A 144,179-nucleotide genomic window follows, 5' to 3' on the forward strand; every position below is an offset into this window, starting at 1 on the left:
TATAGCTTACGCCTTCCGAGTGGTCCCGGGAGCCGTGGACCCCGATCGCCTAAAATTTTCTGGGCCATCAAATACGACCTAAGAAACCATAGTCACCGCCCTGCCATGATCGTTCCTCATTTATTGCGTTTTTCGGCCAAAAAACTAGAATTTCGCTCGATTACCATATTATTTTGTGCTATTGCCCACGCCTTCCGAGTGGGCCGGGCCGCCGGACTCGGATCGCCTAAAAAATTTTCGGGCCATCAATTAAGACCTAAGGAACCATAGTCACCGCCTCGCCATGATCGTTCCTCATTTTTTGCATTTTTTGGCCAAAAAACTAGAATTCCGCCCGATTCCCATATTTTTGTGAGCTATCGCCCACGCATTCCGAGTGGGTCGGGCCCCCCGGAGCCGGATCGCCTAAAAATTTTCCGGAGTATCAAATACGACCTAAAGAACCATAGTCACCGCCCCGCCATGATCGTTCCTAGTCTTTTGCGTTTTTCAGCCAAAAAACTAGAATTTCGCGCGATTTCCATATTTTCGTGTGCTTTAGCCCACGCCTTCCAAGGGGTCCCGGGAACCCCGAACCCCGATCGCCTAAAAAATTTTCGGGCCATCAAATACGACCTAAGGAACCATAGTAACCACCCCGCCATGATCGTTCCTTATTTTTTGCGTTTTTCGGCCAAACAATTAGAATTCCGCGCGATTCCCATATTTTTGTATGTTATAGCCCACGCCTTCCAAGTGGTACGGGGAGCCGCGGACCCCGATCGCCTAAAATTTTTTCGGACTATCAAATACGACCTAAGGTACCATAGTCACCGCCCCTCCATGATCGTTCCTCATTTTTTACGTTTTCCGGCCAAAAAACTAGAATTCCGTGCGATTCCCATATTTTCGTATCCTATAGCCCACGCCTTCCAAGTGAACCTCGGGAACTCCGGACCCCTATCGCCTAAAAATTTTCCGGTCTATCAAATACGACCTAAGGAACCATAGTCACCGCCCCACCATGATCGTTCCAAATGCTTTGCATTTTTCGGCCAAAAACATAGAACTCCGCGCGATTTGCATATTTTAGTGTGCTATAGCTTACGCCTTCCGAGTGGTCCCGGGAGCCGTGGACCCCGATCGCCTAAAATTTTTCGGGCCATCAAATATGACCTAAGGAACCATAGTAAATGCCCCGCCATGATGGTTCCTCATTTATTGCGTTTTTCGGCCAAAAAACTAGAATTCCGCTCGATTACCATATTTTTGTGTGCTATTGCCCATGCCTTCCGAGTGGGCCGGGCCGCCGGTCTCGGATCGCCTAAAAATTTTTTGGGCCATCAATTAAGACCTAAGGAACCATAGTTACCGCCTTGCCATGATCGTTCCTCATTTTTTGTATTTTTTGGCCAAAAACCTAGAATTCCGTCCGATTCCCATATTTTTGTGTGCTATCGCCCACGTCTTCCGAGTGGGTCGGGCCCCCTGGAGCAGGATCGCCTAAAAATTTTCCGGACTATCAAATACGACCTAAGGAACCATAGTCACCGCCCCGCCATGATCGTTCCTAGTCTTTTGCGTTTTTCAGCCAAAAAACTAGAATTTCGCGCGATTTCCATATTTTCGTGTGCTTTAACCCACGCCTTCCAAGGGGTCCCGGGAACCCCGAACCCCGATCGCCTAAAAATTTTACGGGCCATCAAATATGACCTAAGGAACCATAGTAACCACCCCACCATGATCGTTCCTCATTTTTTGCGTTTTTCGGCCAAACAACTAGAATTCCGCGCGATTCCCATATTTTTGTGTGTTATAGCCCACGCTTTCCGAGTGTTCCCGGGACCGCCTGACCCCTATCGCCTAAAATTTTTCCGGACTATCAAATAAGACCTAAGGAACCATAGTATCCGCCCCGCCATGATCGTTCCTCATTTTTTGCATTTTTCGGCCAAAAAACTAGAATTACGCCCGATTCCCATATTTTCATGTGCTATACCCACGCCTTCCAAGTGGTACGGGGAGCCGCGGACCCCGATCGCCTAAAATTTTTTCCGGACTATCAAATACGACCTAAGGTACCATAGTCACCGCCCCACCATGATCGTTCCAAATGCTTTGCATTTTTCGGCCAAAAAACTAAAACTCCGCGCGATTTGCATATTTTAGTGCGCTATAGCTTACGCCTTCCGAGTGGTCCCGGGAGCCGTGGACCCCGATCGCCTAAGGCCCCCCGGAGCCGGATCGCCTAAAAATTTTCCGGACTATAAAATACGACCTAAGGAACCATAGTCACCGCCCCGCCATGATCGTTCCTAGTCTTTTGCGTTTTTCAGCCAAAAAACTAGAATTCCGCGCGATTTCCCATATTTTCGTGTCCTATAGCCCACGCCTTCCAAGTGAACCCGGGAACTCCTGACCCCTATCGCCTAAAAATTTTTCGGACTATCAAATATGACCTTAGGAACCATAGTCACCGCCCCACCATGATCGTTCCAAATGCTTTGCATTTTTTGGCCAAAAACCTAGAACTCCGTGCGATTTGCATATTTTTGTGTGCTATCGCCCACGCCTTCCGAGTGGGTCGGGCCCCCCGGAGCCGGATCGCCTAAAAATTTTCAGGACTATCAAATACGACCTAAGGAACCATAGTCACCGCCCCGCCATGATCGTTCCTAGTCTTTTGCGTTTTTCAGCAAAAAAACTAGAATTTCGCGCGATTTCCATATTTTCGTGTGCTTTAGCCCACGCCTTCCAAGGGGTCCCGGGAACTCCGAACCCCGATCGTCTAAAAATTTTCCGGGCCATCAAATACGACCTAAGGAACCATAGTAACCACCCCACCATGATCGTTCCTCATTTTTTGCGTTTTTCGGCCAAACAACTAGAATTCCGCGCGATTCCCATATTTTTGTGTGTTATAGCCCACACCTTCCGAGTGGGTCGGGCCCCCCGGAGCAGGATCGCCTAAAAATTTTCCGGACTATCAAATACGACCTAAGGAACCATAGTCACCGCCCCGCCATGATCGTTCCTAGTCTTTTGTGTTTTTCAGCAAAAAAACTAGAATTTCGCGCGATTTCCATATTTTCGTGTGCATTAGCCCACGCCTTCCAAGGGGTCCCGGGAACTCCGAACCCCGATCGCCTAAAAATTTTCCGGGCCTTCAAATACGACCTAAGGAACCATAGTAACCACCCCACCATGATCGTTCCTCATTTTTTGCATTTTTCGGCCAAACAACTAGAATTCTGCGCGATTCCCATATTTTTGTGTGTTATAGCCCACGCCTTCCGAGTGGTCCCAGGACCTCCTGACCACTATCGCCTAAATATTTTCCGGGCCGTTAAATACGACCAAAGGAACCATAGTAACCGCCCCGCCATCATCGTTTCTCAAGTTTTGCATTTTTCGGCCAAAAAACTAGAATTACGCCCGATTCAATATTTTCGTGTGCTATACCCATGCCTTCCAAGTGGTCCGGGGAGCCGCGGACCCCGATCGCCTAAAAATTTTTCGGACTATCAAATACGACCTAAGGTACCATAGTCACCCCCCCACCATGATCGTTCCAAATGCTTTGCATTTTTCGGCCAAAAAACTAGAACTCCGCGCGATTTGCATATTTTAGTGTGCTATAGCTTACGCCTTCCGAGTGGTCCCGGGAGCCGTGGACCCCGATCGCCTAAAATTTTCAGGGCCATCAAATATGACCTAAGGAACCATAGTCACCGCCCCGCCATGATCGTTCCTCATTTATTGCGTTTTTCAGCCAAAAAACTAGAATTCCGCTCGATTACCATATTTTTGTGTGGTATTGCCCACGCCTTCCGAGTGGGCCGGGCCGCCGGTCTCGGATCGCCTAAAAAAATTTCGGGCCGTCAATTAAGACCTAAGGAACCATAGTCACCGCCGCGCCATGATCGTTCCTCATTTTTTGCATTTTTGGCCAAAAAACTAGAATTCCGTCCGATTCCCATATTTTTGTGTGCTATCGCCCACACCTTCCGAGTGGGTCGGGCCCCCCGGAGCCGGATCGCCTAAAAATTTTCCGGACTATCAAATACGACCTAAGGAACCATAGTCACCGCCCTCCATGATCGTTCCTAGTCTTTTGCGTTTTTCAGCCAAAAAACTAGAATTTCGCGCGATTTCCATATTTTCGTGTGCTTTAGCCCACGCCTTCCAAGGGGTCCCGGGAACCCCGAACCCCGATCGCCTAAAAATTTTCCGGGCCATCAAATACGACCTAAGGAACCATAGTATCTGCACCGCCATGATCCTTCCTTATTTTTTGCGTTTTTCGGCCAAACAACTAGAATTCCGCGCGTTTCCCATATTTTTGTGTGTTATAGCCCACGCCTTCCGAGTGGTCCCGGGACCTCCGGACCCCTATCGCCTAAAATTTTTCCGGACTATCAAATACGACCTAAGGAACCATAGTATCCGCCCCGCCATGATCGTTCCTCATTTTTTGCATTTTTCGGCCAAACAACTAGAATTCCGCGCGATTCCCATATTTTTGTGTGTTATAGCCTACGCCTTCCGAGTGGTCCCGGGACCTCCTGACCCTTATCGCCTAATATTTTTCCGGACTATCAAAAAATACCTAAGGAACCATAGTCACCACCCCACCATGATCGTTCCTCATTTATTGCGTTTTTCGGCCAAAAAACTAGAATTCTGCTCGATTACCATATTTTTGTGTGTTATTGCCCATGCCTTCTGAGTGGACCGGGCCGCCGGTCTCGGATCGCCTAAAAAATTTTCGGGCCATCAATTAAGACCTAAGGAACCATAGTCACCGCCTCGCCATGACCGTAACTCATTTTTTGCATTTTTTGGCCAAAAAAATAGAATTCCGCCTGATTCCCATATTTTTGTGTGTTATCGCCTACGCCTTCCGAGTGGGTCGGGCCTCCCGGAGCCGGATCTCCTAAAAATTTTCCGGACTATCAAATACGACCTAAGGAACCATAGTCACCGCCCCGCCATGATCGTTCCTAGTCTTTTGCATTTTTCAGCCAAAAAACTAGAATTTCGCGCGATTTCCATATTTTCGTGTACTTTAGCCCACGCCTTCCAAGGGGTCCCGGGAACCCCGATCGCCTAAAAATTTTCCAGGCCATCAAATACAACCTAAGGAACCATAGTAACCACCCCGCCATGATCGTTCCTCATTTTTTGCGTTTTTCGGCCAAACAACTAGAATTCCGCGCGATTCCCATATTTTTGTGTGTTATAGCCCACGCCTTCCGAGTGGTCCCAGGACCTCCTGACCACTATCGCCTAAATATTTTTCGGGCCATTAAATACGACCAAAGGAACCATAGTAACCGCCCCGCCATCATCGTTTCTCAAGTTTTGCATTTTTCGGCCAAAAAACTAGAAGTACGCCCGATTCGCATATTTTCGTGTGCTATACCCATGCCTTCCAAGTGGTCCGGGGAGCCGCGGACCCCGATCGCCTAAAAATTTTTCGGACTATCAAATACGACCTAAGGTACCATAGTCACCCCCCCACCATGATCGTTCCAAATGCTTTGCATTTTTCGGCCAAAAAACTAGAACTCCGCGCGATTTGCATATTTTAGTGTGCTATAGCTTACGCCTTCCGAGTGGTCCCGGGAGCCGTGGACCCCGATCGCCTAAAATTTTCAGGGCCATCAAATATGACCTAAGGAACCATAGTCACCGCCCCGCCATGATCGTTCCTCATTTATTGCGTTTTTCAGCCAAAAAACTAGAATTCCGCTCGATTACCATATTTTTGTGTGGTATTGCCCACGCCTTCCGAGTGGGCCGGGCCGCCGGTCTCGGATCGCCTAAAAAAATTTCGGGCCATCAATTAAGACCTAAGGAACCATAGTCACCGCCGCGCCATGATCGTTCCTCATTTTTTGCATTTTTTGGCCAAAAAACTAGAATTCCGTCCGATTCCCATATTTTTGTGTGCTATCGCCCACACCTTCCGAGTGGGTCGGGCCCCCCGGAGCCGGATCGCCTAAAAATTTTTCGGACTATCAAATACGACCTAAGGAACCATAGTCACCGCCCCTCCATGATCGTTCCTAGTCTTTTGCGTTTTTCAGCCAAAAAACTAGAATTTCGCGCGATTTCCATATTTTCGTGTGCTTTAGCCCACGCCTTCCAAGGGGTCCCGGGAACCCCGAACCCCGATCGACTAAAAAATTTTCGGGCCATCAAATACGACCTAAGGAACCATAGTATCCGCCCCGCCATGATCGTTCCTTATTTTTTGCGTTTTTCGGCCAAACAACTAGAATTCCGCGCGTTTCCCATATTTTTGTGTGTTATAGCCCACGCCTTCCGAGTGGTCCCGGGACCTCCTGACCCCTATCGCCTAAAATTTTTCCGGACTATCAAATACAACCTAAGGAACCATAGTATCCGCCCGCCATGATCGTTCCTCAGTTTTTGCGTTTTTCGGCCAAACAACTAGAATTCCGCGCGATTCCCATATTTTTGTGTGTTATAGCCTACGCCTTCCGAGTGGTCCCGGGACCTCCTGACCCTTATCGCCTAATATTTTTCCGGACTATCAAAAAATACCTAAGGAACCATAGTCACCACCCCACCATGATCGTTCCTCATTTATTGCGTTTTTCGGCCAAAAAACTAGAATTCCGCTCGATTACCATATTTTTGTGTGTTATTGCCCATGCCTTCTGAGTGGACCGGGCCGCCGGTCTCGGATCGCCTAAAAACTTTTCGGGCCATCAATTAAGACCTAAGGAACCATAGTCACCGCCTCGCCATGACCATTCCTCATTTTTTGCATTTTTTGGCCAAAAAAATAGAATTCCGCCTGATTCCCATATTTTTGTGTGCTATCGCCTACGCCTTCCGAGTGGGTCGGGCCTCCCGGAGCCGGATCGCCTAAAAATTTTCCGGACTATCAAATACAACCTAAGGAACCATAGTCACCGCCCCTCCATGATCGTTCCTAGTCTTTTGCATTTTTCAGCCAAAAAACTAGAATTTCGCGTGATTTCCATATTTTCGTGTACTTTAGCCCACGCCTTCCAAGGGGTCCCGGGAACCCCGATCGCCTAAAAATTTTCCAGGCCATCAAATACAACCTAAGGAACCATAGTAACCACCCCGCCATGATCGTTCCTCATTTTTTGCGTTTTCGTCCAAACAACTAGAATTCCGCGCGATTCCCATATTTTTGTATGTTATAGCCCACGCCTTCTGAGTGGTCCCGGGACCTCCTGACCCCTATCGCCTAAAACTTTTCCGGACTATCAAATACGACCTAAGGAACCATAGTATCCGCCCCGCCATGATCGTTCCTCATTTTTTGCGTTTTTCGGCCAAACAACTAGAATTCCGCGCGTTTCCCATATTTTTGTGTTTATAGCCCACGCCTTCCTAGTGGTCCCGGGACCTCCTGACCCCTATCGCCTAAAATTTTTCCGGACTATCAAATACGACCTAAGGAACCATAGTATCCGCCCCACCATGATCATTACTCATTTTTTGCGTTTTTCGGCCAAATAACTAGAATTCCGCGCGATTCCCATATTTTTATGTGTTATAGCCCACGCCTTCCGAGTGGTCCCGGGACCTCCGGACCCCTATCGCCTAAATTTTTTCTGGACTATCAAATAAGACCAAAGGAACCATAGTCAACGCCCAGCCAAGATCTTTCAACATTTTTTGCATGTTACTGAAAAAGACCTAGAATTTCGCCCGATTCCCATATTTTTGTGTGCTATACCCACGCATTCCGAGTGGTCCCAAGAGCCGCGGACCCCGATCGCCTAAAATTTTTCCGGGCAATCAAATACGACCTAAGGAACCATATTATCTGCCCCGCCATGATCGTTCCTTATTTTTTGCGTTTTTCGGCCAAACAACTAGAATTCCGCGCGATTCCTATATTTTCGTGTGCTATAGCCCACGCCTTCCGAGTGGGCCGTGCCCCCCGCACTCGGATCACCTAAAAAGTTTTTGGGCCATCAAATAAGACCTAAGGAACCATATTCACCTTCCCGCCATGATCGTTTCTCATGTTTTGCATTTGTTGGCAAAACAACTAGAATTCCGCCCGATTCCCATATTTTCGTGTGCATTACCCACGCCTTACAAGTGGTCCCGCGTCTCCGGACCCCTATCGCCTAAAATTTTTCCGGACTATCAAATAAGACCTAAGGAACCATAGTCACCGCCCAGCCATGATCGTTCCTTATATTTTGCATTTTTCGGCCAAACAACTAGAATTCCGCGCGATTCCCATATTTTCGTGTCCTATAACCCACGCCTTCCAAGTGAACCCGAGAACTCCGGACCCCTATCGCCTAAAATTTTTCCGGACTATCAAATACAACCTAAGGAACCATAGTTACCACCCAGCCATGATCATTCCTCATTTGTTGTATTTTTCGGCCAAAAAACTATAATTTCGCCCGATTACAACATTTTTGTGTGCTATTGCCCACCCTTCCCAGTGGTTCCGAGATTCCCAGACCCCGATCGCCTAAAAATTTTTGGGCCATCAAATACGACCTAAGGAACCATAGTAACCGCCCCTCCATCATCGATTATCATTTTTTGCATTTTCGGCAAAAAACTAGAATTACGCCCGTTTCCCATATTTTCGTGTGCTATACCCATGCCTTCCAAGTGGTCCGGGGAGCCGCGGACCCCGATCGCGTAAAATTTTTCCGGACTATCAAATACGACCTAAGGTACCATAGTCACCGCCCCACCATGATCGTTCCAAATGCTTTGCATTTTTCGGCCAAAAAACTAGAACTCCGCACGATTTGCATATTTTAGTGTGCTATAGCTTACGCCTTCCGAGTTTCCCCGGGAGCCGTAGACCCCGATCGCCTAAAATTTTCCGGGCCATCAAATAGGACCTAAGGTACCATAGTCACCGCCCCGCCATGATCGTTCCTCATTTATTGCGTTTTTCGGCCAAAAAACTAGAATTCCGCTCGATTACCATATTTTTGTGTGCTATTGCCCACGCCTTCCGAGTGGGCCGGGCCGCCGGACTCGGATCGCCTTAAAACTTTTCAGGCCATCAATTAGGACCTAAGGAACCATAGTCACCGCCTTGCCATGATCGTTCCTCATTTTTTGCATTTTTTAGTCAAAAAAATAGAATTCCGCCTAATTCCCATATTTTTGTGTGCTATCGCCCACGCCTTCCGAGTGGGTCGGGCCCCCCGGAGCCGGATCGCCTAAAATTTTTCCGGAATATCAAATACGACCTAAGGAACCATAGTCACCGCCCCGCCATGATCGTTCCTAGTCTTTTGCATTTTTCAGCCAAAAAATTAGAATTCTGCGCGATTTCCATATTTTCGTGTGCTTTAGCCCATGCCTTCCAAGGGGTCCCGGGAACCCCGAACCCCAATCGCCTAAAAATTTTCCGGGCCATCAAATACGACCTAAGGAACCATATTAACCACCCCACCATGATCGTTCCTCATTTTTTGCATTTTTCGGCCAAACAACTAGAATTCCGCGCGATTCCCATATTTTTGTGTGTTATACCCCACGCCTTCCGAGTGGTCCCGGGACCTCCTGATCACTATCGCCTAAAATTTTTCCGGACAATCAAATACGACCTAAGGAACCATAGTATCCGCCCCGCCATGATCGTTCCTCATTTTTTGTGTTTTTCGGCCAAAACAACTAGAATTCCGCGCGATTCCCATATTTTAGTGTGTTATAGCCCACGCCTTCCGAGTGGTCCCGGGACCTCCGGACCCCTATCGCCTAATATTTTTCCGGACTATCAAATAATACCAAAGGAACCATAGTCACCGCCCTACCAAGATCTTTCCACATTTTTTGCATTTTTCGGCCAAAAAACTAGAATTCCGCCCGATTACAATATTTTTGTGTGCTATTGCCCACCCTTCCCAGTGGTTCCGAGACTCCCGGACCCCGTTCGCCTAACATTTTTCCAGGCCGTCAAATACGACCTAAGGAACCATAGTAACCACCCCGCCATCATCGTTTCTCATTTTTTTGCATTTTTCGGCCAAAAAACTAGAAATACGCCCGATTCCCATATTTTCGTGTGCTATACCCACGCCTTCCAAGTGGTCCGGGGAGCCGCGGACCCCGATCGCCTAAAATTTTTCCGGACTATCAAATACGACCTAAGGTACCATAGTCACCGCCCCACTATGATCATTCCAAATGCTTTGCATTTTTCGGCCAAAAAACTAGAACTTCACGCGATTTGCATATTTTAGTGTGCTAAAGCTTACGCCTTCCGAGTGGTCCCTAGAGCCGTGGACCCCGATCGCCTAAAATTTTCCGGGCCATCAAATACGACCTAAGGAACCATATTCACCGCCCCGCCATGATCGTTCCTCATTTATTGCGTTTTTCGGCCAAAAAACTAGAATTTCGCTCGATTACCATATTTTTGTGTGCTATTGCCCACGCCTTCCGAGTAGGCCGGGCCGCCGGACTCGGATCGCCTAAAAAGTTTTCGAGCCATCAATTAGGACATAAGGAACCATAGTCACCACCTCGCCATGATCGTTCCTCATTTTTTGCATTTTTTGGCCAAAAAACGAGAATTCCGCCCGATTTCCATATTTTTGTGTGCTATCGCCCACACCTTCCGAGTTGGTCGGGCCCCTCGTAGCCGGATCGCCTAAAAATTTTCCGGACTGTCAAATACGACCAAAGGAACCATAGTCACCGCCCCGCCATGATCGTTCCTAGTCTTTTGCGTTTTTCAGCCAAAAAACTTGAATTCCGCGCGATTTCAATATTTTCGTGTGCTTTAGCACATGCCTTCAAAGGGGTCCCGGGAACCCCGAACCCCGATCACCTACAAATTTTCCGGGCCATCAAATACGACCTAAGGAACCATAGTAACCATCCCGCCATGATCGTTCCTCATTTTTGAGTTTTTCTGCCAAACAACTAAAATTTCGCCCGATTTGCATATTTTCGTGTGCTATACCCACGCATTCCGAGTGGTCCCAAGAGCCGCGGACCCCGATTGCCTAAAATTTTTCCGGAATATCAAATAAGACCTAAGGAACCATAGTCACCGCCCAGCCATGATCGTTCCTAGTTTTTTCCGTTTTTCGGCCAAAAAACTAGAATTCCGCGCGATTCCCATATTTTCGTGTCCTATAGCCCACGCCTTCCAAGTGAACCCGGGAACTCCGGACCCCTATCGCCTAAAATTTTTCCGGACTATCAAATACGACCTAAGGAACCATAGTCACCGCCCAGCCATGATCATTCCTCATTTGTTGCGTTTTTCGGCCAAAAACTAGAATTCCGCCCGATTACAATATTTTTGTGTGCTATTGCCCACCCTTCCAAGTGGTTCCGGGACCCCCGGACCCCGATCGCCTAAAATTTTTCCGGGCCATCAAATATGACCTAAGGAACCATAGTAACCGCCCCGCCATCATCGTTTCTCATTTTTTGCATTTTTCGGCCAAAAAACTAGAATTATGCCCGATTCCCATATTTTCGTGTGCTATACCCACGCCTTCCAAGTGGTCCGGGGTGCCGCGGACCCCGATCGCTTAAAATTTTTCCGGACTATCAAATACGACCTAAGGTACCATAGTCCCCGCCCCACCATGATCGTTCCAAATGCTTTGCATTTTTCGGCCAAAAAACTAGAACTCCGCGCGATTTGCATATTTTCGTGTGCTATAGCTTACGCCTTCCGAGTGGTCCCGGGAGCCGTGGACCCCGATCGCCTAAAATTTTCCGGGCCATCAAATACGACCTAAGGAACCATAGTCACCGCCCCGCCATGATCGTTCCTCATTTATTGCGTTTTTCGGCCAAAAAACTTGAATTCCTCTCGATTACCATATTTTTGTGTGCTATTGCCCACGCCTTCCGAGTGGGCCGGGCCGCCGGACTCGGATCGCCTAAAAACTTTTTGGGCCATCAATTAGGACCTAAGGAACCATAGTCACCGCCTCGCCATGATCATACCTCATTTTTTGCATTTTTTGGCCAAAAAACGAGAATAATGCCCGATTCCCATATTTTTCCGTGCTATCGCCCACGCCTTCCGAGTGGGTCGGGCCCCCGGAGCCGGATCGCCTAAAAATTTTCCGAACTATCAAATACGACCTAAGGAACCATAGTCACCGCCCCGCCATGATCGTTCCTAGTCTTTTGCGTTTTTCAGCCAAAAAACTAGAATTCCGCGCGATTTCCATATTTTCGTGTGCTTTAGCCCATGCCTTCCAAGGGGTCCCGGGAACCCCGATCGCCTAAAACTTTTCCGGGCCGTCAAATACGACCTAAGGAACCATAGTAACCACCTCGCCATTATCGTTCCTCATTTTTAGCATTTTTCGTCCAAACAACTAGAATTCCGCGCGATTCCCATGTTTTTGTGTGTTAGCCCACGCCTTCCGAGTGGTCCCGGGACCTCCTGACCCCTATCGCCTAAAATTTTTATGGACTATCAAATACGACCTAAGGAACCATAGTATCCTCCCCGCCATGATCGTTCCTCGTTTTTTGCATTTCTCGGCCAAACAACTAGAATTTCGCGCGATTCCCATATTTTTGTGTGTTATAGCCCATGCCTTCCGAGTGGTCCCGGGACCTCCGGACCCCTATCGCCTAATATTTTTCCGGACTATCAAATAAGACCAAAGGAACCATAGTCACCGCCCTGCCATGATCTTTCCACATTTTTTGCATGTTACTGAAAAAGACCTAGAATTTCGCCCGATTACCATATTTTCGTGTGCTATACCCACGCATTCCGAGTAGTCCCAAGAGCCGCGGACCCCGCTCGCCTAAAAATTTTCCGGGCAATCAAATACGACCAAAGGAACCATAGTATCCTCCCCGCCATGATCATTCCTTATTTTTTGCGTTTTTCGGCCAAACAACTAGGATTCCCAGCGATTCTCATATTTTCGTGTGCTATAGCCCACGCCTTCCGAGTGGGCCGTGCCCCCCGCTCTCGGATCACCTAAAAAATATTCCGGACTATCAAATAATACCTAAGGAACCATAGTCACCTTCCCGCCATGATCGTTTCTCATTTTTTGCATTTTTCGTCAAACAACTAGAATTCCTCCCGATTCACATATTTTTGTGTGCTATACCTTCGCCTTACAAGTGGTCCCGGGTCTCCGGACCTTTATCGCCTAAAATTTTTCCGGACTATCAAATAAAAGCTCAGGAACCATAGTCACCGCCCAGCCATGATCGTTCCTTATTTTTTGCGTTTTTCGGCCAAACAACTAGAATTCCGCGCGATTCCCATATTTTTGAGTGTTATAGCCCACGCCTTCCAAGTGAACCCGGGAACTCCGGACCCCTATCGCCTAAAATTTTTCCGGACTATCAAATACGACCTAAGGAACCATAGTCACCGCCCAACCATGATCATTCCTCATTTGTTGCGTTTTTCGGCCAAAAAACTAGAATTCCGCCCGATTACAATATTTTTGTGTGCTATTGCCCACCCTTCCAAGTGGTTCCGGGACCCCCGGACCCCGATCGCCTACCCCGTTCGCCTAACATTTTTCCAGGCCGTCAAATACGACCTAAGGAACCATAGTAACCACCCCGCCATCATCGTTTCTCATTTTTTGCATTTTTCGGCAAAAAAACTAGAATTACGCCCGTTTCCCATATTTTCGTGTGCTATACCCATGCCTTCCAAGTGGTCCGGGGAGCCGCGGACCCCGATCGCGTAAAATTTTTCCGGACTATCAAATACGACCTAAGGTACCATAGTCACCGCCCCACCATGATCGTTCCAAATGCTTTGCATTTTTCGGCCAAAAAACTAGAACTCCGCGCGATTTGCATATTTTAGTGTGCTATAGCTTACGCCTTCCGAGTGGTCCCGGGAGCCATGGACCCCGAACGCCTAAAATTTTCCGGGCCATCAAATACGACCTAAGGAACCATAGTCACCGCCCCGCCATGATCGTTCCTCATTTATTGCATTTTTCGGCCAAAAAACTAGAATTCCGCTCGATTACCATATTTTTGTGTGCTATTGCCCACACCTTCCGAGTGGGGCGGGCCGCCGGACTCCGATCGCCTAAAAAATTTTCGGGCCATCAATTAGGACCTAAGGAACCATAGTCACCATCTCGCCATGATCGTTCCTCATTTTTTGCATTTTTTGGCCAAAAAACTAGAATTCCGCCCGATTCCCATATCTTTGTGTACTATCGCCCACGCCTTCCGAGTGGGTCGGGCCCCCCGGAGCCAGATCGCCTAAAATTTTCTAGACTATCAAATACGACCTAAGGAACCATAGTCACCACCCCGCCATGATCGTTCCTAGTCTTTTGTGTTTTTCAGCCAAAAAACTAGAATTCCGCGCGATTTCCATATTTTCTTGTGCTTTAGCCCACGCCTTCCAAGGGGTCCCGGGAACCCCGAACCCCGATCGCCTAAAACTTTTCCGGGCCATCAAATACGACCTAAGGAACCACAGTAACTACCCCGCCATTATCGTTCCTCATTTTTTGCATTTTTCGTCCAAACAACTAGAATTCCGCGCGATTCCTATATTTTTGTGTGTTATAGCCCACGCCTTCCGAGTGGTCCCGGGACCTCCTGACCCCTATCGCCTAAAATTTTTCTGGACTATCAAATACGACCTAATGAACCATAGTATCCGCCCTGCCATGATAGTTCCTCATTTTTTGCATTTCTCGGCCAAACAACTAGAATTCCGCGCGATTCCCATATTTTTGTGTGTTATAGCCCACGCCTTCCGAGTGGTCCCGGGACCTCCGGACCCCTATCGCCTAATATTTTTTTGGACAATCAAATAGGACCAAAGGAACCATAGTCACCGCCCTGCCAAGATCTTTCCACATTTTTTGCATGTTACTAAAAAAGACCTAGAATTTCGCCCGATTACCATATTTTCGTGTGCTATACCCACACATTCCGAGTGGTCCCAAGAGCCGCAGACCCCGATCGCCTAAAATTTTTTCGGGCAATCAAATACAACCTAAGAAACCATAGTATCCGCCCCGCCATGATCGGTCCTCATTTTTTGCATTTTTCGGCCAAACAACTAGAATTCCGAGCGATTCCCATATTTTCGAGTGCTATACCCACGCCTTACAAATGGTCCCGGGTCTCCGGACCCCTATCGCCTAAAATTTTTCCGGACTATCAAATAAAACCTAAGGAACCATAGTCACCGCCCAGCCATGATCGTTCCTTATTTTTTGCATTTTTCGGCCAAACAACTAGAATTCCGCGCGATTCCCATATTTTCGTGTGTTATAGCCCACACCTTCCGAGTGGTCCCGGGACCTCAGGACCCCTATCGCCTAAAATTTTTCCGGACTATCAAATACGACCTAAGGAACCATAGTCACCGCCCAGCCATGATCATTCTTCATTTGTTGCGTTTTTCGGCCAAAAAACTAGAATTTCACCCGATTACAATATTTTTGTGTGCTATTGCCCACCCTTCCCAGTGGTTCCGGGACCCCCGGACCCCGATCGCCTAAAATATTTCCGGGCCGTCAAATAAGACCTAAGGAACCATAGTAACCGCCCCGCCATCATCATTCCTCATTTGTTGCGTTTTTCGGCCAAAAAACTAGAATTCCGCCCGATTACAATATTTTTGTGTGCTATTGCCCACCCTTCCCAGTGGTTCCGGGACCCCCGGACCCCGATCGCCTAAAATTTTTTCGGGCATCAAATACGACCTAAGGAACCATAGTAACCACCCCGCCATCATCATTTCTCATTTTTTGCATTTTTTGGCCAAAAAACTAGAATTACGCCTGATTCCCATATTTTCGTGTACTATACCCATGCCTTCCAAGTGGTCCGGGGAGCCACAGACTCCGATCGCCTAACATTTTTCCGTACTATCAAATACGACCTAAGGTACCATAGTCACCGCCCCACCATGATCGTTCCAAATACTTTGCTTTTTTCGGCCAAAAAACTAGAACTCCGCGCGATTTGCATATTTTAGTGTGCTATAGCTTACGCCTTCCGAGTGGTCCCGGGAGCCGTAGACCCCGATCGCCTTAAATTTTCCGGGCCATCAAATACGACCTAAGGAACCATAGTCACCGCCCCGCCATGATCGTTGCTCATTTATTGCGTTTTTCGGCCAAAAAATTAGAATTCCGCTCGATTACCATATTTTTGTGTGCTATTGCCCACGCCTTCCGAGTGGGCCGGGCCGCCGGACTTGGATCGCCTAAAACAATTTCGGGCCATCAATTAGGACCTAAGGAACCATAGCCACCGCCTCACCATGATCGTTCCTCATTTTTTACATTTTTTGGCCAAAAAACTAGAATTCCGCCCGATTCCCATATTTTTGTGTGCTATCGCCCACGCCTTCCGAGTGGGTCAGGCCCCCCGGAGCCGGATTGCCTAAAAATTTTCCGGACTATCAAATACGACCAAAGGAACCATAGTCACCACCCCACCATGATCGTTCCTAGTCTTTTGCGTTTTTCAGCCAAAAAACTAGAATTCCGCGCGATTTCCATATTTTCGTGTGCTTTAGCCCACGCCTTCAAAGGGGTCCCGGGAACCCTGAACCCCGATCGTCTAAAGATTTTCCGGGCCATCAAATACGACCTAAGGAACCATAGTAACCACCCCGCCATGATTGTTCCTCATTTTTTGCGTTTTTCGGCCAAACAACTAGAATTTCGCCCGATTCCCATATTTTCGTGTGCTATACCCACGCATTCCGAGTGGTCCCAAGAGCCGCGGACCCCGATCGCCTAAAATTTTTCTGGACTATCAAATAAGACCTAAGGAACCATAGTCACCGCCCAGCCATGATCATTCTTCATTTGTTGCGTTTTTCGGCCAAAAAACTAGAATTTCACCCGATTACAATATTTTTGTGTGCTATTGCCCACCCTTCCCAGTGGTTCCGGGACCCCCGGACCCCGATCGCCTAAAATATTTCCGGGCCGTCAAATACGACCTAAGGAACCATAGTAACCACCCCGCCATCATCATTCCTCATTTGTTGCGTTATTCGGCCAAAAAACTAGAATTCCGCCCGATTACAATATTTTTGTGTGCTATTGCCCACCCTTCCCAGTGGTTCCGGGACCCCCGGACCCCGATCGCCTAAAATTTTTTCGGGCATCAAATACGACCTAAGGAACCATAGTAACCACCCCGCCATCATTATTTCTCATTTTTTGCATTTTTTGGCCAAAAAACTAGAATTACGCCCGATTCCCATATTTTCGTGTACTATACCCATGCCTTCCAAGTGGTCTGGGGAGCCACAGACTCCGATCGCCTAACATTTTTCCGTACTATCAAATACGACCTAAGGTACCATAGTCACCGCCCCACCATGATCGTTCCAAATACTTTGCATTTTTCGGCCAAAAAACTAGAACTCCGCGCGATTTGCATATTTTAGTGTGCTATAGCTTACGCCTTCCGAGTGGTCCCGGGAGCCGTAGACCCCGATCGCCTTAAATTTTCCGGGCCATCAAATACGACCTAAGGAACCATAGTCACCGCCCCGCCATGATCGTTGCTCATTTATTGCGTTTTTCGGCCAAAAAATAAGAATTCCGCTCGATTACCATATTTTTGTGTGCTATTGCCCACGCCTTCCGAGTGGGCCGGGCCGCCGGACTTGGATCGCCTAAAACAATTTCGGGCCATCAATTAGGACCTAAGGAACCATAGCCACCGCCTCACCATGATCGTTCCTCATTTTTTACATTTTTTGGCCAATAAACTAGAATTCCGCCCGATTCCCATATTTTTGTGTGCGATAGCCCACGCCTTCCGAGTGGGTCAGGCCCCCCGGAGCCGGATTGCCTAAAAATTTTCCGGACTATCAAATACGACCTAAGGAACCATAGTCACCACCCCGCCATGATCGTTCCTAGTCTTTTGCGTTTTTCAGCCAAAAAACTAGAATTCCGCGCGATTTCCATATTTTCGTGTGCTTTAGCCCACGCCTTCAAAGGGGTCCCGGGAACCCTGAACCCCGATCGTCTAAAGATTTTCCGGGCCATCAAATACGACCTAAGGAACCATAGTAACCACCCCGCCATGATTGTTCCTCATTTTTTGCGTTTTTCGGCCAAACAACTAGAATTTCGCCCGATTCCCATATTTTCGTGTGCTATACCCACGCATTCCGAGTGGTCCCAAGAGCCGCGGACCCCGATCGCCTAAAATTTTTCTGGACTATCAAATAAGACCTAAGGAACCATGGTCACCGCCCATCCATGATCGTTCCTAGTTTTTTCCGCTTTTCGGCCAAAAAACTAGAATTCCGCGCGATTCCCATATTTTCGTGTCCTATAGCCCACGCCTTCCAAGTGAACCCGGGAACTCCGGACCCCTATCGCCAAAAATTTTTCCGGACTATCAAATACGACCTAAGGAACCATAGTCACCGCCCAGCCATGATCATTCCTCCTTTGGTTGCGTTTTTCGGCCAAAAAACTAGAATTCCGCCCGATTACAATATTTTTGAGTTCTATTGCCCACCCTTCCAAGTGGTTCCGGGACCCCCGGACCCCGATCGCCTAAATATTTTCCGGGTCATCAAAGACAACCTAGGGAACCATAGTAACCGCCTAGCGATCATCGTTTCTCATTTTTTGCATTTTTCGGCCAAAAAACTAGAATTACGCCCGATTCCCATATTTTCGTGTGCTATACCCACGCCTTCCAAGTGGTCCGGGGAGCCGCGGACCCCTATTGCCTAAAATATTTCCGGACTATCAAATATGACCTAAGGTACCATAGTCACTGCCCCACAATGATCGTTCCAAATGCTTTGCATTTTTCATCCAAAAAACTAGAACTCCGCGCGATTTGCATATTTTCGTGTGCTATAGCTTACGCCTTCCGAGTGGTCCCGGGAGCCGTGGACCCCGACCGCCTAAAATTTTCCGGGCTATCAAATACGACCTAAGGAACCATAGTCACCGCCCCACCATGATCGTTCCTCATTTATTGCATTTTTCGTCCAAAAAACTAGAATTCTGCTCGATTACCATATTTTTGTGTGCTATTGCCCACGCCTTCCGAGTGGGCCGGGCCGCCGGACTCGGATCGCCTAAAAAATTTTTGGGCCATCAATTAGGACCTAAGGAACCATAGTCACCGCCTCGCCATGATCGTTCCTCATTTTTTACATTTTTTGGCCAAAAAACTAGAATTCCGCCCGATTCCCATATTTTTGTGTGCTATCGCCCACGCCTTCCGAGTGGGTCAGGCCCCCCGGAGCCGGATCGCCTAAAAATTTTCCGGACTATCAAATACGACCTAAGGAACCATAGTCACCACCCCGCCATGATCGTTCCTAGTCTTTTGCGTTTTTCAGCCAAAAAACTAGAATTCCGCGCGATTTCCATATTTTCGTGTGCTTTAGCCCACGCCTTCAAAGGGGTCCCGGGAACCCCGAACCCAGATCGTCTAAAAATTTTCCGGGCCATCAAATACGACCTAAGGAACCATAGTAACCACCCCGCCATGATCGTTCCTCATTTTTTGCGTTTTTCGGCCAAACAACTAGAATTTCGCCCGATTCCCATATTTTCGTGTGTTATACCCACGCATTCCGAGTGGTCCCAAGAGCCGCGGACCCCGATCGCCTAAAATTTTTCCGGACTATCAAATAAAACCGAAGGAACCATAGTCACCGCCCAGCCATGATCGTTCCTTATTTTTTGCGTTTTTCGGACAAACAACTAGAATTCCGCGCGATTCCCATATTTTCGTGTGTTATAGCCCACACCTTTCGAGTGGTCCCGGGACCTCAGGACCCCTATCGCCTAAAATTTTTCCGGACTATCAAATACAACCTAAGGAACCATAGTCACCGCCCAGCCATGATCATTCTTCATTTGTTGCGTTTTTCGGCCAAAAAACTAGAATTTCGCCCGATTACAATATTTTTGTGTGCTATTGCCCACCCTTCCCAGTGGTTCCGGGACCCCCGGACCCCGATCGCCTAAAATATTTCCGGGCCGTCAAATACGACCTAAGGAACCATTGTAACCGCTCGGCCATCATCGTTCCTCATTTGTTGCGTTTTTCGGCCAAAAAACTAGAATTCCGCCCGATTACAATATTTTTGTGTGCTATTGCCCACCCTTCCCAGTGGTTCCGGGACCCCCGGACCCCGATCGCCTAAAATTATTCCGGGCCATCAAATACGACTTAAGGAACCATAGTAACTGCCCCGCCATCATCATTTCTCATTTTTTGCATTTTTCGGCCAAAAATCTAGAATTACGCCTGATTCCCATATTTTCGTGTGCTATACCCACGTCTTCCAAGTGGTCCGGGGAGCCACAGACTCCGATCGCCTAACATTTTTCCGTACTATCAAATACGACCTAAGGTACCATAGTCACCGCCCCACCATGATCGTTCCAAATGCTTTGCATTTTTCGGCCAAAAAACTAGAACTCCGCGCGATTTGCATATTTTAGTGTGCTATAGCTTACGCCTTCCGAGTGTTCCCGGGAGCCGTAGACCCCGATCGCCTAAAATTTTCCAGGCCATCAAATACGACCTAAGGAACCATAGTCACCGCCCCGCCATGATCGTTCCTCATTTATTGCGTTTTTCGGCCAAAACATTAGAATTCTGCTCGATTACCATATTTTTGTGTGCTATTGCCCACACCTTCCGAGTGGGCCGGGCCGCCGGACTTGGCTCGCCTAAAACAATTTTGGGCCTTCAATTAGGACCTAAGGAACCATAGTCACCGCCTTGCCATGATCGTTCCTCATTTTTTACATTTTTTGGCCAAAAAACTAGAATTCCGCCCGGTTCCCATATTTTTGTGTGCTATCGCCCACGCCTTCCGAGTGGGTCAGGCCCCCCAGAGCCGGATCGCCTAAAAATTTTCCGGACTATCAAATACGACCTAAGGAACCATAGTCACCACCCCGCCATGATCGTTCCTAGTCTTTTGCGTTTTTCAGCCAAAAAACTAGAATTTCGCGCGATTTCCATATTTTCGTGTGCTTTAGCCCACGCCTTCAAAGGGGTCCCGGGAACTCCGAACCCCGATCGTCTAAAAATTTTCCGGGCCATCAAATACGACCTAAGGAACCATAGTAACCACCCCGCCATGATTGTTCCTCATTTTTTTGCGTTTTTCGGCAAAACAACTAGAATTTCGCCCGATTCCCATATTTTCGTGTGCTATACCCACGCATTCCGAGTGGTCCCAAGAGCTGCGGACCCCGATCGCCTAAAATTTTTCCGGACTATCAAATAAGACCTAAGGAACCATAGTCACCGCCCAGCCATGATCGTTCCTAGTTTTTTCCGCTTTTCGGCCAAAAAACTAGAATTTCGTGCGATTCCCATATTTTCGTGTCCTATAGCCCACGCCTTCCAAGTGAACCCGGGAACTCCGGACCCCTATCGCCAAAAATTTTTCCGGACTATCAAATACGACCTAAGGAACCATAGTCACCGCCCAGCCATGATCGTTCCTAGTCTTTTGCGTTTTTCAGCCAAAAAACTAGAATTCCGCGCGATTTCCATATTTTCGTGTGCTTTAGCCCACGCCTTCCAAGGGGTCCCTGGAACCCCGAACCCCGATCGCCTAAAAATTTTTCGGGCCATCAAATACGACATAAGGAACCATAGTAACCACCCCGCCATGATCTTTCCTCATTCTTTGCGTTTTTTGGCCAAACAACTAGAATTCCGCGCGATTCCCTTATTTTTGTGTGTTATAGCCCACGCCTTCCGAGTGGTCCCGGGACCTCCTGACCCCTATCGCCTAAAATTTTTTCGGACTATCAAATACGACCTAAGGAACCATAGTATCCGCCCCGCCATGATCGTTCCTCATTTGTTGCATTTTTCGGCCAAAAAACTAGAATTCCGCTCGATTACCATATTTTTGTGTGCTATTGCCCACGCCTTCCGAGTGGGCCGGGCCACTGGACTCAGATCGCCTAAAAAATTTTTGGGCCATCAATTAGGACCTAAGGAACCATATTCACCGCCTGGCCATGATCGTTCCTCATTTTTTGCATTTTTTGGCCAAAAAATTAGAATTCCGCCCGATTCCCATATTTTTGTGTGCTATCGCCCACGCCTTCCGAGTGGGTCGGGCCCCCCGGGGCCGGATCGCCTAAAAATTTTCCGGACTATCAAATACGACCTAAGGAACCATAGTCACCACCCTGCCATGATCGTTCCTAGTCTTTTGCATTTTGCAGCCAAAAAACTAGAATTACGCGCGATTTCCATATTTTCGTGTGCTTTAGCCTACGCCTTCCAAGGGGTCCCAGGAACCCCGAACCCCGATCGCCTAAAAATTTTCCGGGCCATCAAATACGACCTAAGGAACCATAGTAACCACCCCGCCATGATCGTTCCTCATTTTTTGCCTTTTTCGGCCAAACAACTAGAATTCCGCGCGATTTCCATATTTTTGTGTGTTATTGCCCTCGCCTTCCGAGTGGTCCCGGGCCCTCCTGACCCCTATCGCCTAAAATGTTTCCGGACTATCAAATACGACCTAAGGAACCATAGTATCCGCCCCACCATGATCGTTCCTCATGTTTTGCATTTTTCGGCCAAACAACTAGAATTCCGCGCGATACCCATATTTTTGTGTGTTATAGCCCACGCCTTCCGAGTGGTCCCGGGACCTCCGGACCCCTATCGCCTAATATTTTTCCGGACTATCAAATAAGACCAAAGAAACCATAGTCACCGCCCTGCCAACATCTTTCCACATTTTTTGCATGTTACTGAAAAAGAACTAGAATTCCGCCCAATTCCCATATTTTTGTGTGCTATCGCCCACGCCTTCCGATTGGGTCGGGCTCCCCGGAGCTGGATCGCCTAAAAATTTTCCGGACTATCAAATACGACCTAAGGAACCATAGCCACCTCCCCGCCATGATCATTCCTAGTCTTTTGCGTTTTTCAGCCAAAAAACTAGAATTCCGCGCGATTTCCATATTTTCGTGTGCTTTAGCCCACGCCTTCAAAGGGGTCCCGGGAACCCAGAACCCCAATCGTCTAAAAATTTTCTGGGCCATCAAATAAAACCTAAGGAACCATAGTAACCACTCCGCCATGATCGTTGCTCATTTTTTGTGTTTTTCGGCCAAACAACTAGAATTTCGCCCGATTCCCATATTTTCGTGTGCTATACCCACGCATTACGAGTGGTCCCATATTTTCGAGTCCTATAGCCCACGCCTTCCGAGTGAACCCGGGAACTCCGGACCCCTATCGCCTAAAATTTGTCCGGACTATCAAATACGACCTAAGGAATCATAGTCACCGCCCAGCCATGATCATTCCTCATTTGTTGCGTTTTTCGGCCAAAAAACTAGAATTCCGCCCGATTACAATATTTTTGTGTGCTATTGCCCACCCTTCCAAGTGGTTCCGGGACCCCCGGACCCCGATCGACTAAAATTTTTCCGGGCCTTCAAATACGACCTAAGGAATTATAGTAACTGCCCTGCCATCATCGTTTCTCATTTTTTGCATTTTTCGACCAAAAAACTAGGATTACGCCCGATTCCCATATTTTCGTGTGTTATACCCACGCCTTCCAAGTGGTCCGAGGAGCCGCGGACCCCGATCGCCTAAAATTTTTCCGGACTATCAAATATGACCTAAGGTACCATAGTCACCGCCCCACCATGATCGTTCCAAATGCTTTGCATTTTTCGGCCAAAAAACTAGAATTCCGCGCGATTTGCATATTTTCGTGTGCTTTAGCTTACGCCTTCCGAGTGGCCCCGGGAGCCGTGGACCCCGATCGCCTAAAATTTTCCGGGCCATCAAATACGACCTAAGGAACCATAGTCACCGCCTCGCCATGATCGTTCCTCAGTTTTTGCATTTTTTGGCCAAAAAACTAGAATTCTGCCAGATTTCCATATTTTTGTGTGCTATCGCCCACGCCTTCCGAGTGGGTCGGGATCCCCGGAGCCAGATCGCCTAAAAATTTTCCGGACTATCAAATATGACCTAAGGAACCATAGTCACCACCGCGCCATGATCATTCCTAGTCTTTTGCATTTTTCGGCCAAACAACTAGAATTCCGCGCGATTTCCATATTTTCGTGTGCTTTAGCCCACGCCTTCAAAGGGGTCCCGGGAACCCCGAACCCCGATCGTCTAAAAATTTTCTGGGCCATCAAATAAAACCTAAGGAACCATAGTAACCACTCCGCCATGATCGTTCCTCATTTTTTGCGTTTTTCGGCCAAACAACTAGAATTTCGCCCGATTCCCATATTTTCGTGTGCTATACCCACGCATTACGAGTGGTCCCATATTTTCGAGTCCTATAGCCCACGCCTTCCAAGTGAACCCGGGAACTCCGGACCCCTATCGCCTAAAATTTGTCCGGACTATCAAATACGACCTAAGGAACCATAGTCACCGCCCAGCCATGATCATTCCTCATTTGTTGCATTTTTCGGCCAAAAAACTAGAATTCCGCCCGATTACAATATTTTTGTGTGCTATTGCCCACCCTTCCAAGTGGTTCCGGGACCCCCGGACCCCGATCGACTAAAATTTTTTCGGGCCTTCAAATACGACCTAAGGAACCATAGTAACTGCCCTGCCATCATCGTTTCTCATTTTTTGCATTTTTCGACCAAAAAACTAGAATTACGCCCGATTCCCATATTTTCGTTTTTCGGCCAAAAAACTAGAACTCCGCGCGATTTGCATATTTTCGTGTGCTATAGCTTACGCCTTCCGAGTGGTCCCGGGAGCCGTGGACCCCGATCGCCTAAAATTTTTCGGGCCATCAAATACGACCTAAGGAACCATAGTCACCGCCTCGCCATGTTCGTTCCTCAGTTTTTGCATTTTTTGGCCAAAAAACTAGAATTCTGCCCGATTTCCATATTTTTGTGTGCTATCGCCCACGCCTTCCGAGTGGGTCGGGATCCCCGGAGCCGGATCGCCTAAAAATTTTCCGGACTATCAAATATGACCTAAGGAACCATAGTCACCGCCCCGCCATGATCATTCCTAGTCTTTTGCATTTTTCGGCCAAACAACTAGAATTCCGCGCGATTCCATATTTTCGTGTGCTTTAGCCCACGCCTTCCGAGGGGTCCCGGTACCACCGGACCCCGATCGCTTAAAAATTTTCCGGACTATCAAATACGACCTAAGGAACCATAGTATCTGCCCAGCTATGATCATTCCTCATTTATTGCATTTTTCGGCCAAACAACTAGAATTTCGCCCGATTCCCATATTTTCGTGTGCTATACCCACGCATTCCGAGTGGTCCCAAGAGCCGCGGACCCCGATCCCCTAAAATTTTTTCGGACTATCAAATAAGACCTAAGGAACCATAGTCACTGCCCAGCCATATCGTTCCTAGTTTTTTCCGTTTTTCGGCAAAAAAACTAGAATTTCGCGAGATTCCCATATTTTCGTGTCCTATAGCCCACGCCTTCCAAGTGAACCCGGGAACTCCGGACCCCTGTCGCCTAAAATTTTTCCGGACTATCAAATACGACCTAAGGAACCATAGTCACCGCCCAGCCATGATCATTCCTCATTTATTGCGTTTTTCGGCCAAAAAACTAGAATTCCGCCCGATTACAATAATTTTGTGTGCTATTGCCCACCCTTCCAAGTGGTTCCAGGACCCCCGGACTCCGATCGCCTAAAATTTTTCCGGGCCGTCAAATATGACCTAAGGAACCATAGTAACCGCCCAGCGATCATCGTTTCTCATTTTTTGCATTTTTCGGCCAAAAAACTAGAATTACGCCCGATTCCCATATTTTCGTGTCTATACCCACGCCTTGCAAGTGGTTCGGGGAGCCGCGGACCCCGATCGCCTAAAATTTTTCCGGACTATCAAATACGACCTAAGGTACCATAGTCACCGCCCCACCATGATCATTCCAAATGCTTTGCATTTTTCGGCCAAAAAACTAGAACTCCACGCGATTTGCACATTTTCGTGGGCTATAGCTTACACCTTCCGAGTGGTCCCGGAAGCAGTGGACCCCGATCGCCTAAAATTTTCCGGACCATCAAATACAACCTAAGGAACCATAGTCACCGCCCTGCCATGATCGTTCCTCATTTATTGCATTTTTCGGCCAAAAAACTAGAATTCCGCTCGATTACCATATTTTTGTGTGCTATTGCCCACGCCTTCCGAGTGGGCCGGGCCGCCGGACTCAGATCGCCTAAAAATATTTTGGGCCATCAATTAGGACCTATGGAACCATAGTCACCGCCTCGCCATGATCGTTCCTCGTTTTTTTGCATTTTTTGGCCAAAAAACTAGAATTCCGCCTGATTCCCATATTTTTGTGTGCTATCGCTCACGCCTTCCGAGTGGGTCGGGCCCCCCAGAGCCGGATCGCCTAAAAATTTTCCAGACTATCAAATATGACCTAAGGAACCATAGTCACTGCCCTGCCATGATCGTTCCTAGTCTTTTGCGTTTTTCAGCCAAAAAACTAGAATTACGCGTGATTTCCATATTTTCGTGTGCTTTAGCCCACGCCTTCCAAGGGGTCCCGGGAACCCCGAACCCCGATCGCCTAAAAATTTTCCAGGCCATCAAATATGACCTAAGGAACCATAGTAACCACCCCGCCATAATCGTTCCTCATTTTTTGCCTTTTTCAGCCAAACAACTAGAATTTCGCGCGATTCCCATATTTTTGTGTGTTATAGCCCACGCCTTCCGAGTGGTCCCGGGCCCTCCTGACCCCTATCACCTAAAATTTTTCCGGACTATCAAATACGACCTAAGGAACCATAGTATCCGCCCCGCCATGATCGTTCCTCATTTTTTGGTTTTTCTGCCAAACAACTATAATTCCGCGCGATTCCCATATTTTTGTGTGTTATAGCCCACGCCTTCCGAGTGGTCCCGGGACCTCCGGACCCCTATCGCCTAATATTTCTCCGGACTATCAAATAAGACCAAAGGAACCATAGTCACCGCCCTGCCAAGATCTTTCCACATTTTTTGCATGTTACTGAAAAAGAACTAGAATTCCACCCGATTCCCATATTTTTGTGTGCTAACGCCCACGCCTTCCGATTGGGTCGGGCTCCCTGGAGCCGAATCGCCTAAAAATTTTTTGGACTATCAAATACAACCTAAGGAACCATAGCCACCGCCCCGCCATGATCATTCCTAGTCTTTTGCGTTTTTCAGCCAAAAAACTAGAATTCCGCGTGATTTCCATATTTTCGTGTGCTGTAGCCCACGCCTTCAAAGGGGTCCCGGGAACCCCGAACCCCGATCGTCTAAAAATTTTTTGGGCCATCAAATAAAACCTAAGTAACCACCCCGCCATGATCGTTCCTCATTTTTTGCATTTTTCGGCCAAACAACTAGAATTTCGCCCGATTCCCATATTTTCGTGTGCTATACCCATGCATTCTGAGTGGTCCCATATTTTCGAGTCCTATAGCCCACGCCTTCCAAGTGAACCAGGGAACTCCGGACCCCTATCGCCTAAAATTTTTCCGGACTATGAAATACGACCTAAGGAACCATAGTCACCGCCCAACCATGATCATTCCTCATTTGTTGCGTTTTTCGGCCAAAAAACTAGATTTCCGCCCGATTACAATATTTTTGTGTGCTATTGCCCACCCTTCCAACTGGTTCCGGGACCCCCGGACCCCGATCGACTAAAATTTTTTCGGGCAGTCAAATACGATCTAAGGAACCATAGTAACCGCCCTGCCATCATCGTTTCTCATTTTTTGCATTTTTCGACAAAAAAACTAGAATTACACCCGATTCCCAAATTTTCGTGTGCTATACCCACGCCTTCCAAGTGGTCCGGGGAGCCGCGGACCCCGATCGCCTAAAATTTTTCCGAACTATCAAATACGACCTAAGGAACCATAGTCACCGCCCCACCATGATCGTTCCAAATGCTTTGCAGTTTTCGGCCAAAAAACTAGAACTCCGCGCGATTTGCATATTTTCGTGTGCTATAGCTTACGCCCTCCGAGTGGTCCCGGGAGCTGTGGACCCCGATCGCCTAAAATTTTACGGGCCATCAAATACGACCTAAGGAACCATAGTCACCGCCTCGCCATGATCGTTCCTCATTTTTTGCATTTTTTGGCCAAAAAACTAGAATTCTGCCCGATTTTCATATTTTTGTGTGCTATCGCCCACGCCTTCCGAGTGGGTCGGGCTCCCCGGAGCCGGATCGCCTAAAAATTTTCCGGACTATCAAATACGACCTAAGGAACCATAGTTACTGCCCCGCCATGATCATTCCTAGTATTTTGCATTTTTCGGACAAACAACTATAATTCCGCGCGATTCCATATTTTGTGTGCTTTAGCCCACGCCTTCCGAGGGGTCCCGGGATCACCGGACCCCGATCGCCTAAAAATTTTCCGGACTATCAAATACGACCTAAGGAACCATAGTATCCGCCCCGCCATGATCGTTCCTCATATTTTGTGTTTTTCGGCCAAACAACTAGAAATTCGCCCGATTCCCATATTTTCGTGTGCTATACCCACGCATTCCGAGTGGTCCCAAGAGCCGCGGACCCCGATCGTCTAAAATTTTTCCGGACTATCAAATAAGACCTAAGGAACCATAGTCACCGCCCAGCCATATCGTTCCTAGTTATTTCCGTTTTTCGGCCAAAAAACTAGAATTCCGCGTGATTCCCATATTTTCGTGTCCTATAGCCCACGCCTTCCAAGTAAACCCGGGAACTCCGGACCCCTGTCGCCTAAAATTCTTCCGGACTATCAAATACGACCTAAGGAACCATAGTCACCGCCCAGCCGTGATCGCTCCTAGTCTTTTGCGTTTTTCAGCCAAAAAACTAGAATTCCGCGCGATTTCCATATTTTCGTGTGCTTTAGCCCATGCCTTCCAAGGGGTCCCGGGAACCCCGAACCCCGATCGCCTATAAATTTTCCAGCCTATCAAATACGACCTAACGAACCATAGTAACCACCCAGCCATGATCGTTCCTCATTTTTTGCGTTTTTCGGCCAAACAACTAGAATTTCGCGCGATTCCCATATTTTTGTGTGTTATAGCCCACGCCTTCCGAGTGGTCCCAGGACCTCCTGACCCCTATCGCCTAAAATTTTTCCGGACTATCAAATACGACTTAAGGAACCATAGTATCCGCCCCTCCATGATCGTTCCTCATTTTTTGCATTTTTCGGCCAAACAACTAGAATTCCGCGCGATTCCCATATTTTTGTGTGTTATAGCCCACACCTTCTGAGTGGTCCCGGGACCTCCGGACCCCCATCGCCTAATATTTTTCCGGCGTATCAAATAAGACCAAAGGAACCATAGTCACCGCCCTGCCAAGATCTTTCCATATTTGTTGCGTTTTTCGTCCAAAAAACTAGAATTCCGCCCGATTACAATATTTTTGTGTGCTATTGCCCACCCTTCCGAGTGGGTCGGGCTCCCCGGAGCCGGATCGCCTAAAAATTTTCCGGACTATCAAATACGACCTAAGGAACCATAGTTACTGCCCCGCCATGATCATTCCTAGTATTTTGCATTTTTCGGACAAACAACTAGAATTCCGCGCGATTCCATATTTTGTGTGCTTTAGCCTTCCGTGGGGTCCCAGGATCACCGGACCCCGATCGCCTAAAAATTTTCCGGACTATCAAATACGACCTAAGGAACCATAGTATCCGCCCCGCCATGATCGTTCCTCATATTTTGTGTTTTTCGGCCAAACAACTAGAAATTCGCCCGATTCCCATATTTTCGTGTGCTATACCCACGCATTCCGAGTGGTCCCAAGAGCCGCGGACCCCGATCGTCTAAAATTTTTCCGGACTATCAAATAAGACCTAAGGAACCATAGTCACCGCCCAGCCATATCGTTCCTAGTTATTTCCGTTTTTCGGCCAAAAAACTAGAATTCCGCGTGATTCCCATATTTTCGTGTCCTATAGCCCACGCCTTCCAAGTAAACCCAGGAACTCCGGACCCCTGTCGCCTAAAATTTTTTCGGACTATCAAATACGACCTAAGGAACCATAGTCACCGCCCCACCATGATCGCTCCTAGTCTTTTGCGTTTTTCAGCCAAAAAACTAGAATTCCGCGCGATTTCCATATTTTCGTGTGCTTTAGCCCATGCCTTCCAAGGGGTCCCGGGAACCCCGAACCCCGATCGCCTAAAAATTTTCCAGCCTATCAAATACGACCTAACGAACCATAGTAACCACCCAGCCATGATCGTTCCTCATTTTTTGCGTTTTTCGGCCAAACAACTAGAATTTCGCGCAATTCCCATATTTTTGTGTGTTATAGCCCACGCCTTCCGAGTGGTCCCAGGACCTCCTGACCCCTATCGCCTAAAATTTTTCCGGACTATCAAATACGACTTAAGGAACCATAGTATCCGCCCCTCCATGATCGTTCCTCATTTTTTGCATTTTTCGGCCAAACAACTAGAATTCCGCGCGATTCCCATATTTTTGTGTGTTATAGCCCACACCTTCTGAGTGGTCCCGGGACCTCCGGACCCCCATCGCCTAATATTTTTCCGGCGTATCAAATAAGACCAAAGGAACCATAGTCACCGCCCTGCCAAGATCTTTCCATATTTGTTGCGTTTTTCGACCAAAAAACTAGAATTCCACCCGATTACAATATTTTTGTGTGCTATTGCCCACCCTTCCAAGTGGTTCCGGGACCCCCGGACCCCGATCGCCTAAAATTTTTCCGGGCCGTCAAATACGACCTAAGGAACCATAGTAACCACCCCGCCATGATTGTTCCTTATCTTTAGCATTTTTCGGCCAAACAACTAGAATTCCGCGCGATGCCCATATTTTTGTGTGTTATAGCCCACACCTTCCGAGTGGTCCGGGGACCTCCGGACCCCTATCGCCTAAAATTTTGCCAGACTATCAAATACAACCTAAGGAACCATAGTATCTGCCCTGCCATGATCGTTCCTCATTTTTTCTTTACGTTTTTCGGCCAAACAACTAGAATTCCACGCGATTCCCATATTTTCGTGTCCTATAGCCCACGCCTTCCAAGTGAACCCGGGAACTCCGGTCCCCTATCGCCTAAAATTTTTCCGGACTATCAAATACGACCTAAGGAACCATAGTCACCGCCCAGCCATGATCATTCCTCATTTGTTGCGTTTTTTGGCCAAAAAACTAGAATTCCGCCCGATTACAATATTTTTGTGTGCTATTGCCCACCCTTCCAAGTGGTTCCGGGACCCCCGGACCCCGATCGCCTAAAATTTTTTCGGGCTGTCAAATACGACCTAAGGAACTATAGTAACCGCCCCGCCATCATCGTTTCTCATTTTTTGCATATTTCGGCCGAAAAACTAGAATTACGCCCGATTCCCATATTTTCGTGTGCTATACCCATGCCTTCCAAGTGGTCCGGGGACCCACGCATTCCGAGTGGTCCCAAGAGCCGTGGACCCCGATCGCCTAAAATTTTTCCGGGATATCAAATACGACCTAAGGAACCATAGTATCCGCTCCGCCATGATCGTTCCTTATTTTTTGCGTTTTTCGGCCAAACAACTAGAATTCCGCGCGATTCCCATATTTTTGTATGTTATAGCCCACACCTTCCGAGTGGTCCTGGGACCTCCGGACCCCTATCGCCTAAAATTTTTCCGAACTATCAAATACGACCTAAGGAACCATAGTATCTGCCCCGCCATGATCGTTCCTCATTTTTTTCGTTTTTCGGCCAAACAACTAGAATTTCGCGCGATCCCATATTTTTGTGTGTTATAGCCTACGCCTTCCGAGTGGTCCCGGGTCTCCGGACCCCTATCGCCTAAAATTTTTACGGACTATCAAATAAGACCTAAGGAACCATAGTCACCGCCCAACCATGATCGTTCCTTGTTTTTTCCGTTTTTCGGCCAAAAAACTAGAATTCCGCGCAATTCCCATATTTTTGTGTGTTATAGCCCACGCCTTCCGAGTGGTCCCAGGACCTCCTGACCCCTATCGCCTAAAATTTTTCCGGACTATCAAATACGACTTAAGGAACCATAGTATCCGCCCCTCCATGATCGTTCCTCATTTTTTGCATTTTTCGGCCAAACAACTAGAATTCCGCGCGATTCCCATATTTTTGTGTGTTATAGCCCACACCTTCTGAGTGGTCCCGGGACCTCCGGACCCCCATCGCCTAATATTTTTCCGGCGTATCAAATAAGACCAAAGGAACCATAGTCACCGCCCTGCCAAGATCTTTCCATATTTGTTGCGTTTTTCGTCCAAAAAACTAGAATTCCGCCCGATTACAATATTTTTGTGTGCTATTGCCCACCCTTCCAAGTGGTTCCGGGACCCCCGGACCCCGATCGCCTAAAAATTTTCTGGACTATCAAATACGACCTAAGGAACCATAGTTACTGCCCCGCCATGATCATTCCTAGTATTTTGCATTTTTCGGACAAACAACTAGAATTCCGCGCGATTCCATATTTTGTGTGCTTTAGCCTTCCGAGGGGTCCCAGGATCACCGGACCCCGATCGCCTAAAAATTTTCCGGACTATCAAATACGACCTAAGGAACCATAGTATCCGCCCCGCCATGATCGTTCCTCATATTTTGTGTTTTTCGGCCAAACAACTAGAAATTCGCCCGATTCCCATATTTTCGTGTGCTATACCCACGCATTCCGAGTGGTCCCAAGAGCCGCGGACCCCGATCGTCTAAAATTTTTCCGGACTATCAAATAAGACCTAAGGAACCATAGTCACCGCCCAGCCATATCGTTCCTAGTTATTTCCGTTTTTCGGCCAAAAAACTAGAATTCCGCGTGATTCCCATATTTTCGTGTCCTATAGCCCACGCCTTCCAAGTAAACCCAGGAACTCCGGACCCCTGTCGCCTAAAATTTTTTCGGACTATCAAATACGACCTAAGGAACCATAGTCACCGCCCCACCATGATCGCTCCTAGTATTTTGCGTTTTTCAGCCAAAAAACTAGAATTCCGCGCGATTTCCATATTTTCGTGTGCTTTAGCCCATGCCTTCCAAGGGGTCCCGGGAACCCCGAACCCCGATCGCCTAAAAATTTTCCAGCCTATCAAATACGACCTAACGAACCATAGTAACCACCCAGCCATGATCGTTCCTCATTTTTTGCGTTTTTCGGCCAAACAACTAGAATTTCGCGCAATTTCCCATATTTTTGTGTGTTATAGCCCACGCCTTCCGAGTGGTCCCAGGACCTCCTGACCCCTATCGCCTAAAATTTTTCCGGACTATCAAATACGACTTAAGGAACCATAGTATCCGCCCCTCCATGATCGTTCCTCATTTTTTGCATTTTTCGGCCAAACAACTAGAATTCCGCGCGATTCCCATATTTTTGTGTGTTATAGCCCACACCTTCTGAGTGGTCCCGGGACCTCCGGACCCCCATCGCCTAATATTTTTCCGCCGTATCAAATAAGACCAAAGGAACCATAGTCACCGCCCTGCCAAGATCGTTCCATATTTGTTGCGTTTTTCGTCCAAAAAACTAGAATTCCGCCCGATTACAATATTTTTGTGTGCTATTGCCCACCCTTCCAAGTGGTTCCGGGACCCCCGGACCCCGATCGCCTAAAATTTTTCCGGGCCGTCAAATACGACCTAAGGAACCATAGTAACCACCCCGCCATGATTGTTCCTTATCTTTAGCATTTTTCGGCCAAACAACTAGAATTCCGCGCGATGCCCATATTTTTGTGTGTTATAGCCCACACCTTCCGAGTGGTCCGGGGACCTCCGGACCCCTATCGCCTAAAATTTTTCCGAACTATCAAATACGACCTAAGGAACCATAGTATCTGCCCCGCCATGATCGTTCCTCATTTTTTTCGTTTTTCGGCCAAACAACTAGAATTTCGCGCGATCCCATATTTTTGTGTGTTATAGCCTACTCCTTCCGAGTGGTCCCGGGTCTCCGGACCCCTATCGCCTAAAATTTTTACGGACTATCAAATAAGACCTAAGGAACCATAGTCACCGCCCAACCATGATCGTTCCTTGTTTTTTCCGTTTTTCGGCCAAAAAACTAGAATTCCGCGCAATTCCCATATTTTTGTGTGTTATAGCCCACGCCTTCCGAGTGGTCCCAGGACCTCCTGACCCCTATCGCCTAAAATTTTTCCGGACTATCAAATACGACTTAAGGAACCATAGTATCCGCCCCTCCATGATCGTTCCTCATTTTTTGCATTTTTCGGCCAAACAACTAGAATTCCGCGCGATTCCCATATTTTTGTGTGTTATAGCCCACACCTTCTGAGTGGTCCCGGGACCTCCGGACCCCCATCGCCTAATATTTTTCCGGCGTATCAAATAAGACCAAAGGAACCATAGTCACCGCCCTGCCAAGATCTTTCCATATTTGTTGCGTTTTTCGTCCAAAAAACTAGAATTCCGCCCGATTACAATATTTTTGTGTGCTATTGCCCACCCTTCCAAGTGGTTCCGGGACCCCCGGACCCCGATCGCCTAAAAATTTTCTGGACTATCAAATACGACCTAAGGAACCATAGTTACTGCCCCGCCATGATCATTCCTAGTATTTTGCATTTTTCGGACAAACAACTAGAATTCCGCGCGATTCCATATTTTGTGTGCTTTAGCCTTCCGAGGGGTCCCAGGATCACCGGACCCCGATCGCCTAAAAATTTTCCGGACTATCAAATACGACCTAAGGAACCATAGTATCCGCCCCGCCATGATCGTTCCTCATATTTTGTGTTTTTCGGCCAAACAACTAGAAATTCGCCCGATTCCCATATTTTCGTGTGCTATACCCACGCATTCCGAGTGGTCCCAAGAGCCGCGGACCCCGATCGTCTAAAATTTTTCCGGACTATCAAATAAGACCTAAGGAACCATAGTCACCGCCCAGCCATATCGTTCCTAGTTATTTCCGTTTTTCGGCCAAAAAACTAGAATTCCGCGTGATTCCCATATTTTCGTGTCCTATAGCCCACGCCTTCCAAGTAAACCCAGGAACTCCGGACCCCTGTCGCCTAAAATTTTTTCGGACTATCAAATACGACCTAAGGAACCATAGTCACCGCCCCACCATGATCGCTCCTAGTATTTTGCGTTTTTCAGCCAAAAAACTAGAATTCCGCGCGATTTCCATATTTTCGTGTGCTTTAGCCCATGCCTTCCAAGGGGTCCCGGGAACCCCGAACCCCGATCGCCTAAAAATTTTCCAGCCTATCAAATACGACCTAACGAACCATAGTAACCACCCAGCCATGATCGTTCCTCATTTTTTGCGTTTTTCGGCCAAACAACTAGAATTTCGCGCAATTTCCCATATTTTTGTGTGTTATAGCCCACGCCTTCCGAGTGGTCCCAGGACCTCCTGACCCCTATCGCCTAAAATTTTTCCGGACTATCAAATACGACTTAAGGAACCATAGTATCCGCCCCTCCATGATCGTTCCTCATTTTTTGCATTTTTCGGCCAAACAACTAGAATTCCGCGCGATTCCCATATTTTTGTGTGTTATAGCCCACACCTTCTGAGTGGTCCCGGGACCTCCGGACCCCCATCGCCTAATATTTTTCCGCCGTATCAAATAAGACCAAAGGAACCATAGTCACCGCCCTGCCAAGATCTTTCCATATTTGTTGCGTTTTTCGTCCAAAAACTAGAATTCCGCCCGATTACAATATTTTTGTGTGCTATTGCCCACCCTTCCAAGTGGTTCCGGGACCCCCGGACCCCGATCGCCTAAAATTTTTCCGGGCCGTCAAATACGACCTAAGGAACCATAGTAACCACCCCGCCATGATTGTTCCTTATCTTTAGCATTTTTCGGCCAAACAACTAGAATTCCGCGCGATGCCCATATTTTTGTGTGTTATAGCCCACACCTTCCGAGTGGTCCGGGGACCTCCGGACCCCTATCGCCTAAAATTTTGCCAGACTATCAAATACAACCTAAGGAACCATAGTATCTGCCCTGCCATGATCGTTCCTCATTTTTTTTTACGTTTTTCGGCCAAACAACTAGAATTCCACGCGATTCCCATATTTTCGTGTCCTATAGCCCACGCCTTCCAGTTGAACCCGGGAACTCCGGTCCCCTATCGCCTAAAATTTTTCCGGACTATCAAATATGACCTAAGGAACCATAGTCACCGCCCAGCCATGATCATTCCTCATTTGTTGCGTTTTTTGGCCAAAAAACTAGAATTCCGCCCGATTACAATATTTTTGTGTGCTATTGCCCACCCTTCCAAGTGGTTCCGGGACCCCCGGACCCCGATCTCCTAAAATTTTTTCGGGCTGTCAAATACGACCTAAGGAACTATAGTAACCGCCCCGCCATCATCGTTTCTCATTTTTTGCATATTTCGGCCGAAAAACTAGAATTACGCCCGATTCCCATATTTTCGTGTGCTATACCCATGCCTTCCAAGTGGTCCGGGGACCCACGCATTCCGAGTGGTCCCAAGAGCCGTGGACCCCGATCGCCTAAAATTTTTCCGGGATATCAAATACGACCTAAGGAACCATAGTATCCGCTCCGCCATGATCGTTCCTTATTTTTTGCGTTTTTCGGCCAAACAACTAGAATTCCGCGCGATTCCCATATTTTTGTATGTTATAGCCCACACCTTCCGAGTGGTCCTGGGACCTCCGGACCCCTATCGCCTAAAATTTTTCCGAACTATCAAATACGACCTAAGGAACCATAGTATCTGCCCCGCCATGATCGTTCCTCATTTTTTTCGTTTTTCGGCCAAACAACTAGAATTTCGCGCGATCCCATATTTTTGTGTGTTATAGCCTACGCCTTCCGAGTGGTCCCGGGTCTCCGGACCCCTATCGCCTAAAATTTTTACGGACTATCAAATAAGACCTAAGGAACCATAGTCACCGCCCAACCATGATCGTTCCTTGTTTTTTCCGTTTTTCGGCCAAAAAACTAGAATTCCGCGCGATTTCCATATTTTCGTGTCCTATAGCCCACGCCTTCCAAGTGAACCCGGGAACTCCGGAGTCCTATCGCCTAAAATTTTTCCGGACTATCAAATACGACCTAAGGAACCATAGTCACCGCCCAGCCATGATCATTCCTCATTTGTTGCGTTTTTCCGCCAAAACACTAGAATTCCGCCCGATTACAATATTTTTGTGTGCTATTGCCCACCCTTCCAAGTTGTTCCGGGACCCTCGGACCCCGATCGCCTAAAATTTTTCCGGGCCATCAAATACGACCTAAGGAACCATAGTAACCTCCCCGCCATCATCGTTTCTCATTTTTTGCATATTTCGGCCAAAAAACTAGAATTACGCCCGATTTCCATATTTTCGTGTGCTATACCCACGCCTTCCAGGTGGTCCGGGGAGCCGCAGACCCCGATCGCCTAATATTTTTTTCCGGACTATCAAATACGTCCTAAGGTACCATAGTCACCGCCCCACCATGATCGTTCCAAATGTTTTGCATTTTTCGGCCAAAAAACTAGAATTACGCCCGATTCCCATATTTTCGTGTGCTATACCCACGCCTTCCAAGTGGTCCGGGGACCCGCGCATTGCGAGTGGACCCAAGAGCCGTGGATCCCGATCGCCTAAAAATTTTCCAGGCAATCAAATACGACCTAAGGAACCATAGTATCCACCCTGCCATGATCATTCCTTATTTTTTGCGTTTTTCGGCCAAACAACTAGAATTCCGCGCGATTCCCATATTTTTGTGTGTTATAGCCCACACATTATGAGTGGTCCCGGGACCTCCGGACCCCTATCGCCTAATATTTTTCCGGACTATCAAATAAGACCATGGAAACCATAGTCACCGCCCTGCCAAGATCTTTCCACATTTTTTTGCATGTTAGTGAAAAAGACCTAGAATTTCGCCCGATTCCCATATTTTCGTGTGCTATACCCACGCATTCCGAGTGGTCCCAAGAGCCGCGGAACTCGATCGCCTAAAAATTTTCCGGACAATCAAATATGACCTAAGGAACCATAGTATCCGCCCCGCCATGATTATTCCTTATTTTTTGCGTTTTTCGGCCAAAAAACTAGAATTCCGCTCGATTACCATATTTTTGTGTGCTATTGCCCACGCCTTCCGAGTGGGCCGGGCCGCCGGACTCGGATCGTCTAAAAATATTTTGGGCCAATCAATTAGGACCTAAGGAACCATAGTCACCGCCTCGCCATGATCGTTCCTCATTTTTTGCATTTTTTGGCCAAAAAACTAGAATTCCGCCCGATTCCCAAATTTTTGTATGCTATCGCCCACGCCTTCGAGTGGGTCGGGCCCCCCGGAGCCGGATCGCCTAAAAATTTTCCGGACTATCAAATACGACCTAAGGAACCATAGTCACCTCCCCGCCATGATCGTTCCTAGTCTTTTGCGTTTTTCAGCCAAAAAACTATAATTCCGCGCGATTTCCATCTTTTCGGGTGCAGCCCACGCCTTCCAAGGGGTCCCGGGAACCCCGAACCCCGATCGCCTAAAATTTTTCCGGGAGATCAAATACGACCTAAGGAACCATAGTAACCACCCCGCCATGATCGTTCCTCATTTTTTGCGTTTTTCGGCTAGACAACTAGAATTCCGCACGATTCCCATATTTTTGTGTGTTATAGCCCATGCCTTCCGAGTGGTCCCGGGACCTCCTAACCCCTATCGCCTAAAATTTTTCCGGACTATCAAATACGACCTAAGGAACCATAGTATCCACCCCGCCATGATCGTTCCTTATTTTTTGCGTTTTTCGGCCAAACAACTAGAATCCGCGCGATTCACATATTTTTGTGTGTTATAGCCCACACCGTCCGAGTGGTCCTGGGACCTCTAGACCCCTATCGCCTAAAATTTTTCCGGACTATCAAATACGACCTAAGGAACCATAGTATCTGCCCCGGCATGATCGTTCCTCATTTATTGCATTTTTCGGCCAAACAACTAGAATTCCGCGCGATTCCCATATTTTTGTGTGTTATAGCCCACAACTTCCGAGTGGTCCCGGGACCTCCGGACCACTATCTCCTAAAATTTTTCCGGACTATCAAATAATACCTAAGGAACCATAGTCACCGCCCAGCCATGATCTTTCCTAGTTTTTTTCGTTTTTCGGCCAAAAAACTAGAATTCCGCGCGATTCCCATATTTTCGTGTCCTATAGCCCACGCCTTCCAAGTGAACCCGGGAACTCCGGACCCCTATCGCCTAAAATTTTTCCGGACTATCAAATACAACCTAAGGAACCATAGTCACCGCCCAGCCATGATCATTCCTCATTTGTTGCGTTTTTCGGCCAAAAAACTAGAATTCCGCCCTATTACAATATTTTTGTGTGCTATTGCCCACCCGTCCAAGTTGTTCCGGGACCCCCGGACCCCGATCGCCTAAAATTTTTCCGGGCCGTCAAATACGACCTAAGGAACCATAGTAACTGCCCCGCCATCATCGTTTCTCATTTTTTGCATATTTCGGCCAAAAAACTAGAATTACGCCCGATTCCCATATTTTCGTGTGCTATACCCACGCCTTCCAAGTGGTCCGGGGAGCCGCGGACCCCGATCGCCTAAAATTTTTCCGGACTATCAAATACGTCCTAAGGTACCATAGTCACCGCCCCACCATGATCATTCCAAATGCTTTGCATTTTTCGGCCAAAAAATTAGAACTCCGCGCGATTTGCATATTTTAGTGTACTATATCTTACGCCTTCCGAGTGGTCCCGGGAGCCATGGACCCCGATCGCCTAAAATTTTCCGGGCCATAAAATACGACCTAAGGAACCATAGTCACTGCCCCGCCATGATCGTTCCTCATTTATTGCGGTTTTCGTCCAAAAAACTAGAATTCTGCTCGATTACCATATTTTTGTGTGCTATTGCACACGCCTTCCGAGTGGGCCGGGCCGCCGGACTCGGATCGCCTAAAAACATTTTGGGCCATCAATTAAGACCTAAGGAACCATAGTCACCGCCTCGCCATGATCGTTCCTCATTTGTTGCATTTTTTGACCAAAAAACTAGAATTCCGCCCGATTCCAATATTTTTGTATGCTATCGCCCACGCCTTCCGAGTGGGTCGGGGCCCCCGGAGCCGGATCGCCTAAAAATTTTCCGGACTATCAAATACGACCTAAGGAACCATAGTCACCTCCTCGCCATGGTCGTTCCTAGTCTTTTGCGTTTTTCAGCCAAAAAACTATAATTCCGCGCAATTTCCATATTTTCGTGTGCAGCCCATGCCTTCCTAGGGGTCCCGGGAACCCCTAACCCCGATCGCCTAAAATTTTTCCGTGCCATCGAATACGACCTAAGGAGCCATAGTAACCACCCCCCCATGATCGTTCCTCATTTTTTGCGTTTTTCGGCCAGACAACTAGAATTCCGCTCGATTCTCATATTTTTGTGTGTTATAGCCCATGCCTTCCGAGTGGTCCCGGGACCTCCTGACCCCTATCGCCTAAAATTTTTCCGGACTATCAAATACGACCTAAGGAACCATAGTATCCGCCCCGCCATGATCGTTCCTTATTTTTTGCGTTTTTTGGCCAAACAACTAGAATTCCGCGCGATTCCCATATTTTTGTGTGTTATAGCCCACACCTTCCGAGTGGTCCCGGGTCTCCGGACCCCTGTCGCCTAAAATTTTTCCGGACTATCAAATACGACCTAAGGAACCATAGTATCCGCCCCGCCATGATCGTTCCTCATTTTTTGCATTTTTCAGCCAAACAACTAGAATTCCGCGCGATTCCCATATTTTCGTGTCCTATAGCCCACGCCTTCCAAGTGAACCCGGGAACTCCGGACCCCTATCGCCTAAAATTTTTCCGAACTATCAAATACGACCTAAGGAACCATAGTCACCGGCCAGCCATGATCATTCCTCTTTTGTTGCGTTTTTCGGCCAAAAAACTAGAATTCCGCCCGATTATAATATTTTTGTGTGCTATTGCCCACCCTTCCAAGTGATTCCGGGACCCCCGGACCCCGATCGCCTAAAATTATTCCGGGCCATCAAATATGACCTAAGGAACCATAGTAACCGCCCCGCCATCATCATTTCTCATTTTTTGCATATTTCGGTCAAAAAACTAGAATTACGCCCGATTCCCATATTTTCATGTGCTATACCCACGCCTTCCAAGTGGTCCGGAGACCCACGCATTGCGAGTGGCCCAAAGAGCCGCGGACCCCGATCGCCTAAAATTTTTCTAGGCAATCAAATACGACCTAAGGAACCATAGTATCCACCCCGCCATGATCGTTCCTTATTTTTTGCGTTTTTCGGCCAAACAACTAGAATTCCGCGCGATTCCCATATTTTTGTGTGTTATAGCCCACACCTTCCGAGTGGTCCCGGGACCTCCGGACCCCTATCGCCTAATATTTTTCCGGACTATCAAATAAGACCAAAGGAACCATAGTCACCGCCCTGCCAAGATCTTTCCACATTTTTTTGCATGTTACTGAAAAAGACCTAGAATTTCGCCCGATTCCCATATTTTCGTGTGCTATACCCACGCATTCCGAGTGGTCCCAAGAGCCGCGGACCTCGATCGCCTAAAATTTTTCCGGACAATCAAATATGACCTAAGGAACCATAGTATCCGCCCCGCCATGATCGTTCCTTATTTTTGTGTTTTTCGGCCAAAAAACTAGAATTCCGCTCGATTACCATATTTTTGTGTGCTATTGCCCACGCCTTCCGAGTGGGCCGGGCCGCCGGACTCGGATCACCTAAAAAAATTATGGGCCAATCAATTAGGACCTAAGGAACCATAGTCACCTCCTCGCCATGATCGTTCCTCATTTTTTGCATTTTTTGGCCAAAAAACTAGAATTCCCGATTCCCAAATTTTTGTATGCTATCGCCCACGCCTTCCGAGTGGGTCGGGCAACCCGGAGCCGGATCGCCTAAAAATTTTCTGGACTATCAAATACGACCTAAGGAACCATAGTCACCTCCCCTCCATGATCGTTCCTAGTCTTTTGCGTTTTTCAGCCAAAAAACAATAATTCCGCGCGATTTCCATATTTTCGGGTGCAGCCCACGCCTTCCAAGGGGTCCCCGGAACACCACCCCGCCATGATCGTTCCTCATTTTTAGCGTTTTTCGGCTAGACAACTAGAATTCCGCGCGATTCCCATATTTTTGTGTGTTATAGCCCATGCCTTCCGAGTGGTCCCGGGACCTCCTGACCCCTATCGCCTAAAATTTTTCCGGACTATCAAATACGACCTAAGGAACCATAGTATCCACCCCGCCATGATCGTTCCTTATTTTTTGCGTTTTTCGGCCAAACAACTAGAATTCCGCGCGATTCCCATATTTTTGTGTGTTATAGCCCACACCTTCCGAGTGGTCCTGGGACCTCCGGACCCCTATTGCCTAAAATTTTTCCGGACTATCAAATACAACCTAAGGAACCATAGTATCTGCCCCGCCATGATCGTTCCTCATTTTTTGCATTTTTCGGCCAAACAACTAGAATTCCGCGCGATTCCCATATTTTTGTGTGTTATAGCCCACAACTTCCGAGTGGTCCCGGGACCTCCGGACCACTATCGCCTAAAATTTTTCCGGACTATCAAATAAGACCTAAGGAACCATAGTCACCGCCCAGCCATGATCATTCCTCATTTGTTGTGTTTTTCGTCCAAAACACTAGAATTCCGCCCGATTACAATATTTTTGTGTGCTATTGCCCACCCTTCCAAGTTGTTCCGGGACCCCCGGACCCCGATCGCCTAAAAATTTTTCGGGCCGTCAAATACGACCTATGGAACCATAGTAACCGCCCCGCCATCATCGTTTCTCATTTTTTGCATATTTCGGCCAAAAAACTAGAATTACGCCCGATTACCATATTTTTGTGTGCTATACGCACGCCTTCCAAGTGGTCCGGGGAGCCGCGGACCCCGATCGCCTATAATTTTTCCGGACTATCAAATACGTCCTAAGGTACCGTAGTCACCGCCCCACCATGATCGTTCCAAATGCTTTGCATTTTTCGGCCAAAAAATTAGAACTCTGCGCGATTTGCATATTTTAGTGTGCTATAGCTTACGCCTTCCGAGTGGTCCCGGGAGCCGTGGACCCCGATCGCCTAAAATTTTCCGGGCTATCAAATACGACCTAAGGAACCATAGTCACCGCCCCGCCATGATCGTTCCTCATTTATTGCGGTTTTCGTCCAAAAAACTAGAATTCCGCTCGATTACCATATTTTTGTGTGCTATTGCCCACGCCTTCCGAGTGGGCCGGGCCGCCGGACTTGGATCGCCTAAAAAAATTTTGGGCCATCAATTAAGACCTAAGGAACCATAGTCACCGCCTCGCCATGATCGTTCCTCATGTTTTGCATTTTTTGGCCAAAAAACTAGAATTCCGCCCGATTCCCATATTTTTGTATGCTATCGCCCACGCCTTCCGAGTGGGTCGGGGCCCCCGGAGTCGGATCGCCTAAAAATTTTCCGAACTATCAAATACGACCTAAGGAACCATGGTCACCTCCCCGCCATGATCGTTCCTAGTCTTTTGCGTTTTTCAGCCAAAAAACTATAATTCCGCGCGATTTCCATATTTTCGGGTGCAGCCCACGCCTTCCAAGGGGTCCCGGGAACCCCGAACCCCGATCGCCTAAAATTTTTCCGGGCCATCAAATAAGACCTAAGGAACCATAGTAACCACCCCGCCATGATCGTTCCTTATTTTTTGTGTTTTTCGGCTAGACAACTAGAATTCCGCGCGATTCCCATATTTTTGTGTGTTATAGCCCATGCCTTCCGAGTGGTCCCGGGACCTCCTGACCCCTATCGCCTAAAATTTTTTCGGACTATCAAATACGACCTAAGGAACCATAGTATCCACCCCGCCATGATCGTTCCTTATTTTTTGCATTTTTCGGCCAAACAACTAGAATTCCGCGCGATTCCCATATTTTTGTGTGTTATAGCCCACACCTTCCGAGTGGTCCTGGGACCTCCGGACCCCTATCGCCTAAAATTTTTCCGGACTATCAAATACAACCTAAGGAACCATAGTATCTGCCCCGCCATGATCGTTCCTCATTTTTTGCATTTTTCGGCCAAACAACTAGAATTCCGCGCGATTCCCATGTTTTTGTGTGTTATAGCCCACAACTTTCGAGTGGTCCCGGGACCTCCGGACCACTATCGACTAAAATTTTTCCGGACTATCAAATAAGACCTAAGGAACCATAGTCACCGCCCAGCCATGATCTTTCCTAGTTTTTTTTCATTTTTCGGCCAAAAAACTAGAATTCCGCGCGATTCCCATATTTTCGTGTGCTATACCCACGCCTTCCAAGTGGTCCGGGGAGCCGCGGACCCCGATCGCCTAAAATTTTTCCGGACTATCAAATACGTCCTAAGGTACCATAGTCACCGCCCCACCATGATCGTTCCAAATGCTTTGCATTTTTTGGCCAAAAAATTAGAACTCCGCGCGATTTACATATTTTAGTGTGCTATAGCTTACGCCTTCCGAGTGGTCCCGGGAGCCATGGACCCCGATCGCCTAAAATTTTCCGGGCCATCAAATACGACCTAAGGAACCATAGTCACCTCCCCGCCATGATCGTTCCTCATTTATTGCGGTTTTCGTCCAAAAAACTAGAATTCCGCTCGATTACCAAATTTTTGTGTGCTATTGCCCATGCCTTCCGAGTGGGCCGGGCCGCCGGACTCGGATCGCCTAAAAAGATTTTTGGCTATCAATTAAGACCTAAGGAACCATAGTCACCGCCTCGCCATGATCATTCCTCATGTTTTGCATTTTTTGGCCAAAAAACTAGAATTCCGCCCGATTCCCATATTTTTGTATGCTATCGCACACGCCTTCCGAGTGGGTCGGGGCCCCCGGAGCCGGATCGCCTAAAAATTTTTCGGACTATCAAATACGACCTAAGGAACCATAGTCACCTCCCCACCATGATCGTTCCTGGTATTTTGCGTTTTTCTGCCAAAAAACTATAATTTCGCGCGATTTCCATATTTTCGTGTGCAGCCCACGCCTTCCAAGGGGTCCCAGGAACCCCGAACCCTGATCGCCTAAAATTTTTCCGGGCCATCAAATACGACCTAAGGATCCATAGTAACCACCCCGCCATGATCGTTCCTCATTTTTGCGTTTTTCGGCCAGACAACTAGAATTCCGCTCGATTCTCATATTTTTGTGTGTTATAGCCCATGCCTTCCGAGTGGTCCCGGGACCTCCTGACCACTATCACCTAAAATTTTTCCGGACTATCAAATACGACCTAAGGAACCATAGTATCCGCCCCGCCATGATCGTTCCTTATTTTTTGCGTTTTTCGGCCAAACAACTAGAATTCCGCGCGATTCCCATATTTTTGTGTGTTATAGCCCACACCTTCCGAGTGGTCCTGGGACCTCCGGACCCCTATCGCCTAAAATTTTTCCGGACTATCAAATACAACCTAAGGAACCATAGTATCTGCCCCGCCATGATCGTTCCTCATTTTTTGCATTTTTCGGCCAAACAACTAGAATTTCGCGCGATTCCCATATTTTTGTGTGTTATAGCCCACAACTTCCGAGTGGTCCCGGGACCTCCGGACCACTATCGCCTAAAATTTTTCCGGACTATCAAATAAGACCTAAGCAACCATAGTCACCGCCCAGCCATGATCTTTCCTAGTTTTTTTTCATTTTTCGGCCAAAAAACTAGAATTCCGCGCGATTCCCATATTTTCGTGTCCTATAGCCCACGCCTTCCAAGTGAACCCGGGAACTCCGGACCCCTATCGCCTAAAATTTTTCTGGACTATCAAATATGACCTAAGGAACCATAGTCACCGCCCAGCCATGATCATTCCTCATTTGTTGCGTTTTTCGGCCAAAACACTAGAATTCCGCCCGATTACAATATTTTTGTGTGCTATTGCCCACCCTTCCAAGTTGTTCCGGGACCCCCGGACCCCGATCGCCTAAAATTTTTCCGGGCCATCAAATACGACCTAAGGAACCATAGTAACCGCTCCGCCATCATCGTTTCTCATTTTTTGCATATTTCGGCCAAAAAACTAGAATTACGCCCGATTCCCATATTTTCGTGTGCTATACCCACGCCTTCCAAGTGGTCCGGGGAGCCGCGGACCCCGATCGCCTAAAATTTTTCCGGACTATCAAATACGTCCTAAGGTACCATAGTCACCGCCCCACCATGATCGTTCCAAATGCTTTGCATTTTTTGGCCAAAAAATTAGAATTCCGCGCGGTTTCCATATTTTCGGGTGCAGCCCACGCCTTCCAAGGGGTCCCGGGAACCCCGAACTCCGATCGCCTAAAATTTTTCCGGGCCATCAAATACGACCTAAGGAACCATAGTAACCACCCCGCCATGATCGTTCCTTATTTTTTGCATTTTTCGGCTAGACAACTAGAATTCCGCGCGATTCCCATATTTTTGTGTGTTATAGCCCATGCCTTCAGAGTGGTCCCGGGACCTCCTGACCCCTATCGCCTAAAATTTTTCCGGACTATCAAATACGACCTAAGGAACCATAGTATCCACCCCGCCATGATCGTTCCTTTTTTTTTTGCATTTTTCGGCCAAACCAGTAGAATTCCGCGCGATTCCCATATTTTTGTGTGTTATAGCCCACACCTTCCGAGTGGTCCTGGGACCTCCGGACCCCTATCGCCTAAAATTTTTCCGGACTATCAAATACAACCTAAGGAACCATAGTATCTGCCCTGCCATGATCGTTCCTCATTTTTTGCATTTTTCGGCCAAACAACTAGAATTCCGCGCGATTCCCATATTTTTGTGTGTTATAGCCCACAACTTCCGAGTGGTCCCGGGACCTCCGGACCACTATCGCCTTAAAATTTTTCCGGACTATCAAATAAGACCTAAGGAACCATAGTCACCGCCCAGCCATGATCTTTCCTAGTTTTTTTTCATTTTTCGGCCAAAAAACTAGAATTCCGCGCGATTCCCATATTTTCGTGTCCTATAGCCCACGCCTTCCAAGTGAACCCGGGAACTCCGGACACCTATCGCCTAAAATTTTTCTGGACTATCAAATATGACCTAAGGAACCATAGTCACCGCCCAGCCATGATCATTCCTCATTTGTTGCGTTTTTCGGCCAAAACACTAGAATTCCGCCCGATTACAATATTTTTGTGTGCTATTGCCCACCCTTCCAAGTTGTTCCGGGACCCCCGGACCCCGATCGCCTAAAATTTTTCCGGGCCATCAAATACGACCTAAGGAACCATAGTAACCGCTCCGCCATCATCGTTTCTCATTTTTTGCATATTTCGGCCAAAAAACTAGAATTACGCCCGATTCCCATATTTTCGTGTGCTATACCCACGCCTTCCAAGTGGTCCGGGGAGCCGCGGACCCCGATCGCCTAAAATTTTTCCGGACTATCAAATACGTCCTAAGGTACCATAGTCACCGCCCCACCATGATCGTTCCAAATGCTTTGCATTTTTTGGCCAAAAAATTAGAACTCCGCGCGATTTACATATTTTAGTTTGCTATAGGTTACGCCTTCCGAGTGGTCCCGGGAGCCATGGACCCCGATCGCCTAAAATTTTCCGGGCCATCAAATACGACCTAAGGAACCATAGTCACCGCCCTGCCATGATCGTTCCTCATTTATTGCGGTTTTCGTCCAAAAAACTAGAATTCCGCTCGATTACCAAATTTTTGTGTGCTATTGCCCACGCCTTCCGAGTGGGCCGGGCCGCCGGACTCGGATCGCCTAAAAAGATTTTTGGCTATCAATTAAGACCTAAGGAACCATAGTCACCGCCTTGCCATGATCGTTCCTCATATTTTGCATTTTTTGGCCAAAAAACTAGAATTCCGCTCGATTCCCATATTTTTGTATGCTATCGCACACGCCTTCCGAGTGGGTCGGGGCCCCCGGAGCCGGATCGCCTAAAAATTTTTCGGACTATCAAATATGACCTAAGGAACCATAGTCACCTCCCCACCATGATCGTTCCTAGTATTTTGCGTTTTTCTGCCAAAAAACTATAATTTCGCGCGATTTCCATATTTTCGTGTGCAGCCCACGCCTTCCAAGGGGTCCCAGGAACCCCGAACCCTGATCGCCTAAAATTTTTCCGGGCCATCAAATACGACCTAAGGATCCATAGTAACCACCCCGCCATGATCGTTCCTCATTTTTTGCGTTTTTCGGCCAGACAACTAGAATTCCGCTCGATTCTCATATTTTTGTGTGTTATAGCCCATGCCTTCCGAGTGGTCCCGGGACCTCCTGACCACTATCACCTAAAATTTTTCCGGACTATCAAATACGACCTAAGGAACCATAGTATCCGCCCCGCCATGATCGTTCCTTATTTTTTGCGTTTTTCGGCCAAACAACTAGAATTCCGCGCGATTCCCATATTTTTGTGTGTTATAGCCCACACTTTCCGAGTGGTCCCGAGACCTCCGGACCCCTATCGCCTAATATTTTTCCGGACTATCAAATAAGACCAAAGGAATCATAGTCACCGCCCTGCCAAGATCTTTCCACATTTTTTTGCATGTTACTGAAAAAGACCTAGAATTTCGCCCTATTCCTATATTTTCGTGTGCTATACCCACGCATTCCGAGTGGTCCCAAGAGCCGCGGACCTCGATCGCCTAAAAATTTTTCGGACAATCAAATATGACCTAAGGAACCATAGTATCCGCCCCGCCATGATCGTTCCTTATTTTTTGCGTTTTTCAGCCAAAAAACTAGAATTCCGCTCGATTACCATATTTTTGTGTGCTATTGCCCACGCCTTCCGAGTGGGCCGGGCCGCCGGACTCGGATCACCTAAAAATATTCTGGGCCAATCAATTAGGACCTAAGGAACCATAGTCACCTCCTCTAGTCACCTCCTCGCCATGATCGTTCCTCATTTTTTGCATTTTTTGGCCAAAAAACTAGAATTCCACCCGATTCCCAAATTTTTGTATGCTATCGCCCACGCCTTCCGAGTGGGTCGGGCAACCCGGAGCCGGATCGCCTAAAAATTTTCCGGACTATCAAATACGACCTAAGGAACCATAGTCACCTCCCCTCCATGATCGTTCCTAGTCTTCTGCGTTTTTCAGCCAAAAAACTATAATTCCGCGCGATTTCCATATTTTCGGGTGCAGCCCACGCCTTCCAAGGGATGCCGGGAACCCCGAACCCCGATCGCCTAAAATTTTTCCGGGCCATCAAATACGACCTAAGGAACCATAGTAACCACCCCGCCATGATCGTTCCTCATTTTTAGCGTTTTTCGGCTAGACAACTAGAATTCCGCGTGATTCCCATATTTTTGTGTGTTATAGCCCATGCCTTCCGAGTGGTCCTGGGACCTCCTGACCCCTATCGCCTAAAATTTTTCCGGACTATCAAATACGACCTAAGGAACCATAGTATCAACCCCGCCATGATCGTTCCTTATTTTTTGCGTTTTTCGGCCAAATAACTAGAATTCCGCGCGATTCTCATATTTTTGTGTGTTATAGCCCACACCTTCCGAGTGGTCCTGGGACCTCCGGACCCCTATTGCCTAAAATTTTTCCGGACTATCAAATACAACCTAAGGAACCATAGTATCTGCCCCGCCATGATCGTTCCTCATTTTTTGCATTTTTCGGCCAAACAACTAGAATTCCGCGCGATTCCCATATTTTTGTGTGTTATAGCCCACAACTTCCGAGTGGTCCCGGGACCTCCGGACCACTATCGCCTAAAATTTTTCCGGACTATCAAATAAGACCTAAGGAACCATAGTCACCGCCCAGCCATGATCATTCCTCATTTGTTGCGTTTTTCGTCCAAAACACTAGAATTCCGCCCGATTACAATATTTTTGGGTGCTATTGCCCACCCTTCCAAGTTGTTCCGGGACCCCCGGACCCCGATCGCCTAAAAATTTTTCGGGCCATCAAATACGACCTAAGGAACCATAGTAACCGCACCGCCATCATCGTTTCTCATTTTTTGCATATTTCGGCCAAAAAACTAGAATTACGCCCGATTACCATATTTTCGTGTGCTATACCCACGCCTTCCAAGTGGTCCGGGGAGCCGCGGACCCCGATCGCCTATAATTTTTCCGGACTATCAAATACGTCCTAAGGTACCATAGTCACCGCCCCACCATGATCGTTCCAAATGCTTTGCATTTTTCGGCCAAAAAATTAGAACTCCGCGCGATTTGCCTATTTTAGTGTGCTATAGCTTACGCCTTCCGAGTGGTCCCGGGAGCCGTGGACCCCGATCGCCTAAAATTTTCCGGGCTATCAAATACGACCTAAGGAACCATAGTCACCGCCCCGCCATGATCGTTCCTCATTTATTGCGGTTTTCGTCCAAAAAACTAGAATTCCGCTCGATTACCATATTTTTGTGTGCTATTGCCCACGCCTTCCGAGTGGGCCGGCCGCCGGACTCGGATCGCCTAAAAAAATTTTGGGCCATCAATTAAGACCTAAGGAACCATAGTCACCGCCTCGCCATGATCGTTCCTCATGTTTTGCATTTTTTGGCCAAAAAACTAGAATTCCGCCCGATTCCCATATTTTTGTATGCTATCGCCCACGCCTTCCGAGTGGGTCGGGGCCCCCGGAGCCGGATCGCCTAAAAATTTCCCGGACTATCAAATACGACCTAAGGAACCATAGTCACCTCCCCGCCATGATCGTTCCTAGTCTTTTGCGTTTTTCAGCCAAAAAACTATAATTCCGCGCGATTTCCATATTTTCGGGTGCAGCCCACGCCTTCCAAGGGTCCCGGGAACCCCGAACCCCGATCGCCTAAAATTTTTCCGGGCCATCAAATACGACCTAAGGAACCATAGTAACCACCCCGCCATGATCGTTCCTCATTTTTTGCGTTTTTCGGCTAGACAACTAGAATTCCGCGCGATTCCCATATTTTTGTGTGTTATAGCCCATGCCTTCCGAGTGGTCCCGGGACCTCCTGACCCCTATCGCCTAAAATTTTTTCGGACAATCAAATACGACCTAAGGAACCATAGTATCCACCCCGCCATGATCGTTCCTTATTTTTTGCATTTTTCGGCCAAACAACTAGAATTCCGCGCGATTCCCATATTTTTGTGTGTTATAGCCCACACCTTCCGAGTGGTCCTGGGACCTCCGGACCCCTATTGCCTAAAATTTTTCCGGACTATCAAATACAACCTAAGGAACCATAGTATCTGCCCCGCCATGATCGTTCCTCATTTTTTGCATTTTTCGGCCAAACAACTAGAATTCCGCGCGATTCCCATATTTTTGTGTGTTATAGCCCACAACTTCCGAGTGGTCCCGGGACCTCCGGACCACTATCGCCTAAAATTTTTCCGGACTATCAAATAAGACCAAAGGAACCATAGTCACCGCCCAGACATGATCTTTCCTAATTTTTTTTGTTTTTCGGCCAAAAAACTAGAATTCCGCGCGATTCCCATATTTTCGTGTCCTATAGCCCATGCCTTCCACGTGAACCCGGGAACTCCGGACCCCTATCGCCTAAAATTTTTCCGGACTATCAAATACGACCTAAGGTACCATAGTCACCGCCCAGCCATGATCATTCCTCATTTGTTGCGTTTTTCGGCCAAAACACTAGAATTCCGCCCGATTACAATATTTTTGTGTGCTATTGCCCACCCTTCCAAGTTGTTCCGGGACCCCCGGACCCCGATCGCCTAAAATTTTTCCGGGCCACCAAATATGACCTAAGGAACCATAGTAACCGCCCCGCCATCATCGTTTCTCATTTTTTGCATATTTCGGCCAAAAAACTAGAATTACGCCCGATTCCCATATTTTCGTGTGCTATACCCACGCCTTCCAAGTGGTCCGGGGAGCCGCGGACCCCGATCGCCTAAAATTTTTCCGGACTATCAAATACGTCCTAAGGTACCATAGTCACCGCCCCACCATGATCGTTCCAAATGCTTTGCATTTTTTGGCCAAAAAATTAGAACTCCGCACGATTTGCATATTTTAGTGTGCTATAGCTTACGCCTTCCGAGTGGTCCCGGGAGCCATGGACCCCGATCGCCTAAAATTTTCCGGGCCATCAAATATGACCTAAGGAACCATAGTCACCGCCCCGCCATGATCGTTCCTCATTTATTGCGGTTTTTGTCCAAAAAACTAGAATTCCGCTCGATTACCATATTTTTGTGTGCTATTGCCCACGCCTTCCGAGTGGGCTGGGCCGCCGGACTCGGATCGCCTAAAAAAATTTTGGGCCATCAATTAAGACCTAAGGAACCATAGTCACCGCCTCGCCATGATCGTTCCTCATGTTTTGCATTTTTTGGCCAAAAAACTAGAATTCAGCCCGATTCCCATATTTTTGTATGCTATCGCACACGCCTTCCGAGTGGGTCGGGGCCCCCGGAGCCGGATCGCCTAAAAATTATTCGGACTAACAAATACGACCTAAGGAACCATAGTCACCTCCCCACCATGATCGTTCCTAGTATTTTGCATTTTTCTACCAAAAAACTATAATTCCGCGCGATTTCCATATTTTCGTGTGCAGCCCACGCCTTCCAAGGTGTCCCAGGAACCCCGAACCCCGATCGCCTAAAATTTTTCCGGGCCATCAAATACGACCTAAGGAGCCATAGTAACCACCCCACCATGATCGTTCCTCATTTTTTGCGTTTTTCGGCCAGACAACTAGAATTCCGCTCGATTCTCATATTTTTGTGTGTTATAGCCCATGCCTTCCGAGTGGTCCCGGGACCTCCTGACCCCTATCACCTAAAATATTTCCGGACTATCAAATACGACCTAAGGAACCATAGTATCCGCCCCACCATGATCGTTCCTTATTTTTTGCGTTTTTCGGCCAAACAACTAGAATTCCGCGCGATTCCCATATTTTTGTGTGTTATAGCCCACACTTTCCGAGTGGTCCTGGGTCCTCCGGACCCCTATCGCCTAAAATTTTTCCGGACTATCAAATACGACCTAAGGAACCATAGTATCCGCCCCGCCATGATCGTTCCTCATTTTTTGCGTTTTTCGGCCAAACAACTAGAATTCCGCGCGATCCCATATTTTTGTGTGTTATAGCCCACGCCTTCCGAGTGGTCCCGGGTCTCCGGACCCCTATCGCCTAAAATTTTTCCGGACTATCAAATACGACCTAAGGAACCATAGTATCCGCCCCGCCATGATCGTTCCTCATTTTTTGCATTTTTCGGCCAAACAACTAGAATTCCGCGCGATTCCCATATTTTCGTGTCCTATAGCCCACGCCTTCCAAGTGAACCCGGGAACTCCGGACCCCTATCGCCTAAAATTTTTCCGAACTATCAAATACGACCTAAGGAACCATAGTCACCGGCCAGCCATGATCATTCCTCTTTTGTTGCGTTTTTCGGCCAAAAAACTAGAATTCCGCCGATTACAATATTTTTGTGTGCTATTGCCCACCCTTCCAAGTGGTTCCGGGACCCCCGGACCCCGATCGCCTAAAATTTTTTCCGGGCCATCAAATACGACCTAAGGAACCATAGTAACCGCCCTGCCATCATCGTTTCTCATTTTTTGCATATTTCGGCCAAAAAACTAGAATTACGCCCGATTCCCATATTTTCGTGTGCTATACCCACGCCTTCCAAGTGGTCCGGGGACCCACGCATTGCGAGTGGCCCCAAGATCCGCGGACCCCGATCGCCTAAAATTTTTTCGGGCAATCAAATACGACCTAAGGAACCATAGTATCCACCCCGCCATGATCGTTCCTTATTTTTTGCGTTTTTCGGCCAAACAACTAGAATTCCGCGCGATTCCCATATTTTTGTGTGTTAGCCCACACCTTCCGAGTGGTCCCGGGACCTCCGGACCCCTATCGCCTAATATTTTTCCGGACTATTAAATAAGACCAAAGGAACCATAGTCACCGCCCTGCCAAGATCTTTCCACATTTTTTTGCATGTTACTGAAAAAGACCTAGAATTTCGCCCGATTCCCATATTTTCGTGTGCTATACCCACGCATTCCGAGTGGTCCCAAGAGCCGCGGACCTCGATCGCCTTAAATTTTTCCGGACAATCAAATATGACCTAAGGAACCATAGTATCCGCCCCACCATGATCGTTCCTAATTTTTTGCGTTTTTCGGCCAAAAAACTAGAATTCCGCTCGATTACCATATTTTTGTGTGTTATTGCCCACGCCTTCCGAGTGGGCCGGGCCGCCGGACTCGGATCGCCTAAAAAGATTTTGGGCCATCAATTAAGACCTAAGGAACCATAGTCACCACCTCGCCATGATCGTTCCTCATTTTTTGCATTTTTTGGCCAAAAAACTAGAATTCTGCCTGATTCCCAAATTTTTGTATGCTATTGCCCACGCCTTCCGAGTGGGTCGGGCCCCCCGGAGCCGGATCGCCTAAAAATTTTCCGGACTATTAAATACGACCTAAGGAACGATAGTCACCTCCCCGCCATGATCGTTCCTAGTCTTTTGCATTTTTCAGCCAAAAAACTATAATTCCGCGCGATTTCCATATATTTGTGTGCAGCCCACGCCTTCCATGGGGTCCCGGGAACACCGAACCCCGATCGCCTAAAAATTTTCCAGGCCATCAAATACGACCTAAGGAACCATAGTAACCACCCCGCCATGATCGTTCCTCATTTTTTGCGTTTTTCGGCCAGACAACTAGAATTCCGCGCGATTCCCATATTTTTGTGTGTTATAGCCCATGCCTTCCGAGTGGTCCCGGGACCTCCTGACCCCTATCGCCTAAAATTTTTCCGGACTATCAAATATGACCTAAGGAACCATAGTATCCGCCCCGCCATGATCGTTCCTTATTTTTTGCATTTTTCGGCCAAACAACTAGAATTCCACGCGATTTCCATATTTTTGTGTGTTATAGCCCACACCTTCCGAGTGGTCCTGGGACCTCCGGACCCCTATCGCCTAAAATTTTTCCGGACTATCAAATACGACCTAAGGAACCATAGTATCTACCCCGCCATGATCGTTCCTCATTTTTTGTGTTTTTCGGCCAAACAACTAGAATTCCGCGCGATCCCATATTTTTGTGTGTTATAGGCCCACGCCTTCCGAGTGGTCCCGGGTCTCCGGACCCCTATCACCTAAAATTTTTCCGGACTATCAAATACGACCTAAGGAACCATAGTATCCGCCTCGCCATGATCGTTCCTCATTTTTTGCATTTTTCGGCCAAACAACTAGAATTCCGCGCGATTCCCATATTTTTGTGTGTTTTAGCCCACACCTTCCGAGTGGTCCCGGGACCTCCGGACCACTATTGCCTAAAATATTTCCGGACTATCAAATATGACCAAAGGAACCATAGTCACAGGCCAGCCATGATCATTCCTCTTTTGTTGCATTTTTCGGCCAAAAAACTAGAATTCCGCCCGATTACAATATTTTAGTGAGCTATTGTCCACCCTTCCAAGTGGTTCCGGGAACCCCGGACCCCGATCGCCTAAAATTTTTCCGGGCCATCAAATACGACCAAAGGAACCATAGTAACCGCCCTGCCATCATCGTTTCTCATTTTTTGCATATTTCGGCCAAAAAACTAGAATTACGCCCGATTCCCTTATTTTCGTGTGCTATACCCACGCCTTCCAAGTGGTCCGGGGACCCACGCATTGCGAGTGGTCCCAAGAGCCGCGGACCCCGATCGCCTAAAATTTTTCCGGGCAATCAAATACGACCTAAGGAACCATAGTATCCGCCCCGCCATGATCGTTCCATATTTTTTGCATTTTTCGGCCAAACAACTAGAATTCCGCGCGATTCCCATATTTTTGTGTGTTATAGCCCACAACTTCCGAGTGGTCCCAGGACCTCCGGACCACTATCGCCTAAAATTTTTTCGGACTATCAAATAAGACCTAAGGAACCATAGTCACCGCCCAGCCATGATCTTTCCTAGTTGTTTTCGTTTTTCGGCCAAAAAACTAGAATTCCGCGCGATTTCCATATTTTCGTGTCCTATAGCCCACGCCTTCCAAGTTAACCCGGGAACTCCGGACCCCTATCACCTAAAATTTTTCCGGACTATCAAATATGACCTAAGGAACCATAGGCACCGCCCAGCCATGATCATTCCTCATTTGTTGCGTTTTTCGGCCAAAACACTAGAATTCCGCCCGATTACAATATTTTTGTCTGCTATTGCCCACCCTTCCAAGTTGTTCCGGGACCCCCGGACCCCGATCGCCTAAAATTTTTCCGGGCCATCAAATACGACCTAAGGAACCATAGTAACCACCCCGCCATCATCGTTTCTCATTTTTTGCATATTTCGGCCAAAAACCTAGAATTACGCCCGATTCCCATATTTTCGTGTGCTATACCCACGCTTTCCAAGTGGTCCGGGGAGCCGCGGACCCCGATCGCCTAAAATGTTTCCAGACTATCAAATACGTCCTAAGGTATCATAGTCACCGCCCCACCATGATCGTTCCAAATGCTTTGCATTTTTCGGCCAAAAAATTATAACTCCGCGCGATTTGCATATTTTAGTGTGCTATAGCTTACGCCTTCCGAGTGGTCCCGGGAGCCGTGGACCCCGATCGCCTAAAATTTTCCGGGCCATCAAATACGACCTAAGAAACCGTAGTCACCGCCCTGCTATGATCGTTCCTTATTTATTGTGGTTTTCGTCCAAAAAACTAGAATTCCGCTCGATTACCATATTTTTGTGTGCTATTGCCCACGACTTCCGAGTGGGCCGGGCCGCCGGACTCGGATCGCCTAAAAAACTTTCGGGCCATCAATTAAGACCTAAGGAACCATAGTCACCGCCTCGGCATGATCGTTCCTCATTTTTTGCATTTTTTGGCCAAAAAACTAGAATTACGCCCGATTCCCATATTGTTGTATGCTATCGCCCACGCCTTCCGAGTGGGTCGGGGCCCCCGGAGCCGGATCGCCTAAAAATTTTCTGGACTATCAAATACGACCTAAGGAACCATAGTCACCTCCACGCCATGATCGTTCCTAGTCTTTTGCGTTTTTCAGCCAAAAAACTATAATTCCGCGCGATTTTCATATTTTCGTGTGCAGCCCACGCCTTCCAAGGGGTCCCGGGAACCCCGAACCCCAATCGCCTAAAATTTTTCCGGGCCATCAAATACGACCTAAGGAGCCATAGTAACCACCCCGCCATGATCGTTCCTCATGTTTTGCGTTTTTCGGCCAGACAACTAGAATTCCGCTCGATTCTCATATTTTTTTGTGTTATAGCCCATTCCTTCCGAGTGGTCCCGGGACCTCCTGACCCCTATCGCCTAAAAATTTTCCGGACTATCAAATACGACCTAAGGAACCATAGTATCCGCCCCGCCATGATCGTTCCTCATTTTTTGTGTTTTTCGGCCAAACAACTAGAATTCCGCGCGATTCCCATATTTTTGTATGCTATCGCCCACGCCTTCCGAGTGGGTCGGGGCCCCCGGAGCCGGATCGCCTAAAAATTTTCCGGATTATCAAATATGACCTAAGGAACCATAGTCACCTCCACGCCATGATCATTCCTAGTCTTTTGCATTTTTCAGCCAAAAAACTATAATTCCGCGCGATTTTCATATTTTCATGTGCAGCCCACGCCTTCCAAGGGGTCCCGGGAACCCCGAACCCCAATCGCCTAAAATTTTTCCGGGCCATCAAATACGACCTAAGGAGCCATAGTAACCACCCCGCCATGATCGTTCCTCATTTATTGCGTTTTTCGGCCAGACAACTAGAATTCCGCTCGATTCTCATATTTTTGTGTGTTATAGCCCATTCCTTCCGAGTGGTCCCGGGACCTCCTGACCCCTATCGCCTAAAAATTTTCCGGACTATCAAATACGACCTAAGGAACCATAGTATCCGCCCCGCCGTGATCGTTCCTCATTTTTTGCGTTTTTCGGCCAAACAACTAGAATTCCGCGCGATTCTCATATTTTTGTGTGTTATAGCCCATGCCTTCCGAGTGGTCCCGGGACCTCCTGACCCCTATCGCCTAAAATTTTTACGGACTATCAAATACGACCTAAGGAACCATAGTATCCGCCCCGCCATGATCGTTCCTTATTTTTTGTGTTTTTCAGCCAAACAACTAGAATTCCGCGCGATTCCCATATTTTTGTGTGTTATAGCCCACACCTTCCGAGTGGTCCCGGGACCTCCGGACCCCTATCGCCTAATATTTTTCCGGACTATCAAATAAGACCAAAGGAACCATAGTCACCGCCCTGCCAAGATTTTCCACATTTTTTTGCATGTTACTGAAAAAGACCTAGAATTTCGCCCGATTCCCATATTTTCGTGTGCTATACCCACGCATTCCGAGTGGTCCCAATAGCCGCGGACGTCGATCGCCTAAAATTTTTCCGGACAATCAAATATGACCTAAGGAACCATAGTATCCGCCCCGCCATGATCGTTCCTTATTTTTTGCGTTTTTCGGCCAAAAAACGAGAATTCCGCTCGATTACCATATTTTTGTGTGCTATTGCCCACGCCTTCCGAGTGGGCCGGGCAGCCGGACTCGGATCGCCTAAAAATATTTTGGGCCATTAATTAAGACCTAAGGAACCATAGTCACCGCCTCGCCATGATCGTTCCTCATTTTTTGCATTTTTTGGCCAAAAAACTAGAATTCCGCCCGATTCCCAAATTTTTGTATGCTATCGCCCACGCCTTCCGAGTGGGTCGGGCCCCCCGGAGCCGGATCGCCTAAAAATTTTCCGGACTATCAAATACGACCTAAGGAACCATAGTCACCTCCCTGCCATGATCGTTCCTAGTCTTTTGCGTTTTTCAGCCAAAAAACTATAATTCCGCATGATTTCCATATTTTGGTGTGCAGCCCACGCCTTCCAAGGGGTCCCGGGAACCCCGAACCCTGATCGCCTAAAAATTTTTCAGGCCATCAAATACGACCTAAGGAACCATAGTAACCACCCCGCCATGATCGTTCCTCATTTTTTGCATTTTTCGGCCAGACAACTAGAATTCCGCGCGATTCCCATATTTTTGTGTGTTATAGCCCATGCCTTCCGAGTGGTCCCGGGACCTCCGGACCCCTATCGCCTAAAATGTTTCAGGACTATCAAATACGACCTAAGGAACCATAGTATCCGCCCCGCCATGATCATTCCTTATTTTTTGCGTTTTTCGGCCAAACAACTAGAATTCCGCGCGATTCCCATATTTTTGTGTATTATAGACCACACCTTCTGAGTGGTCCTGGGACCTCCGGACCCCTATCGCCTAATATTTTTCCGGACTATCAAATACGACCTAAGGAACCATAGTATCTGCCCCGCCATGATCGTTCCTCATTTTTTGTGTTTTTCGGCCAAACAACTAGAATTCCGCGCGATCCCATATTTTTGTGTGTTATAGCCCACGCCTTCCGAGTGGTGCCGGGTCTCCGGACCCCTATCACCTAAAATTTTTCTGGACTATCAAATACGACCTAAGGAACCATAGTATCCGTCCCGCCATGATCGTTCCTCATTTTTTGCATTTTTCGGCCAAACAACTAGAATTCCGCGCAATTCCCATATTTTCGTGTCCTATAGCCCACGCCTTCCAAGTGAACCCGGGAACTCCGGACCCCTATCGCCTAAAAATTTTCCGGACTATCAAATACGACCTAAGGAACCATAGTCACCGTCCAGCCATGATAATTCCTCTTTTGTTGCGTTTTTCGGCCAAAAAACTAGAATTCCGCCCGATTACAATATTTTTGTGTGCTATTATCCACCCTTCCATGTGGTTCCGGGACCCCAGGGCCCCGATTGCCTAAAAATTTTCCGGGCCATCAAATACGACCTAAGGAACCATAGTAACCGCCCCTCCATCATCGTTTCTCATTTTTTGCATATTTCGGCCAAAAAACTAGAATTACGCCCGATTCCCATATTTTCGTGTGCTATACCCACGCCTTCCAAGTGGTCCGGGGACCCACGCATTGCGAGTGGTCCCAAGTGCCGCGGACCCCGATCGCCTAAAATTTTTCCGGGCAATCAAATACGACCTAAGGAACCATAGTATCCACCCCGCCATGATCGTTCCTTATTTTTTTGCATTTTTCGGCCAAACAACTAGAATTCCGCGCGATTCCCATATTTTTGTGTGTTATAGCCCACACCTTCCGAGTGGTCCCGGGACCTCCGGACCACTATCGCCTAAAATATTTCCGGACTATCAAATATGACCTAAGGAACCATAGTCACCGCCCAGCCATGATCTTTCCTAGTTTTTTTCGTTTTTCGGCCAAAAAACTAGAATTCCGCGCGATTCCCATATTTTCGTGTCCTATTGCCCAAGCCTTCCAAGTGAACCCGGGAACTCCGGACCCCTATCGCCTAAAAATTTTCCGGACTATCAAATACGACCTAAGGAACCATAGTCACCGCCTAGCCATGATCATTCCTCATTTGTTGCGTTTTTCGGCCAAAACACTAGAATTCCGCCCGATTACAATATTTTTGTGTGCTATTGCCCACCCTTCCAAGTTGTTCCTGGACCCCCGAACCCCGATCGCCTAAAATTTTTCCGGGCCGTCAAATACGACCTAAGGAACCATAGTAACCACCCCGCCATCATCGCTTCTCATTTTTTGCATATTTCGGCCAAAAAACTAGAATTACGCCCGATTCCCATATTTTCGTGTGCTATACCCACGCCTTCCAAGTGGTCCGGGGAGCCGCAGACCCCGATCGCCTAAAAGTTTTCCGGACTATCAAATACGTCCTAAGGTACCATAGTCACCGCCCCACCATGATCATTCCAAATGCTTTGCATTTTTCGGCCAAAAAATTAGAACTCCGCGCGATTTGCATATTTTAGTGTGCTATAGCTTACGCCTTCCGAGTGGTCCCGGGAGCCGTGGACCCCGATCGCCTAAAATTTTCTGGGCCATCAAATACGACCTAAGGAACCATAGTCACCGCCCCGCCATGATCGTTCCTCATTTATTGCGGTTTTCGTCCAAAAAACTAGAATTCCGCTCGATTACCATATTTTTGTGTGCTATTGCCCACGCCTTCCGAGTGGGCCAGGCCGCCGGACTCGGATCGCCTAAAAAAATTTCGGGCCATCAATTAGGACCTAAGGAACCATAGTCACCGCCTCGCCATGATCGTTCCTCATTTTTTGCATTTTTTGGCCAAAAAACTAGAATTCCGCCCGATTCCCATATTTTTGTGTGCGAGTGGGTTGGGCCCCCCGGAGCCGGATCACCTAAAAATTTTCCGGACTATCAAATACGACCTAAGGAACCATATTCACCGCCCCGCCATGATCTTTTCTAGTCTTTTGCGTTTTTCAGCCAAAAAACTAGAATTTTGCGCGATTTCCATATTTTCGTGTGCTTTAGCCCACGCCTTCCAAGGGGTCCCGGGAACCCCGAACCCCGATCGCCTAAAATTTTTCCGGGCCATCAAATACGACTTAAGGAACCATAGTAACCACCCCGCCATGATCATTCCTCATTTTTTGCTTTTTTCGGCCAGACAACTAGAATTCCGCGCGATTCCCATATTTTTGTGTGTTATAGCCTATGCCTTCCGAGTGGTCCCGGGACCTCCTGACCCCTATCGCCTAAAATTTTTCCGGACTATCAAATACGACCTAAGGAACCATAGTATCCGCACCGCCATGATCGTTCCTTATGTTTTGTGTTTTTCGGCCAAACAACTAGAATTCCACGCGTTTCCCATATTTTTGTGTGTTATAGCCAACACCTTCCGAGTGGTCCCGGGACCTCCGGACCCCTATGGCCTAAAATTTTTCCGGACTATCAAATATGACCTAAGGAACCATAGTATCCTCCCCGCCATGATCGTTCCTCATTTTTTGCGTTTTTCGGCCAAACAACTAGAATTCCGCGCGATCCCATATTTTTGTGTGTTATAGCCCACGCCTTCCGAGTGGTCCCGGGTCTCCGGACCCCTATCGCCTAAAACTTTTCTGGACTATCAAATACGACCTAAGGAACCATAGTATCTGCCCCACCATGATCGTTACTCAATTTTTGCGTTTTTCGGCCAAACAACTAGAATTCCGCGCGATTCCCATATTTTTGTGTGTTATAGCCCACGCGTTCCGAGTGTTCCCGACACCTCCGGACCCCTATCGCCTAATATTTTTTCGGACTATCAAATAAGACCAAAGGAACCATAGTCACCGCCCTGCCAAGATCTTTCCACATTTTTTGCATGTTACTGAAAATGACCTAGAATTTCGCCTGATTCCCATATTTTCGTGTGCTATACCCACGCATTTCGAGTGGTCCCAAGAGCCGCAGACCCCGATCGCCTAAAAATTTTCCAGGCAATCAAATACGACCTAAGGAACCATAGTATCCGCCCCGCCATGATCGTTCCTTATGTTTTGTGTTTTTCGGCCAAACAACTAGAATTCCGCGCGTTTCCCATATTTTTGTGTGTTATAGCCCACACCTTCCGAGTGGTCCCGGGACCTCCGGACCCCTATGGCCTAAAATTTTTCCGGACTATCAAATATGACCTAAGGAACCATAGTATCCGCCCCACCATGATCGTTCCTCATTTTTTGCGTTTTTCGGCCAAACAACTAGAATTCCGCGCGATCCCATATTTTTGTGTGTTATAGCCCACGCCTTCCGAGTGGTCCCGGGTCTCCGGACCCCTATCGCCTAAAACTTTTCTGGACTATCAAATACGACCTAAGGAACCATAGTATCTGCCCCACCATGATCGTTACTCAATTTTTGCGTTTTTCGGCCAAACAACTAGAGTTCCGCGCGATTCCCATATTTTTGTGTGTTATAGCCCACGCGTTCCGAGTGTTCCCGACACCTCCGGACCCCTATCGCCTAATATTTTTCCGGACTATCAAATAAGACCAAAGGAACCATAGTCACCGCCCTGCCAAGATCTTTCCACATTTTTTGCATGTTACTGAAAATGACCTAGAATTTCGCCTGATTCCCATATTTTCGTGTGCTATACCTACGCATTTCGAGTGGTCCCAAGAGCCGCAGACCCCGATCGCCTAAAATTTTTCCAGGCAATCAAATACGACCTAAGGAACCATAGTATCCGCCCCGCCATGATCGTTCCTTATTTTTTGCATTTTTCGGCCAAACAACTAGAATTCCGCGCTATTCCCATATTTTTGTGTGTTAGCCCACACCTTCCGAGTGGTCCCGGGACCTCCGGACCCCTATCGCCTAAAATTTTTCCGGACTATCAAATAAGACCTAAGGAACCATAGTATCCGCCCCGCCATAATCGTTCCTCATTTTTTGCGTTTTTCGGTCAAACATCTAGAATTCCGCGCGATCCCATATTTTTGTGTGTTATAGCCCACGCCTTCTGAGTGGTCCCGGGCCTCCGGACCCCTATCGCCTAAAATTTTTCCGGACTATCAAATACGACCTAAGGAACCATAGTATCCGCCCCGCCATGATCGTTCCTCATTTTTTGCGTTTTTCGGCCAAACAACTAGAATTCCGCGCGATCCCATATTTTTGTGTGTTATAACCCACGCGTTCCGAGTGTTCCCGTATCCTCCGGACCCCTATCGCCTAATATTTTTCTGGACTATCAAATAAGACCAAAGGAACCATAGCCACCGCCCTGCCAAGATCTTTCCACATTTTTTGCATGTTACTGAAAAAGACCTAGAATTTCGCCCGATTCCCATATTTTCGTGTGCTATACCCACGCATTCCGAGTGGTCCCATGAGCCGCGGACCCCGATTGCCTAAAATTTTTCCGAGAAATAAAATACGACCTAAGGAACCATAGTATCCACCGCGCCATGATCGTTCCTTATTTTTTGTGTTTTTCGGCCAAACAACTAGAATTCCGCGCGATTCCCATATTTTCGTGTGCTATAGCCCACGCCTTCCGAGTGGGTCGTGCCCCCCGCACTCGGATCACCTAAAAAGTTTTTGGGCCATCAAATTAGACCTATGGAGCCATATTCACCTTCCCGCCATGATCGTTTCTCATTTTTTGCATTTTTCGGCAAAACAACTAGAATTCCGCCGGATTCCCATATTTTCGTGTGCTATACCCACGCCTTACAAGTGGTCCCGCGTCTCCGGACCCCTATCGCCTAATATTTTTCCGGACTATCAAATAAGACCAAAGGAATCATAGTCACCGCCCTGCCAAGATCTTTCCATATTTTTTGCATGTTACTGAAAAAGACCTAGAATTTCGCTCGATTCCCATATTTTCGTGTGCAATACCCACGCATTCCGAATGGTCCCAAGAGCCGCGGACCCCGATCGCCTAAAATTTTTCCGGGCAATCAAATACGACCTAAGGAACCATAGTATCCGCCCCGCCATGATCGTTCCTTATTTTTTGCGTTTTTCGGCCAAACAACTAGAATTCCGCGCGATTCCCATATTTTTGTGTGTTATAGCCCACACCTTCCGAGTGGTCCCGGGACCTCCGGACCCCTATCGCCTAAAATTTTTCCGGACTATCAAATACGACCTAAGGAACCATAGTATCCGCCCCGCCATGATTGTTCCTCATTTTTTGCGTTTTTCGGCCAAACAACTAGAATTCCGCGCAATCCCATATTTTTGTGTGTTATAGCCCACGCCTTCCGAGTGGTCCCGGGTCTCCGGACCCCTATCGCCTAAAATTTTTCCTGACTATCAAATATGAGCTAAGGAACCATAGTATCCGCCCTGCCATGATCGTTACTCAATTTTTGCGTTTCTCGGCCAAACAACTAGAAGTCCGCGTGATTTCCATATTTTCATGTGCTTTAGCCCACGCCTTCCAAGGGGTCCCGGTAACCCCAAACCCCGAACCCCGAACCCCGATCGCCTAAAAAATTTTTGGGCCATCAAATACGACCTAAGGAACCATAGTAACCACCCCGCCATGATCGTTCCTCATTTTTTGCGTTTTTCGGCCAAACAACTAGAATTCCGCTCGATTCCCATATTTTTCTGTGTTATAGCCCACGTTTTCCGAGTGGTCCCGGGACCTCCTGACCCCTTTCGCCTAAAATTTTTCCGGACTATCAAATACGACCTAAGGAACCATAGTATCCGCCCCGTCATGATCGTTACTCAATGTTTGCATTTTTCGGCCAAACAACTAGAATTCCGCGCGATTCCCATATTTTTGTGTGTTATAGCCCACGCGTTCTGAGTGTTCCCGGGACCTCCAGACCCCTATCGCCTAATATTTTTCCGGACTATCAAATAAGACCAAAGGAACCATAGTCACCGCCCTGCCAAGATCTTTCCATATTTTTTGCATGTTACTGAAAAAGACTTAGAATTTCGCCCGATTCCCATATTTTCGTGTGCTATACCCACGCATTCCGAGTGGTCCCAAGAGCCGCGAACCCCGATCGCCTAAACTTTTTACGGGCAATCAAATACGACCTAAGGAACTATAGTATCCGCCCCGCCATGATCGTTCCTTATTTTTTGCATTTTTCGGCCAAACAACTAGAATTCCGCGCTATTCCCATATTTTTGTGTGTTAGCCCACACCTTCCGAGTGGTCGCGGGACCTCCGGACCCATATCGCCTAAAATTTTTCCGGACTATCAAATACGAACTAAGGAACCATAGTATCTGCCCCGCCATAATCATTCCTCATTGTTTGTGTTTTTCGGCCAAACAACTATAATTCCGCGCAATCCCATATTTTTGTGTGTTATAGCCCTCACCTTCCGAGTGGTCCCGGGTCTCCGGACCCCTATCGCTTAAAATTTTTCTGGACTATCAAATACGATCTAAGGAACCATAGTATCCGCATCGCCATGATCGTTACACAATTTTTGCGTTTTTCGCCCAAACAACTAGAATTCCGCGTGATTCCCATATTTTTGTGTGTTATAGCCCACGCGTTCCGAGTGTTCCCGGGACCTCCGGACCCCTATCGCCTAATATTTTTTCGGACTATCAAATAAGACCAAAGGAACCATACTCACCGCCCTGCCAAGATCTTTCCACATTTTTTGCATGTTACTCAAAAAGACCTAGAATTTTGCCCGATTCCCTTATTTTCGTGTGCTATACCCACGCATTCCGAGTGGTCCCAAGAGCCGCGGACCCTGATCGCCTAAAATTTTTCCGGGCAATCAAATACGACCTAAGGAACAATAGTATCCGCCTCGCCATGATCGTTCCTTATTTTTTGCATTTTTCGGCCAAACAACTAGAATTCCGCGCTATTCCCATATTTTTGTGTGTTAGCCCACACCTTCCGAGTGGTCCCGGGACCTCCGGACCCCTATTGCCTAAATTTTTTCCGGACTATCAAATACGACCTAAGGAACCATATTATCCACCCCGCCATGATCGTTCCTCATTTTTTGTGTTTTTCGGCCAAACAACTAGAATTCCGCGCGATCCCATATTTTTGTGTGCCCACGCCTTCCGAGTGGTCCCGGGTCTCCGGACCCCGATCCCCTAAAATTTTTCCGGGCCGTCAAATACGAACTAAGGAACCATAGTAACCGCCCCGCCATCATCGTTTCTCATTTTTTGCATTTTTCGGCCAAACAACTAAAATTCCGCGCGATTCCCATATTTTTGTGTGTTATAGCCCACGCCTTCCGAGTGGTCCCGGGAACTCCGAACCCCTATCGCCTAATATTTTTCCGGACTATCAAATAAGACCAAAGGAACCATAGTCACCGCACTGCCAAGATCTTTCCACATTTTTTGCATGTTACTGAAAAAGACCTAGAATTTCGCCCGATTCCCATATTTTTGTGTGCTATACCCACGCATCCCGAGTGGTCCCAAGAGCCGCGGACCCCGATCGCGTAAAATTTTTCCGAGCAATAAAATACGACCTAAGGAACCATAGTATCCGCCCCGCCATGATCGTTCCTTATTTTTTGCGTTTTTTGGCCAAACAACTAGAATTCCGCGCGATTCCCATATTTTCGTGTGCTATAGCCCATGCCTTCCGAGTGGGCCGTGCCCCCCGCACTCGGATCACCTAAAAAGTTTTTGGGCCATCAAATAAAACCTAAGGAACCATATTCACCTTCCCGCCATGATCGTTTCTCATTTTTTGCATTTTTCGGCAAAACAACTAGAATTCCGCCCGATTCCTATATTTTCGTGTGCTATACCCACGCCTTACAAGTGGTCCCGCGTCTCCGGACCCCTATCGCCTAATATTTTTCCGGACTATCAAATAAGACCAAAGGAATCATAGTCACCGCCCTGCCAAGATCTTTCCACATTTTTTGCATGTTACTAAAAAAGACCTAGAATTTCGCTCGATTCCCATATTTTCGTGTGCTATACCCACGCATTCCGAGTGGTCCCAAGAGCCGCGGACCCCGATCGCCTAAAATTTTTCCGGGCAATCAAATACGACCTAAGGAACCATATTATCCGCTCCGCCATGATCGTTCCTTATTTTTTGCATTTTTCGGCCAAACAACTAGAATTCCGCGCGATTCCCATATTTTTGTGTGTTATAGCCCAAACCTTCCGAGTGGTCCGGGGACCTCCGGACCCCTATCGCCTAAAATTTTTCCGGACTATCAAATACGACCTAAGGAACCATAGTATCCGCCCCGCCATGATCGTTCCTCATTTTTTGCATTTTTTGGCCAAAATACTAGAATTCCTCCCGATTCACATATTTTTGTCTGCTATCGCCCACGCCTTCCGAGTGGGTCGGGCCCCCGGAGCCGGATCGCCTAAAAATTTTTCGGACTATCAAATACGACCTAAGGAAGCATAGTCACCGCCCTGCCATGATCGTTCCTAGTCTTTTGTGTTTTTCAGCCAAAAAATTAGAATTCCGCGCGATTTCCATATTTTTGTGTGCTTTAGCCCACGCCTTCCAAGGGGTCCCGGGAACCCCGAACCCCGATTGCCTAAAAAATTTTCGGGCCATCAAATACGACCTAAGGAACCATAGTAACCACCCCGCCATGATCGTTCCTCATTTTTTGCATTTTTCGGCCAAACAACTAGAATTCCGCGCGATTCCCATATTTTTGTGTGTTATAGCCCACGCCTTCCGAGTGGTCCCGGGACCTCCTGACCCCTATCGCCTAAAATTTTTCCGGACTATCAAATATGACCTAAGGAACCATAGTATCCGCCCCGCCATGATCGTTCCTCATTTTTTGCGTTTTTCGGCCAAACAACTAGAATTCCGCGCGATTCCCATATTTTTGTGTGTTATAGCCCACACCTTCCGAGTGGTCCCGGGTCTCCGGACCCCTATCGCCTAAAATTTTTCCGGACTATCAAATAAGACCTAAGGAACCATAGTCACCGCCCAGCCAAGATCGATCCTATTTTTTTTCGATTTTCGGCAAAAAACCTAGAATTCCGCGCGATTCCCATATTTTCGTGTCCTATAGCCCATGCCTTCCAAGTGAACCCGGGAACTCCGGACCCCTATCTCCTAAAATTTTTCCGGACTATCAAATACGACCTAAGGAACCATAGTCACCGCCCAGCCATTATCATTCCTCATTTGTTGCATTTTTCGGCCAAATAACTAGAATTCCGCGCGATTCCCATATTTTTGTGTGTTAGCCCACACCTTCCGAGTGGTCCCGGGACCTCCGGACCCCTATCGCCTAAAATATTTCCGGACTATCAAATACGACCTAAGGAACCATAGTATCTACCCCGCCATGATCGTTCCTCATTTTTTGTGTTTTTCGGCCAAACAACTAGAATTCCGCGCGATCCCATATTTTTGTGTGTTATAGCCCACGCCTTCCGAGTGGTCCCGGGTCTCCGGACCCCTATCACCTAAAATTTTTCCGGACTATCAAATACGACCTAAGGAACCATAGTATCTACCCCGCCATGATCGTTCCTCATTTTTTGTGTTTTTCGGCCAAACAACTAGAATTCCGCGCGATTCCCATATTTTTGTGTGTTATAACCCACGCGTTCGAGTGTTCCCGGGACCTCCGGACCCCTATCGCCTAATATTTTTCCGGACTATCAAATAAGACCCAAGGAACCATAGTCACCGCCCTGCCAAGATCTTTCCACATTTTTTGCATGTTACTGAAAAAGACCTAGAATTTCGCGCGATTCCCATATTTTCGTGTGCTATACCCACGCATTCCGAGTGGTCCCAAGAGCCGAGGACCCCGATCGCCTAAAAATTTTCCGGGCAATCAAATACGATCTAAGGAACCATAGTATCCGCCCCGCCATGATCGTTCCTTATTTTTTGCATTTTTCGGCCAAACAACTAGAATTCCGCGCGATTCCCATATTTTCGTGTCCTATTGCCCACGCCTTCCAAGTGAACCCGGGAACTCCGGACCCCTATCACCTAAAATTTTTCCGGACTATCAAATACGACTTAAGGAACCATAGTCACTGGCCAGCCATGATCATTCCTCATTTGTTGAGTTGTTCGGCCAAAAAACTAGAATTCCGCCCGATTACAATATTTTTGTGTGCTATTGCCCACCCTTCCAAGTGGTTCCGGGACCCCCGGACCCCGATCGCCTAAAATTTTTCCGGGCCGTCAAATACGACCTAAGGAACCTTAGTAACCGCCCCGCCATCATCGTTTCTCATTTTTCGGCCAAAAAACTAGAATTACGCCCGATTCCCATATTTTCGTGTGCTATACCCACGCCTTCCAAGTGGTCCGAGGAGCAGCGGACCACGATCGCCTAAAAATTTTTTGTACTATCAAATACGACCTAAGGTACCATAGTCACCGCCCCACCATGATCGTTCCAAATGCTTTGCATTTTTCGGCCAAAAAACTAGAACTCCGATTGATTTGCATATTTTACTGTGCTATAGCTTACGCCTTCCGAGTGGTCTCGGGAGCCGTGGACCCCGATCGCCTAAAATTTTCTGGGCCATCAAATACGACCTAAGGAACCATAGTCACCGCCCCACCAAGATCTTTCCTCATTTATTGCATTTTTCGGCCAAAAAACTAGAATTCCGCTCGATTACCATATTTTTGTGTGTTGTTGCCCACGCCTTCCGAGTGGGCCGGGCCGCCGGACTCGGATCGCCTAAAAACTTTTCGGGCCATCAATTAGGACCTAAGGAACCATAGTCATCACCTCGCCATGATCGTTCCTCATTTTTTGCATTTTTTGGCCAAAAAACTAGAATTCCGCCCGATTCCCATATTTTTGTGTGTTATAGCCCACGCCTTCCGAGTGGTCCCGGGTCTTCGGACCCCTATCGCCTAAAATTTTTCCGGACTATCAAATACGACCTAAGGAACCATAGTATCCGCCCCGCCATGATCGTTACTTAATTTTTGCATTTTTCGGCCAAACAACTAGAATTCCGCGCGATTCCCATATTTTTGTGTGTTATAACCCACGCGTTCGAGTGTTCCCGGGACCTCCAGACCCCTATCGCCTAATATTTTTTCGGACTATCAAATAAGACCAAAGGAACCATAGTCACCGCCCTGCCAAGATCTTTCCACATTTTTTGCATGTTACTGAAAAAGACCTAGAATTTCGCCCGATTCCCATATTTTCGTGTGCTATACCCACGCATTCCGAGTGGTCCCAAGAGCCGAGGACCCCGATCGCCTAAAAATTTTCCGGGCAATCAAATACGATCTAAGGAACCATAGTATCCGCCCCGCCATGATCGTTCCTTATTTTTTGCATTTTTCGGCCAAACAACTAGAATTCCGCGCGATTCCCATATTTTCGTGTCCTATTGCCCACGCCTTCCAAGTGAACCCGGGAACTCCGGACCCCTATCGCCTAAAATTTTTTCGGACTATCAAATACGACTTAAGGAACCATAGTCACCGCCCAGCCATGATCATTTCTCATTTGTTGAGTTGTTCGGCCAAAATACTAGAATTCCGCCCGATTACAATATTTTTGTGTGCTATTGCCCACCCTTCCAAGTGGTTCCGTGACCCCCGAACCCCGATCGCCTAAAATTTTTCCGGGCCGTCAAATACGACCTAAGGAACCATAGTAACCGCCCCGCCATCATCGTTTCTCATTTTTTGCATATTTTGGCCAAAAAACTAGAATTACGCCCGATTCCCATATTTTCATGTGCTATACCCACGCCTTCCAAGTGGTCCGGGGAGCCACGGACCCCGATCGCCTAAAATTTTTCTGGACTATCAAATACGACCTAAGGAACCATAGTCACCGCCCCGCCATGAGCGTTCCAAATGCTTTGCATTTTTCCGGACTATCAAATATGACCTAATGAACAATAGTATCCGCCCCGCCATGATTGTTACTCATTTTTTGCGTTTTTTGGCCAAACAAGTAGAATTCCGCGCGATTCCCATATTTTTGTGTGTTATAGCCCACGCCTTCCGAGTGGTCCGGGGACCTCTGGACCGCTATCGCCTAATATTTTTCCGGACTATCAAATAAGACCAAAGGAACCATAGTCACCGCCCTGCCAAGATCTTTCCACATTTTTTGCATGTTACTGAAAAAGACCTAGAATTTCGCTCAATTCCCATATTTTCCTGTGCTATACCCACGCATTGCGAGTGGTCCCAAGAGACGCGGACCCCGATCACCTAAAATTTCTCCGGGAAATCAAATACGACCTAAGGAACCATAGTATCCGCCCCGCCATGATCGTTCCTTATTTTTTGCGTTTTTCGGCCAAACAAATAGAATTCCGCGCGATTCCCATATTTTTGTGTGTTATAGCCCACACCTTCCGAGTGGTCCCGGGACCTCCGGACCCCTATCGCCTAAAATTATTCCGGACTATCAAATACGACCTAAGGAACCATAGTCACCGCCTAGCCATGATCTTTCCTAGTTTTTTCCATTTTTCGGCCAAAAAACTAGAATTCCGCGCGATTCCCATATTTTCATGTCCTATAGCCCACGCCTTCCAAGTGAACCCGGGAACTCCGGACCCATATCGCCTAAAATTTTTCCGGACTATCAAATACGACTTAAGGAACCATAGTCACCGCCCAGCCATGATCATTCCTCATTTGTTGAGTTGTTCGGCCAAAAAACTAGAATTCCGCCCGATTACAATATTTTTGTGTGCTATTGCCCACCCTTCCAAGTGGTTCCGGGACCCCCGGACCCCGATCGCCTAAAATTTTTCCGGGCCGTCAAATACGACCTAAGGAACCATAGTAACCGCCCTGCCAAGATCTTTCAATATTTTTTCGTTGATACTGAAAAAGACCTAGAATTTCGCCCGATTCCCATATTTTCGTGTGCTATACCCACGCCTTCCGAGTGGTCCCAAGAGTCGCGGACCCCGATCGCCTAAAATTTTTCCGGGCCGTCAAATACGACCTAAGGAACCATAGTCACCGCCCAGCCATGATCATTCCTCATTTGTTGCATTTTTCGGCCAAAAAACTTGTTTTCCGCCCGATTACAATATTTTTGTTTGCTATTGCCCACCCTTCCAAGTGGTTCCGGGACCCCCGGACCCCGATCGCCTAAAATTTTTTCGGGCCGTCAAATACGACCTAAGGAACATTAGTAACCGCCCCGCCATCATCCTTTCTCATTTTTCGGCCAAAAAACTAGAATTACGGCCGATTCCCATATTTTCGTGTGCTATACCCACGCCTTCGAAGTGGTCCGAGGAGCCGCGGACCACGATCGCCTAAAAATTTTTTGGACTATCAAATACGACCTAAGGTACCATAGTCACCGCCCCACCATGATCGTTCCAAATGCTTTGCATTTTTCGGCCAAAAAACTAGAACTCCGAGCGATTTGCATATTTTACTGTGCTATAGCTTACGCCTTCCGAGTGGTCTCGGGAGCCGTGGACCCCGATCGCCTAAAATTTTCTGGGCCATCAAATACGACCTAAGGAACCATAGTCACCGCCCCACCAAGATCTTTCCTCATTTATTGCATTTCTCGGCCAAAAAACTAGAATTCCGCTCGATTACCATATTTTTGTGTGCTGTTGCCCACGCCTTCCGAGTGGGCCGGGCCGCCGGACTCGGATCGCCTAAAAACTTTTCGGGCCATCAATTAGGACCTAAGGAACCATAGTCACCACCTCGCCATGATCGTTCCTCATTTTTTGCATTTTTTGGCCAAAAAACTAGAATTCCGCCCGATTTCCATATTTTTGTGTGTTATAGCCCACGCCTTCCGAGTGGTCCCGGGTCTACGGACCCCTATCGCCTAAAATTTTTCCGGACTATCAAATACGACCTAAGGAACCATAGTATCCGCCCCGCCATGATCGTTACTTAATTTTTGCATTTTTCGGCCAAACAACTAGAATTCCGCGCGATTCCCATTTTTTTGTGTGTTATAACCCACGCGTTCGAGTGTTCCCGGGACCTCCGGACCCCTATCGCCTAATATTTTTCCGGACTATCAAATAAGACCAAAGGAACCATAGTCATCACCCTGCCAAGATCTTTCCACATTTTTTGCATGTTACTGAAAAAGACCTAGAAATTTGCCCGATTCCCATATTTTCGTGTGCTATACCCACGCATTCCGAGTGGTCCCAAGAGCCGAGGACCCCGATCGCCTAAAAATTTTCCGGGCAATCAAATACGATCTAAGGAACCATAGTATCCGCCCCGCCATGATCGTTCCTTATTTTTTGCGTTTTTCGGCCAAACAACTAGAATTCCGCGCGATTCCCATATTTTCGTGTCCTATTGCCCACGCCTTCCAAGTGAACCCGGGAACTCCGGACCCCTATCGCCTAAAATTTTTTCGGACTATCAAATACGACTTAAGGAACCATAGTCACCGCCCAGCCATGATCATTTCTCATTTGTTGAGTTGTTCGGCCAAAATACTAGAATTCCGCCCGATTACAATATTTTTGTGTGCTATTGCCCACCCTTCCAAGTGGTTCCGGGACCCCCGGACCCCGATCGCCTAAAATTTTTCCGGGCCGTCAAATACGACCTAAGGAACCATAGTAACCGCCCCGCCATCATCGTTTCTCATTTTTTGCATATTTCGGCCAAAAAACTAGAATTACGCCCGATTCCCATATTTTCGTGTGCTATACCCACGCCTTCCAAGTGGTCTGGGGAGCCGCGGACCCCGATCACCTAAAATTTTTCTGGACTATCAAATACGACCTAAGGTACCATAGTCACCGCCCCACCATGATCGTTCCAAATGCTTTGCATTTTTCGGCCAAAAAACTAGAACTCCGCGCAATTTGCATATTTTAGTGTGCTATATAGCTTACGCCTTCCGAGTGGTCCCGGGAGCCGTGGACCCTGATCACCTAAACTTTTCCGGGCCATCAAATACGACCTAAGGAACCATAGTCACCGCCCCGCCATGAGCGTTCCTCATTTTTTGCGTTTTTCGGCCAAAAAAGTAGAATTCTACTCGATTCCCATATTTTTGTGTGCTGTTGCCCACGCCTTCCGAGTGGGCTGGGCCGCCGGACTCGGATCGCCTAAAAACTTTTCGGGTCATCAATTAGGACCTAAGGATCCATAGTCACCACCTCGCCATGATCGTTCCTCATTTTTTGAATTTTTTGGCCAAAAAACTAGAATTCCGCCCGATTCCCATCTTTTTGTGTGCTATCGCCCACGCCTTCCGAGTGGTCCCGGGACCTCCGGACCCCTATCGCATATATTTTTCCGGACTATCAAATAAGACCAAAGGAACCATAGTCACCGCCCTGCCAAGATCTTTCCACATTTCTTGCATGTAACTGAAAAAGACCTAGAATTTCGCCTGATTCCCATATTTTCGTGTGCTATACCCACGCATTCCGAGTGGTTCCAAGAGCCGCAGACCGCGATCGCCTAAAAGTTTTCCGGGCAATCAAATATGACCTAAGGAACCATAGTATCCGCCCTGCCATGATCGTTGCTCATGTTTTGCGTTTTTCGGCCAAACAACTAGAATTCCGCGCGATTCCCATATTTTTGTGTGTTATAGCCCACACCTTCCGAGTGGTCCCGGGACCTCCGGACCCCTATCACCTAAAATTTTTTTGGACTATGAAATACGACCTAAGGAACCATAATCACCGCCCAGCCATGATCGTTCCTAGTTTTTTCCGTTTTTCCGCCAAAAAACTAGAATTCCGCGCGATTCCCATATTTTCGTGTCCTATAGCCCACGCCTTCCAAGTGAACCCGGAAACTCCGGACCCCTATCGCCTAAAATTTTTCCGGACTATGAAATACGACCTAAGGAACCAAAGTCACCGCCCAGCCATGATCATTCCTCATTTGTTGCGTTTTTCGGCCAAACAACTAGAATTCCGCCCGATTACAATATTTTTGTGTGCTATTGCCCACCCTTCCAAGTGGTTCCGGGACCCCCGGACCCCGATCGCTTAAAATTTTTCCGAACCGTCAAATACGACCTAAGGAACCATAGTAACCGCCCCGCCATCATCGTTTCTCATTTTTTGCATTTTTCGGCCAAAAAACTAGAATTACGCCCGATTCCCATATTTTCGTGTGCTATACCCACGCCTTCCAAGTGGTCCGGGGAGCCGCGGACCCCGATCGCCTAAAATTTTTCCGGACTATCAAATACGACTTAAGGTACTATAGTCACCGCCCCACCATGATCGTTCCAAATACTTTGCATTTTTCGGTCAAAAAACTAGAACTCCGCGCGATTTGCATATTTTAGTGTGCTATAACTTACGCCTTCCGAGTGGTCCCAGGAGTCGTGGACCCCGATCGCCTAAAATTTTCCGGGCCATCAAATACGACCTAAGGAACCATAGTCACTGCCCCGCCATGATCGTTCCTCATTTATTGCGTTTTTCGGCCAAAACACTAGAATTCCGCTCGATTACCATATTTTTGTGTGCTATTGCCCATGCCTTCCGAGTGGGCCGGGGCGCCGGACTCGGATCGCCTAAAATATTTTCGGGCCATCTATTAGGACCTAAGGAACCATAGTCACCGCCTCTCCATGATCGTTCCTCATTTTCTGCATTTTTTGGCCAAAAAACTAGAATTCAGCCCGATTTCCATAATTTTGTGTACTACGCCCACGCCTTTCGAGTGGGTCGGGCCCCTCGGAGCCGGATCGCCTAAAAATTTTCCGGACTGCCAAATACGACCTAAGGAACTATAGTAACCACCCCGCCATGATCATTCCTCATTTTTTGCATTTTTCGGCCAAACAACTAGAATTCCGCGTGATTCCCATATTTTTGTGTGATATAGCCCACGCCTTCCGAGTGGTCCCGGGTCTCCGGACCCCTATCGCCTAAAATTTTTCCGGACTATCAAATAAGACCTAAGGAACCATAGTCACCTCCCAGACATGATCATTCCTAGTTTTTTTCCGTTTTTCGGCCAAAAAACTAGAATTCCGCGCGATTCCCATATTTTTGTGTCCTATAGCCCACGCCTTCCAAGTGAACCCGGGAACTCCGGACCCCTATCGCCTAAAATTTTTCCGGACTATCAAATACGACCTAAGGAACCAAAGTCACCGCCCAGCCATGATCATTCCTCATTTGTTGCGTTTTTCGGCCAAACAACTAGAATTCCGCCCGATTACAATATTTTTGTGTGCTATTGCCCACCCTTCCAAGTGGTTCCGGGACCCCCGGACCCCGATCGCTTAAAATTTTTCCGAGCCGTCAAATACGACCTAAGGAACCATAGTAACTGCCCCGCCATCATCGTTTCTCATTTTTTGCATTTTTCGGCCAAAAAACTAGAATTACGCCCGATTCCCATATTTTCGTGTGCTATACCCACGCCTTCCAAGTGGTCCGGGGAGCCGCGGACCCCGATCGCCTAAAATTTTTCCGGACTATCAAATACGACTTAAGGTACTATAGTCACCGCCCCACCATGATCGTTCCAAATACTTTGCACTTTTCGGCCAAAAAACTAGAACTCCGCGCGATTTGCATATTTTAGTGTGCTATAGCTTACGCCTTCCGAGTGGTCCCAGGAGCCGTGGACCCCGATCGCCTAAAATTTTCCGGGCCATCAAATACGACCTAAGGAACCATAGTCACTGCCCCGCCATGATCGTTCCTCATTTATTGCGTTTTTCGGCCAAAACACTAGAATTCCGCTCGATTACCATATTTTTGTGTGCTATTGCCCATGCCTTCCGAGTGGGCCGGGGCGCCGGACTCGGATCGCCTAAAATATTTTCGGGCCATCTATTAGGACCTAAGGAACCATAGTCACCGCCTCTCCATGATCGTTCCTCATTTTCTGCATTTTTTGGCCAAAAAACTAGAATTCAGCCCGATTTCCATAATTTTGTGTACTACGCCCACGCCTTTCGAGTGGGTCGGGCCCCTCGGAGCCGGATCGCCTAAAAATTTTCCGGACTGCCAAATACGACCTAAGGAACTATAGTAACCACCCCGCCATGATCATTCCTCATTTTTTGCATTTTTCGGCCAAACAACTAGAATTCCGCGTGATTCCCATATTTTTGTGTGATATAGCCCACGCCTTCCGAGTGGTCCCGGGTCTCCGGACCCCTATCGCCTAAAATTTTTCCGGACTATCAAATAAGACCTAAGGAACCATAGTCACCTCCCAGACATGATCATTCCTAGTTTTTTTCCGTTTTTCGGCCAAAAAACTAGAATTCCGCGCGATTCCCATATTTTTGTGTCCTATAGCCCACGCCTTCCAAGTGAACCCGGGAACTCCGGACCCCTATCGCCTAAAATTTTTCCGGACTATCAAATACGACCTAAGGAACCAAAGTCACCGCCCAGCCATGATCATTCCTCATTTGTTGCGTTTTTCGGCCAAACAACTAGAATTCCGCCCGATTACAATATTTTTGTGTGCTATTGCCCACCCTTCCAAGTGGTTCCGGGACCCCCGGACCCCGATCGCTTAAAATTTTTCCGAGCCGTCAAATACGACCTAAGGAACCATAGTAACCGCCCCGCCATCATCGTTTCTCATTTTTTGCATTTTTCGGCCAAAAAACTAGAATTACGCCCGATTCCCATATTTTCGTGTGCTATACCCACGCCTTCCAAGTGGTCCGGGGAGCCGCGGACCCCGATCGCCTAAAATTTTTCCGGACTATCAAATACGACTTAAGGTACTATAGTCACCGCCCCACCATGATCGTTCCAAATACTTTGCACTTTTCGGCCAAAAAACTAGAACTCCGCGCGATTTGCATATTTTAGTGTGCTATAACTTACGCCTTCCGAGTGGTCCCAGGAGCCGTGGACCCCGATCGCCTAAAATTTTCCGGGCCATCAAATACGACCTAAGGAACCATAGTCACCACCCCGCCATGATCGTTCCTCATTTATTGCGTTTTTCGGCCAAAAAACTAGAATTCCGCTCGATTACCATATTTTTGTGTGCTATTGCCCACGCCTTCTGAGTGGGCCGGGCCGCCGGACTCGGATCGCCTAACAAATATTCGGGCCATAAATTAGGACCTAAGGAACCATAGTCACCGCCTCGCCGTGATTGTTCCTCATTTTTTGCATTTTTTGGCCAAAAAACTAGAATTCCGCCCGATTCCCATATTTTTGTGTGCTATCGCCCACGCCTTCCGAGTGGGTCGGGGCCCCCGGAGCCGGATCGCCTAAAAATTTTCCGGACTATCAAATACGACCTAAGGAACCATAGTTAACGCCCCGCCATGATCGTTCCTAGTCTTTTGCGTTTTTCAGCCAAAAAATTAGAATTCCGCGCGATTTCCATATTTTCGTGTGCTTTAGCCCACGCCTTCCAAGGGGTCCCGGGAACCCCGAACCCTGAACCCCGATCGCCTAAAAATTTTCCGGGCCATCAAATAGGACCTAAGGAACCATAGTAACCACCCCGCCATGATCGTTCCTCATTTTTTGCGTTTTTCAGCAAAACAACTAGAATTCCGCGCGATTCCCATATTTTTGTGTGTTATAGCCCACGCCTTCCGAGTGTTCACGGGACCTCCTGACCCCTATCGCCTAAAATTTTTCCGGACTATCAAATACGACCTAAGGAACCATAGTATCTGCCTCGCCATGATCGTTCCTCATTTTTTGCATTTTTTGGCCAAACAACTAGAATTCCGCGCGATTCCCATATTTTTGTGTGTTATAGCCCACGCCTTCCGAGTGGTCCCGGGACCTCCTGACCCCTATCGCCTAAAATTTTTTCGGACTATCAAATACGACCTAAGGAACCATAGTATCCGCCCCGCCATGATCGTTCCTCATTTTTTGCGTTTTTCGGCCGAACAACTAGAATTCCGCGCGATTCCCATATATTTTTGCCCAAGCCTTCCGAGTGGTCCCGGGACCTCCGGACCCCTATCGCCTAATATTTTTCCGGACTATCAAATAAGACCAAAGCAACCATAGTCACTGCCCTGTCAAGATCTTTCCACATTTTTTGCATGTTACTGAAAAAGGCCTAGAATTTTGCCCGATTCCCATATTTTCGTGTGCTATACCCACGCATTCCGAGTGGTCCCAAGAGCCGCGGACCCCGATCGCCTAAAAATTTTCCAGGCAATCAAATACGACCTAAGGAACAATAGTATCCGTCCCGCCATGATCATTCCTTATTTTTTGCATTTTTCGGCCAAACAACTAGAATTCCGCGCGATTGCCATATTTTTGTGTGTTATAGCCCACACCTTCCGAGTGGTCCCGGGACCTCCGGACCCCTATCGCCTAAATTTTGTCCGGACTATCAAATACGACCTAAGGAACCATAGTATCCGCCCCGCCATGATCGTTCCTCATTTTTTGTGTTTTTCGGCCAAACAACTAGAATTTCGCGCGATCCCATATTTTTGTGTGTTATAGCCCACGTCTTCCGAGTGGTCCCGGGTCTCCGGACCCCTATCGCCTAAATTTTTTCCGGACTATCATATAAGACCTAAGGAACCATAATCAATGCCCAGCCATGATCGTTCCCAGTTTTTTCTATTTTTCGGCCTAAAAACTAGAATTCCGTGCGATTCCCATATTTTCGTGTCCTATAGCCCACGCCTTCCAAGTGAACCCGGGAACTCCGGACCCCTATCGCCTAAAATTTTTCCGGACTATCAAATACGACCTAAGGAACCAAAGTCACTGCCCAGCCATGATCATTCCTCATTTGTTGCGTTTTTCGGCCAAACAACTAGAATTCCGCCCGATTACAATATTTTTGTGTGCTATTGCCCACCCTTCCAAGTGGTTCCGGGACCCCCGGACCCCGATCGCTTAAAATTTTTCCGAGCCATCAAATACGACCTAAGGAACCATAGTAACCGCCCCGCCATCATCGTTTCTCATTTTTTGCATTTTTCGGCCAAAAAACAAGAATTACGCCCGATTCCCATATTTTCGTGTGCTATACCCACGCCTTCCAAGTGGTCCGGGGAGCCGCGGACCCCGATCGCCTAAAATTTTTTCGGACTATCAAATACGACTTAAGGTACTATAGTCACCGCCCCACCATGATCGTTCCAAATACTTTGCACTTTTCGGCCAAAAAACTAGAACTCCGCGCGATTTGCATATTTTAGTGTGCTATAGCTTACGCCTTCCGAGTGGTCCCGGGAGCCGTGGACCCCGATCGCCTAAAATTTTCCGGGCCATCAAATATGACCTAAGGAACCATAGTCACCGCCCACCATGATCGTTCCTCATTTATTGCGTTTTTTGGCCAAAAAACTAGAATTCCGCTCGATTACCATATTTTTGAGTGCTATTGCCCATGCCTTCCGAGTGGGCCGGGCCGCCGGTCTCGGATTGCCTAAAAACTTTTCGGGCTATCAATTAAGACCTAAGGAACCATAGTCACCGCCCCGCCATGATCGTTCCTCATTTTTTGTGTTTTTCGGCAAAACAACTAGAATTCCACGCGAACCCATATTTTTGTGTGTTATAGCCCACGTCTTCCGAGTGGTCCCGGGTCTCCGGACCCCTATCGACTAAATTTTTTCCGGACTGTCAAATAAGACCTAAGGAACAATAGTCACCGCCCAGCCATGATCGTTCCTAGTTTTTTCTGTTTTTCGGCCAAAAGACTAGAATTCCTCGCGATTCCCATATTTTCGTGTCCTATGGCCCACGCCTTCCAAGTGAACCCGGGAACTCCGGACCCCTATCGCCTAAACTTTTTCCGGACTATCAAATACGACCTAAGGAACCATAGTCACCGCCCAGCCATGATCATTCCTCATTTGTTGCGTTTTTCGGCCAAACAACTAGAATTCCGCCCGATTACAATACTTTTGTGTGCTATTGCCCACCCTTCCAAGTGGTTCCGGGACCCCCGGACCCTGATCGCTTAAAATTTTTCCGGGCCGTCAAATACGACCTAAGGAACCATAGTAACCACCCCGCCATCATCGTTTCTCATTTTTTGCATTTTTCGGCCAAAAAACTAGAATTACGCCCGATTCCCATATTTTCGTGTGCTATACCCACGCCTTCCAAGTGGTCCGGGGAGCCGCGGACCCCGATCGCCTAAAATTTTTCCGGACTATCAAATACGACCTAAGGTACCATAGTCACCGCCCCACCATGATCGTTCCAAATGCTTTGCATTTTTCGGCCAAAAAACTAGAACTCCGCGCGATTTGCATATTTTAGTGTGCTATAGCTTACGCCTTCCGAGTGGTCCCGGGAGCCGTGGACCCCGATCGCCTAAAATTTTCCGGGCCATCAAATATGACCTAAGGAACCATAGTCACCGCCCCGCCATGATCGTTCCTCATTTATTGCGTTTTTTGGCCAAAAAACTAGAATTCCGCTCGATTACCATATTTTTGTGTGCTATTGCCCATGCCTTCCGAGTGGGCCGGGCCGCCGGTCTCGGATTGCCTAAAAACTTTTCGGGCTATCAATTAAGACCTAAGGAACCATAGTCACCGCCCCGCCATGATCGTTCCTCATTTTTTGGATTTTCGGGCAAACAACTAGAATTCCGCGCGAACCCATATTTTTGTGTGTTTTAGCCCACGCCTTCCGAGTGGTCCCGGGTCTCCGGAGCCGGATCGCCTAAATTTTTTCCGGACTATCAAATAAGACCTAAGGAACCATAGTCACTGCCCAGCCATGATCGTTCCTAGTTTTTTCTGTTTTTCGGCCAAAAGACTAGAATTCCTCGCGATTCCCATATTTTCGTGTTCTATGGCCCACGCCTTCCAAGTGAACCCGGGAACTCCGGACCCCTATCGCCTAAAATTTTTTCGGACTATCAAATACAACCTAAGGAACCATAGTCACCGCCCAGCCATGATCATTCCTCATTTGTTGCATTTTTCGGCCAAACAACTAGAATTCCGCCCGATTACAATATTTTTGTGTGCTATTGCCCACCCTTCCAAGTGGTTCCGGGACCCCGGACCCCGATCGCTTAAAATTTTTCCGGGCTGTCAAATTCGACCTAAGGAACCATAGTAACCGCCCCGCCATCATCGTTTCTCATTTTCTGCATTTTTCGGCCAAAAAACTAGAATTACGCCCGATTCCCATATTTTCGTGTGCTATACCCACGCCTTCCAAGTGGTCCGGGGAGCCGCGGACCCCGATCGCCTAAAATTTTTCCGGACTATCAAATACGACCTAAGGTACCATAGTCACCGCCCCACCATGATCGTTCCAAATGCTTTGCATTTTTCGGCCAAAAAACTAGAACTCCGCGCGATTTGCATATTTTAGTGTGCTATAGCTTACGCCTTCCGAGTGGTCCCGGGAGCCGTGGACCCCGATCGCCTAAAATTTTCCGGGCCATCAAATATGACCTAAGGAACCATAGTCGCTGCCCCGCCATGATCGTTCCTCATTTATTGCGTTTTTCGGCCAAAAAACTAGAATTCTGCTCGATTACCATATTTTTGTGTGCTATTGCCCACGCCTTCCGAGTGGGCCGGGCCACCGGTCTCGGATCGCCTAAAAAATTTTCGGGCCATCAATTAAGACCTAAGGAACCATAGTAAATGCCTCGCCATGATCGTTCCTCATTTTTTGCATTTTTTGGCCAAAAAACTAGAATTCTGCCCGATTCCTATATTTTTGTGTGCTATCGCCCACGCCTTCCGAGTGGGTCGGGCCCCCCGGAGCCGGACCGCCTAAAAATTTTCTGGACTATCAAATACGACCTAAGGAACCATAGTCACCGCCCGCCATGATCGTTCCTAGTCTTTTGCATTTTTCAGCCAAAAAACTAGAATTTCGCGCGATTTCCATATTTTCGTGTGCTTTAGCCCACGTCTTCTAAGGGGTCCCGGGAACCCCGAACCCCGATCGCCTAAAAATTTTCCGGGCCATCAAATACGACCTAAGGAACCATAGTATCCACCCTGCCAATGATCGTTCCTCATTTTTTGCATTTTTCGGCCAATCAACTAGAATTCCGCGCGATTCCCATATTTTTGTGTGTTATAGCCCACGCCTTCCGAGTGGTCCCGGGACCTCCTGACCCCTATCGCCTAAAATTTTTCCGGACTATCAAATACGACCTAAGGAACCATAGTATCCGACCCACCATGATCGTTCCTCATTTTTTGCGTTTTTCGGCCAAACAACTAGAATTCCGCGCGATTCCCATATTTTTGTGTGTTATATCCCACGCCTTCCGAGTGGTCCCGGGACCTCCGGACCCCTATCGCCTAATATTTTTCCGGACTATCAAATAAGACCAAAGGAACCATAGTCACTGCCCTGCCAAGATCTTTCCACATTTTTTGCATGTTACTGAAAAAGACCTAGAATTTCGCCCGATTCCCTTTTTTTCGTATGCTATACCCACGCATTCCGAGTGGTCCCAAGAGCCGCTGACCCCGATCGCCTAAAATTTTTCCTGTCAATCAAATACGACCTAAGGAACTATAGTATCGTCCCCGCCATGATCGTTCCTTATTTTTTGCATTTTTTGTCCAAACAACTAGAATTCCGCGCGATTCCCATATTTTTTTGTGTTATGGCCCACACCTTCCGAGTGGTCCCGGGACCTCCGGACCCCTATCGCCTAAAATTTTTTCGGACAATCAAATACGACCTAAGGAACCATAGTATCCGCCCCGCCATGATCGTTCCTCATTTTTTGCGTTTTTCGGCCAAACAACTAGAATTCCGCGCGATTCCCATATTTTTGTGTGTTATAGCCCACGCCTTCCGAGTGGTCCCGGGACCTCCTGACCCCTATCGCCTAAAATTTTTCCGGACTATCAAATACGACCTAAGGAACCATAGTATCCGACCCACCATGATCGTTCCTCATTTTTTGCGTTTTCGGCCAAACAACTAGAATTCCGCGCGATTCCCATATTTTTGTGTGTTATATCCCACGCCTTCTGAGTGGTCCCGGGACCTCCGGACCCCTATCGCCTAATATTTTTTCGGACTATCAAATACGACCAAAGGAACCATAGTCACATTCCTGCCAAGATCTTTCCACATTTTTTGCATGTTACTGAAAAAGACCTAGAATTTCGCTCGATACCCATTTTTTCGTATGCTATACCCACGCATTCCGAGTGGTCCCAAGAGCCGCTGACCCCGATCGCCTAAAATATTTCCTGGCAATCAAATACGACCTAAGGAACTATAGTATCTGCCCCGCCATGATCGTTCCTTATTTTTTGCGTTTTTTGTCCAAACAACTAGAATTCCGCTCGATTCCCATATTTTTGTGTGTAATGGCCCACACCTTCCGAGTGGTCCTGGGACCTCCGGACCCCAATCGCCTAAAATATTTTCGGACTATCAAATACGACCTAAGGAACCATAGTATCCGCACCGCCATGATCGTTCCTCATTTTTTGTGATTTTCGGCCAAACAACTAGAATTCCGCGCGATCCCATATTTTTGTGTGTTATAGCCCACGCCTTCCGAGTGGTCCCGGGTCTCCAGACCCCTATCGCCTAAAATTTTTCTGGACTATCAAATAAGACCTAAGGAACCATAGTCACCGCCCAGCCATGATCGTTCCTAGTTTTTTCTATTTTTCGGCCAAAAAACTAGAATTCCGCGCGATTCCCATATTTTCGTGTCGTATAGCCCACGCCTTCCAAGTGAACCTGGGAACTCCGGACCCCTATCGCCTAAAATTTATCCGGACTATCAAATACGACCTAAGGAACCATAGTCACCGCCCAGCCATGATCATTCCTCATTTGTTGCGTTTTTCGACCAAAAAACTAGAATTCCGCCCGATTACAATATTTTTGTGTGCTATTGCCCACCCTTCCAAGTGGTTCCGGGACCCACTGACCCCGCTCGCCTAAAATTTTTCCGGGCCATCAAATACGACCTAAGGAACCATAGTAACCACCTCGCCATGATCGTTCCTCATTTTTTGCATTTTTCGGCCAAACAACTTGAATTCCGCGCGATTCCCATATTTTTGAGTGTTATAGCCCACGCCTTCCGAGTGGTCCCGGGACCTCCTGACCCCTATCGCCTATTTTTTTTCCGGACTATCAAATACGACCTAAGGAACCATAGTATCCGCCCCGCCATGATCGTTCCTCATTTTTTGCATTTTTCGGCCAAACAACTAGAATTTCGCGCGATTCCCCTATTTTTGTGTGTTATAGCCCACGCCTTCCGAGCGGTCCCGGGTCTCCGGACCCCTATCGCCTAATATTTTTCCGGACTATCAAATAAGACCAAAGGAACCATAGTCACCCCCCTGCCAAGATCTTTCCAAATTATTTGCATGTTACTGAAAGAGACCTAGAATTTCGCCCGATTCCCATATTTTCGTGTGCTATACCCACGCATTCTGAGTGGTCCCAAGAGCCGCGGACCCCGATCGCCTAAAATTTTTCCGGGCAATCAAATATGACCTAAGGAACCATAGTATCCGCCCCACCATGATCGTTCCTTATTTTTTGCGATTTTCGGCCAAACAACTAGAATTCCGCGCGATTCCCATATTTTTGTGTGTTATAGCCCACACCTTCCGAGTGGTCCCGGGACCTCCGGACCCCTATCGCCTAAAAATTTTCCGGACTATCAAATACGACCTAAGGAACCATAGTATCCACCCCGCCATGATCGTTCCTCATTTTTTGTGTTTTTCGGCCAAACAACTAGAATTCCGTGCGATCCCATATTTTTGTGTGTTATAGCCCACGCCTTCCGAGTGGTCCCGGGTCTCTGGACCCCTATCGCCTAAAATTTTTTCGGACTATCAAATACGACCTAAGGAACCATAGTCACCGCCCCGCCATGATCGTTCCTCATTTTTTGCGTTTTTCGTCCAAACAACTAGAATTCCGCGCGATTCCCATATTTTTGGCCACGCCTTCCGAGTGGTCCCGGGAACTCCGGACCCCTATCGCCTAAAATTTTTCCGTACTATCAAATACGACCTAAGGAACCATAGTATCCGCCCCGCCATGATCGTTCCTCATTTTTTGCGTTTTTCGGCCAAACAACTAGAATTTCGCGCGATTCCCATATTTTTGTGTGTTATAGCCCATGCCATCCGAGTGGTCCCGGGACCTCCGGACCCCTATCGCCTAAAATTTTTCCGGACTATCAAATACGACCTAAGGAACCATAGTATCCACCCCGCCATGATCGTTCCTCATTTTTTGTGTTTTTCGGCCAAACAACTAGAATTCCGTGCGATCCCATATTTTTGTGTGTATAGCCCACGCCTTCCGAGTGGTCCCGGGTCTCTGGACCCCTATCGCCTAAATTTTTTTCGGACTATCAAATATGACCTAAGGAAACATAGTCACCGCCCCGCCATGATCGTTCCTCATTTTTTGCGTTTTTCGTCCAAACAATTAGAATTCCGCGCGATTCCCATATTTTTGGCCACGCCTTCCGAGTGGTCCCGGGAACTCCGGACCCCTATCGCCTAAAATTTTTCCGTACTATCAAATACGACCTAAGGAACCATAGTATCCGCCCCGCCATGATCGTTCCTCATTTTTTGCGTTTTTCGGCCAAACAACTAGAATTTCGCGCGATTCCCATATTTTTGTGTGTTATAGCCCACGTCTTCCGAGTGGTCCCAGGACCTCCGGACCCCTATCGCCTAATATTTTTCCGGACTATCAAATAAGACCTAAGGAACCATAGTCACCGCCCTGTCAAGATCTTTCCACATTTTTTGCATGTTACTGAAAAAGACCTAGAATTTCGCCCGATTCCCATATTTTTGTGTGCTATGCCCACGCATTCTGAGTGGTCCCAAGAGCCGCGGACCCCGATCGCCTAAAATTTTTCCGGGCAATCAAATACAACCTAAGGAACCATAGTATCCGCCCCGCCATGATCGTTCCTTATTTTCTGCGATTTTCGGCCAAACAACTAGAATTCCGCGCGATTCCCATATTTTTGTGTGTTATAGCCCACACCTTCCGAGTGGTCCCGGGACCTCCGGACCCCTATCGCCTAAATTTTTTCCGGACTATCAAATACGACCTAAGGAACCATAGTATCCACCCCGCCATGATCGTTCCTCATTTTTTGTGTTTTTCGGCCAAACAACTAGAATTCCGTGCGATCCCAAATTTTTGTGTGTTATAGCCCACGCCTTCCGAGTGGTCCCGGGTCTCTGGACCCCTATCGCCTAAAATTTTTCCGGACAATCAAATAAGAAATAAGGAACCATAGTAACCACCCAGCCATGATCGTTCCTAGTTTTTTCTATTTTTCGGCCAAAAAACTAGAATTCCGCGCGATTCCCATATTTTCGTGTCCTATAGCACACGCCTTCCAAGTGAACGCGGGATCTCCGGACCCCTATCGCCTAAAATTTTTCCGGACTATCAAATACGACCTAAGGACCCATAGTATCCGCCCCGCCATGATCGTTCCTCATTTTTTGCGTTTTTCGGCAAAACAACTTGAATTTCGCGCGATTCCCATATTTTTGTGTGTTATAGCCCACGCCTTCCGAGTGGTCCCGGGACCTCCGGACCCCTATCGCCTAATATTTTTCTGGACTATCAAATAAGACCTAAGGAACCATAGACACCGCCCTGTCAAGATCTTTCCACATTTTTTGCATGTTACTGAAAAAGACCTAGAATTTCGCCCGATTCCCATATTTTCGTGTGCTATTGCCCACGCCTTCCGAGTGGTCCCAAGAGCCGCGGACCCCGATCGCCTAAAATTTTTCCTGGGAATCAAATACGACCTAAGGAACCATAGTATCCGTCACACCATGATCGTTCCTTATTTTTTGCATTTTTCGGCCAAACAACTAGAATTCCGCGCGATTCACATATTTTTGTGTGTTATAGCCCACACCTTCCGAGTGGTCCCGGGACCTACGGACCCCTATCGCCTAAAATTTTTCCGGACTATCAAATACGACCTAAGGAACCATAGTATCCGCCCCGCCATGATCGTTCCTCATTTTTTGTGTTTTTCGGCCAAACAACTAGAATTCCGCGCGATCCCATATTTTTGTGTGTTATATAGCCCACGCCTTACGAGTGGTCCTGGGTCTCCGGACCCCTATCACCTAAAATTTTTCCGGACTATCAAATAAAACCTAAGGAACCATAGTCACCGCCCAGCCATGATCGTTCCTAGTTTTTTCTATTTTTCGGCCAAAAAACTAGAATTCCGCGCGATTCCCATATTTTCGTGTCCTATAGCCCACGCCTTCCAAGTGAACCCGGGAAATCCGGACCCCTATCGCCTAAAATTTTTCCGGACTATCAAATACGACCTAAGGAACCATAGTCACCGCCCAGCCATGATCATTCCTCATTTGTTGCGTTTTTCGGCCAAAAAACTAGAATTCCGGCCGATTACAATATTTCTGTGTGCTATTGCCCACCCTTCCATGTGGTTCCGGGACCCACTGACCCCGATCGCCTAAAATTTTTCCGGGCCGTCAAATACGACCTAATGAACCATAGTAACCACCTCGCCATGATCGTTCCTCATTTTTTGCATTTTTCGGCCAAACAACTAGAATTCCGCGCGATGCCCATATTTTTGTGTGTTATAGCCCACGCCTTCCGAGTGGTCCCGGGACCTCCGGACCCCTATTGCCTAAAATTTTTCGGGACTATCAAATACGAGTTAAGGAACCATAGTATCCGCCCCGCCATGATCGTTCCTCATTTTTTGCGTTTTTCGGCCAAACAACTAGAATTTCGTGCGATTCCCATATTTTTGTGTGTTATACCCACGCCTTCCGAGTGGTCCTGGGACCTCCGGACCCCTATCGCCTAATATTTTTCCGGACTATCAAATAAGACCAAAGGAACCATAGTCACCGCCCTGTCAAGATCTTTCCACATTTTTTGCATGTTACTGAAAAAGACCTAGAATTTCGCCCGATTCCCATAATTTCGTGTGCTATACACATGCATTCCGAGTGGTCCCAAGAGCCGCGGACCCCGATCGCCTAAAATTTTTCCGGGCAATCAAATACGACCTAAGGAACCATAGTATCCGCCCCGCCATGATCGTTCCTTCTTATTTGCGATTTTTGGCCAAACAACTAGAATTCCGCGCGATTCCCATATTTTTGTGTGTTATAGCCCACACCTTCCGAGTGGTCCCGGGACCTCCGGACCCCTATCGCCTAAAATTTTTCCGGACTATCAAATATGACCTAAGGAACCATAGTATCCACCCCGCCATGATCGTTCCTCATTTTTTGTGTTTTTCGGCCAAACAACTAGAATTCCGCGCGATTCCCATATTTTTGTGTGTTATAGCCCACGCCTTCCGAGTGGTCCCGGGTCTCTGGACCCCTATCGCCTAAAATTTTTCCGGACTATCAAATAAGACCTAAGGAACCATAGTCACCGCCCAGCCATGATCGTTCCTAGTTTTTTGCATTTTTCGGCCAAACAACTAGAATTCCGCGCGATTCCCATATTTTTGTGTGTTATATCCCACGCCTTCCGAGTGGTCCCGGGACCTCCGGACCCCTATCGCCTAATATTTTTCCGGACTATCAAATAAGACAAAAGGAACCATTGTCACCGCCCTGCCAAGATCTTTCCAAATTATTTGCATGTTACTGAAAAAGACCTAGATTTTCGCCCGATTCCCATATTTTCGTGTGCTATACCCACGCATTCCGAGTGGTCCCAAGAGCCGCGGACCCCGATCGCCTAAAACTTTTCCGGGCAATCAAATACGACCTAAGGAACCATAGTACCCGCCCCGCCATGATCGTTCCTTATTTTTTGCGTTTTTCGGCCAAACAACTAGAATTCTGCGCGATTCCCATATTTTTGTGTGTTATAGCCAACACCTTCCAAGTGGTCCCGGGACCTCCGGACCCCTATCGCCTAAAATTAGTCCGGACTATCAAATACGACCTAAGGAACCATAGTATCCTCCCCGCCATGATCGTTCCTCATTTTTTGTGTTTTTCGGCCAAACAACTAGAATTCCGTGCGATCCCATATTTTTGTGTGTAATAGCCCACGCCTTCTGAGTTGTCTCGGGTCTCCGGACCCCTATAGCCTAAAATTTTTCCGGACTATCAAATAAGACCTAAGGAACCATAGTCACCGCCCAGCCATGATCGTTCCTATTTTTTTCTATTTTTCGGCCAAAAAACTAGAATTCCGCGCGATTCCCATATTTTCGTGTCCTATAGCCCACGCCTTCCAAGTGAACCCGGGAACTCCGGACCCCTATCGCCTAAAATTTTTCCGGACTATCAAATATGACCTAAGGAACCATAGTCACTGCCCAGCCATGATCATTCCTCATTTGTTGCGTTTTTCGGCCAAAAAACTAGAATTCCGCCTGATTACAATATTTTTGTGTGCTATTGGCCACCCTTCCAAGTGGTTCCGGGACCCCCGGACCCCGATCGCCTAAAATTTTTCCGGGCTGTCAAATACGACCTAAGGAACCATAGTAACCACCCCGCCATCATCGTTTCTCATTTTTTGCAGATTTTGGCCAAAAAACTAGAATTACGCCCGATTCCCATATTTTCGTGTGCTATACCCACGCCTTCCAAGTGGTCCGGGGAGCCGCGGACCTCGATCGCCTAAAATTTTTCCGGACTATCAAATACGACCTAAGGTACCATAGTCAGTGCCCCACCATGATCGTTCCAAATGCTTTGCATTTTTCGGCCAAAAAACTAGAACTCCGCGCGATTTGCATATTTTAGTATGCTTTAGCTTACGCCTTCCGAGTGGTCCTGGGAGCCGTGGACCCCGATCGCCTAAAATTTTCGGGCCATCAAATATGACCTAAGGAACCATAGTCACCGCCACACCATGATCGTTCCTCATTTATTGCGTTTTTCGGCCAAAAAACTAGAATTCTGCTCGATTACCATATTTTTGTGTGTTATTGCCCCCGCCTTCCGAGTGGGCCGGGCCGCCGGACTCGGATCGCCTAAAAAATTTTCGGGCCATCAATTAAGACCTAAGGAACCATAGTCACCGCCTCGCCATGATCGTTCCTCATTTTTTGCATTTTTTTGCCAAAAAACTAGAATTTCGCCCGATTCCCATATTTTTGTGTGCTATCTCCCACGCCTTCCGAGTGGGTCGGGCCCCCCGGAGCCGGATCGCCTAAAAATTTTCCGGACTATCAAATAAGACCAAAGGAACCATAGTCACAGCCCTGTCAAGACCTTTCCACATTTTTTGCATGTTACTGAAAAAGACCTAGAATTTCGCGCGATTCCCATATTTTTGTGTGTTATAGCCCACGCCTTCCGAGTCGTCCCGGGACCTCCTAACCCCTATCGCCTAAAATTTTTCCGGACTATCAAATATGACCTAAGGAACCATAGTATCCGCCCCGCCATGATCGTTCCTCATTTTTTGCGTTTTTCGGCCAAACAACTAGAATTCCGCGCGATTCCCATATTTTTGTGTGTTATAGCCCAAGCCTTCCGAGTGGTCCCGGGACCTCCGGACCCCTATCGCCTAAAATTTTTCCGGACTATAAAATACGACCTAAGGAACCATAGTATCCGCCCCGCTATGATCGTTCCTCATTTTTTGTGTTTTTCGGCCAAACAACTAGAATTCCGCGCGATCCCATATTTTTGTGTGTTATAGCCCACGCCTTCCGAGTGGTCCCGGGTCTCCGGACCCCTATCGCCTAAATTTTTTCCGGACTACCAAATAAGACCTAAGGAACCATAATCACCACCCAGCCATGATCGTTCTTTGTTTTTTCTGTTTTTCGGCCAAAAAACTAGAATTCCGCGCGATTCCCATATTTTCGTGTCCTATAGCCCACGCCTTCCAAGTGAACCCGGGAACTCCAGACCCCTATCGCCTAAAATTTTTCCGGACTATCAAATACGACCTAAGGAACCATAGTCACCGCCCAACCATGATCATTCCTCATTTGTTGCGTTTTTCGGCCAAAAAACTAGAATTCCGCCCGATTACAATATTTTTGTGTGCTATTGCCCACCCTTCCAAGTGGTTCCGGGACCCCCGGACCCCGATCGCCTAAAATTTTTTCGGGCCGTCAAATACGACCTAAGGAACCATAGTAACCGCCCCGCCATCATCGTTTCTCATTTTTTGCATTTTTCGGCCTAAAAACTAGAATTACGCCCGATTCCCATATTTTCGTGTGCTATACCCACGCCTTCCAATTGGTCCGGGGAGCCACGGACCCCGATCGCCTAAAATTTTTCCGGACTATCAAATACGACCTAAGGTACCATAGTCACTGCCCCACCATGATCGTTCCAAATGCTTTGTATTTTTCGGCCAAAAAACTAGAACTCCGCGCGATTTTCATATTTTAGTGTGCTATAGCTTACGCCTTCCGAGTGGTCCCGGGAGCCGTGGACCCCGATCGCCTAAAATTTTCCGGGCCATCAAATCTGACCTAAGGAACCATAGACACTGCCCCGCCATGATCGTTCCTCATTTATTGCATTTTTCGGCCAAAAAACTAGAATTCCGCTCGATTACCATATTTTTGTGTGCTATTGCCCACGCTTTCAGAGTGGGCCGGGCCGCCGGTCTCGGATCGCCTAAAAAATTTTCGGGCCATCAATTAAGACCTAAGGAACCATAGTCACCGCCTCGCCATGATCGTTCCTCATTTTTTGCATTTTTTGGCCAAAAAACTAGAATTCCGCCCGATTTCCTTATTTTAATGTGCTATCGCCCACGCCTTCTGAGTGGGTCGGGCCCCCCGGAGCCGGATCGCCTAAAAATTTTCCGGACTGTCAAATACGACCTATGGAACCATAGTCACCGCCCCGCCATCATCGTTCCTAGTCTTTTGCATTTTTCAGCCAAAAAACTAGAATTTCGCGCGATTTCCATATTTTCGTGTGCTTTAGCCCACGCCTTCCAAGGGGTCCCGGGAACCCCGAACCCCGATCGCCTAAAAATTTTCCGGGCCATCAAATATGACCTAAGGAACCATAGTAACCACCCCTCCATGATCGTTCCTCATTTTTTGCATTTTTCGGCAAAACAACTAGAATTCCGCGCGATTCCCATATTTTTGTGTGTTACAGCCCACGCCTTCCGAGTGGTCCCGGGACCTCCTGACCCCTATCGCATAAAATTTTTTCGGACTATCAAATATGACCTAAGGAACCATAGTATCCGCCCCGCCATGATCGTTCCTCATTTTTTGCATTTTTCGGCCAAACAATTAGAATTCCGCGCGATTTCTATATTTTTGTGTGTTATAGCCCACGCCTTCCGAGTGGCCCCGGGACCTCCGGACCCCTATCGTCTAATATTTTTCCGGATTATCAAATAAGACCTAAGGAACCATAGTCACCGCCCTGTCAAGATCATTCCACATTTTTTGCATGTTACTGAAAAAGACCTAGAATTTCGCCCGATTCCCATATTTACGTGTGCTATTGCCCACGCCTTCCGAGTGGTCCCAAGAACCGCGGACCCCGATCGCCTAAAATTTTTCCGGGCAATCAAATACGACCTAAGGAACCATAGTATCTTCCACGCCATGATCGTTCCTTATTTTTTGCATTTTTCGGCAAACAACTAGAATTCTGCGCGATTCCCATATTTTTGTTTTTTATAGCCCACACATTCCGAGTGGTCCCGGGACCTCCGGACCCCTATCGCCTAAAATTTTTCCGGACTATCAAATATGACCTAAGGAACCATAGTATCCGCCCCGCCATGGTCGTTCCTCATTTTTGTCGTTTTTCGGCCAAACAACTAGAATTCCGCGCGATCCCATATTTTTGTGTGTTATATAGCCCACGCCTTCCGAGTGGTCCCGGGTCTCCGGACCCCTATCGCCTAAAATTTTTCCGGACTATCAAATAAGACCTAAGGAACCATAGTCACCGCCCAGCCATGATCGTTCCTAGTTTTTTCTGTTTTTCGGCCAAAAAACTAGAATTCCGCGCGATTCCCATATTTTCGTGTCCTATAGCCCACGCCTTCCAAGTGAACCCGGGAACTCCGGACCCCTATCGCCTAAAATTTTTCCGGACTATCAAATACGACCTAAGGAACCATAGTCACCGCCCAGCCATGATCATTCCTCATTTGTTGCGTTTTTCGGCCAAAACACTAGAATTCCGCCCGATTACAATATTTTTGTGTGCTATTGCCCACCCTTCCAAGTGGTTCCGGGACCCACTAACCCCGATCGCCTAAAATTTTTCGGTCCATCAAATATGACCTAAGGAACCATAGTCACCGCCCCGCCATGATCGTTCCTCATTTATTGCGTTTTTCGGCCAAAAAACTAGAATTCCGCTCGATTACCATATTTTTGTGTGCTATTGCCCACGCCTTCAGAGTGGGCCGGGCCGCCGGTCTCGGATCGCCTAAAAAGTTTTCGGGCCATCAATTAAGACCTAAGGAACCATAGTCACCGCCTCGCCATGATCGTTCCTCATTTTTTGCATTTTTTGGCCAAAAAACTAGAATTCCGCCCGATTCCCATATTTTTGTGTGCTATCGCCCACGCCTTCCGAGTGGGTCGGGCCTCCCGGAGCCGGATCGCCTAAAAATTTTCTGGACTATCAAATACGACCTAAGGAACCATAGTCACCGCCCCGCCATAATCGTTCCTAGTCTTTTGTGTTTTTTATCCAAAAAACTAGAATTTCGCGTGATTTCCATATTTTCGTGTGCTTTAGCCCACGCCTTCCAAGGGGTTCCGGGAACCCCGAACCCCGATCGCCTAAAAATTTTCCGGGCCATCAAATACGACCTAAGGAACCATAGTAACCACCTCGCCATGATCGTTCCTCATTTTTTGCGTTTTTCGGCCAAACAACTAGAATTCCGCGCGATTCCCATATTTTTGTGTGTTATAGCCCACGCCTTCCGAGTGGTCCCGGGACCTCCTGACCCCTATCGCCTAAAATTTTTCCGGACTATCAAATATGACCTAAGGAACCATAGTATCCGCCCCGCCATGATCGTTCCTCATTTTTTGCATTTTTCGGGCAAACAACTAGAATTCCGCGCGATTCCCATATTTTTGTGTGTTATAGCCCACGACTTCCGAGTGGTCCCGGGACCTCCGGACCCCTATCGTCTAATATTTTTCCGGACTATCAAATAAGACCTAAGGAACCATAGTCACCGCCCTGTCAAGATCTTTCCACATTTTTTGCATGTTACTGAAAAAGACCTAGAATTTCGCCCGATTCCCATATTTACGTGTGCTATTGCCCACGCCTTCCGAGTGGTCCCAAGAGCCGCGGACCCCGATCGCCTAAAATTTTTTCGGGCAATCAAATACGACCTAAGGAACCATAGTATCTTCCACGCCATGATCGTTCCTTATTTTTTGCATTTTTCGGCAGACAACTAGAATTCCGCGCGATTCCCATATTTTTATTTTTTATAGCCCACACATTTCGAGTGGTCCCGGGACCTCCGAACCCCTATCGCCTAAAATTTTTCCGGAATATCAAATATGACCTAAGGAACCATAGTATCCGCCCCACCATGATCGTTCCTCATTTTTTGTGTTTTTCGGCCAAACAACTAGAATTCCGCGCGTTCCCATATTTTTGTGTGTTATATAGCCCACGCCTTCCGAGTGGTCCCGGGTCTCCGGACCCCTATCGCCTAAAATTTTTCTGGACTATCAAATAAGACCTAAGGAACCCTAGTCACCGCCCAGCCATGATCGTTCCTAGTTTTTTTCTATTTTTCGGCAAAAAAATAAGAATTCCGCGCGATTCCCATAATTTCGTGTCCTATAGCCCACGCCTTCCAAGTGAACCCGGGAACTCCGGACCCCTATCGCCTAAAATTTTTCCGGACTATCAAATACGACCTAAGGAACCATAGTCACCGCCCAGCCATGATCATTCCTCATTTGTTGCATTTTTCGGCCAAAAAACTAGAATTCCGCCCGATTACAATATTTTTGTGTGCTATTGCCCACCCTTCCAAGTGGTTCCGGGACCCACTAACCCCGATCGCCTAAAATTTTTTCGGGCCGTCAAATACGACCTAAGGAACCATAGTAACCACCTCGCCATGATCGTTCCTCATTTTTTTCATTTTTCGGCCAAACAACTAGAATTCCGCGCGATTCCCATATTTTTGTGTGTTATCGCCCACGCCTTCCGAGTCGTCCCGGGACCTCCTGACCCCTATCGCCTAAAATTTTTCCGGATTATCAAATACGACCTAAGGAACCATAGTATCCGCCCCGCCATGATCGTTCCTCATTTTATGCGTTTTTCGGCCAAACAACTAGAATTCCGCGCGATTCCCATATTTTTGTGTGTTATATCCCACGCCTTCCGAGTGGTCCCGGGACCTCCGGACCCCTATCGCCTAATATTTTTTTGGACTATCAAATAAGACCAAAGGAACTATAGTCACCGCCCTGCCAAGATCTTTCCAAAGTTTTTGCATGTTACTGAAAAAGACCTAGAATTTCGCCCGATTCCCATATTTTCGTGTGCTATACCCACGCATTCCGAGTGGTCCCAAGAGCAGCGGACCCCGATCGCCTAAATTTTTTCTGGGCAATCAAATACGACCTAAAGAACCATAGTATCCGCCCCGCCATGACCGTTCTTTATTTTTTGCATTTTCGGCCAAACAACTAGAGTTCCGCGCGATTCCCATATTTTTGTGTGTTATAGCCCTCACCTTCTGAGTGGTCCCGGGACCTTCCGGATCCCTATCGACTAAAATTTTTCCGGACTATCAAATACGACCTAAGGAACCATAGTATCCGCCCCGCCATGATCGTTCCTCATTTTTTGTGTTTTTCGGCCAAACAACTAGAATTCCGCGCGATCCCATATTTTCCCACGCCTTCCGAGTGGTCCCGGGTCTCCGGACCCCTATCGCCTAAAATTTTTCCGGACTATAAAATAAGACCTAAGGAACCATAGTCACCGCCCAGCAATGATCGTTCCTAGTTTTTTCTATTTTTCGGCCAAAAATATAGAATTTCGCGCGATTCCCATATTTTCATGTCCTATAGGCCACGCCGTCCAAGTGAACCCGGGAACTCCGGACCCCTATCGCCTAAAATTTTTCCGGACTATCAAATACGACCTAAGGAACCATAGTCACTGCCAAGCCATGATCATTCCTCATATGTTGCATTTTTCGGCCAAAAAACTAGAATTCTGCCTAATTACAATGTTTTTGTGTGCTATTGCCCACCCTTCCAAGTGGTTCCGGTACCTCCGGACCCCGATCGCCTAAAATTTTTCCGGGCCGTCAAATACGACCTAAGGAACCATAGTAACCGCCCCGCCATCATCGTTTCTCATTTTTTGCATTTTTCGGCCAAAAAACTAGAATTACGCCCGATTCCCATATTTTCGTGTGCTATACCCACGCCTTCCAAGTGGTCCGGGGAGCCACGGACCCCGATCGCCTAAACTTTTTCCGGACTATCAAATACGACCTAAGGTACCATAGTCACCGCCCCACCATGATCGTTCTAAATGCTTTGCATTTTTCGGCCAAAAACTAGAACTCCGCGCGATTTGCATATTTTAGTGTGCTATATAGCTTACGCTTTCCGAGTGGTCCCGGGAGCCGTGGACCCCGATCGCCTAAAATTTTCCGGGCCATCAAATATGACCTAAGGAACCATAGTCACCGCCCCGTCATGATCATTCCTCATTTATTGTGTTTTTCGGCCAAAAAACTAGAATTCCGCTCGATTACCATATTTTTGTGTGCTATTGCCCACGCCTTCCGAGTGGGCCGGGCCGCCGGTCTCGGATCGCCTAAAAAATTTTCGGCCCATCAATTAAGACCTAAGGAACCATAGTCACCGCCTCGCCATGATCGTTCCTCATTTTTTGCATTTTTTGACCAAAGAACTAGAATTCCGCCCGATTCCCATATTTTTGTGTGCTATCGCCCACGCCTTCCGAGTGGGTCGGGCCCCCCGGAGCCGGATCGCCTAAAAATTTTCCAGACTATCAAATATGACCTAAGGAACCATAGTAACCGCCCCGCCATGATCGATCCTAGTCTTTTGCATTTTTCAGCCAAAAAACTAGAATTTCGCGCGATTTCCATATTTTCGTGTGCTTTAGCCCACGCCTTCCAAGGGGTCCCGGGAACCCTGAACCCCGATCGCCTAAAAATTTTTCGGGCCATCAAATACGACCTAAGGAACCATAGTAACCACCCCGCCATGATCGTTCCTCATCTTTTGCATTTTTCGGCCAAACAACTAGAATTCCGCGCGATTCCCATATTTTTGTGTGTTATAGCCCACGCCTTCCGAGTGGTCCCGGGACCTCCTGACCCCTATCGCCTAAAAATTTTCCAGACTATCAAATATGACCTAAGGAACCATAGTAACCGCCCCGCCATGATCGATCCTAGTCTTTTGCATTTTTCAGCCAAAAAACTAGAATTTCGCGCGATTTCCATATTTTCGTGTGCTTTAGCCCACGCCTTCCAAGGGGTCCCGGGAACCCCGAACCCCGATCGCCTAAAAATTTTTCGGGCCATCAAATACGACCTAAGGAACCATAGTAACCACCCCGCCATGATCGTTCCTCATCTTTTGCATTTTTCGGCCAAACAACTAGAATTCCGCTCGATTACCATATTTTTGCGTGCTATTACCCACGCCTTCCGAGTGGGCCGGGCCTCCGGACTCGGATCGCCTAAAAAATTTTCGGGCCATCAATTAGGACCTAAGGAACCATAGTCACCGCCTCGCCATGATCGTTCCTCATTTTTTGCATTTTTTGGCCAAAAAACTAGTATTCCGCCCGTTTCCCATATTTTTGTGTGCTTTCGCCCACGCCTTCCGAGTGGTCGGGCCCCCCGGAGCCGGATCGCCTAAAAATTTTCTGCACTATCAAATACGACCTAAGGAACCATAGTCACCACCCCGCCATGATCGTTCCTAGTTTTTCTTCCAAAAAACTAGAATTCCGCGCGATTCCTATATTTTCGTGTCCTATAGCCCACGCCTTCCAAGTGAACCCGGGAACTCCGGACCCCTATCGCCTAATATTTTTCCGGACTATCAAATAAGACCTAAGGAACCATAGTCACCGCCCTGCCATGATCGATCCTAGTCTTTTGCGTTTTTCAGCCAAAAAACTAGAATTTCGTGCGATTTCCATATTTTCGTGTGCTTTAGCCCACGCCTTCCAAGGGGTCCCAGGAACCCCGAACCCCGATCGCCTAAAAATTTTCCAGACTATCAAATACGACCTAAGGAACCATAGTATCTGCCCCGCCATGATCGTTCCTCATTTTTTGCGTTATTCAGCCAAACAACTAGAATTCCGCGCGATTCCCATATTTTTGTGTGTTATAGCCCACGCCTTCCGAGTGGTCCCGGGACCTCCTGACCCCTATCGCCTAAAAATTTTTCGGACTATCAAATACGACCTAAGGAACCATAGTATCCGCCCCGCCATGATCGTTCCTCATTTTTTGCGTTTTTCGGCCAAAAAACTAGAATTCCGCTCGATTACCATATTTTTGTGTGCTATTACCCACGCCTTCCGAGTGGGCCGGGCCGCCGGACTCGGATCGCCTAAAAAAATTTCGGGCCATCAATTAGGACCTAAGGATTCATATTCACCACCTCGCAATGATCGTTCCTCATTTTTTGCATTTTTGGCCAAAAAACTAGTATTCCGCCCGTTTCCCATATTTTTGTGTGCTTTCGCCCACGCCTTACGAGTGGGTCGAGCCCCCCGGAGCCGGATCGCCTAAAAATTTTCTGCACTATCAAATACGACCTAAGGAACCATAGTCACCACCCCGCCATGATCGTTCCTAGTTTTTCGGCCAAAAAACTAGAATTTCGCGCGATTCCCATATTTTCGTGTCCTATAGCCCACGCCTTCCAAGTGAACCCGGGAACTCCGGACCCCTATCGCCTAATATTTTTCCGGACTATCAAATAAGACCTAAGGAACCATAGTCACCGCCCCGCCATGATCGATCCTAGTCTTTTGTGTTTTTCAGCCAAAAAACTAGAATTTCGTGCGATTTCCATATTTTCGTGTGCTTTAGCCCACGCCTTCCAAGGGGTCCCAGGAACCCCGAACCCCGATCGCCTAAAAATTTTCCTGACTATCAAATACGACCTAAGGAACCATAGTATCCGCCCCGCCATGATCGTTCCTCATTTTTTGCGTTATTCAGCCAAACAACTAGAATTCCGCGCGATTCCCATATTTTTGTGTGTTATAGCCCACGCCTTCCGAGTGGTCCCGGGACCTCCTGACCCCTATCGTCTAAAAATTTTCCGGACTATCAAATACGACCTAAGGAACCATAGTATCCGCCCCGCCATGATCGTTCCTCATTTTTTGCGTTTTTCGGCCAAAATACTAGAATTCCGCTCGATTACCATATTTTTGTGTGCTATTACCCACGCCTTCCGAGTGGGCCGGGCCGCCGGACTCGGATTGCCTAAAAAAATTTTGGGCCATCAATTAAGACCTAAGGAACCATAGTAACCACCCCGCCATGATCGTTCCTCATCTTTTGCGTTTTTCGGCCAAACAACTAGAATTCCGCGCGATTCCCATATTTTTGAGTGTTATAGCCCACGCCTTCCGAGTGGTCCCGGGACCTCCTGACCCCTATCGCCTAAAATTTTTCCGGACTATCAAATACGACCTAAGGAACCATAGTCACCGCCCCGCCATGATCGTTCCTCATTTATTGCGTTTTTCAGCCAAAAAACTAGAATTTTGCTCGATTACCATATTTTTGTGTGCTATTACCCACGCCTTCCGAGTGGGCCGGGCCGCCGGACTCGGATCGCCTAAAAAAATTTCGGGCCATCAATTAGGACCTAAGGAACCATAGTCACCACCTCGCCATGATCGTTCCTCATTTTTTGCATTTTTTGGCCAAAAAACTAGTATTCCGCCCGTTTCCCATATTTTTGTGTGCTATCGCCCACGCCTTCCGAGTGGGTCGAGCCCCCCGGAGCCGGATAGCCTAAAAATTTTCCGGACTATCAAATACGACCTAAGGAACCATAGTCACCACCCCGCCATGATCGTTCCTAGTTTTTCGGCCAAAAAACTAGAATTCCGCGCGATTCCCATATTTTCGTGTCCTATAGCCCACGCCTTCCAAGTGAACCCGGGAACTCCGGACCCCTATCGCCTAATATTTTTCCGGACTATCAAATAAGACCTAAGGAACCATAGTCACCGCCCCGCCATGATCGATCCTAGTCTTTTGCGTTTTTCAGCCAAAAAACTAGAATTTCGTGCGATTTCCATATTTTCGTGTGCTTTAGCCCACGCCTTCCAAGGGGTCCCAGGAACCCCGAACCCCGATCGCCTAAAAATTTTCCTGACTATCAAATACGACCTAAGGAACCATAGTATCCGCCCAGCCATGATCGTTCCTCATTTTTTGCGTTATTCAGCCAAACAACTAGAATTCCGCGCGATTCCCATATTTTTGTGTGTTATAGCCCACGCCTTCCGAGTGGTCCCGGGACCTCCTGACTCCTATCGCCTAAAAATTTTCCGGACTATAAAATACAACCTAAGGAACCATAGTATCCACCCCGCCATGATCGTTTCTCATTTTTTGCGTTTTTCGGCAAAAAAATTATAATTTCGCTCGATTACCATATTTTTGTGTGCTATCACCCACGCCTTCCGAGTGGGCCAGGCCGCCGGACTCGGATTGCCTAAAAAATTTTGGGCCATCAATTAAGACCTAAGGAACCATAGTCACCGCCTCGCCAAGATCGTTCCTCATTTTTTGCATTTTTTGGCATAAAAACTAGAATTCCGCCCGATTTCCATATTTTTGTGTGCTATCGCCCACGCCTTCCGAGTGGGTCGGGCCCCCCGGAGCCGGATCGCCTAAAAATTTTCCGGACTATCAAATACGACCTAAGGAACCATAGTCACTGCCCCGCCATGATCGATCCTAGTCTTTTGCGTTTTTCAGCCAAAAAACTAGAATTTCGCGCGATTTCCATATTTTCGTGTGCTTTAGCCCATGCCTTCCAAGGGGTCCCGGGAACCCCGAACCCCGATCGCCTAAAAATTTTCAGGGCCATCAAATACGACCTAAGGAACCATAGTAACCACCCTGCCATGATCGTTCCTCATTTTTTGCATTTTTCGGCCAAAAAACTAGAATTCCGCTCGATTACCATATTTTTGTGTGCTATTACCCACGCCTTCCGAGTGGGCCGGGCCGCCGGACTCGGATCGCCTAAAAAAATTTCGGGCCATCAATTAGGACCTAAGGAACCATAGTCACTGCCTCGCCATGATCGTTCCTCATTTTTTGCATATTTTGGCCAAAAAACTAGAATTCCGCCCGTTTCCTATATTTTTGTGTGATATCGCCCACGCCTTCCGAGTGGGTCGAGCCCCCCAGAGCCGGATCGCCTAAAAATTTTTCGGACTATCAAATACGACCTAAGGAACCATAGTCACCACCCCGCCATGATCGTTCCTAGTTTTTCGGCCAAAAAACTAGAATTCCACGCGATTCCCATATTTTCGTGTCCTATAGCCCACGCCTTCCAAGTGAACCCGGGAACTCCGGACCCCTATCGCCTAATATTTTTCCGGACTATCAAATAAGAACTAATGAACCATAGTCACCGCCCCGCCATGATCGATCCTAGTCTTTTGCGTTTTTCAGCCAAAAAACTAGAATTTCGTGCGATTTCCATATTTTCGTGTGCTTTAGCCCACACCTTCCAAGGGGTCCCGGGAACCCCGATCGCCTAAAATTTTTCCTGACTATCATATAAGACCTAAGGAACCATAGTATCCGCCCCGCCATGATCGTTCCTTATTTTTTGTGTTTTTCGGCCAAACAACTAGAATTCCGCGCGATTCCCATATTTTTGTGTGTTATAGCCCACGCCTTCCGAGTGGTCCCGGGACCTCCTGACCCCTATCGCCTAAAATTTTTCCGGACTATCAAATACGACCTAAGGAACCATAGTATCCGCCTCACCATGATCGTTTCTCATTTTTTGCGTTTTTCGGAAAAAAAACTCGAATTCCGCTCGATTACCATATTTTTGTGTGCTATTACCCACGCCTTCCGAGTGGGCCGGGCCGCTGGACTCGGATCGCCAAAAAAATTTTTGGGCCATCAATTAAGACCTAAGGAACCATAGTCACCGCCTCGCCATGATCGTTCCTCATTTTTTGCATTTTTTGGCCAAAAAACTAGAATTCCGCCCGATTTCCATATTTTTGTGTGCTATCGCCCACGCCTTCTGAGTGGGTCGGGTCCCCCGGAGCCGGATCGCCTAAAAATTTTCCGGACTATCAAATACGACCTAAGGAACCATAGTCACCCCCGCCATCATCGTTCCTAGTCTTTTGCATTTTTCAGCCAAAAAACTAGAATTTCGCGCGATTTCCATATTTTCGTGTGCTTTAGCCCACGCCTTCCAAGGGGTCCCGGGAACCCCGAACCCCGATCGCCTAAAAATTTTCAGGGCCATCAAATACGACCTAAGGAACCATAGTAACCACCCTGCCATGATCGTTCCTCATTTTTTGCGTTTTTCGGCCAAACAACTAGAATTCCGCCCGATTCCCATATTATTGTGTGTTATAGCCCACGCCTTCCGAGTGGTCCCGGGACCTCCTGACCCCTATCGCCTAAATATTTTCCGGACTATCAAATAAGACCTAAGGAACCATAGTCACCGCCTCGCCATGATCGTTCCTCATTTTTTATCTTTTTTGGCCAAACAACTAGAATTCCGCGCGATTCCCATATTTTTGTGTGTTATAGCCCACGCCTTCCGAGTGGTCCCGGGACCTCCTGACCCCTATCGCCAAAATTTTTCCGGACTATCAAATACAACCTAAGCAACCATAGTATCAGGCCCGCCATGATCGTTCCTCATTGTTTGCGTTTTTCGGCAAAAAAACTAGAATTCCGCTCGATTTCCATATTTTTGTGTGCTATTGCCCACGCCTTACAAGTGGTCCCGGGTCTCTGGACCCCTATCGCCTAAAATTTTTGGGCCATCAATTAAGACCTAAGGAACCATAGTCACCGCCTCGCCATGATCGTTCCTCATTTTTTGCATTTTTTGGCCAAAAAACTAGAATTCCGCCCGATTTCCATATTTTTGTGTGCTATCGCCCACGCCTTCTGAGTGGGCCGGGCCCCCCGGAGCCGGATCGCCTAAAAATTTTCCGGTCCATCAAATACGACCTAAGGAACCATGGTAACCACCCCGCCATGATCGTTCCTCATTTTTTGTGTTTTTCGGCCAAAGAACTAGAATTCTGCGCGATCCCATATTTTTGTGTGTTATAGCCCACGCCTTCGAGTGGTCCCAGGTCTCCTGACCCCTATCGCCTAAAATTTTTCCGGACTATCAAATAAGACCTAAGGAACCATAGTCACCACCCAACCATGATCGTTCCTAGTTTTTTCTGTTTTTCGGCCAGACAACTAGAATTTTGCGCGATTCCCATATTTTTGTGTGTTATAGCCCACACCTTCCGAGTGGTCCCGGGACCTCAGGACCCCTATCGCCTAAAATTTTTCCGGACTATCAAATTCGACCTGAGGTACCATAGTCACCGCCCCACCATGATCGTTCCAAATGCTTTGCATTTTTCGGCCAAAAAACTAGAACTCCGCGTGATTTGCATATTTTAGTGTGCTATAGCTTACGCCTTCCGAGTGGTCCCGGGAGCCGTGGACCCCGATCGCCTAAAATTTTCCAGGCCATCAAATATGACCTAAGGAACCATAGTCACCGCCCCGCCATGATCGTTCCTCATTTATTGCATTTTTCGGCCAAAAAACTAGAATTCCGCTCGATTACCATATTTTTGTGTGCTATTGCCCACGCCTTACAAGTGGTCCCGGGTCTCTGGACCCCTATCGCCTAAAATTTTTCCGGACTATCAAATAAAACCTAAGGAACCATAGTCACCGCCCAGCCATGATCGTTCCTTAGTTTTTGTGTTTTTCGGCCAAACAACTAGAATTCCGCGCGATTCCCATATTTTTGTGTGTTATAGCCCACACCTTCCGAGAGGTCCCGGGACCTCAGGACCCCTATCGCCTAAAATTTTTCTAGACTATCAAATACGACCTAAGGTACCATAGTCACCGCCCCACTATGATCGTTCCAAATGCTTTGCATTTTTCGGCCAAAAAACTAGAACTCCGCGCGATTTGCATATTTTAGTGTGCTATAGCTTACGCCTTCCGAGTGGTCCCGGGAGCCGTGGACCCCGATCGCCTAAAATTTTCCGGGCCATCAAATATGACCTAAGGAACCATAATCACCGCCCCGCCATGATCGTTCCTCATTTATTGCATTTTTCGGCCAAAAAACTAGAATTCCGCTCGATTACCATATTTTTGTGTGCTATTGCCCACGCCTTCCGAGTGGGCCAGGCCGCCGGTCTCGGATCGCCTAAAAAATTTTCGGGCCATCAATTACGACCTAAGGAACCATAGTCACCGCCTCGCCATGATCGTTCCTCATTTTTTGCATTTTTTTGGCCAAAAAACTAGTATTCCGCCCGTTTCCCATATTTTTGTGTGCTATCGCCCACGCCTTCCGAGTGGGTCGAGCCCCCCGGAGCCGGATCGCCTAAAAATTTTCCGGACTATCAAATACGACCTAAGGAACCATAGTCACCACCCCGCCATGATCGTTCCTAGTTTTTCGGCCAAAAAACTAGAATTCTGCGCGATTCCCATATTTTCGTGTCCTATAGGCCACGCCTTCCAAGTGAACCCGGGAACTCCGGACCCCTATCGCCTAATATTTTTCCGGACTATCATATACGACCTAAGGAACCATAGTCACCGACCCGCCATGATCGTTCCTAGTCTTTTGCGTTTTTCAGCAAAAAACAAGAATTTCGCGCGATTTCCATATTTTCGTGTGCTTTAGCCCACGCCTTCCAAGGGGTCCCGGGAACCCCGAACCCCGATCGCCTTAAAATTTTCCGGGACATCGAATACGACCTAAGGAACCATAGTAACCACCCCGCCATGATCGTTCCTCATTTTTTGCATTTTTCGGCCAAATAACTAGAATTCCGCGCGATTCCCATATTTTTGTGTGTTATAGCCCACGCCTTCCGAGTGGTCCCGGGACCTCCTGACCCCTATCACCTAAAATTTTTCCTGACTATCAAATACGACCTAAGGAACCATAGTATCGGCCCCGCCATGATCGTTCCTCATTTTTTGCGTTTTTCGGCCAAACAACTAGAATTCCGCGCGATTCCCATATTTTGGTGTTATTGCGCACGCCTTTCGAGTGGTCCCGGGACCTCCGGACCCCTACCGCCAAATATTTTTCCGGACTATCAAATAAGACCTAAGGAACCATAGTCACCGCCCCTCCATGATCGTTCCTCATTTATTGCGTTTTTCAGTCAAAAACTAGAATTCCGCTCAATTACCATATTTTTGTGTGCTATTGCCCACGCCTTCCGAGTGGTCCCGGGACCTCCTGACCCCTATCGCCTAAAATTTTTCTGGACTATCAAATAGGACCTAAGGAACCATAGTATCTGCCACGCCATGATCGTTCCTCATTTTTTGCGTTTTTCGGCCAAACAACTAGAATTTTGCGCGATCCCATATTTTTGTGTGTTATAGCCCACGCTTTCCGAGTGGTCCCGGGTCTCCGGACCCCTATCGCCTAATATTTTTCCGGACTATCAAATAAGACCTAAGGAACCATAGTCACCGCCCAGCCATGATCGTTCCTAGTTTTTTCCGTTTTTCGGCCAAAAACTAGAATTCCGCGCGATTCCCATATTTTCGTATCCTATAGCCCACGCCTTCCAAGTGAACCTGGGAACTCCGGACCCCTATCGCTTAAAATTTTCCAGACTATCAAATACGACCTAAGGAACCATAGTCACCGCCCAGCCATGATCATTCCTCATTTGTTGCGTTTTTCGGCCAAAAAACTGGAATTCCGCCCGATTACAATTGTTTTGTGTGCTATTGCCCACCCTTCCAAGTGGTTCCGGGACCCCCGGACCCCGATCGCCTAAAATTTTTCCGGGCCGTCAAATACGACCTAAGGAACCATAGTAACTGCCCCGCCATCATCGTTTCTCAGTTTTTGCAATTTTCGGCCAAAAACCTAGAATTACGCCCGATTCTCATATTTTCGTGTGCTATACCCACGCCTTCCAAGTGGTCCGGAGAGCCGCGGACCCCGATCGCCTACAATTTTTCCGGACTATCAAATACGACCTAAGGTACCATAGTCACTGCCACACCATGATCGTTCCAAATGCTTTGCATTTTTTGGCGAAAAAACTAGAACTCTGCACGATTTGCATATTTTAGTGTGCTATAGCTTACGCCTTCCGAGTGGTCCCGGATGCCGTGGACCCCGATCGCCTAAAATTTTCCGGGCTATCAAATACGACCTAAAGAACCATAGTCACCGCCCCGCCATGATCGTTCCTCATTTATTGCGTTTTTCGGCCAAAAAACTAGAATTTCGCTCGATTACCATATTTTTGTGTGCTATTGCCCACGCCTTTCGAGTGGGCCGGGCCGCCGGACTCGGATCACCTAAAAAATTTTCGGGCCATCAATTAGGACCTAAGGAACCATAGTCACCGCCTCGCCATGATCGTTCCTCATTTATTGCATTTTTTGGCCATAAAACTAGAATTCCGCCCGATTCCCATATTTTTGTGTGCTATCGCCCACGCCTTCAGAGTGGGTCCGCCTAAAAATTTTCCGGACTATCAAATACCACCTAAGGAACCATAGTCACCGCCCCGCCAAGATCGTTCCTAGTCTTTTGCGTTTTTCAGCCAAAAAACTAGAATTCCGCGCGATTTCCATATTTTCATGTGCTTTAGCCCACGCCTTCCAAGGAGTCCTGGGAACCCCGAACTCCGATCGCCTAAAAATTTTCCGGGCCATCAAATACGACCTAAGGAACCATAGTAACTACCCCACCATGATCGTTCTTCATTTTTTGCGTTTTTCGGCCAAACAACTAGAATTCCCCGCGATTCCCATATTTTTGTGTGTTATAGCCCACACCTTCCGAGTGGTCCCGGGACCTCAGAACCCCTATCGCCTAAAATTTTTCCGGACTATCAAATACGACCTAAGGTACCATAGTCACCGCCCCACCATGATCATTCCAAATGCTTTGCATTTTTCGGCCAAAAAACTAGAACTCCGCGTGATTTGCATATTTTAGTGTGCTATAGCTTACGCCTTCTGAGTGGTCCCGGGAGCCGTGGACCCCGATCGCGTAAAATTTTCTGGGCCATCAAATATGACCTAAGGAACCATAGTCACCGCCCCGCCATGATCGTTCCTCATTTATTGCGTTTTTTGGCAAAAAAACTAGAATTTTGCCCGATTCCCATATTTTTGTGTGCTATCGCCCACGCCTTCCGAGTGGGTCGGGCCCCCCAGAGCCGGATCGCCTAAAAATTTTCCAGACTATCAAATACGACCTAAGGAACCATAGTCACCACCCCGCCATGATCGTTCCTAGTTTTTCGGCCAAAAAACTAGAATTCCGCGCGATTCCCATATTTTCGTGTCCTATAGCCCACGCCTTCCAAGTGAACCCGGGAACTCCGGACCCCTATCGCCTAATATTTTTTCGGACTATCATATACGACCTAAGGAACCATAGTCGCCGACCCGCCATGATCGTTCCTACTCTTTTGCGTTTTTCAGCAAAAAACTAGAATTTCGCGCGATTTCCATATTTTCGTGTGCTTTAGCCCACGCCTTCCAAGGGGTCTCGGGAACCCCGAACCCCGATCGCCTTAAAATTTTTCGGGACATCGAATACGACCTAAGGAACCATAGTAACCACCCCGCCATGATCGTTCCTCATTTTTTGCATTTTTCGGCCAAACAACTAGAATTCCGCGCGATTCCCATATTTTTGTGTGTTATAGCCCACGCCTTCCGAGTGGTCCCGGGACCTCCTGACCCCTATCACCTAAAATTTTTCCTGACTATAAAATATGACCTAAGGAACCATAGTATCGGCCCCGCCATGATCGTTCTTCATTTTTTGCGTTTTTCGGCCAAACAACTAGAATTCCGCGCGATTCACATATTTTTGTGTGTTATTTCCCACGCCTTCCGAGTGGTCCCGGGACCTCCGGACCCCTACCGCCTAATATTTTTCCGGACTATCAAATAAGACCTAAGGAACCATAGTCACCGCCCCTCCATGATCGTTCCTCATTTATTGCGTTTTTCGGCCAAAAACTAGAATTCCGCTCGATTACCATATTTTTGTGTGCTATTGCCCACGCCTACCGAGTGGTCCCGGGACCTCCTGACCCCTATCGCCAAAAATTTTTCCGGACTATCAAATACGACCTAAGGAACCATAGTATCTGCCACGCCATGATCGTTCCTCAGTTTTTGCGTTTTTCGGCCAAACAACTAGAATTCCGCGCGATCCCATATTTTTGTGTGTTATAGCCCACGCCTTCCGAGTGGTCCCGGGTCTCCGGACCCCTATCGCCTAATATTTTTCCGGACTATCAAATAAGACCTTAGGAACCATAGTCACCGCCCAGCCATGATCGTTCCTAGTTTTTTCCGTTTTTCGGCCAAAAAACTAGAATTCCGCGCGATTCCCATATTTTCTTGTCTTATAGCCCACGCCTTCCAAGTGAACCTGGGAACTCCGGACCCCTTTCGCTTAAAATTTTTCCGGACTATCAAATACGACCTAAGGAACCATAGTCACCGCCCAGCCATGATCATTCCTCATTTGTTGCGTTTTTCGGCCAAAAAACTGGAATTCCGCCCGATTACAATTTTTTGTGTGCTATTGCCCACCCTTCCAAGTGGTTCCGGGAGCCCCGGACCCCGATCGCCTAAAATTTTTCCTGGCAGTCAAATACGACCTAAGGAACCATAGTAACCGCCCCGCCGTCATCGTTTCTCATTTTTTGCAATTTTCGGCCAAAAAACTAGAATTACGCCCGATTCCCATATTTTCGTGTGCTATACCCACGCCTTCCAAGTGGTCCGGGGAGCCGCGGACCCCGATCGCCTAAAATTTTTCTGGACTATCAAATACGACCTAAGGTACCATAGTCACCGCCACACCTTGATCGTTCCAAATGCTTTGCATTTTTTGGCGAAAAAACTAGAACTCTGCGCGATTTGCATATTTTAGTGTGCTATAGCTTACGCCTTCCGAGTGGTCCCGGGTGCCGTGGACCCCGATCGCCTAAAATTTTCCGGGCCATCAAATACGACCTAAGGAACCGTAGTCACCGCCCCGCCATGATCGTTCCTCATTTATTGCGTTTTTCGGCCAAAAAACTAGAATTCCGCTCGATTACCATATTTTTGTGTGCTATTGCCCACGCCTTCCGAGTGGGCCGGGCCGCCGGACTCGGATCACCTAAAAACTTTTCGGGCCATCAATTAGGACCTAAGGAACCATAGTCACCGCCTCGCCATGATCGTTCCTCATTTATTGCATTTTTGGCCATAAAACTAGAATTCCGCCCGATTCCCATATTTTGGTGTGCTATCGCCCACGCCTTCAGAGTGGGTCCGGCCCCCCAGAGCCGGATCGCCTAAAAATTTTCCGGACTATCAAATACCACCTAAGGAACCATAGCCACCGCCCCGCCATGATCGTTCATAGTCTTTTGTGTTTTTCAGCCAAAAAACTAGAATTCCGCGCGATTTCCATATTTTCGTGTGCTTTAGCCCACGCCTTCCAAGGAGTCCTGGGAACCCCGAACCCCGATCGCCTAAAAATTTTCCGGGCCATCAAATACGACCTAAGGAACCATAGTAACTACCCCGCCATGATCATTCTTCATTTTTTGCTTTTTTCGGCCAAACAACTAGAATTCCGCGCGATTCCCATATTTTTGTGTGATATAGCCCACACCTTCCGAGTGGTCCCGGGACCTCAGAACCCCTATCGCCTAAAATTTTTCTGGACTATCAAATACGACCTAAGGTACCATAGTCACCGCCCCACCATGATCGTTCCAAATGCTTTGCATTTTTCGGCCAAAAAACTAGAACTCCGCGCGATTTGCATATTTTAGTGTGCTATAGCTTACGCCTTCTGAGTGGTCCCGGGAGCCGTGGACCCCGATCGCCTAAAATTTTCCGGGCCATCAAATATGACCTAAGGAATAATAGTCACCGCCCCGCCATGATCGTTCCTCAGTTATTGCGTTTTTTGGCAAAAAAAATAGAATTTTGCCCGATTCCCATATTTTTGTGTGCTATCGCCCACGCCTTCCGAGTGGGTCGGGCCCCCCAGAGCCGGATCGCCTAAAAATTTTCCAGACTATCAAATACGACCTAAGGAACCATAGTCACCGCCCCGCCATGATCGTTCCTAGTCTTTTGCATTTTTCAGCTAAAAAACTAGAATTTCGGGCGATTTCCATATTTTCGTGTGCTAAAGCCCACGCCTTCCAAGGGGTCCTGGGAACCCCGAACCCCGATCGCCTAAAAATTTTCCGGGCCATCAAATACGACCTAAGGAACCATAGTAACCACCCCGCCATGATCGTTCCTCATTTTTTGCGTTTTTCGGCCAAACAGGTAGAATTCCGCGCGATTCCCATATTTTTGTGTGTTATAGCCCACGCCTTCCGAGTGGTCCCGGGACCTCCTGACCCCTATCGCCTAAAATTTTTCCGGACTATCATATACGACCTAAGGAACCATAGTATCCGCCCCGCCATGATCGTTCCTCATTTTTTGCGTTTTTCGGCCAAACAACTAGAATTCCGCGCGATTCCCATATTTTTGTGTGTTTTAGCCCACGCCTTCCGAGTGGTCCCGGGACCTCCGGACCCCTATCGCCTAATATTTTTCCGGACTATCAAATAAGACCTAAGGAACCATAGTCACCGCCCCGCCATGATCGTTCCTCATTTTTTGTGTTTTTCGGCCAAACAACTAGAATACCGCGCGATTCCCATATTTTTATGTGTTATAGCCCACACCTTCCGAGTGGTCCCAGGACCTCCTGACCCCTATCGCCTAAAATTTTTCCGGACTATCAAATACGACCTAAGGAACCATAGTATCCGCCCCGCCATGATCGTTCCTCATTTTTTGTGTTTTTCGGCCAAAGAACTAGAATTCTGCGCGATCCCATATTTTTGTGTGTTATAGCCCACGCCTTCGAGTGGTCCCGGGTCTCCTGACCCCTATCGCCTAAAATTTTTCCGGACTATGAAATAAGACCTAAGGAACCATAGTCACCGCCCATCCATGATCGTTCCGAGTGTTTTCTGTTTTTCGGCCAAAAAACTAGAATTCCGCGCGATTCCCATATTTTCGTGTCCAATAGCCCACGCCTTCCAAGTGAACCCGGGAACTCCGGACCCCCATCGCCTAAAATTTTTCCGGACTATCAAATAAGACCTAATGAACCATAGTCACCTTCCCGCCATGATCGTTTCTCATTTTTTGCATTTTTCGGCCAAACAACTAGAATTCAGCCCGATTCTCATATTTTTTTGTGCTATACCCATGCCTTCCGAGTGGTCCCGGGACCTCCGGACCCCTATCGCCTAATATTTTTCCGGACTATCAAATAAAACCTAAGGAACCATAGTCACCGCCCAGCCATGATCGTTCCTTAGTTTTTGCGTTTTTCGGCCAAACAACTAGAATTCCGCGCGATTCCCATATTTTTGTGTGTTATAGCCCACACCTTCCGACTGGTCCCGGGACCTCAGAACCCCTATCGCCTAAAAATTTTCCGGACTATCAAATAAGACCAAAGGAACCATAGTCACCGCCCTGTCAAGATCTTTCCACATTTTTAGCATATTACTGAAAAAGACCTAGAATTTCGCCCGATTCCAATATTTTCGTGTGCTATACCCACGCATTCTAAGTGGTCCCAAGAGCCGCGGACCCCGATCGCCTAAAATTTTTCCGGGCAATCAAATACGTTCTAAGGAACCATAGTATCCGCCGCGCCATGATCGTTCCTCATTTATTGCGTTTTTCGGCCAAAAAACTAGAATTTTGCCCGATTCCCATATTTTTGTGTGCTATCGCCCACGCCTTCCGAGTGGGTCGGGCCCCCAGGAGCCGGATCGCCTAAAAATTTTCCAGACTATCAAATACGACCTAAGGAACCATAGTCACCACCCCACAATGATCGTTCCTAGTCTTTTGCATTTTTCAGCCAAAAAACTAGAATTTCGGGCGATTTCCATATTTTCGCGTGCTAAAGCCCACGCCTTCCAAGGGGTCCTGGGAACCCCAAACCCCGATCGCCTAAAAAATTTCCGGGCCACCAAATACGACCTAAGGAACCATAGTAACCACCCCGCCATGATCGTTCCTCATTTTTTGCGTTTTTCGGAAAAACAGGTAGAATTCCGCGCGATTCCCATATTTTTGTGTGTTATAGCCCACGCCTTCCGAGTGGTCCCGGGACCTCCTGACCCCTATCGCCTAAAATTTTCTGGACTATCAGATACAACTTTAGGAACCATAGTATCCGCCCTGCCATGATCGTTCCTCATTTTTTGCGTTTTTCGGCCAAACAACTAGAATTCCGCGCGATTCCCATATTTTTGTGTGTTTTAGCCCACGCCTTCCGAGTGGTCCCGGGACCTCCGGACCCCTATCGCCTAATATTTTTCCGGACTATCAAATAAGACCTAAGGAACCATAGTCACCGCCCCGCCATGATCGTTCCTCATTTTTTGTGTTTTTCGGCCAAACAACTAGAATTCCGCGCGATTCCCATATTTTTGTGTGTTATAGCCCACGCCTTCCGAGTGATCCCGGGACCTCCGGACCCCTATCGCCTAATATTTTTCTGGACTATCAAATAAGACTAAAGGAACCATAGTCACCGCCCTGTCAAGATCTTTCCACATTTTTAGCATGTTACTGAAAAAGACCTAGAATTTCGCCCGATTCCCATATTTTTGTGTGCTATACCCACGCATTCTGAGTGGTCCCAAGAGCCGCGGACCCCGATCGCCTAAATTTTTTCTGGGCAATCAAATACGACCTAAGGAACCATAGTATCCGCCCCGCCATGACCGTTCCTTATTTTTTGCGTTTTTCGGCCAAACAACTAGAATACCGCGCGATTCCCATATTTTTATGTGTTATAGCCCACACCTTCCGAGTGGTCCCGGGACCTCAGGACCCCTATCGCCTAAAATTTTTCCGGACTATCAAATACGATCTAAGGTACCATAGTCACCGCCCCACCATGATCGTTCCAAATGCTTTGCATTTTTCGGCCAAAAAACTAGAACTCCGCGCGATTTGCCTATTTTAGTGTGCTATAGCTTACGCCTTCTGAGTGGTCCCGGGAGCCGTGGACCCCGATCGCCTAAAATTTTCCGGGTCATCAAATATGACCTAAGGAACCATAGTCACCGCCCCGCCATGATCGTTCCTCATTTATTGCGTTTTTGGCGAAAAAACTAGAATTTTGCCCGATTCCCATATTTTTGTGTGCTATCGCCCACGCCTTCCGAGTGGGTCGGGCTCCCCGGAGCCGGATCGCCTAAAAATTTTCCAGACTATCAAATACGACATAAGGAACCATAGTCACCGCCCCGCCATGATCGTTCCTAGTCTTTTGCATTTTTCAGCCAAAAAACTAGAATTTCGGGCGATTTCCATATTTTCGTGTGCTAAAGCCCACGCCTTCCAAGGGGTCCTGGGAACCCCGAACCCCGATCGCCTAAAAATTTTCCGGGCCATCAAATACGACCTAAGGAACCATAGTAACCACACCGCCATGATCGTTCCTCATTTTTTGCGTTTTTCGGCCAAACAAGTAGAATTTCGCGCGATTCCCATATTTTTGTGTGTTATAGCCCACGCCTTCCGAGTGGTCCCGGGACCTCCTGACCCCTATCGCCTAAAATTTTTCCGGACTATCATATACGACCTTAGGAACCATAGTATCCGCCCTGCCATGATCGTTCCTCATTTTTTGCGTTTTTCGGCCAAAAAACTAGAATTCCACGCGATTCCCATATTTTTGTATGTTTTAGCCCACGCCTTCCGAGTGGTCCCGGGACCTCCGGACCCCTATCGCCTAATATTTTTCCGGACTATCAAATAAGACCAAAGGAACCATAGTCACCGCCCTGTCAAGTTCTTTCCACATTTTTGGCATGATACTGAAAAAGACCTAGAATTTCGCCCGATTCCCATATTTTTGTGTGCTATACCCACGCATTCTGAGTGGTCCCAAGAGCCGCGGACCCAGATCGCCTAAAAATTTTCCGGGCAATCAAATACGACCTAAGGAAACATAGTATCCGCCGCGCCATGATCGTTCCTTATTTTTTGCGTTTTTCGGCCAAACAACTAGAATACCGCGCGATTCCCATATTTTTATGTGTTATAGCCCACACCTTCCGAGTGGTCCAGGGACCTCCTGACCCCTATCGCCTAAAATTTTTCCGGACTATCAAATAAGACATAAGGAACCATAGTCACCGCCCAGCCATGATCGTTCCTAGTATTTTCTATTTTTCGGCCAAAAAACTAGAATTCCGCGCGATTCCCATATTTTCGTGTCCAATAGCCCACACCTTCCAAGTGAACCCGGGAACTCCGGACCCCTATCGCCTAAAATTTTTCCGGACTATCAAATAATACCTAAGGAACCATAGTCACCTTCCCGCCATGATCGTTTCTCATTTTTTGCATTTTTCGGCCAAACAACTAGAATTCCGCCTGATTCCCATATTGTTTTGTGCTATACCCATGCCTTACAAGTGGTCCCGGGTCTCCGGACCCCTATCGCCTAAAATTTATCAGGACTCTCAAATAAAACCTAAGGAACCATAGTCACCGCCCAGCCATGAACGTTCCTTAGTTTTTGCGTTTTTCGGCCAAACAACTAGAATTCCGCGCGATTCCCATATTTTTGTGTGTTATAGCCCACACCTTCCGAGTGGTCCCGGGACCTCAGGACCCCTATCGCCTAAAAATTTTCCGGACTATCAAATAAGACCAAAGGAACCATAGTCACCGCCCTGTCAAGATCTTTCCACATTTTTAGCATATTACTGAAAAAGACCTAGAATTTTGCCCGATTCTCATATTTTCGTGTGCTATACCCACGCATTCTAAGTGGTCCCAAGAGCCGCGGACCCCGATCGCCTAAAATTTTTCCGGGCAATCAAATACGACCTAAGGAACCATAGTATCCGTTCCGCTATGATCGTTCCTCATTTATTGCGTTTTTCGGCCAAAACACTAGAATTTTGCCTGATTCCCATATTTTTGTGTGCTATCGCCCACGCCTTCCGAGTGGGTCGGGCCCCCGGAGCCGGATCGCCTAAAAATTTCCAGACTATCAAATACGACCTAAGGAACCATTGTCACCGCCCCGCCATGATCGTTCCTAGTCTTTTGCATTTTTCAGCCAAAAAACTAGAATTTCGGGCGATTTCCATATTTTCGTGTGCTAAAGCCCACGCCTTCCAAGGGGTCCTGGGAACCCCGAACCCCGAACCCCGATCGCCTAAAAATTTTCCGGGCCATCAAATACGACCTAAGGAACCATAGTAACCACCCCGCCATGATCGTTCCTCATTTTTTGCGTTTTTCGGCCAAACAGGTAGAATTCCGCGCGATTCCCATATTTTTGTGTGTTATAGCCCATGCCTTCCGAGTGGTCCCGGGACCTCCTGACCCTTATCGCCTAAAATTTTTCCGGACTATCATATACGACCTAAGGAACCATAGTATCCGCCCCGCCCTGATCGTTCCTCATTTTTTGCGTTTTTCGGCCAAACAACTAGAATTCCGCGCGATTCCCATATTTTTGTGTGTTTTAGCCCACGCCTTCCGAGTGGTCCCGGGACCTCCGGACCCCTATCGCCTAATATTTTTCCGGACTATCAAATAAGACCTAAGGAACCATAGTCACCGCCCCGCCATGATCTTTCCTCATTTTATGCGTTTTTCGGCCAAACAACTATAATTCCGCGCGATTCCCATATTTTGTGTGTTATAGCCCACGCCTTTCGAGTGGTCCCGGGACCTCCAGACCCCTATCGCCTAATATTTTTCCGGACTATCAAATAAGACCAAAGGAACCATAGTCACCGCCCTATCAAGATCTTTCCACATTTTTAGCATGTTACTGAAAAAGACCTAGAACTTCGCCCGATTCCCATATTTTCGTGTGCTATACCCACGCATTTTGAGTGGTCCCAAGAGCTGCGGACCCTGATCGCCTAAAATTTTTCCGGGCAATCAAATACGACCTAAGGAACCATAGTATCCGCCCCGCCATGATCGTTCCTCATTTATTGCGTTTTTCGGCCAAAAAACTAGAATTTTGCCCGATTCCCATATTTTTGTGTGCTATCGCCCACGCCTTCCGAGTGGGTCGGGCCCCCCGGAGCCGGATCGCCTAAAAATTTTCCAGACTATCAAATACGACCTAAGGAACCATAGTCATCGCCCCGCCATGATCGTTCCTAGTCTTTTGCATTTTTCAGCCAAAAAATAAGAATTTCGGGCGATTTCCATATTTTCGTGTGCTAAAGCCCACGCCTTCCAAGGGGTCCTGGGAACCCCGAACCCCGAACCCCGATCGCCTAAAAATTTTCCGGGCCATCAAATACGACCTAAGGAACCATAGTAACCACCCTGCCATGATCGTTCCTCATTTTTTGCGTTTTTCGGCCAAACAGGTAGAATTTCGCGCGATTCCCATATTTTTGTGTGTTATAGCCCACGCCTTCCAAGTGGTCCCGGGACCTCCTGACCCCTATCGCCTAAAATTTTTCCGGACTATCATATACGACCTATTGAACCATAGTATCCGCCCCGCCATGATTGTTCCTCATTTTTTGCATTTTTCGGCCAAACAACTAGAATTCCGCGCGATTCCCATATTTTTGTGTGTTTTAGCCCACGCCTTCCGAGTGGTCCCGGGACCTCCGGACCCCTATCGCCTAATATTTTTCCGGACTATCAAATAAGACCAAAGGAACTATAGTCACCGCCCTGTCAAGATCTTTTCACATTTTTAGCATGTTACTGAAAAAGACCTAGAATTTCGCCCGATTCCCATATTTTCGTGTGCTATACCCACGCATTTTGAGTGGTCCCAAGAGCTGCGGACCCCGATCGCCTAAAATTTTTCCGGTCAATCAAATACGACCTACGGAACCATAGTATCCGCCCCGCCATGATCGTTCCTTATTTTTTTCGTTTTTCGGCCAAAAAACTAAAATTCCGCGCGATTCCCATATTTTCGTGTCCTATAGCCCACGCCTTCCAAGTGAACCTGGGAACTCCGGACCCCTATCGCCTAAAAATTTTCCGGACTATAAAATACGACCTAAGGAACCATAGTCACCGCCCAGCCATGAACATTCCTCATTTTTTGCATTTTTCGGCCAAAAAACTAGAATTCCGCCCGATTACAATATTTTTGTGTGCTATTGCCCACCCTTCCGAGTGGTTCCGGGACCCCCGGACCCCGATCGCCTAAAATTTATCCGGGCCGTCAAATACGACCTAAGGAACCATAGTAACCGCCCCGCCATCATCGTTTCTCATTGTTTGCATATTTCGGCCAAAAAACTAGAATTACGCCCGATTCCCATATTTTCGTGTGCTATACCCACGCCTTCCAAGTGATCCGGGGAGCCGCGGACCCCGATCGCCTAAAAATTTTCCGGACGATCAAATATGACCTAAGGTACCATAGTATCCGCCCCACCATGATCGTTCCAAATGCTTTGCATTTTTCGGCCAAAAAACTAGAACTCCGCGCGATTTGCATATTTTAGTGTGCTATAGCTTACGCCTTCCGAGTGGTCCCGGGAGCCGTGGACCCCGATCGCCTAAAATTTTCCGGGCCATCAAATACGACCTAAGGAACCATAGTCACCGCCCCGCCATGATCGTTCCTCATTTATTGTGTTTTTCGTCAAAAAAACTAGAATTCCGCTCGGTTACCATATTTTTGTGTGCAATTACCCACGCCTTCCGAGTGGGCCGGGCCGCCGGACTAGGATCGCCTAAAAAAATTTCGGGCCATCAATTAGGACCAAGGAACCATAGTCACCGCCTCGCCATGATCGTTCCTCATTTTTTATCATTTTTGGCCAAACAACTAGAATTCCGCGCGATTCCCATATTTTTGTGTGTTATAGCCCACGCCTTCCGAGTGGCCCCGGGACCTCCTGACCCCTATAGCCTAAAATTTTTCCGGACTATCAAATACAACCTAAGGAACCATAGTATCCGCCCTGACAAGATCGTTCCTCATCTTATGCATTTTTCGGCCAAACAACTAGAATTCCGCGCGATTCCCATATTTTTGTATGTTATATCCCACGCCTTCCGAGTGGTCCCGGGACCTCCGGACCCCTATAGCCTAATATTTTTCCGGATTATCAAATATGACCTAAGGAACCATAGTCACCGCCCAGCAATGATCATTCCTCATTTGTTGCGTTTTTCGGCCAAAAAACTAGAATTCCGCCCGATTACAATATTTTTGTGTTCTATTGCCCACCCTTCCAAGTGGTTCCGGGACTTTCGGACCCCATAGTCACCGCCTCGCCATGATCGTTCCTCAGTTTTTGCATTTTTTGGCCAAAAAACTAGAATTCCGCCCGATTCCCATATTTTTGTGTGCTATCGCCCACGCCTTTCGAGTGGGCCTGGCCCCCGGTCTCGGATCGCCTAAAAAATTTTCGACCCATCAATTAAGACCTAAGGAACCATAGTCACCGCCTCGCCATGATCGTTCCAAATGCTTTGCATTTTTTGGCCAAAAAACTAGAACTCCGCGTGATTTGCATATTTTAGTGTGCTATAGCTTATGCCTTACGAGTGGTCCCGGGAGCCGTGGACCCCGATCGCCTAAAAATTTTTGGGCCATCAAATATGACCTAAGGAACCATAGTCACCGCCCCGCCATGATCGTTCCTCATTTATTGCGTTTTCGGCCAAAAAACTAGAATTCCGCTCGATTACATTATTTTTGTGTGCTATTGCCCACGCCTTCCGAGTGGGCCGGGCCGCCGGTCTCGGATCGCCTAAAAAGAATTCGGGCCATCAATTAAGACCTAAGGAACCATAGTCACCGCCTCGCCATGGTCGTTCCTCATGTTTTGCATTTTTTTGCCAAAAAACTAGAATTCCGCCTGATTCCCATATTTTTGTGTGCTATCGCCCACGCCTTCCGAGTGGGTCGGGCCCCCCGGAGCCGGATCGCCTAAAAATTTTCCGGACTATCAAATACGACCTAAGGAACCTTAGTCACCACCCCGCCATGATCGTTCCTAGTCTTTTGCATTTTTCAGCCAAAAAACTAGAATTTTGCGCGATTTCCATATTTTCGTGTGCTTTAGCCCACGCCTTCCAAGGGGTCCCGGGAACCCCGAACCCCGATCGCCTAAAAATTTTCCGGGCCATCAAATACGACCTAAGGAACCACAGTAACCACCCTGCCATGATCGTTCCTCATTGTTTGCGTTTTTCGGCCAAACAACTAGAATTCCGCGCGATTCCCACATTTTTGTGTGTTATAGCCCACGCCTTCCGAGTGGTCCCGGGACCTCCTGACCCCTATCGCCTAAAATTTTTTCGGACTATCAAATACGACCTAAGGAACCATAGTATCCGCCCCGCCATGATCGTTCCTCATTTTCTGCGTTTTTCGGCCAAACAACTAGAATTCCGTGCGATTCCCATATTTTTGCCCACGCCTTCCGAGTGGTTCCGGGACCTCCGGACCCCTATCGCCTAATATTTTTCCGGACTATCAAATACGACCAAAGGAACCATAGTCACCTCCCTGTCAAGATCTTTCCACATTTTTTGCATGTTACTGAAAAAGACCTAGAATTTCGCCCGATTCCCATATTTTCGTGTGCTATACCCACGCATTCCAAGTGGTCCCAAGATCCGCGCACCCCGATCGCCTAAAAAAGTTTCGGCCAAACAACTATAATTCCGCGCGATTCCCATATTTTTGTGTGTTATAGCCCACGCCTTTCGAGTGGTCCCGGGACCTCCGGACCCCTATCGCCTAATATTTTTCCGGACTATCAAATAAGACCAAAGGAACCATAGTCACCGCCCTGTCAAGATCTTTCCACATTTATAGCATGTTACTGAAAAAGACCTAGAATTTCTCCCGATTCCCATATTTTCGTGTGCTATACCCACGCATTTTGAGTGCTCCCAAGAGCTGCGGACCCCGATCGCCTAAAATTTTTCCGGGCAATCAAATACGACCTAAGGAACCATAGTATCCGCCCCGCCATGATCGTTCCTTATTTTTTCCGTTTTTCGGCCAAAAAACTAGAATTCCGCGCGATTCCCATATTTTCGTGTCCTATAGCCCACGCCTTCCAAGTGAACCTGGGAACTCCGGACCCCTATCGCCTAAAAATTTTCCGGACTATAAAATACGACCTAAGGAACCATAGTCACCGCCCAGCCATGATCATTCCTCATTTGTTGCATTTTTCGGCCAAAAAAACTAGAATTCCGCCCGATTACAATATTTTTGTGTGCTATTTCCCACCCTTCCGAGTGGTTCCGGGACCCCCGGACCCCGATCGCCTAAAATTTATCCGGGCCATCAAATACGACCTAAGGAACCATAGTAACCACCCTGCCATCATCGTTTCTCATTTTTTTCATATTTCGGCCAAAAAACTAGAATTACGCCCGATTCCCATATTTTCGTGTGCTATACCCACGCCTTACAAGTGGTCCGGGGAGCCGCGGACCCCGATCGCCTAAAAATTTTCCGGACTATCAAATACGACCTAAGGTACCATAGTCACCGCCCCACCATGATCGTTCCAAATGCTTTGCATTTTTCGGCCAAAAAACTAGAACTCCGCGCGATTTGCATATTTTAGTGTGCTATAGCTTACGCCTTCCGAGTGGTCCCGGGAGCCGTGGACCCCGATCGCCTAAAATTTTCCGGGCCATCAAATACGACCTAAGGAACCATAGTCACCGCCCCGCCATGATCGTTCCTCATTTATTGTGTTTTTCGTCAAAAAAACTAGAATTCCGCTCGGTTACCATATTTTTGTCTGCAATTACCCACGCCTTCCGAGTGGGCCGGGCCGCCGGACTAGGATCGCCTAAAAAATTTTCGGGCCATCAATTAGGACCTAAGGAACCATAGTCACCGTCTCGCCATGATCGTTCCTCATTTTTTATCTTTTTTGGCCAAACAACTAGAATTCCGCGCGATTCCCATATTTTTGTGTTTTATAGCCCACGCCTTCCGCGTGGTCCCGAGACCTCCTGACCCCTATAGCCTAAAATTTTTCCGGACTATCAATTACGACCTAAGGAACCATAGTATCCGCCCCAACATGATCGTTCCTCATTTTTTGCGTTTTTCGGCCAAACAACTAGAATTCCGCGCGATTCCCATATTTTTATATGTTATATCCCACGCCTTCCGAGTGGTCCCGGGACCTCCGGACCCCTATAGCCTAATATTTTTCCGGATTATCAAATATGACCTAAGGAACCATAGTCACCGCCCAGCAATGATCATTCCTCATTTGTTGCGTTTTTCGGCCAAAAAACTAGAATTCCGCCCGATTACAATATTTTTATATTCTATTGCCCACCCTTCCAAGTGGTTCCGGGACTTTCGGACCCCATAGTCACCGCCTCGCCATGATCGTTCCTCATTTTTTGCATTTTTTGGCCAAAAAACTAGAATTCCGCCTGATTCCAATATTTTTGTGTGCTATCGCCCACGCCTTTCGAGTGGGCCTGGCCCCCGGTCTCGGATCGCCTAAAAAGTTTTCGGGCCATCAATTAAGACCTAAGGAACCATAGTCACTGCCTCGCCACGATCGTTCCAAATGCTTTGTATTTTTTGGCCAAAAAACTAGAACTCCGCGTGATTTGCATATTTTAGTGTGCTATAGCTTACGCCTTACGAGTGGTCCCGGGAGCCGTGGACCCCGATCGCCTAAAAATTTTCGGGCCATCAAATATGACCTAAGGAACCATAGTCACCGCCCCGCCATGATCGTTCCTCATTTATTGCGTTTTCGGCCAAAAAACTAGAATTCCGCTCGATTACCATATTTTTGTGTGCTATTGCCCACGCCTTCCGAGTGGGCCGGGGCGCCGATCTCGGATCGCCTAAAAAAAATTTGGGCCATCAATTAAGACCTAAGGAACCATAGTCACCGCCTCGCCATGATCGTTCCTCATGTTTTGCATTTTTTGGCCAAAAAACTAGAATTCCGCCTGATTCCCATATTTTTGTGTGCTATCGCCCACGCCTTCCGAGTGGGTCGGGCCCCCCGGAGCCGGATCGCCTAAAAATTTTCCGGACTATCAAATACGACCTAAGGAACCTTAGTCACCACCCCGCCATGATCGTTCCTAGTCTTTTGCATTTTTCAGCCAAAAAACTAGAATTTCGCGCGATTTCCATATTTTCGTGTGCTTTAGCCCACGCCTTCCAAGGGGTCTCGGGAACCCCGAACCCCGATCGCCTAAAAATTTTTCGGGCCATCAAATATGACCTAAGGAACAATAGTAACCACCCCGTTTTTCGGCCAAACAACTAGAATTCCGCGCGATTCCCATATTATTGTGTGTTATAGCCAACGCCTTCCGAGTGGTCCTGGGACCTCCTGACCCCTATCGCCTAAAATTTTTTCGGACTATCAAATACGACCTAAGGAACCATAGTATCCGCCCCGCCATGATTGTTCCTCATTTTTTGCGTTTTTCGGCCAAACAACTAGAATTCCGCGCGATTCCCATATTTTTACCCACGCCTTCCGAGTGGTCCCGGGACCTCCGGACCCCTATCGCCTAATATTTTTCCGGACTATCAAATAAGACCAAAGGAACCATAGTCACCGCCCTGTCAAGATCTTTCCACATTTTTTGCATGTTACTGAAAAAGACCTAGAATTTCGCTCGATTCCCATATTTTCGTGTGCTATACCCACGCATTCCGAGTGGTCCCAAGAGCCGCGGACCCCGATCGCCTAAAAATTTTCCGGGCAATCAAATACGACCTAAGGAACAATAGTATCCGTCCCTCCATGATCGTTCCTTATTTTTTGTGTTTTTCGGCCAAACAACTAAAATTCCGCGCGATTGCCATATTTTTGTGTGTTATAGCCCACACCTTCCGAGTGGTCCCGGGACCTTCGGACCCCTATCGCCTAAAATTTTTCCGGACTATCAAATACGACCTAAGGAACCATAGTATCCGCCCGCCATGATCGTTCCTCATTTTTTGTGTTTTTCGGCCAAACAACTAGAATTCCGCGCGATCCCATATTTTTTTGTGTTATAGCCCACGCCTTCCGAGTGGTCCCGGGTCTCCGGACCCCTATCGCCTAAATTTTTCCGGACTATCAAATAAGACCTAAGGAACCATAGTCAACTCCCAGCCATGATCGTTCCTAGTTTTTTCTGTTTTTCGGCCAAAAAACTAGAATTCCGCGCGATTCCCATATTTTCGTGTCCTATAGCCCACGCCTTCCAAGTGAACCCGGGAACTCCGGACCCCTATCGCCTAAAATTTTTCCGGACTATCAAATACGACCTAAGGAACCAAAGTCACCGCCCAGCCATGATCATTCCTCATTTGTTGCGTTTTTCGGCCAAACAACTAGAATTCCCCCCGATTATAATATTTTTGTGTGCTATTGCCCACCCTTCCAAGTGGTTCCGGGACCCCCGGACCCCGATCGCTTAAAATTTTTCTGGGCCGTCAAATACGACCTAAGGAACCATAGTAACCGCCCCGCCATCATCGTTTCTCATTTTTTGCATTCTTCGGCCAAAAAACTAGAATTACGCCCGATTCCCATATTTTCGTGTGCTATACCCACGCCTTCCAAGTGGTCCGGGGAGCCGCGGACCCCGATCGCCTAAAATTTTTCCGGACTATCAAATACAACCTAAGGTACCATAGTCACCGCCCCACCATGATCGTTCCTAGTCTTTTGCATTTTTCAGCCAAAAAACTAGAATTTCGCGCGATTTCCATATTTTCATGTGCAAAGCCCATGCCTTCCAAGGGGTCCCGGGAACCCCGAACCCCGATCGACTAAAAATTTTCCGGGCCATCAAATACGACCTAAGGAACCATAGTAACCACCCCGCCATGATCGTTCCTCATTTTTTGTGTTTTTCGGCCAAACAACTAGAATTCCGCGCGATTCCCATATTATTGTGTGTTATAGCCCACGCCTTCCGAGTGGTCCTGGGACCTCCTGACCCCTATCGCCTCATTTTTTGCGTTTTTCGGCCAAAAAACTAGAATTACGCCCGATTCCCATATTTTCGTGTGCTATACCAACGCCTTCCAAGTGGTCCGTGGAGCCGCGGACCCCGATCGCCTAAAATTTTTCCGGACTATCAAATACTACCTAAGGTACCATAATCACCGCCCCACCATGATCGTTCCAAATGCTTTGCATTTTTTGGCCAAAAAGCTAGAACTCCGCGCGATTTGCATATTTTAGTGTGCTATAGCTTACGCCTTCTGAGTTGTCCCGGGAGCCGTGGGCCCCGATCGCCTAAAAATTTTCGGGCCATCAAATATGATCTAAGGAACCATAGTCACCGCCCCGCCATGATCGTTCCTCATTTATTGCGTTTTCGGCCAAAAAACTAGAATTCCGCTCGATTACCATATTTTTGTGTGCTATTACCCACGCCTTCCGAGTGGGCCGGGCCGCCGGTCTCGGATCGCCTAAAAAATTTCGGGCCATCAATTAAGACCTAAGGAACCATAGTCACCGCCTCGCCATGATCGTTCCTCATGTTTTGCATTTTTTGGCCAAAAAACTAGAATTCCGCCTGATTCCCATATTTTTGTGTGCTATCGCCCACGCCTTCCGAGTGGGTCGGGCCCCCCGGAGCCGGATCGCCTAAAAATTTTCCGGACTATCAAATACGACCTAAGGAACCTTAGTCACCACCCCGCCATGATCGTTCCTAGTCTTTTGCGTTTTTCAGCCAAAAAACTAGAATTTCGCGCGATTTCCATATTCTCGTGTGCTTTAGCCCACGCCTTCCAATGGGTCCCGGGAACCCCGAACCCCGATCGCCTAAAAATTTTCCGGGCCATCAAATACGACCTAAGGAACCATAGTAACCACCTCGCCATGATCGTTCCTCATTGTTTGTGTTTTTCGGCCAAACAACTAGAATTCCGCGCGATCCCATATTTTTTTGTGTTATAGCCCACGCCTTCCGAGTGGTCCCGGGTCTCCGGACCCCTATCGCCTAAATTTTTCCGGACTATCAAATAAGACCTAAGGAACCATAGTCAACTCCCAGCCATGATCGTTCCTAGTTTTTTCTGTTTTTCGGCCAAAAAACTAGAATTTCGCGCGATTCCCATATTTTCGTGTCCTATAGCCCACGCCTTCCAAGTGAACCCGGGAACTCCGGACCCCTATCGCCTAAAATTTTTCCGGACTATCAAATACGACCTAAGGAACCAAAGTCACCGCCCAGCCATGATCATTCCTCATTTGTTGCGTTTTTCGGCCAAACAACTAGAATTCCCCCCGATTATAATATTTTTGTGTGCTATTGCCCACCCTTCCAAGTGGTTCCGGGACCCCCGGACCCCGATCGCTTAAAATTTTTCTGGGCCGTCAAATACGACCTAAGGAACCATAGTAACCGCCCCGCCATCATCGTTTCTCATTTTTTGCATTCTTCGGCCAAAAAACTAGAATTACGCCCGATTCCCATATTTTCGTGTGCTATACCCACGCCTTCCAAGTGGTCCGGGGAGCCGCGGACCCCGATCGCCTAAAATTTTTCCGGACTATCAAATACAACCTAAGGTACCATAGTCACCGCCCCACCATGATCGTTCCTAGTCTTTTGCATTTTTCAGCCAAAAAACTAGAATTTCGCGCGATTTCCATATTTTCATGTGCAAAGCCCATGCCTTCCAAGGGGTCCCGGGAACCCCGAACCCCGATCGACTAAAAATTTTCCGGGCCATCAAATACGACCTAAGGAACCATAGTAACCACCCCGCCATGATCGTTCCTCATTTTTTGTGTTTTTCGGCCAAACAACTAGAATTCCGCGCGATTCCCATATTATTGTGTGTTATAGCCCACGCCTTCCGAGTGGTCCTGGGACCTCCTGACCCCTATCGCCTCATTTTTTGCGTTTTTCGGCCAAAAAACTAGAATTACGCCCGATTCCCATATTTTCGTGTGCTATACCAACGCCTTCCAAGTGGTCCGTGGAGCCGCGGACCCCGATCGCCTAAAATTTTTCCGGACTATCAAATACTACCTAAGGTACCATAATCACCGCCCCACCATGATCGTTCCAAATGCTTTGCATTTTTTGGCCAAAAAGCTAGAACTCCGCGCGATTTGCATATTTTAGTGTGCTATAGCTTACGCCTTCTGAGTTGTCCCGTGAGCCGTGGGCCCCGATCGCCTAAAAATTTTCGGGCCATCAAATATGATCTAAGGAACCATAGTCACCGCCCCGCCATGATCGTTCCTCATTTATTGCGTTTTCGGCCAAAAAACTAGAATTCCGCTCGATTACCATATTTTTGTGTGCTATTACCCACGCCTTCCGAGTGGGCCGGGCCGCCGGTCTCGGATCGCCTAAAAAAATTTCGGGCCATCAATTAAGACCTAAGGAACCATAGTCACCGCCTCGCCATGATCGTTCCTCATGTTTTGCATTTTTTGGCCAAAAAACTAGAATTCCGCCTGATTCCCATATTTTTGTGTGCTATCGCCCACGCCTTCCGAGTGGGTCGGGCCCCCCGGAGCCGGATCGCCTAAAAATTTTCCGGACTATCAAATACGACCTAAGGAACCTTAGTCACCACCCCGCCATGATCGTTCCTAGTCTTTTGCGTTTTTCAGCCAAAAAACTAGAATTTCGCGCGATTTCCATATTCTCGTGTGCTTTAGCCCACGCCTTCCAATGGGTCCCGGGAACCCCGAACCCCGATCGCCTAAAAATTTTCCGGGCCATCAAATACGACCTAAGGAACCATAGTAACCACCTCGCCATGATCGTTCCTCATTGTTTGCGTTTTTCGGCCAAACAACTAGAATTCCGCGCGATTCCCATATTTTTGTGTGTTATAGCCCATGCCTTCCGAGTGGTCCCGGGACCTCCTGACCCCTATCGCCTAAAATTTTTTCGGACTATCAAATATGACCTAAGGAACCATAGTATCCGCCCCGCCATGATCGTTCCTCATTTTTTGCATTTTACGGCCAAACAACTAGAATTCCGCGCAATTCCCATATTTTTGCCCACGCCTTCCGATTGGTCCCGGGACCTCCGGACCCCTATCGCCTAATATTTTTTCGGACTATCAAATAAGACCAAAGGAACCATAGTCACCGCCCTGTCAAGATCTTTCCACATTTTTTGCATGTTACTGAAAAAGACCTAGAATTTCGCCCGATTCCCATATTTTCGTGTGCTATACCCACGCATTCCGAGTGGTCCCAAGAGCCGCGGACCCCGATCGCCTAAAAAGTTTCCGGGCAGTCAAATACGACCTAAGGAACAAATGTATCCATCCCGCCATGATCGTTCCTTATTTTTTGCATTTTTCGGCCAAACAACTAGAATTCCGTGCGATTGCCATATTTTTGTGTGTTATAGCCCACACCTTCCGAGTGGTCCCGGGACCTCCGGACCCCTATCGCCTAAAATTTTTCCGGACTATCAAATACGACCTAAGGTACCATAGTATCCGCCCCGCCATGATCGTTCCTCATTTTTTGTGTTTTTCGGCCAAACAACTAGAATTCCGTGCGATCCCATATTTTTGTGTGTTATAGCCCACGCCTTCCGAGTGGTCCCGGGTCTCCGGACCCCTATCGCCTAAATTTTTTCCGGACTATCAAATAAGACCTAAGGAACCATAGTCAACTCCCAGCCATGATCGTTCCTAGTTTTTTCTGTTTTTCGGCCAAAAAACTAGAATTCCGCGCGATTCCCATATTTTCGTGTCCTATAGCCCACGCCTTCCAAGTGAACCCGGGAACTCCGGACCCCTATCGCCTAAAATTTTTCCGGACTATCAAATACGACCTAAGGAACCAAAGTCACCGCCCAGCCATGATCATTCCTCATTTGTTGCGTTTTTCGGCCAAACAACTAGAATTCCGCCCGATTACAATATTTTTGTGTGCTATTGCCCACCCTTCCAAGTGGTTCCGGGACCCCTGGACCCCGATCGCTTAAAATTTTTTTGGGCCGTCAAATACGACCTAAGGAACCATAGTAACCACCCCGCCATCATCGTTTCTAACTTTTCGGCCAAAAAACTAGAATTACGCCCGATTCCCATATTTTCGTGTGCTATACCCACGCCTTCCAAGTGGTCCGGGGAGCCGCGGACCCCGATCGCCTAAAATTTTTCCGGACTATCAAATACATCCTAAGGTACCATAGTCACCGCCCCACCATGATCGTTCCAAATGCTTTGCATTTTTTGGCCAAAAAACTAGAACTCCGCGCGATTTGCATATTTTAGTGTGCTATAGCTTACGCCTTCCGAGTGGTCCCGGGAGCCGTGGACCCCGATCGCCTAAAAATTTTCGGGCCATCAAATATGACCTAAGGAACCATAGTCACCGCCCCGCCATGATCGTTCCTCATTTATTGCGTTTTCGGCCAAAAAACTAGAATTCCGCTCGATTACCATATTTTTGTGTGCTATTGCACACGCCTTCCGAGTGGGCCGGGCCGCCGGTCTCGGATCGCCTAAAAAAATTTCGTGCCATCAATTAAGACCTAAGGAACCATAGTCACCGCCTCGCCATGATCGTTCCTCATGTTTTGCATTTTTTGGCCAAAAAACTAGAATTCCGCCTGATTCCCATATTTTTGTGTGCTATCACCCACGCCTTCCGAGTGGGTCAGGCCCCCCGGAGCCGGATCGCCTAAAAATTTTCCGGACTATCAAATACGACCTAAGGAACCTTAGTCACCACCATGCCATGATCTTTCCTAGTCTTTTGCGTTTTTCAGCCAAAAAACTAGAATTTCTCGCGATTTCCATATTTTCGTGTGCTTTAGCCCACGCCTTCCAATGGGTCCCGGGAACCCCGAACCCCGATCGCCTAAAAATTTTCCGGGCCATCAAATACGACCTAAGGAACCATAGTAACCACCCCGCCATGATCGTTCCTCATTGTTTGCATTTTTCGGCCAAACAACTACAATTCCGCGCGATTCCCATATTTTTGTGTGTTATAGCCCACGCCATCCGAGTGGTCCCGGGACCTCCTGACCCCTATCGCCTAAAATATTTTCGGACTATCAAATACGACCTAAGGAACCATAGTATCCGCCCCACCATGATCGTTCCTCATTTTTTGCATTTTACGGCCAAACAACTAGAATTCCGCGCAATTCCCATATTTTTGCCCACGCCTTCCGATTGGTTCCGGGACCTCCGGACCCCTATCGCCTAATATTTTTTCGAACTATCAAATAAGACCAAAGGAACCATAGTCACCGCCCTGTCAAGATCTTTCCACATTTTTTGCATGTTACTGAAAAAGACCTAGAATTTCGCCCGATTCCCATATTTTCGTGTGCTATACCCACGCATTCCGAGTGGTCCCAAGAGCCGCGGACCCCGATCGCCTAAAAATTTTCCGGGCAATCAAATACGACCTAAGGAACAATAGTATCCGTCCCGCCATGATCGTTCCTTATTTTTTGTGTTTTTCGGCCAAACAACTAAAATTCCGCGCGATTGCCATATTTTTGTGTGTTATAGCCCACACCTTCCGAGTGGTCCCGGGACCTTCGGACCCCTATCGCCTAAAATTTTTCCGGACTATCAAATACGACCTAAGGAACCATAGTATCCGCCCCGCCATGATCGTTCCTCATTTTTTGTGTTTTTCGGCCAAACAACTAGAATTCCGCGCGATCCCATATTTTTTTGTGTTATAGCCCACGCCTTCCGAGTGGTCCCGGGTCTCCGGACCCCTATCGCCTAAATTTTTCCGGACTATCAAATAAGACCTAAGGAACCATAGTCAACTCCCAGCCATGATCGTTCCTAGTTTTTTCTGTTTTTCGGCCAAAAAACTAGAATTCCGCGCGATTCCCATATTTTCGTGTCCTATAGCCCACGCCTTCCAAGTGAACCCGGGAACTCCGGACCCCTATCGCCTAAAATTTTTCCGGACTATCAAATACGACCTAAGGAACCAAAGTCACCGCCCAGCCATGATCATTCCTCATTTGTTGCGTTTTTCGGCCAAACAACTAGAATTCCCCCCGATTATAATATTTTTGTGTGCTATTGCCCACCCTTCCAAGTGGTTCCGGGACCCCCGGACCCCGATCGCTTAAAATTTTTCTGGGCCGTCAAATACGACCTAAGGAACCATAGTAACCGCCCCGCCATCATCGTTTCTCATTTTTTGCATTCTTCGGCCAAAAAACTAGAATTACGCCCGATTCCCATATTTTCGTGTGCTATACCCACGCCTTCCAAGTGGTCCGGGGAGCCGCGGACCCCGATCGCCTAAAATTTTTTCGGACTATCAAATACAACCTAAGGTACCATAGTCACCGCCCCACCATGATCGTTCCTAGTCTTTTGCATTTTTCAGCCAAAAAACTAGAATTTCGCGCGATTTCCATATTTTCATGTGCAAAGCCCACGCCTTCCAAGGGGTCCCGGGAACCCCGAACCCCGATCGACTAAAAATTTTCCGGGCCATCAAATACGACCTAAGGAACCATAGTAACCACCCCGCCATGATCGTTCCTCATTTTTTGTGTTTTTCGGCCAAACAACTAGAATTCCACGCGATTCCCATATTATTGTGTGTTATAGCCCACGCCTTCCGAGTGGTCCTGGGACCTCCTGACCCCTATCGCCTCATTTTTTGCATTTTTTGGCCAAAAAACTAGAATTACGCCCGATTCCCATATTTTCGTGTGCTATACCAACGCCTTCCAAGTGGTCCGTGGAGCCGCGGACCCCGATCGCCTAAAATTTTTCCGGACTATCAAATACTACCTAAGGTACCATAATCACCGCCCCACCATGATCGTTCCAAATGCTTTGCATTTTTTGGCCAAAAAGCTAGAACTCCGCGCGATTTGCATATTTTAGTGTGCTATAGCTTACGCCTTCCGAGTGGTCCCGGGAGCCGTGGGCCCCGATCGCCTAAAAATTTTCGGGCCATCAAATATAACCTAAGGAACCATAGTCACCGCCCCGCCATGATCGTTCCTCATTTATTGCGTTTTCGGCCAAAAAACTAGAATTCCGCTCGATTACCATATTTTTGTGTGCTATTGCCCACGCCTTCCGAGTGGGCCGGGCCGCCGGTCTCGGATCGCCTAAAAAATTTCGGGCCATCAATTAAGACCTAAGGAACCATAGTCACCGCCTCGCCATGATCGTTCCTCATGTTTTGCATTTTTTGGCCAAAAAACTAGAATTCCGCCTGATTCCCATATTTTTGTGTGCTATCGCCCACGCCTTCCGAGTGGGTCGGGCCCCCCGGAGCCGGATCGCCTAAAAATTTTCCGGACTATCAAATACGACCTAAGGAACCTTAGTCACCACCCCGCCATGATCGTTCCTAGTCTTTTGCGTTTTTCAGCCAAAAAACTAGAATTTCGCGCGATTTCCATATTCTCGTGTGCTTTAGCCCACGCCTTCCAATGGGTCCCGGGAACCCCGAACCCCGATCGCCTAAAAATTTTCCGGGCCATCAAATACGACCTAAGGAACCATAGTAACCACCTCGCCATGATCGTTCCTCATTGTTTGCGTTTTTCGGCCAAACAACTAGAATTCCGCGCGATTCCCATATTTTTGTGTGTCATGCCTTCCGAGTGGTCCCGGGACCTCCTGACCCCTATCGCCTAAAATTTTTTCGGACTATCAAATATGACCTAAGGAACCATAGTATCCGCCCCGCCATGATCGTTCCTCATTTTTTGCATTTTACGGCCAAACAACTAGAATTCCGCGCAATTCCCATATTTTTGCCCACGCCTTCCGATTGGTCCCGGGACCTCCGGACCCCTATCGCCTAATATTTTTTCGGACTATCAAATAAGACCAAAGGAACCATAGTCACCGCCCTGTCAAGATCTTTCCACATTTTTTGCATGTTACTGAAAAAGACCTAGAATTTCGCCCGATTCCCATATTTTCGTGTGCTATACCCACGCATTCCGAGTGGTCCCAAGAGCCGCGGACCCCGATCGCCTAAAAAGTTTCCGGGCAGTCAAATACGACCTAAGGAACAATAGTATCCATCCCGCCATGATCGTTCCTTATTTTTTGCATTTGTCGTCCAAACAACTAGAATTCCGTGCGATTGCCTTATTTTTGTGTGTTATAGCCCACACCTTCCGAGTGGTCACGGGACCTCCGGACCCCTATCGCCTAAAATTTTTCCGGACTATCAAATACGACCTAAGGTACCATAGTATCCGCCCCGCCATGATCGTTCCTCATTTTTTGTGTTTTTCGGCCAAACAACTAGAATTCCGTGCGATCCCATATTTTTGTGTGTTATAGCCCACGCCTTCCGAGTGGTCCCGGGTCTCCAGACCCCTATCGCCTAAATTTTTTCCGGACTATCAAATAAGACCTAAGGAACCATAGTCAACTCCCAGCCATGATCGTTCCTAGTTTTTTCTGTTTTTCGGCCAAAAAACTAGAATTCCGCGCGATTCCCATATTTTCGTGTCCTATAGCCCACGCCTTCCAAGTGAACCCGGGAACTCCGGACCCCTATCGCCTAAAATTTTTCCGGACTATCAAATACGACCTAAGGAACCAAAGTCACCGCCCAGCCATGATCATTCCTCATTTGTTGCGTTTTTCGGCCAAACAACTAGAATTCCGCCCGATTACAATATTTTTGTGTGCTATTGCCCACCCTTCCAAGTGGTTCCGGGACCCCCGGACCCCGATCGCTTAAAATTTTTTCGGGCCGTCAAATACGACCTAAGGAACCATAGTAACCGCCCCGCCATCATCGTTTCTAACTTTTCGGCCAAAAAACTAGAATTACGCCCGATTCTCATATTTTCGTGTGCTATACCCACGCCTTCCAAGTGGTCCGGGGAGCCGCGGACCCCGATCGCCTAAAATTTTTCCGGACTATCAAATACAACCTAAGGTACCATAGTCACCGCCCCACCATGATCGTTCCAAATGCTTTGCATTTTTTGGCCAAAAAACTAGAACTCCGCGCGATTTCCATATTTTAGTGTGCTATAGCTTACGCCTTCCGAGTGGTCCCGGGAGCCGTGGACCCCGATCGCCTAAAAATTTTCGGGCCATCAAATATGACCTAAGGAACCATAGTCACCGCCCCGCCATGATCGTTCCTCATTTATTGCGTTTTCGGCCAAAAAACTAGAATTCCGCTCGATTACCATATTTTTGTGTGCTATTGCACACGCCTTCCGAGTGGGCCGGGCCGCCGGTCTCGGATCGCCTAAAAAAATTTCGGGCCATCAATTAAGACCTAAGGAACCATAGTCACCGCCTCGCCATGATCGTTCCTCATGTTTTGCATTTTTTGGCCAAAAAACTAGAATTCCGCCTGATTCCCATATTTTTGTGTGCTATCGCCCACGCCTTCCGAGTGGGTCAGGCCCCCCGGAGCCGGATCGCCTAAAAATTTTCCAGACTATCAAATACGACCTAAGGAACCTTAGTCACCACCATGCCATGATCTTTCCTAGTCTTTTGCGTTTTTCAGCCAAAAAACTAGAATTTCTCGCAATTTCCATATTTTCGTGTGCTTTAGCCCACGCCTTCCAATGGGTCCCGGGAACCCCGAACCCCGATCGCCTAAAAATTTTCCGGGCCATCAAATACGACCTAAGGAACCATAGTAACCACCCCGCCATGATCGTTCCTCATTGTTTGCGTTTTTTGGCCAAACAACTAGAATTCCGCGCGATTCCCATATTTTTGTGTGTTATAGCCCACGCCTTCCGAGTGGTCCCGGGACCTCCTGACCCCTATCGCCTAAAATTTTTTCGGACTATCAAATACGACCTAAGGAACCATAGTATCCGCCCCGCCATGATCGTTCCTCATTTTTTGCATTTTACGGCCAAACAACTAGAATTCCGCGCAATTCCCATATTTTTGCCCACGCCTTCCGATTGGTCCCGGGACCTCCGGACCCCTATCGCCTAATATTTTTTCGGACTATCAAATAAGACCAAAGGAACCATAGTCACCGCCCTGTCAAGATCTTTCCACATTTTTTGCATGTTACTGAAAAAGACCTAGAATTTCGCCCGATTCCCATATTTTCGTGTGCTATACCCACGCATTCCGAGTGGTCCCAAGAGCCGCGGACCCCGATCGCCTAAAAAGTTTCCGGGCAGTCAAATACGACCTAAGGAACAATAGTATCCATCCCGCCATGATCGTTCCTTATTTTTTGCATTTTTCGGCCAAATAACTAGAATTCCGGGCGATTGCCATATTTTTGTGTGTTATAGACCACACCTTCCGAGTGGTCCCGGGACCTCCGGACCCCTATCGCCTAAAATTTTTCCGGACTATCAAATACGACCTAAGGTACCATAGTATCCGCCCCGCCATGATCGTTCCTCATTTTTTGTGTTTTTCGGCCAAACAACTAGAATTCCGTGCGATCCCATATTTTTGTGTGTTATAGCCCACGCCTTCCGAGTGGTCCCGGGTCTCCGGACCCCTATCGCCTAAATTTTTTCCGGACTATCAAATAAGACCTAAGGAACCATAGTCAACTCCCAGCCATGATCGTTCCTAGTTTTTTCTATTTTTCGGCCAAAAAACTAGAATTCCGCGCGATTCCCATATTTTCGTGTCCTATAGCCCACGCCTTCCAAGTGAACCCGGGAACTCCGGACCCCTATCGCCTAAAATTTTTCCGGACTATCAAATACGACCTAAGGAACCAAAGTCACCGCCCAGCCATGATCATTCCTCATTTGTTGCGTTTTTCGGCCAAACAACTAGAATTCCGCCCGATTACAATATTTTTGTGTGCTATTGCCCACCCTTCCAAGTGGTTCCGGGACCCCCGGACCCCGATCGCTTAAAATTTTTCCGGGCACAAATACGACCTAAGGAACCATAGTAACCGCCCCGCCATCATCGTTTCTCATTTTTTGCATTTTTCGGCCAAAAAACTAGAATTACGCTCGATTCCCATATTTTCGTGTGCTATACCCACGCCTTCCAAGTGGTCCGGGGAGCCGCGGACCCCGATCGCCTAAAATTTTTCTGGACTATCAAATATGACCTAAGGTACCATAGTCACCGCCCCACCATGATCGTTCCAATTGCTTTGCATTTTTTGGCCAAAAAACTAGAACTCCGCGCTATTTGCATATTTTAGTGTGCTATAGCTTACGCCTTCCGAGTGGTCCCGGGAGCCGTGGACCCCGATCGCCTGAAAATTTTCGGGCCATCAAATATGACCTAAGGAGTCATAGTCACCGCCCCGCCATGATCGTTCCTCATTTATTGCGTTTTCGGCCAAAAAACTAGAATTCCGCTCGATTACCATATTTTTGTGTGCTATTGCCCACGCCTTCCGAGTGGGCCGGACCGCCGGTCTCGGATCGCCTAAAAATATTTCGGGCCATCAATTAAGACCTAAGGAACCATAGTCACCGCCTCGCCATGATCGTTCCTCATGTTTTGCATTTTTGGCCAAAAAACTAGAATTCCGCCTGATTCCCATATTTTTGTGTGCTATCGCCCACGCCTTCCGAGTGGGTCGGGCCCCCGGAGCCGGATCGCCTAAAAATTTTCTGGACTATCAAATACGACCTAAGGAACCTTAGTCACCACCACGCCATGATCGTTCCTAGTCTTTTGCGTTTTTCAGCCAAAAAACTAGAATTTCGCGCGATTTCCATATTTTCGTGTGCTTTAGCCCACGCCTTCCAATGGGTCCCGGAAACCCCGAACCCCGATCACCTAAAAATATTCCGGGCCATCAAATATGACCTAAGGAACCATAGTAACCACCCCTCCATGATCGTTCCTCATTGTTTGCGTTTTTCGGCCAAACAACTAGAATTCCGCGCGATTCCCATATTTTTGTGTGTTATAGCCCACGCCTTCCGAGTGGTCCCGGGACCTCCTGACCCCTATCGCCTAAAATTTTTTCGGACTATCAAATACGACCTAAGGAACCATAGTATCCGCCCCGCCATGATCGTTCCTCATTTTTTGCGGTTTTCGGCCAAACAACTAGAATTCCGCGCTATTCCCATATTTTTGCCCACGCCTTCCGAGTGGTCCCGGGACCTCCGGACCCCTATCGCCTAATATTTTTCCGGACTATCAAATAAGACCAAAGGAACCATAGTCACCGCCCTGTCATGATCTTTCCACATTTTTTGCATGTTACTGAAAAAGACCTAGAATTTCGCCCGATTCCCATATTTTCGTGTGCTATACCCACGCATTCCGAGTGGTCCCAAGAGCCGCGGACCCCGATCGCCTAAAAATTTTCCGGGCAATCAAATATGACCTAAGGAACAATAGTATCCGTCCCGCCATGATCGTTCCTTATTTTTTGCGTTTTTCGGCCAAACAATTAGAATTCCGCGCAATTGCCATATTTTTGTGTGTTATAGCCCACACCTTCCGAGTGGTCCCGGGACCTCCGGACCCCTATTGCCTAAAATTTTTCCGGACTATCAAATACGACCTAAGGAACCATAGTATCCGCCCCGCCATGATCGTTCCTCATTTTTTGTGTTTTTCGGCCAAACAACTAGAATTCCGCACGATCCCATATTTTTGTGTGTTATAGCCCACGCCTTCCGAGTGGTCCCGGGTCTCCAGACCCCTATCGCCTAAATTTTTTCCGGACTATCAAATAAGACCTAAGGAACCATAGTCAACTCCCAGCCATGATCGTTCCTAGTTTTTTCTGTTTTTCGGCCAAAAAACTAGAATTCCGCGCGATTCCCATATTTTCGTGTCCTATAGCCCACGCCTTCCAAGTGAACCCGGGAACTCCGGACCCCTATCGCCTAAAATTTTTCCGGACTATCAAATACGACCTATGGAACCAAAGTCACCGCCCAGCATTTGTTGCATTTTTCGGCCAAACAACTAGAATTCCGCCCGATTACAATATTTTTGTGTGCTATTGCCCACCCTTCCAAGTGGTTCCGGGATCCCCGGACCCCGATCGCTTAAAATTTTTTTGGGCCGTCAAATATGACCTAAGGAACCATAGTTACCGCCCCGCCATCATCGTTTCTCATTTTTTGCATTTTTCGGCCAAAAAACTAGAATTACGCCCGATTCCCATATTTTCGTGTGCTATACCCACGCCTTCCAAGTGGTCCGGGGAGCCGCGGACCCCGATCGCCTAAAATTTTTCCGGACTATCAAATACGACCTAAGGTACCATAGTCACCGCCCCACCATGATCGTTCCAAATACTTTGCACTTTTCGGCCAAAAAACTAGAACTCCGCGCGATTTGCATATTTTAGTGTGCTATAGCTTACGCCTTCCGAGTGGTCCCGGGAGCCGTGGACCCCGATCGCCTAAAATTTTCCGGGCCATCAAATATGACCTAAGGAACCATAGTCACCGCCCCGCCATGATCATTCCTCATTTATTGCATTTTTCGGCCAAAAAACTAGAATTCCCCTCGATTACCATATTTTTGTGTGCTATTGCCCACGCCTTCCGAGTGGGCCGGGCCACCGGTCTCGGATCGCCTAAAAAATTTTCGGGCCATCAATTAAGACCTAAGGAACCATAGTCACCGGCTCACCATGATCGTTCCTCATTTTTTGCATTTTTTGGCCAAAAAACTAGAATTCCGCCCGATTCCCATATTTTTGTGTGCTATCGCCCACGCCTTCCGAGTGGGTCAGACCCCCGGAGCCGGATCGCCTAAAAATTTTCCGGACTATGAAATACGACCTAAGGAACCATAGTCACCGCCCGCCATGATCGTTCCTAGTCTTTTGCGTTTTTCAGCCAAAAAACTAGAATTTCGCGCGATTTCCATATTTTCGTGTGCTTTAGCCCACGTCTTCCAAGGGGTCCCGGGAACCCCGAACCCCAATCGCCTAAAAATTTTCCGGGCCATCAAATACGACCTAAGGAACCATAGTAACCACCCTGCCATGATCGTTCCTCATTTTTTGCGTTTTTCGGCCAAACAACAAGAATTCCGCGCGATTCCCATATTTTTGTGTGTTATAGCCCACGCCTTCCGAGTGGTCCCAGGACCTCCTGACCCCTATCGCCTAAAATTTTTCAGGACTATCAAATACGACCTAAGGAACCATAGTATCCGACCCACCATGATCGTTCCTCATTTTTTGCATTTTTCGGTCAAACAACTAGAATTCCGCGCGATTCCCATATTTTTGTGTGTTATATGCCACGCCTTCCGAGTGGTCCCGGGACCTCCGGACCCCTATCGCCTAATATATTTTCGGACTATCAAATAAGACCAAAGGAACCATAGTCACCGCCCTGCCAAGATCTTTCCACATGTTTTGCATATTACTGAAAAAGACCTAGAATTTCGCCCGATTCCCATTTTTTTCGTGTGCTATACCCACGCATTCCGAGTGGTCCCAAGAGCCGCGGACCCCGATCGCCTAAAAATTTTCCTGGCAATCAAATATGACCAAAGGAGCTATAGTATCCGCCCCGCCATGATCGTTCCTTATTTTTTGTGTTTTTCGGCCAAACAACTAGAATTCCGTGCGATCCCATATTTTTGTATGTTATAGCCCACGCCTTCCGAGTGGTCCCGGGTCTCTGGACCCCTATCGCCTAAAATTTTTTCGGACTATCAAATAAGACCTAAGGAACCATAGTTACCGCCCAGCCATGATCGTTCCTAGTTTTTTCTATTTTTCGGCCAAAAAACTAGAATTCCGCGCGATTCCCATATTTTCGTGTCCTATAGCATACGCCTTCCAAGTGAACCCAGGAACTCCGGACCCCTATCGCCTAAAATTTTTCCGGACTATCAAATACGACCTAAGGAACCATAGTATCCGCCCCGCCATGATCGTTCCTAATTTTTTGCGTTTTTCGGCCAAATAACTAGAATTTCGCGTGATTCCCATATTTTTGTGTGTTATAGCCCACGCCTTACGAGTGGTCCCGGGACCTCCGGACCCCTATCGCCTAATATTTTTCCGGACTATCAAATAAGACCTAAGGAACCATAGTCACCGCCCTGTCAAGATCTTTCCACATTTTTTGCATGTTACTGAAAAAGACCTAGAATTTCGCCCGATTCCCATATTTCCGTGTGCTATTGCCCACGCCTTCCAAGTGGTCCCAAGAGCCGCGAACCGCGATCGCCTAAAATTTTTTCGGGCAATCAAATACGACCTAAGGAACCATAGTATCTGCCACGCCATGACCGTTCCTTACTTTTTGCATTTTTCGGCCAAACAACTAGAATTCCGCGCGATTCCCATATTTTTGTGTGTTATAGCCCACACCTTCCGAGTGGTCCCGGGACCTCCGGACCCCTATCGCCTGAAATTTTTCCGGACTATCAAATACGACCTAAGGAACCATAGTATCCGCCCCGCCATGATCGTTCCTCATTTTTTGTGTTTTTCGGCCAAACAACTAGAATTCCGTGCGATCCCATATTTTTGTGTGTTATAGCCCACGACTTCCGAGTGGTCCCGGGTCTCTGGACCCCTATCGCCTAAAATTTTTCCGGACTATCAAATAAGACCTAAGGAACCATAGTCACTGCCCAGCAATGATCGTTCCTAGTTTTTTCTGTTTTTCGGCCAAAAAACAAGAATTCCGCGCGATTCCCATATTTTCGTGTCCTATAGCCCACGCCTTCCAAGTGAACCCGGGAACTCCGGACCCCTATCGCCTAAAATTTTTCCGGACTATCAAATATGACCTAAGGAACCATAGTCACCGCCCAGCCATGATCATTCCTCATTTGTTGCATTTTTCGGCCAAAAAACTAGAATTCCGCCCGATTACAATATTTTTGTGTGCAGCCCACCCTTCCAAGTGGTTCCGGGACCCACTAACCCCGATCGCCTAAAATTTCTCCGGGCCGTCAAATATGACCTAAGGAACCATAGTAACCACCTCGCCATGATCGTTCCTCATTTTTTGCATTTTTCGGCCAAACAACTAGAATTCCGCGCGATTCCCATATTTTTGTGTGCTATAGCCCACGCCTTCCGAGTGGTCCCGGGACCTCCTGACCCCTATCGCCTAAAATATTTCCGGACTATCAAATACGACCTAAGGAACCATAGTATCCGCCCCGCCATGATCGTTCCTCATTTTTTGCATTTTTCGGCCAAACAACTAGAATTCCGCGCGATTCCCATATTTTTGTGTGTTATATCCCACGCCTTCCGAGTGGTCCCGGGACCTCCGGACCCCTATCGCCTAATATTTTTCCGGACAATCAAATAAGACCAAGGGAACCATAGTCACCGCCCTGCCAAGATCTTTCCAAATTATTTGCATGTTACTGAAAAAGACCTAGAATTTCGCCCGATTCCCATATGTGTGCTATACCCACGCATTCCGTGTGGTCCCAAGAGCCGCGGACCCCGATCGCCTAAAATTTTTCCGGGCAATCAAATACGACCTAAGGAACCATAGTATCCGCCCCGCCATGATCGTTCCTTATTTTTTGCGATTTTCGGCCAAACATCTAGAATTCCGCGCGATTCCCATATTTTTGTGTGTTATAGCCCACACCTTCCGAGTGGTCCCGGGACCTCCGGACCCCTATCGCCTAAAATTTTTCCGGACTATCAAATACGACCTAAGGAACCATAGTATCCACCCCGCCATGATCGTTCCTCATTTTTTTGTGTTTTTCGGCCAAACAACTAGAATTCCGTGCGATCCCATATTTTTGTGTGTTATAGCCCACGACTTCCGAGTGGTCCCGGGTCTCTGGACCCCTATCGCCTAACAATTTTTCCGGACTATCAAATAAGACCTAAGGAACCATAGTCACCGCCCATCCATGATCGTTCCTAGTTTTTTCTATTTTTCGGCCAAAAAACTAGAATTCCGCGCGATTCCCATATTTTCGTGTCCTATAGCCCACGCCTTCCAAGTGAACCCGGGAACTCCGGACCCCTATCGCCTAAAATTTTTCCGGACTATCAAATATGACCTAAGGAACCATAGTCACCGCCAGCCATGATCATTCCTCATTTGTTGCGATTTTCGGCCAAAAAACTAGAATTCCGCCCGATTACAATATTTTTGTGTGCTATTGCCCACCCTTCCAAGTGGTTCCGGGACCCACTGACCCCGATCGCCTAAAATTTTTCCGGGCCGTCAAATATGACCTAAGGAACCATAGTAACCCCCTCGCCATGATCGTTCCTCATTTTTTGCATTTTTCGGCCAAACAATTAGAATTCCGCGCGATTCCCATATTTTTGTGTGCTATAGCCCACGCCTTCCGAGTGGTCCCGGGACCTCCTGACCCCTATCGCCTAAAATTTTTCCGGACTATCAAATATGACCTAAGGAACCATAGTATCCGCCCTGCCATGATCGTTCCTCATTTTTTGCATTTTCGGCCAAACAACTAGAATTCCGCGTGATTCCCATATTTTTGTGTGTTATATCCCACGCCTACCGAGTGGTCCCGGGACCTCCGGACCCCTATCACCTAATATTTTTCCGGACTATCAAATAAGACCAAAGGAACCATAGTCACCGCCCTGCCAAGATCTTTCCAAATTATTTGCATGTTACTGAAAAAGACCTAGAATTTCGCCCGATTCCCATATTTTCGTCTGTTATAGCCACGCATTCCGAGTGGTCCCAAGAGCCGCGGACCCCGATCGCCTAAAATTTTTCCGGGCAATCAAATACGACCTAAGGAACCATAGTATCCGCCCCGCCATGATCGTTCCTTATTTTTTGTGATTTTCGGCCAAACAACTAGAATTCCGCGCGATTCCCATATTTTTGTGTGTTATAGCCCACACCTTCCGAGTGGTCCCGGGACCTCCGGACCCCTATCGCCTAAAATTTTTCCGGACTATCAAATACGACCTAAGGAACAATAGTATCCACCCCGCCATGATCGTTCCTCATTTTTTTGTGTTTTTCGGCCAAACAACTAGAATTCCGTGCGATCCCATATTTTTGTGTGTTATAGCCCACGCCTTCCGAGTGGTCCCGGGTCTCTGGACCCCTATCGCCTAAAATTTTTTCGGACTATCAAATAAGACCTAAGGAACCATAGTCACCACCCAGCCATGATCGTTCCTAGTTTTTTCTATTTTTCGGCCAAAAAACTAGAATTCCGCGCGATTCCCATATTTTCGTGTCCTATAGCACACGCCTTCCAAGTGAACCCGGGAACTCCAGACCCCTATTGCCTAAAATTTTTCCGGACTATCAAATACGACCTAAGGAACCATAGTATCCACCCCGCCATGATCGTACCTCATTTTTTTTATGTTTTTCGGCCAAACAACTAGAATTCCGTGCGATCCCATATTTTTGTGTGTTATAGCCCACGCCTTCCGAGTGGTCCCGGGTCTCTGGACCCCTATCGCCTAAAATTTTTTCGGACTATCAAATAAGACCTAAGGAACCATAGTCACCACCCAGCCATGATCGTTCCTAGTTTTTTCTATTTTTCGGCCAAAAAACTAGAATTCCGCGCGATTCCCATATTTTCGTGTCCTATAGCACACGCCTTCCAAGTGAACCCGGGAACTCCAGACCCCGATCGCCTAAAATTTTTCCGGGCAATCAAATACGACCTAAGGAACCATAGTATCCGCCCCGCCATGATCGTTCCTCATTTGTTGCGTTTTTCGGCCAAAAAACTAGAATTCGGCCCGATTACAATATTTTTTTGTGCTATTGCCCACCCTTCCAAGTGGTTCCGGGAC

The sequence above is a fragment of the Nicotiana tabacum genome, unplaced genomic scaffold (assembly GCF_000715075.1).
Source record: "Nicotiana tabacum cultivar K326 unplaced genomic scaffold, ASM71507v2 Un00031, whole genome shotgun sequence".
Classification (NCBI taxonomy): Eukaryota; Viridiplantae; Streptophyta; class Magnoliopsida; order Solanales; family Solanaceae; genus Nicotiana; species Nicotiana tabacum.